Raw genomic sequence first — 144179 nt, forward strand, 5'->3', positions numbered from 1 at the left:
AAACGCCGGCAAAAAAGCCGCTGGGTGAGGCCAGACATTCTCGTGCCTCATGTTAGGGGGCGCCGGTGAGCCCTGAGATTATGACGCTAAAAAATACTAGAAGAAGTGATAGCAAGCGGCAAGTCATTTTCTTCAGAAGGAGCGGCGTATGGACTTTATTTACAAGTAAAGGTAAGAGGATAATAACGTTTGTGCTTTTTTCTATGCTGCAGTTTGTATATGAAAAAAAACACGTTGAAATGATATTTTAAACAAAACACGTTAACTGTTGTCAATTAAATGGTGAATAAGTTACTCAGTATGGTTCATATGTTTGTAAATCTGACTGATGACGTCAGTGCCTCACCAGCCATTAACCTCACCGCACGTCACTGTATCAGACTGATTATTTTTAAATATTAATAACCCACCAGCTATAATACATCATATTGGGCCTTTGGCGCAACTGCCCTTACGGGTAAAAACTGACCGTGTGTGGGTGAAAAATGGGTAACTTGTACAGGGCATGATTGGTGAGCCTGTAGAGAGAAAATGTTCATGCACTCTTATACAACACACAAGGGTTATTAGTAGGGGAAGTAGTTGAGTACTATTTTATTTCTTCAACCTAGCAAATCTTGCGCAATGAGTATTTGATGCTGTTCACATGAATAGTGTGCAGGACGACTGTTAGAAATGAGGAAATTAGAAAACCATAGTGTACTTTGTGTGAGCATCCTATGGGCATTTAAGCAGCACATGCACACTCTGTGTGTGCGACACTACATGGTTAAATGTGAAGCTGTCCTAAACTACAACACTAGGAGCATCTATCATTTCCTGCAGCAGAGGTTTATCTTCGTGTGTCTGAATGTCACAGACTCGGCGCTTCCTTTGGTTTATCTTATCACTTTCTGTATAAATGCAGCAGCAAAACATGAAACTATAAAGATGTTTAGTATGTATGTATGGAAATTGTATTAAAATGCAATTGTCTTGATTTGAAAGCCTGAAAAATCATTGAGTATATTATGGATGTTATCTTTAATAAACACGTTTGCAGTTCAGTTCAGAAACAATGAAAGGTGTTTTGTTTCCTCTAGGTTCAACCGTCACTTATTAACTGGTTTGCTGACTGGAGGAACACTGTGTGACATTTCTTTGATTTAAGACCGTTAGTGTTTGATTCTCCAAAAAGATGCAGCTGTTCAGACTTTTTTCATTTATCTCTAATCTAACACCTTCTGGTTTTCTGTTTAAAAACTGGATTTCCTTTTAGGATTAATAAAAATGAGAGAAATCTAGGTCAAGTTGTTGATGTTACAGCTTTTAACCCTTTCAACAACCAAATAGCAAACAGTTTTATACCTTTAAGTGTATGTAATATAGAGAAACAAAAAAACAAAAGCCCAATGAAATGTCACAACCAGAAGTATGTCTTCATAGATTAAGGTAAAAATAGTGGCTGCATTTGCAACTTTTAAACATGAGGAAGGACGAGCTTTTCAGCCGAAGATATTCTTCTCCTGAATGTACAAACAGAAAACCTGGACTGTGGGGGTAAAGTGTTTTAAACTGACCGAAGAGGCTTTGGGGTTTGGAAAAACATAGTTATTCTTTTTATTTTCAACTAAAAATCATGTCCTGACTTCTTTGATGTTGAGCTAAGCTACCTCTATAACAACACGTAGGACACTCTAGTTTATCTTAATCATACTTGAGTATAGGGATAGCATGTGTAGTGTGTGTAGTATACTAACTGATTACTTCTTCAGACTAAATTGGAACATTTTAAGTTTACAATATGTAGATAGTATATAAAAAGTAAACTTCAAGTATAGTGCCTTAGTTTTATTAGAGAGTAAATATTCTTGCAGTACTTGTTGTATTCTTGTAGTAACCTGAGACTACTTTTTGCTAAGAGTTTGTTTGTTTGTTTGTTTTTCTCAGACAAGCCTTTTGTCTGTCAGCTGTCAGAATCAAGAGATTAAAAGTATTTCTTTACATCTTTATATCGAACAAGAACAGGTAAAAAAAAATAAAAAATAAATAAACAGCCAGACTGGAGAGTTGAACTGGTTTTGTCAGAGGTGGACCTCTGAGATCCACCAGCAGGGGGCAGACTGGTTTTCTGCCACTGGAGCAGCGAAATGAAAAAACAAAACAAACAAAAAAACCGACAATTTCTGACTGAGGTTGCTGGTAACTAATGCTGCGTTCAGGTGCTGTTTAAACAAGGGATTTATAGTAACATACAGGAGAACACAAGCATTTGTATTCAGATGAACGTATAAATAAAAAAATATAAATAAGATTTTTTTTCACATCCATCTTATTTCTTTAGAGCACAATAATCTTTATTTTGAATGATTAGTATCATAGTTTTATCTCTGTTTACCCCAAAAAGCCACAGGTGAAATTGGTAATCGCTTCACTTTACGAGGATCCCCTGAAAGCATCACGGGGAAGTGCTGCTGCGTTTGCCGTCGCTGCGTCACCTGCCTGGTTTCTCCACCTCTCTGTCCTCCTCCCCTTCTGCTTCTTCCGTCGCTTCTGGGTGTATCTCCTCCTTCTCATCCTCTACCTGCAGCTCCTCAGCGATGGAGACCTTCGGTGCGTTTCTGTAAACTCGGAGAAACCTGCAGCAACAGAGAAGAGGAGGCGAAGAGAGCGCGCGGAGGAGGTGAAGATATGTATTGACTGAGGGTGCTTGCTTTATTTTGCACCACCTTTGCTTCAGTTGGAGCGCTCGACTGCGCGCACGCACGCACGCACGAACGCACGCACGTGTCTGCTTAGTTTGTGCAGGCTGGACTGCGGTGGCTGGAACTCCCTGAGCGCGGACACGCGCTTACAGACCATCACAAGACGCGCTGCGGCCCAAAAGAAGCCCCTCTTACGGAAATTCAATTTGACACCCGTCTCCCCCCTGAAGAGGAGGAGATACCCATCAGCAGGCTCGTGCGTTTTCTCCGCTTTTGGGAATCCTCTGCGCTCAGGAGCTGCTTCACCTCCCCTCTCCCTGTGCGTCATCCTCGCGGCTCCAACCCAAGCCATGTCCGTGACCATTCCGGACGATGCGGCGTTCGCCAAATTCAAGGCGGAGTGTTTGTGCGACGACGGCTGGAGTTTGACCTACAACCGGGGGGGCATCACGGTGCGGACCCAGGTTCTGGAGGAGGGCAAGTCAATCCACAGAGTCAAGGTGAGGCTGCTGAACCTAAGCGTCAGGTAGAAAACGGTGTGTCAGCATTGCGCTCAAGGCGGTTTGGATGAGAACGGTGTGCTTTGCATGATCCTAACGGCTGACATGCTTCACCAGCTGCTGCAGGTAGGGCTTTCTCCAAACAACACCATGAGATAAATCCGACTTTAGGAGAATAGAACACGTGCACGAAGAGGTGGACATCTGAGGCAAACCTATTCCTCAGGAGAAATGTCCTCTGCTAAGACTAAGTAAGCAAAAGGATGCCATATCGATGGAGCATCTCTGTTACCTTTCTAGTTTTACTGGCAGCTTTGCACCTGGAAGCTGGTGTGCAGCCAAAGAGTAGAGCAGGATGTGGGACAACAAGTGAACAACACACACTGTGTGTAAAGGTCCCAACTGGGATTCGAACCAGGGCCTTCTTGCTGTGAGGTGAGAGTGCTAACCACAGCCCCACAGTGCAGCCCCAAAGCGAACTGTACAGAGGCTAAGTTCTTAAAGTGTGATTGCAAGAAAAACTATTTCAGGAGCATCTTATTAGACACAGGAAGTATTTTATTTCGAAAGGAACTTGTATGTGCTGCTGTCAAAAATAAATATAACATTGTTACAATTCAATTATTGTAAATATTTAAAAGCTACATTTTTTAAATGAAAGGTTTAATGGCCACAAAAATATAAATACAGTGTATTTTTCTACACAATGACGTGGGACTCTGCAGCTTTCACTGGGTTTTGATCTGTAAGGAGCTGAACTGCATAGCTCTTTAAGCATTACAGGTTGTAGACCCCTGGACTAAACAGTAAAGGAACAAGAGCTATAAAATGTCCTAAAGACTTCTCAGTCAGTGTTTTATTACACCATAAATGGACCATCTAACAAGGGAGAAAAGCTTTTCAGGTTTTTTTGGTAAAGGAACAGCTTAAAACATCCAGGCTGACACAATATCTTTCCACTTTGCATACTAACTTGTAGTTGAGAACAATATGAATTATGGGTTACTGCCTCCCAGATGCAATAAATGAATCATTAGATGGTAACAACAAGACAGAAATGGAGGACACACCTCATAATTCATGGCTTTTGTTGCCCTAAACAGGAGAAATATCCAAAATTTTAGCCTTTGCTGAAAATGGTGGTTTTAAATGTTTCTGGTTTGTTGGTCATGTGACTGGCGTGTGAAAGTAAGGCGCTCTTATCTAGTTAAACAGAGGCTGGACATTTTTGTTTGAGCTGTATTTGTCTTTGGAAGTGATGTGGGGGTAAGATTAGAAGCTCATGTCTGCAGAAAACCCACAGACACAAACAGAAACACATGATTTCTTCTGTATTATTGGAAAAAAATACACCTTATGCTTCCCTGTGTGGTGTTTATAGTTTATAGATTTATGCACATTCAAAGTCACAATGTTGCAGAACTTCTTTTCCTGGTTGGAGCAGCAAAGACCTTTAGCCCTCCAAATACTCTTAGAAACTCTCAAACGATTTTAGGAAAGACATCCAGGCTCCGTTTGTGTTTACTTTGTGTTTTCATCTTGCTCGTGCTTCCCGGAGCGTTGGCTCAAGCCTCGCTGTGGCTGACAGTAATCGGGTTTCTGTGCCAGGTTTGGGCAGATCAGTAAATTCTCAGTCAGGATTCAGACGTGGCAGCAGCTTCAACATCCGTGTTTGAGGAGCGTGAGTAAGCAGCCATGTGCTCTTAGTCAAACAGACTGTGGCGTGCGTTTGTGTGTGCAGGGAGGTGTTTTCCTGTTGAGCAGAAGCCAACAAAACTTTTTTTTCTTTAGTCTGTGAGCCGTGTTACTTCACTGTGTGTACGATAGAGAAAAATCCAATCAAGACAGTTCCAATTAAATTTAAGGACGGCGTGTTGTGCTGCCAGAGCATAAGCAGGACAGATGTGCTCTGTGCAGGTGTGTGCGGAGGTGCTGCACTTCCATGCTTTTTTTTTCAGGACAGGTGGGTTTTTCTTCACATTACAAACCAGGAGCATGAGTGGAGCTTTTATAGCTGTCTATCCAAACATGATAGCTGTTATTTTTTCTCTTTCACACACAGACGTCTACATGGCGAACAATTACATTGACTGTAAAATATGAGCCTTTCTGCTGTTTGGTCCCTGTGTATGTGTGTCTGAAAAAAGGAAAAAGGACCCATCCTTGCTCATGCATGTCCACAGATTAATGAAGCCTCTGAACCTCTTTTTTTAAGCTCACAGTCTATTTGTTTACATCTTTTCAAAGAGAAATTAATCAAAAGCATATTGTGCAAAGCAGCAGGGAGGGAAATTATCATTAATGGGTGATCCATCTTCATCATCATCATCATAACCATTGGATCTTCCCTCTTTATCAATAAAATGGTTTCTGTGATGGCAGTAATCCCTCTCATCAAAGATCATCTCTAGTTTTTAGAACAAGAAAGATACATCTACATTTGGATTCTCAAAACCTTACAAACCATTTTTTAACAAATTATGGAGAATTTTCTAATTTCATCAAACTACAAAGCATCAATTACTCTATAAATATGTTTTATATCTGGAAAATAAGGAAAAAAGTTTCATGTGTGAGCTAAATTAGAATCATTGAATATTTTCAACTTAAACTTGTGCTGCATTAATAGTTTAAACTAGAAAAGTTCCTCTCTGATCATTTTATGGTATCTTGTAAAAGCATCAGTGCTGCACGGTGGCGCAGTGGTTAGCGCTCTTGCCTCACAGCAAGAAGGTCCCCAGTTCAAGTCCTGGCTGGGGGACCTGAACCAAAACACTAATGGGGGACCTTTCCCAAGTTTGCATGTTCTCCTCATGCATGCGTGGGTTATCTCCGGCTTCCTCCCATCATCCAAAAAAATGCTTCATAGGTTAATTGGCAACTCTAAATTGTCCATAGGTGTGAGAGTGAATGGGTGTGTCATTGTGGACATTCTACCCTGCAACAGACTGGCGACCTGTCAAAGCGTCCCCTGCCTATGCCCACAAGTGGGTGGGATAGGCTCCGGAAGCCCCGTGACCCCCAAAAGGGAGTAAACGGAATAGAAAACGAATGTGAAAGCATCCCCGCGTTTCCAGCAATCTTTTAATTATGTTTTTTAGCCAAAATAAAAAAAGACTTTTTTATGTAGAATAAGGCTGCCTCCCTTCCCCTCCTCGTTGCTGAGAGCTTTCTGTTCCGCTAGATTACAGCTCCTCACATCCGTACAGTTTTATGCCAGATTCCAGCTGAGATGAGAATAACTAAGACAAACATGGATCTATTTGTCTACAAGTGGATGAATCAGAATAGAGCGGGGCAGGGAGCTTGCAGGCCCACCCAGCGTATTTACTACGTCAAAAGCACCAGTATAATCTTTTTCAAATGCCATTTTTTAATCTCCTCCTGATTCACAACAATTTGAGATTAATTTTGTTAATATATGTCCTCCATAATCAGAAAAATGCCACAAGAACGGGTTAAAAATACAATTTTCGTTGGAGTGGGTCTTTAAAAGTCTGTCACACTTCTATTCATGTATAAAGCAAAGTGACACGTCCAGAGTGAATGATGACTGACAGGAAAACAGAGAATCTGAATGATAGTTCAATGGTTGTCGAGCCCCAAAGCACCAAGAAAAGCTCTCAAATCCTTCGAACATGTTTGAGATGATCCCCATGTAATCTATCAAACATTTACTTTACAAGATTCCAGATTCAGCGAAGTTCTTCACAAGTCAAAAAAACTAACAGGTCGACACATTTAGAAAACAAAAGTGCTAGAATGGCAGAACTGTAATACAACTGTTTAATCTGTGTGGCCTGTATACTTTTTGAGCACACCTTCAACTAGACTGTTTCTCAATTTTTAGGTACGTAAAAGGAGATTGTCAAAATGTAAAATGAGGGACTGATTCAATCTCACACACGGGATGATGATCATCAAGGCGATAACTAATGAAGGGCTTTTTACAGACTACTGGGATTCAAAGACTTAGGTTGTGTCTAAATTCCTCCACTACTTAGTGCACTAAACAAGGCATTTGCAGGCATCAGGGTGTTCGAATCTACAATTCCAAAATCCTGCAGTGCTCTGTAAATTTCCCAGAAGTCTCAACGAAAAACAGGTCAATGGGTGAGTATAATCTATAATGCATCAGTTTGAGGCGATTTGTTTATTTGAAAAGGATGTATTGAAATGTATTTTTTATATATTATCCAAGTGTTCATTAACACATAGAACACAGTGGATTCATAAATAGTCTTCATAAAATGTTCATATTTATTAGATTTTTCTTGGGAAATGCGTGACATCATTATTGGTGTTAAAGAAATTGTGAGCACGTGTCCAGATTGCAATAAAATCCGGGGCACTAGATAGTCCCGCTATATATAGGCTTTTAGGGGTTAGGGAGTACTACGTGAATCCGAACATAGTCTTATACTTTGGTCAAAAGCTGATTTTGTAAAGAAAAAAAATAAATTTCCGCACTAACACAACTTGAAGTTTTTACTTGTCTGACTGGTGGCCGGCTTTTGTTGTGATGAGCAGGACAGGAAATGAAACAAGCCTGTGTGGTTACTGCATTGAGACTTGACTTTAAAAATGTTTGGATTTCTGTGAAAGTCCTCAAAATGTAAAATAAAAAAATTAAAAAATAGCATTTGGTCAAATGATGCATAAGATTTTCTTTTTTAACTTTTCTGTCTGGTAAGAAGACAAATGTGGCCAAAAGTGACACCTCATTGCTTCACTGATCTTATTACCATGGTGAGGTATGGTGGTGGTAGTATCATCAGACTCCTTCTGTCCTCCAGTGAATTGTGTCTGGTTAAGACATTAATCATATTGCATGACAATGGCAGCAGCAATTCTTTGTTGTCATACTTCTCTTTTTTACAACTGCATTTTTGTCTAAATCTCGTGGTTACATAGAAAGAGGATGTGAAAATCCCAAAGACACATAGTGATGCTGTGGACAGACGGGGTTTTGCGCTCCTTTTGCAAAAGTTTTATAGAGGTACCGTTTCACATCATTCTTTGTCTCACATCACACACAGACTGAGGTCTGAGCCTCAACATGCAGAATTAAAATCAACCCAAACAGTGACACAACATAGGTTGAGTCACAGAGCTCCGTTTTGGAGTTTATCCGTACCAACTTGTTTCTGAGTCCCATTGTAAACAGATCCTCACAACTTGAGGAAGACCTGCCCTCACAAACAGGCTTCAGTGGTGGAATACTGTACATGCAAGTCTTTTTCCACAACTGTCTCTTTTAACTCCTTGACGTTAATATTTTCTACCATACAAGACTCAAAACCCATTTACTTTTTTTATAGAAGCTGACTGAAAGTACATTATATTAAACATTTATCAATGTTCCCTTCGTAATAAATTTTAAAAAAACTTGTAAGATATTTACATTTTTTGTTAAAAATCATAGTTGAGCTGATTTTGAAAAACCACACGCCAGAATTTCATGTTGCAAAACCAGTTTTTATCTTCTTTATTAGTATGAGAATGATGTTAAATCAGCTCTAATCAACCCACTCAAACCTAAGGCTGTAGTCACAACTGCCCATACAGTTGTCTATGGGTGAAAAATGGGTAAACCTATACGGGGCGCACAGGTGACCCCTAGGAAATATTAAGGTTCTAGACAATATGTTTGTCCACATATTTTTCTGTGGGCATGCTGTGGGCGACAGGTCAGTGCAAACACTAATACAACACGCAAGGGTAAGGAGGGGTGGAGTAGGTAAACACACGAGCCTCAAGGGAACTGCAAAATACACCTGCGCTCCCCTTAAGATGTGACTGCTCCACTCTACTACCCTCATACAACCCAAAAGCCTGCAGTACCTGTGCAGCTCAACACTCCATACAGGAACATGTGACTATGTCTACACTTTTCAAGTGAACATGGTTTGTGAGTTTAAGCCTCGCCCCCAAAAAAGTAGTTTGGGACCGTTGAAGCCAGAAACGATAAAGATTTTAAATATTTATTCAGCTTTATTCTGGATTTGGTGGTTTCACTCATAAAAATGAAAGTGCTGAAATTAAAAAAGGGAATATTATTGATTATTTACAGTTAAACAAGTCACCAATTCTATTTATATGGTGGCAGAGAACCGCCTTTTCAGCAAATAAAAAAAAAGCAACTGCAAACAAAAAAGGCAACTGTGCAAACAAAAAAAGTAACTGCAAACAAAAAAAGTAAATTTGCAAACAAAAAAAGTAACTGCAAACAAAAAAAGTAACTGCAAACAAAAAAAGTAAATTTGCAAACAAAAAAAGTAACTGTGCAAACAAAAAAAGAGATGCACTTCCATTGTGGATTCACTTTCGTTTTATCTTTTTTTGTTTGCAGCAACTTTCTTTTTTATAGTTGCTATTTGTTTGCAGTTGCTTTTTTTTTGCTGCACTTTTTGGCGGTTCTCGGCCACCGTATACTTATATGTAAAAATACAATAAATGTTTCTCCTTTGTTGTTTTTCCTTTGACTTTTATTCAAAATCAAACTTCAACAAAATGAGAAAAAAATGCCATCACTGATTACTAAAGAGCTTTATGTTTGAAGACTTCAAACTTTCACATTTTTCTTGGCAACAACATTTTATAAGAGACAATCAGCTTTAGACCATATTCGAGGTCATTTTCTTAAACACAGGTAAATCCTTTGGGGGATCAGGAGACTAAAGACGGCTCCAGCTGAGTCTAAAACCATGTGTCTCGTCTGGCATCACTCCTTGGATTTAAACCCAGAGGAGTCATTTATTTGTACCTGTGGGGAAATCGTTTTTTTGCAGTGAGTGCTGACAACCTGTTATTTGCAATTACAAGAAAATGCCTAAGGAAACAATTAAAAAAAATAAAATCAGATGTAAAAGAATAAACTAGTACAAAAAGTGGAGATAATGATGTGAGTGCAAACAGTACTGAGCCTTACTGATCTTATTTTTAGCAGCAGGAGCTGCTTTTTTCCACATCAGGGAACTAAGGGAGGAGAAGAAAGCTGGGGTTTGCTGCGCAAGGTGTTAGAGGAGTCATTTCTGACATTAATTATCCACTGTAAGTAGTTTGCAGGCATGGAGGGGGGCACAGCCGTGCTAACCAGACTCCTGGACTGAATCTGTAATCATTTTATGCGACAAGCTTCCTTCTTTAAAGACCTATTCAGGGGGCAAGGCTTATTACTCTGTGCCAACGGTCCCACCCACAACAGAGGTGACTTTCAAATGCTGCCGCTCTGCAGAAACCGTGTCCCTAAAAAACGAACACAAGTTTTTTTGATTTTGTTCACCATTATAAGACCATTGGGAAAGCTTTTCCTATGGATCAAAAGATGATTGGAGTGGGACTTTAAAGGATGTTCTGAACCCTGACATGATGTGGAGCTGCCAGCCTGACCTTTTGCAAACATGACTGTCCTTTAGATTCATTTTGGCTTGGAGTTACTCTCTTTTCCACCTCGTTGTCATTGAGTTTATTCTTCTTGGCAGTTGTAGCTGTAGTAACTGCTGGATTCCTGGAGTCCTCATCCCTTTGTGGTTCCTGCAGTTTCATATTTCCCTATATGTGTAAATGAGTTCATCACTACGCTTTTTGCAGAACACAGTGTTTGTACCATGGACATATAAATAGGAGCCAATGCTTTAGGTTTTCTGACTGAATGTAGGTGTCATCTCTTGGTGATGTGGAGCTTTTAAAACCTTTCTCCTCCTCATGGTTCACCTTTACATCATCTTTAATGTGAACGGACCGGCTCTGCTCTGAATGTGTCGCTTTTTTCTCAGTTTAGTAATGAAGATGCATGGCTGTTATGCATCACTGCCATGCATCTTTTAACACACCCTCCCTCACTCTCCCCATCACCAACAGCATCCATCCATTTAATGTCTAAACATTTTCCAGTTAGTTGCTGTATGCATTTGCTTGTGTAGATTTCTCTGCAGGATCCCTGTTTCAAATCCTTTCTAAGCAGATCTTGTTTCCTTTCCACCCCCTCAGTGTCGTATGGTGTGTGAGGACGTCCCAGCAGAGACGATGTACGATGTGCTCCATGACACCGAATACCGATGGAGATGGGACACAAATGTCATTGACACCTTCGACATTGGGAAGCTCACTGTCAATGCAGACGTTGGTTACTACTCATGTGTGTATATACATGTACTACATGTATGCTCTGACTAGAGCTTGTCTCAATATACATTTGACTCATTTGATGTTTGGCTTTAAAATGAAACATATAAAGCAGTTTCTTGACCGTCAGCATCTTCTCTGTCTGAAGGGAAGTGTCCGAGGCCTCTTCGGTACCGAGATGTGGTCACCCTCCGCTCCTGGCTGCCAATGGGGAATGATTACATCATTATGAACTACTCTGTTAAGCACTCGGTGAGTTCACCTGCACACAGACAGCCCCAAGTCTTCACATGCCTGTCTGTGGCCCCGCCCACTCACCCAAATTCAACTACCCGTATTTTCCGGACTATAAGTCGCTCCGGAGTATAAGTCGCACCAGCCCAAAAATGCATTATAAAGTAAAAAAACACAGATAAGTCGCACTGGACTATAAGTCGCATTTTGACGGGAAATTTATTTGACAAAATCTGAGACCAAGAACTAATAACTTGCACAACCTCATGTGACACAATCATAGCAGACTGTTTATCTCATAATTTCACAGTAATTCTTTCTCATACTTATTTATTTATTCCTTCCATGAAGCATCATTGGCCAACTAATACTCTGTTTTCATCCTGTATTTGTAGAATGTAGTCATTTTTATTGCATTTCTGAATCTATGAAATCATTGGAAAATAGAATATTATGTTGTTAGCCTTCAAGATCTTACTGTAAAAAAAGGTTTGCTGATTCTCTGAGTCACTTAACATACTCCTAATACTTAACATACTTCATACATCAAATTTAGCCAGGAACATCATCTCTGTTCCTCACAAATGAACATAACAGGAGGGTTAACAATGTATTCATTTCAATTTATTTCTAATATAAGTCGCTGCGGAGTATAAGTCGCACCCCTTGCCAAACTTTGAAAAAAAGGGCGACTTATAGTCCGGAAAATACGGTATTAACTGCGTTCAAAGGTGTGCAGGAATGCTAATGTGGCAGCAAAGCTCTTACAGGCCATTTAAAATTCCACTCATCTCATGCAGAAGCAGTCCATCTAAGAAGGAGAAAGCATTTGGCATCAGGCCACAGAGGAAGCACTATCCTCTGCTTAATGCTTTTATGGGACATGATCATCACACTGGGTGCAAGCGTCTCTTCACTTGATTTTTCACCTTCATTTACAGAGAATTCTATTTATTTGGATGTGAAAGACCAGTGAGACAAAGGTGGAGATAACAGATCACTGAATTCATTTATGTGGCCATTTGGAATGAGACCAAAACTTTTCTTTTTTTCTTTTTTGCAGTATTTATATTTAGTTCAGGACCTGAGTTTGTACTCCCACAACTCCTCCAAAGACGCCAAACTAGTGCCAGGATTTATCAAAGCAGAACCTGGCAACTTTCAGCAGAAAGTGTCTTTCCTTGGCCGGTCTAAGCCCCTTTCTGAGGGTCTGGCACACTTTTAAACACAAGTGGGATTTAATTTTTTCCTTTATTGGGTGGGAAAATATTTAAAATGAACACAAACATAAATCAAACTGCTTTTATTTATAGTTGTTTGTAGTATTTATTATCAATTGTCCTTTTTAAACCAAGCATGTGGGGTTTTCAAAATAGAAAGATGCTGAAGACTTTGCCTTTAACAAACCTGGATTAGTTTTCAACTGTATTATTTATTTCTGATGTTTTCCTCTGCGGTATGCCAATTTTTCTGTCTTCTCTTTTCTCTAACATCTCCTTTTAGTTGTACTAGCTTCTATAATGTGTACAGAAGGATAAGGCGTCTCATGTGACTGGTATTTGTAGACCTCCGCCTTCTGCATTCTTGCATCAATTAGTGCTTGTGAGCAGAATCCGGTCAGTCTGCGTGTTTTTCCAGAGTGTGACTGTGACTGCGACCCCTAAAAATCTATTACAGCTTGAAGTGGCGCTGCACTCATTTTCTGTCATGACTGTTCTCTGGTAAATGTCATTTAGATCTGATTCCCACTTTGCAGTTTAGTGTTAGCAAATGATCATCTGCACCAAATGTTTACCCAAATTCTCTTTCATCTTTTAACCCGTTAGAACCTGTTGTGACATCAGTGTAAGAGAAAAATATCAGAAATTGATTCTGTGGTCCACTTTGTTTGTGGTAAAATACATATAATATTATTTTTAAGAACAAATGGGTCTGGGCTCTTATGGGTTAAGAAAGCTGCATTTTTTGGCTCAGATCAGAGTTCAGGTGCTGATGACTTGATGGATGGATGGATGGATGGATGGATGGATGGATGGATGGATGGATGGATGGATGGATGGATGGATGGATGGATGGATGGATGGATGCATGGATGGATGCATGCATGCATGCATGGATGGATGGATGGATGCATGGATGGATGGATGGATGCATGGATGGATGCATGGATGACAAATGGATCGACAATAAATGGATGGATGAATGGATAGATGGATTAACAGATGAATGGATTGATGATAAATGGATGGAGGGACAAATGGTCATATGAACAGATGGATGGATTTATGGATGGATGGATGGATGGATGGATACTTTATTTTTCATTGTCACGTCCTAGGAAATTTCAAAAGTGCTCTTTGGCCACTACATCATTAATAGATATAAAACAATCTACAGTTTGTTGGTTTACAGCTAATAAATAAAAATATGTCATTTAGTCATTAAAACAAGAAATTACAACAAATTATTTTCAAGATTCAAAATGTTATGTTCACACATAAAAAAAATTGTTTTTTTACTCACCGTAGAATCCCAGAAATGTTTTATCTGCGGCTGATTTTGGCTGATGTGAGTGAATAAATGTGTTTCCACAGAAATACCCACCAAGAAAGGACATGGTGCGAGCCATTTCCATTCAGACTGGTTACATGATCCAGAGCCAGGGACCTAATCGATGCACCCTCGTTTACCTGGCCCAGGTGGACCCGCGAGGTGAATTATGCACAAACAAACACAGACCAACAGTATTTAGAAGTTAAATGACCAAAAAATGTTTTTAAGCTTAAAGTAAAACAGACTTAGGTTCTCTTTCGATCTAAGTCTGTGTTTTAGGATCAAAGCTAATAAAAATTATAATTACAATCATTGACTGTATAGGAGAATTGGACTAGGTGACTCCTCAATAGTGCAAGTTATTCAAGTTCTAAACTGACCAATCAGATGCCTCAATAAAAGTAGGTTGTCTCATGTTTAACGTTTGAAAAGGTTTGGCAGATTTTGTGTAGTGTGCTTTCAAGTGGTAGGGGTGTGAACTTCCAACAAACACACTCCTGATTGGAGAGAGTGGTTGCCATGGAAGCGTTAACTCCGACCGACTGACCAATCACTGCTTACTGACGTTATCTGGCTCCAATATGACTGCGTGTAAATCACAAAAAATAGCAGCTGACTGATTAACTTCACTTGTTTGTAGCTAGAAGTTAGCCATCTTCTATGAGTGAGGTCACACTCCCTCGCTCCACTTCTCAGATACAGTGTATGATTCAATTCAATTCAATTTTATTTGTATAGCCCAAAATCACAACAACAGTCGTCTCGATGGGCTTCGAACTAAAACATGAAATCAAAAGGATCACGAATACAAAGAGTTCAATAGAAAAATACTAAAATGAACTAACAAACTGACTAAGCTATACTGGCATCCCTGCCCTTAGACCCCCCTTCGCGGTAAGGAAAAACTCCCAAAAAAACCGGATTCCGGAAAAAACGAAGAAACCTCAGGGGTGCCCACATGAAGGAGGGATCCTCCCCCAGGACGGACAGGCGATTTACCAGAAATCTTAGAGAAGAATTAACTTATCTAAATCTACAACTACATATATAAAAGTCCAGCAGACGAGCTTCATCCAGCCGTGGTTATCGGGACAGTCAAAGGCGCGAGTCGAGCCGGAGACAGGAACCACAGCCAGGTGTAGGAGCAGGAGCAGAGACGAGGTACTCGGTCAGGTACAGAGCAGAGACGAGCCAGAGATGAGCCAGAGGCAGGATCCACAGCCAGGTGTAGGAGCAGGAGCAAAGGCGAGGTAAACGGTCAGGAACTGGAGCACGGATGAGCCAACTGGAGTCTGGAAGCACTCCCACTCCCCAGGAGGGGAGAGGAAAAGAGGGACAATACATGAATCGCACTGCACCAAACAGAGGCATGGAGAACTAAATGATAAATTATGATCAAGAATAGAGGAGAGGAAGGGTAGAAGTAAAAAAGGAAAGAGGACAGAACCCCAGTGCACCATAGTTACCCCAGCTTCAACTTCTAGCAGCCTTTTAAAAGAAATAGTTATTATTAAGTTTAATTTAAACAAACTAACATTAAGTTAAATAATCTCTGAATACTAACTAGTCTGACAATAAGCCTGTCCAAAGAGGAATGTTTTCAGTCTAGCTTTGAATGTAGAAACTGAGTCGGCCTCTCTTATATGAGCTGGGAGTTTATTCCATAAGACAGGGGCTTGGTGGCTAAACGCTCTACCTCCAACCGTACTTTTACTAATTCTAGGAACCACAAGCAGTCCTGCATTTTGCGAGCGAAGTGTTCTGATTGGTTGGTAAGGGACTATGAGGTCCTTAATATAGGACGGGGCCATTCCATGTAAGGCCTTATAGGTTAACAGGAGGATCTTGAACTTAATTCTAGAATCAACTGGGAGCCAATGGAGCGAAACTAACACAGGAGTGATGTGATCTCTTCTGCTGGTTCCAGCTAACAATCTAGCAGCTGCGTTCTGAACAAGCTTGAGACTTCTTAAGGAACTCTTAGGACACGCTGCTAACAAGGAGTTACAGTAATCCAGCCTCGACGTAACAAATGCATGGATGAGTTTTTCAGCATCACTCTTAGAAAGTATATTTCTGATCTTAGCAATATTCCGCAGGTGAAAAAAGGCAGTTCTACATGCCTGAGATATGTGAGCCTTAAATGATAAATCCTGGTCAAGTAAAACCCCAAGGTTTCTAACTGTGGAATTAGGGGCTATACTTATGCCATCCAGGGAGACTATCTGAGCAGACAGAGCATCTCTGAGGTTTTTAGGACCAAGTATAATGACCTCAGTTTTTTCTGGGTTCAAGAGGAGGTAATTAATTGCCATCCAGGTATTGATGTCACTGATGCAGGCGTTCAGTTTCTCTATCTGGTCATTCTGGTCAGGCTTCATGGATAAATACAACTGCGTATCGTCGGCATAACAATGAAAATTAATGCTGTGTTTCCTGATTATGTTTCCTAGGGGTAACATATAAAGCGTAAACAGGATCGGTCCCAAGACTGAGCCCTGTGGGACTCCATAGTTGACTCGAGTGCACTGAGAGGAATGGCCATTTACATTAACGAACTGATACCTATCAGACAGATAGGATTTAAACCACTGGAGAGCAGATCCTCTGATCCCTATGTCCTGCTCTAATCTATGGAGTAAAATACCGTGGTCGATAGTGTCAAAGGCAGCACTGAGGTCCAACAGGACCAGAATAGAAAGTAGATTATATGTAGATCATATACAATTATCATTGTATATGATTATAATACAATGTATATTGATTGATACAATGATTATAATACAATGTAAACATGTACTCAATACTTAATGTTTTTACAGAAAATATAACATCACCCATATGCCTAAGTAAAATATAAACACTTTACGAATAATATTTATGAATCCACTGTGTCGTGATGTTGAAAACTTAAATAATTTATGAAAAAAAATCTCCTTCCTATTTAAAATGACAAATCGTTCAAGTGCAAGGTATTGTGGTCTATATTCACCAATCTATTGACCATTGGTTTTTTACAGAAACATCTGGGAAATTTACAGGGAACTGGATTTTGGAAAATTTGGTCAATTTGGACACCCCGAAAAAAATGGCAAAAGCCCAATATAGTGCACTACGTAATGAGAAGAGAAGGAATTTGAACACCACCTGAGATTGGAAAAGGTTTTAGGAACCAAAATGTAGCTAAATGGGGAAAAAGTAGAGGTTCACTTACCCACCGTCCTGATGTTTATTTCGTCCCTTGTTTTATTACTGAAGAACCCCGGCTCTTAAATGTGAAAATGAGTCGTCATAGCAACCATTCGAAGGACAGTCTATAACACCATCTCACCTCTCTTTTGGCAGGTTCCTTTTACTTCTTCATTCTGTCAGTTCCTTTCAAAGGCCCCTCTTAGCTGCAGCTTTTTGTGCACATTTGCCGACTGAACCAACACTTACTGCAGTTACCGAGCCTCGTGTTAATTTTGTTGGTGTGACTTGCGGCAAAACATGTTTGAAACCGAGTCCATGCTTTGCTCCTTTCCGTCTGATTCTCTATCAGTTTAACTGTGTTTTTGTTTCACTCTGCTCACATTTCAGGTTCATTACCTAAGTGGGTTGTCAACAAGTCTTCCCAGCTCCTTGCTCCTCGTGTAAGTCACGGCACAATTACAGGATTCTATGCAATCTTCTAGTTCTGATGTCTTTCGGGGTTCTAGCTTCTCTTGGGATTTTATTTCTGCATGTCATCATTTCCCCCATCATTTATCCTTTTCTTTAGGTTCTTCAGATTTGCATTCATTTTGCTTCCATACATTTTTATCAGTTTGCTGAATTTGCTTATGATGAAGTTGCATGTCTGCTGCTGAATTTTCCTCTTTTGTTTCCTTAGGTGTTGAAGAAAATCCACAAGGCAAGTTTGAAGTACTCAGATTGGAAGAAGAAACATAACCCGTGCTTCAAGCCCTGGCTCTTCCCAGAGCAGAATACATTACCCAGCATCCCCCTCTCAGAGCTGAGCATCCAGCGTGCAGAGAGCCTGGAGAAAATAGACGAGAGCGACGTGATCGAGCAGCTGGAGAAAGAGGACAGCGACTAATGCATGCACACACATGCGCACCCACACACATATGCATATGCACACACACTTATGCACATGCTCAAACACACTGCACATACACACACACACAAAATTGCACTCACATATTTACACACACGGATATGCACATGCACGAACAGATCTATGTACACACTCAGACACACACCCATGCACACACCTATGTACACAAACACACACATTCAGACACAAAATGCAGGGAATCAGAAATGCCTGACAAACATTCACGACTTCAAAATCTCATTCTATTAAAGTTTATTGTGGATCTGCATACATGACTCCATACATGTTGTACATACAACACATGTATGCACGTTTGTCTGCACAGAGACAAACTCTTCTTGTTTTTCCAGCCGGGTTCCACAGACATGCTGCACTGCACATCCGCCGTGCCCCCTCCCCACAAATGACAACACTTTCCATCAATTCACTTCCATCTGTCAATTTCCTGTTTTAACTTGAGACCTGGTAAAGAAAAACAAACCAATTCCAGTAAAATCTGTGTTTTCTAAACTGAGCGTGGGCATTTTAGCATTAAAATGAATTTTCAGGTATTACACTTGACTCAAAAGAAAAGATCTCCCTTTTTTCCTTTTAACTTGTCTCTCTGACCTCCTGTTCACATGTTCAGCTCTTGCTGGCTGAACATGTGAAGACACAGGAAACAGGTTCATCAGAGCTCTGCGGCGTCCTTGTCCCTCTGCTTGTGTTTTGTCTCCATCACATTTTGTAAAGATGTTTGCAGAAGGCAGCTTGAAACACCAATCTTCATTCCTTTCTTACACACAGACGTATGTACTGTCTACTCCTCAATTTGAGATTTATGAATGTATGTAGGCTTTAAAAATTAAATACAGATTCCTACGGAGGTTTTCACATTTCTGTGGTGCCTGGAGTCTTTATTTCTGCATGAATGGGTTTTACTTGTGTCTGGTTGGGTTGTAACTTACAGTCATTTTACAGTTTTGCAGTAGTTTGAAGATTAATCTGCTCCTGTTCATTCTCATTTTTTAGGTTATGTACGCTCATCATGTCAGGTTTTATAACTGTCATAACAGTTGGCAAGGGTCATGACCTGCAACTGCAGCGGATGAGCTGCTTCTCGTTGGAAGGAGACACATCTGTGTGTTCGTTTGACTGAATGCGTCCACACTTGTGGCATATGTGTGTGCAGTGGCCTAGTATTAGGAATCCCCCAATCTGTTGCCATGGCAACTCTGAGATCCACTTCAGCACCAAAGAGCAAAGACAGGATGAACAGGGAGCTCACGCATGGCGGCGGAGGAAGTGACTTATCACGGGGCATGCAACCAATCCCAACCGAGCTGCCATTGCAGGACGTGAACAACCACCACACATTATGACATCGGAACGCCAAGCAGCCCACCGGCTGCGTGTGAAAGGTGTGAAAAGTAATATGTGAGTGACAGACTGACATGACTTCATTAAGAGGAACCAAGCATGTCATGTCAATTTTGCATTTCTGTGCCTGTTCCTGTTGGCAGCATCTGCATGATAAAAAAGAAATGAAGTGCATGTGAGAGACGCAGAGGGAAACCATGCAGAAAATGCTCTCATCCCTGCTGCCTCCCGCAGCTTCACTGACCGTGTTCCTCTGTTCATCCATCCTCAGACTTAATGAGGCCCCTCGCCCTGTTATCATAACTGTGTGTGTGTGTGGGGGGGGGGGAGTACAAGTGCTCGACTGTGAACTCCGCATCCCAGTGGCGCCCCTGTGCCGTCTTCCAACCGCCTCCACAGCAGGAGGAGACATGGAAGCGGCGTGATGGCCAGGAACCCTTGGGGATTGTGTGTGTGTGACTGCATGTGTCATGCCGCCGCCCCCACAGCAACCCACCCCACAGGGACTGACGGTATCATGATGACTCATCACTGCCCCACCTCCACATCTCCTCTCCCACTCCCTTCTCTTGTGTGCTCCCCTCAATCATCTTCTTAGCGCTTTGTCTTCCCGGCCTCCTTAATTTTCCACCTCTTCCTTTTTCTGCTTCCATTCCTGATAAAAGGGACTAAATTCTGATTTCTTTCTTTTTAGCCCCCCCATTTATGTTTTGGGCTTTTGTCAGTTATGTCCTGCAAACCACCAAATACTTTATTTCACAAGTTTGTCTTTTTCTATTGTGTTTTTTTCAGCTTCTTGTTCCTTTTATTGCTTTACTGTGCCTCTAATCACATTTCACCACCTGCTTCTCATCCCTCCTCCTTCCATCTTGAATAATTATTTTCACCCTGAGTCCCAAAAAAAAAACAAAAAAACAACACAGGACAATTACCTATTACTCAGAAAATCATTTCACTTATGAATCCAGTGGAAGACATAAAAAAGCAATTGCATGAAAGTGAACCAAAGATGAGCAGGTCCTGAAACAATAGGTAAACTTTTAGTTGTGTTCTTGTTTGATGCAAATTAGAAAAAAATTATTCTTGCGGAACTATAAAGGGAAAATGAAATTAGATTTTCAAAGTGCTATGAAATTTTTACATTTGGTACAAAGTTCATGTAAAATCAATTAATAAATACTGTTGCTCTATGGTTTTGGAGACCCTCCACAAAACTTCTGACCACACAGGGGAATGTAATTTTGATAAATTCACTCTTTGGCTTGTCTAATCTTTTTCCTGGATATTCTAAAATTGAACGTTGATCCTTTAAAACTTTCATTTTAACTTTAATTTAGTAGAAATATATAAGACACACATGAATAGGCTTTTTATTTTTTATATAAAATTTATATGTAAATGTAAAATGTATATAATATTCCAAACAGTATTTTAGTGGGAAGGTATCGTCCTCTTGTGGATATAGTGGGACACTGCATGTGCCAAGCCAGCACCTGCAGCAACATCCACTAAAATTAATTTATGCTCATTTCTATCAAGTCAAATAATACCCCAAGCTGTAATCTAGGAAGTTAGAAGGCATACATTTAATTTTGCATGAGACTTGTTAAGTATTTAAACGTTAAAAATCCAGAAATTCCAGTATTTACTTACTTTATATAAGATTAGTACAGGAAGGGCATCCGGCGTAAAACATTGCCAAGTTAACCATGCGACACATCCTCGAAAGAGTGGTTGTTTCGCTGTGGCGACCCCTGATGGGAAAAGCCGAAAGGGAAAGAAGATATAAGATTAGTACAGTAGATAATAAAAACACAAATAATATTGCATTTAATTTACAATATTCCAAATAGACAGACAAATCTGTTCAACAATGAACCATTATGTGTATCAAACTACAGATTTGTTTACATGTTAATATAGAAATGAGTACCTAAATAAATAAATTCCAGCATTAGCAACAAGCCTAACATTATTACTTTGGTGTTGACAATCAAAGCACTTAACACCTTCTTCTTTCAGTCTTAATCTATTAATAAACAATCACCAGTGAACAAATCACATCAGCATAATTTTAGCCAGACTAAAAACTGTATATGATGCTTGAATGCGCATAGAATCGTAATTATTAGGGCTTCTTTTAAAGACAATGTTACAAAGTAATCAAAAATGTCAAACTATCTGATCCAGACAGTCTGAACTGATTTTGACGAAGTAACGTTTATGTTTACATAAATTGGACCCCCGGATGAATAATGGTGACAGAAAGACCGATGTAGTGGATATGCCAAGTTCTGGGAACATCCGGAAAAGTTAACATGAGAAGCCAGAGGACACGGAAACCCAGATTCTGCTTTCTGTGTATTTTTAAGTCACATTAAGAGTTTACGAACTTTTTTCTCTCGATCAAGTTCGTTTTAATTAGTGAATATCAAGTAGAATCGACGGGCAAAACTCAAAAGCGACGCATCTGTATGGTTGTTGGTACCCTTATTGTGAAAGCCGAAAGCGGAAGCAGACGCGGTAGGCTTTTTAGGGCTTCGTCGTGGATTCCCTCAGTTAGTCTGCGACGCTGCCGTGAGAAATATGTTAGTTTGGAGACGCAGCCGTGTTTGGTGAACGAACGTCGAGAGGAAATCCCGCATTGTCCATCATTCGGGCTGTGAAAAAGGTAAGAAATTCACGCTTTGTCAGGATTTTTTCTTTCACGAAAAACTTTTTTTTTTTGCGCCTCAGAAAGAGGTTTATAGAAGATGGAGTTAGAGTTGAACTGCAGTGACACCGCTGGAGTTCAAAGGGATAAAAAACATGTCGAGGTTACTTCCAGGCAGTGACAGTTATCCTGACCCGCAGGACCGGGAGTGGACAGAGAGAAACCTAGCTTAAATTTTAGAGGCACAAAAACCGTAACGCCGGTGTGAAGAGATTTCAGGGTCATTTATGCCTCAAGGCTAACGAAAATAAACTAATAATCCCTTACGGAATTCGTGATTTAGTACTTATCGGGGCGTTTGCCTGTTTCTTTTTTTTCGTCTCCAAAAATATGTGTGAACTACAGTAAATGATCTTCTGATAAAGGAGTTTCCTCATTCTGATTCCTGAAAATGAACGACAGCAGTTGTGACAGATGCTTTGAATTTGTCAGAAGCCCTGTGACTTTACACATGCAACCATGATGTAGCAACATCCGCAGATGCTCCTGCAGCCGCATGCTCCTGCAGCCGCATGCTCCTGCAGCCGCATGCTCCTGCAGCCGCATGCTCCTGCAGCCACATGCTCCTGCAGCTGCTGCACTGGATGAAAACACAGTCCATACATGAGAGAAAAAGATGATAACCTCAGACTATCACAAGGAAACAGCTTTATTATTAATATCATTATTAGTTTCTTTTGCTAAATTAGTCCCAGAATACTAGACCTAAAGTTGTCTGTGTTTGGATTTTAATCAGCTTGTTTCCTCAGATTTAAAATGCAATTTAGGGTAAATGTTTTTAGCATCTACTGAACCATACAAATGATTGTAATTGGCTTTGGTCAAACTACATTTTGAGCAAGACCTAGGTCTCCATGTATTCCTGCTCTAATTATAATATTTCTTGCAATTATCAACAAGGATTGTGCATCCTTGCAAAAACTAGGCATGGGGTGAGGGAGAAACCTCATGGTAACTCCCTTATCTTCGAAGGCTTACATGCCAAGAGCCATGTGACAGCATCAGGATGTGTTTATGACTTTGCAGATGCTATCTTCTCTTCCTTTTCCTCACTTTGTCAGTCTTATGCTTGGTTTGTTGTTGTTGACCAACATAGAGGCTTAGTCCTAAGCATTTTAGTACCATATTTTTATTGTTTGTCGTTTCCCTACCTTCTTTATTTGTATAAATATTCTCATTTGCCTTTTGGCTCATACACCTGTTACTGAATTGACTCTTTGATGAGGTGAGAGGATATTTTGCTATTCGGGGTGGAAGCTCTAATTCAACAATTTCCTCCGCTAAACAACAAGCCGGTCCGTGAAGCGATAACTGCAGCCTGTGATAAAAATGTTGTCAAACCAACCCAAGGTTAAAAAATTCATCTTCAAGGTTGTATTTTTTTCACACGGGAAAGGAACAGCCCACCTTCTGACTAATTTGTGTTTCTTGTGAGAAGTAGAGCAGCTTGTTATACAGGAACTGTTTTTTTCTGGTAAGATGAGGCCAACGGGGAAGGAATCTAACAAATGGATTAATGTTGAGACACGCCAAAAAACAAACTGGTTTTAATAGTTTACTTTCATAAGTTCTGTCTTCCCAAAGACTCAGTTTTAGCGGAACTAGTTTTTACCAAGGCCTGTGTTGTCCTTGTGTGACTCGTGTCAGCAGGCCAAATTTGTCCTTTCAAAAATTGGCGACGCTCAAGCTTTCGACCTTGTAACAATGCCAACAGGTTGCTCAAGGCCTCAAAGCTGTATGGGATTAGGGTAAAGTGAAGTTTTTGTAATTATTGAGTGGAATTGGTTTTATTGTAAAGTTCTTGATAAAAGTTGTTGACTACAAGACATTGTTCTGCTGCAAAGCTGCACTTGCAGGATTGAATCACTGTTCAGTTCTAATTGAAAGTGGGCTGAAAGCAGCAGTGTTTCTGATAGGGGGTGTATGACTCATCTCCTCTTTACTTGTGTGTCTGGAGTTTGATGCATTTCGGTCGAGGACAATATCTTAGTTCATCACAACAGAAGCGCAATTTGGCTAATGCCAAATGCTCACGGTTTGACAGGCTGCAGAAATTTAGCATTTTAGCACATCAAGAGACTTCTGCTTCTTTGCCTTTTTAAATGCTTCTTTTAGAGTTCACCTCACCAAATCCTCTGCCTCCATCCCATATTCTACTCTGCTTCCACCTCACTCACACCAACCACCCTCACTGCATCCATGAACCTCCTCTTTGGTCTTCCTCTAGGTCTCTTTCCTGCGAAGTCCAACCTTAGCCTCCTTTTTACCAACATCCTCACCTATCCCTCCTCTCAATCTCAACTGCTTCTCTGCATTTATCAAAACATCTACCATGAGCTGTTCTTCTGGTGGATTCATTCCCGATCCTATCCATCCTCATCACTCTCAAATTAACGCTCAGCATCTTCATCTCTGCTTCCTCCAGTTTTGCCTCTTGTCTCTTTCTCAGAGTCTCAATCTCTAAACTACCATCAATCACATCAGAAGTCTTCAAACAGGAATTCACATCAGGGTTTTGGGATTTTACCAAAACAAAATGTCTACCCGGGCAGCTGTGTTGCAGTGGGAGCACGGTCGACCTCGCAGGTTCGGTTCACGCCCTGCCTGCCCATGTGTCGAAGCGTCCTTGTGCAAGACACTGAGCCCCACATTGCTCCTGGTGGTTATAGGTTGGCACCAGTGTTCGACAGAAGAGGTTCAATCAGTGTGTGAACTTTTGAATGCATGGTAGAATGGGACTGTGACTATACAGCGCTTTGGGCCTTCTAAGTAGGTAGTAAAGCAGCATACAAGTAAACACCAATTACCTTTTTTATACCATTTTGGAAATAGAATCACATACTATTTATGTCACAGTCACAATTGTTTAAGTTGCAAAGGCTCTTTTTTTTTAATTTTTAATTTTGTACAAAAAAAACCCAGAATGGAAAAAACAAACACAATTTAGTTCTAAATCTAAAGGAAAATTTCGATCGAAGATCAGAATAAGTTACAGAAATGACTTTTTTTTTTAAGTACGAGGAAAGCCCAAATTTCTATAAGCACTGTGAGCAAAAACACAAGATGGTAAGGTTAGTATGAAAAAATGATTAAAAACAAAAAAAAAAGGTGGCCAGACAATGCAATCCTATGTCCTATTGGTTTGTATCAAGGGTAAACATATGCCTTGTTGCTGGTTTTAGGACTACAGTGACTGGAGCCAGGTAAATTTCACAGATTACCACGTTATACCTTTTAACTTAAACAAAAGTGTAGAATAGAAATCAACATCCTAGTTGCTCCAACATGTATTTTCTTCATTTTACCTCATTGTTTTAAAAATAAATGTACTGGAGGTCATTTTTTATGAACCTGGCAGTTTTATTATCTTATATAAGATTTACTTGTTCTAAAATGTAAACATAGACTTTTGTTTTACAAGTCCTACTTCAATAATTTTTTGATCTATTGTAAAAATGTTCCCAGTAGGGTTGTGCCGATGGACAATACCATCGTCCATCGTGATGGCTGACTGACATCACGATGGAGAGACACCATCGTGATCGGCCACGCCCCCGTGACGCTGCGAGTCAACACCATAAACCGCGATTACATGTGCAAAATATCTTGATCGGATCAATGGCCGGATTAGAATTAAACCGTTTACATGGGCTCAGAAAAACCTTTTCCGATTATAACAAACGTTCACATGGGTCACACTTTCGGTCGGAATAAATCATTCGCACATGTGCAGTAGTGTTTGAAATACCGGAAGAGGAAATTAGTTCTGCCGAACGGCAACATACATAGATATCTGGCAGCTCCGTAATATACAAGATGATCTCCTAAACGTGCTTTTATTATTGTTCTGGTTATTATGAAGCGCCTGTTCGCTCATCATTTTAATTTTAATCTGTGTGGTGAGTGCTTTTCTGTTGAAGAACGGAGCCAGAAGAAGCCAGGGGTTAGGAGAGGCTAACACGGGTCGCTCGGTCCACTGGTCCACTTGACTAATCAAGTGCAGGAGCGGACTACTTCTTTTCTATTTTGTTTGTCATTTTTTTGTCAAAGTCACTTCCCTCAGTTTAAACTGGATCATCGCAGATGATAATTAGTTGGGAAATAAAATAAATAAAGTAATAAAGTAAAATAACGAATAATAATTATCAATAACGGAAAATACCCCCCCCCCGACGATTTCATCGTCCATCCCCATGGTTTACTGCAAACATTGTCAACTGCCAATTTAAGGGACATCGCCCAACCCTAGTTCCCAGTGTTGTTTTAATTATGAATACCCCGCTTCCAGGTGCGTCCCAACAGGTATCACTCTTTTTTATCCCACTTTTATTTTGAAAGACTGTGGTTAGATGACGGCACATCCAGCCAGACTGACCACAGAGCTACTAAAACTGCCTTTAATTGTTTTAAGATAAATGAAGAGAATTACAGAAACTTAGATCAGATTGTCCTCTGATCACGTGAAATCTATTTCACCTCCTGCTGCTTGTTTTTGTCCAGATGATGAAGCAAAAGTTTGTTCCAAACAAACAAAGTTTACAAGTAGCTTGTAGCTAGGCAAGACAGACAACGAACTGTTTAAAAGTGAAGGCAACATTGCTGTTGGGGGTAAAATTTGATGAAGCTACTGGCTTGTCCAGCATAGAGCCATTTGAAGGATCTTTTCTACCGTCTTGCTGTTATGATAAATTGTGGAATAACATATGTCCACATATATTCCATGTTTCTGTTGCTTCTGGTTACATCTGGGGTTTAGCTCAGTAACGTAAAACATTCAGACAATGTGACCGAAATTCCCCTTTTAGCTGTCCATAATCACTGTCCTTGATCCTTTTTTAATGGACACCCTGCAGCCAATCGCAATTGAGTATTCACCCAGACCATGGTATAAAAAATGGTTTGATAACTAAACTGTTTTGTTTGTTCAAACTTCAGTATTCTTTTCACCTAACAATTAACAAAAGGTAAACAGAACGCAGTTGTGGCTAATTTTTCACAGGTACAACCAACATTCTCACCTGTGCTGCTTAGCAATGTTCATTCTCTTTTTTAAACAAAGATTTATTAGCAAGAAGAAACTTAACAACAACAAATAAACTAGCATAAAAATCTTTACTGATTGGGCAAAGTTTGTCTTTTTGTATCAGCGTTGAATCTCTTTGTTCATTGTTTGCATGATATGTGGTTTAGCATATAATTGAAATGGACTGGAGATTTGTTCCTAAAATTAAGCTAAATGTTATGAACAGAAAAGCATGGAAATGTAGGAAGGTAATCCTATTGTATGAAAGGGATGTTTTTGGAAACCGATTTCTCAAGTTCTTTGCATTTTTTCTGCTGGAGATGGTAAATGATCCACAGATGTTTCTGTTCCCTGCATCTTTGTGATAAACAGGTAAAAAAACAAACAAACATCATTTGGATGAGTTTCTCAGTATCATTTTAACAGTTTTAGGTTGAAATGCTAGTGTTAATATTTCCTTTGCACATCTGAAAAAGTAAAAGAAACTTTTATAAGCTGTACCACTTCTTATACCAATAGACACAAGCCAAAGAAAGAACTAGCTTCTGGTAGTCAAATCCTGTTCAGTACTTGCTCTATGTACGAGTGTGTAGAAATGAGGTAATTACAAAAAGAGAAGTCACATGCACAAGCTTTTATGAGACTCGATCGTCTTATTTAAGAAATTGTAGCCTCATATTTAGAGAAACCCTTTGCTCAAGTCAAGTTTCACTTGAATATTTCCCTTATATTTTATGAGGGATTTGATGGATTTATATCAAAAAACTGCCAGCAAATAAGGAAGAGGAACCAGGAGCATCAGGCAGCAGGTTCGTCCACGTAACACCACCTCTGCCTGTGTTCTGAGTTGGTGAATTATCTGGCAGTTGGTGATTTCTGAGATTTTCTTTAAATTTAGCTTGTGTTTTCTAGATTTACTCTTGATAATCTTGAGTGTTGCATTTATGCTGTAGTTAGTACTACAGTAATAAGAATATTAACAGAGAGAAACGGGAAAAGGTTTGTTTGTGTTCTAGAACAGACGTTGGAGATGTTTTTCAGGACGTCCAGTCATCAACTTACGAAACGTGACATCATTGGCTAAGCACGTTTTTAGACTCGAGCTATGGCTCAGCCACACTTTTCCTTCCTTTTTGTCAGTGCCGTCCTCTTGCCTAGGCAACAGAATGCCCCATTGTAAAAGGTAGCACAGAGACCCTGTTCTTTGCAGCTCTGGGTGGGAGGGAGTACAGAGAACGCTGGAGGGAGGAGGAGGTGAACAGAAGTGGTAGGAAGTGGAGAGGAGCTGAAAATAAATTAAGTTGGTGAAAAGGAAGTCGGGCTGCATCAACAGACTGTGAATACGTTATGGTTTACTCTTCAGATAAAGTTTTCCTACCTCTTTGCATATGAGTTGATCAGAGGCTTGATTGGCTTCAGAGGATTAAGTTCTTGGCAAGAAGAGTTGTTGCTATGGCTGATGCGTCTTGCTTCTCTTCACCCTCTGTAGGGGCGTTGAGAAAATCCTATGCTTCACCGAAAGATAATTGTGCAGGCATCCACCCAAATGTGGCTTGCAAAATCTGCATTTGTGCGAATCATTTTAATGTTGGTTGAAAACTGAACACTTTATTGTGTGCAACGTATTTCTAGTTCCTCTATTTAGAAATAGGAACTGCTATAGATCAGAGAAAAGAACAAGATTGACAACGTACCTTGTGGTCTCCAACTCGTTAGGGGAAACGCTCAACAGGAAATGAAATGTGTTAATTTCAATCTTCATACTGGTTAATGTCTTTAATTGGGTAAAGTGGGTTACTGCGATCATTCAGTTCTGACTGCCCTCACTTCCAGCCAAGTTACATTTAATCTGAAAACCAAAGCATACATCAAATATTTAAAGGAGTATTTCATCATTTATACGGGTCAAAAACCAAAAGATCCAGAAGACTATAGGTTGTGAGGAGAAATTCACAGCGTTCTCTTTAAATAGAAACTAAAATACAAATTCGTGGTGAAGAAATAAAATGCATTTCAGCATCTTCTTGATTCACGACTTTGGAAGAATTAAAGAGCTGACACCAGCCTGCATCTGAAACTTGTTAGAGCTCCCCCATCACAGAAACTGCTGAATACAGATTAACCTGTTTATTTGACATTAGTTACTAGAAAGTCTGGACATTGGTGTGACGGATCTTATGGGCCTTTCCAATGAAAAGAATGTTTGCCTTTTAAAATAAGTATTTATTAATAAGTGCTTACAGGTCAGTATTGCAATATTTCCAGACTCACAGATTGTCAGACAAAAATTTACTTAAAGGTCTTGCTTTGTGTAAAGTATATAAAGAAAGAATAAAGTACTGTCTGTGTTATGCTCTAAAGTGACTACAAGTCAAAATGAAATTTTCAGTCAAGCATGAGCCCAACTTCCTTTTTACATGAATGTCAAAAAACCCCATTTCACTAATTGAGGCTAAAGTGACCTTTTTTTTTTATTTTTCAACTGCAGTCTTAACTATCAACCAAATGCGTTTTTCCAATGCAGCAGTGTATTGAATGAGGTGATTGAGTTTTTGTCATCTTGTTTCTGATCAGATGGAAAAAGATAATTTAATTTTAAAGATCTTTTTTGTAACAGTTACTGAATGGAAAATATACAATGTTACTTACAGCTGACAAATTGATGTTTACTTGTCCACAGGTTGCATCTGGGGTGAGCTGAGGTACCAAAGTTGGCATTTTGCTTTGGACGTGGATTCATGGCATAGTGACCCTGCACTTTGCTGGAAAGGCGTTTGAAACAACCATGTGCCAATCAGAATCCAGTGCTACGGTTTTGGACTGGTTGGGTGTGATTCGGTTGGAAAGGTACACTGACGCGTTTCTGAGTGCCGGTTTACAGACAATGCAAGAATGTCAGCAACTTACACCAAATCAACTGGAGCACATGGGTATTACCCGACCAGGCCATCAGAAACGAATTCTAGCTAGCTTAAACAAAACCCAGAGTACGCAGGAACCTCCATCGGTTTCACCCGACAGAGAGCAACAAATGGTCAATATGAATCCCACATGGAGACCACAGCCTGTTCCAAGAGAATTAAAACCAGAAAGTGATGAAGGAGATGGAGAAACAAAGAGACCTGTTCCTAAGATACGAGACAAACCCCTTCCTAAGGAAAGACAATTGTACAAAACGCAAGAGAGCAGTAAGGAACACAGAGAACAAACAGGTCATGCCCGAAAAAATGCTGCACCTGGAGAAGGAGAACAAGAAGAAGGCAATGGAGAACTCGACAAAGAGCAGGTCAAGCCTCAACCGAAAGAAAGGACTAAGTTTCCTGCAAGTTGCCCAGTTGACTCTTGTCCCAACGTCAATTTACCCCCAGTACCTCCACGAATTACTCTCAACTCCCCTCCCCAGCGCTTCACGTCTCCTTTGTCCCCCTCCCTGCCGACTCCAGTTCCTGTCTCTCCAGGACTGGACAAATCCCCTGTAGCACAGCGCAGATGTTCAGCCCCACTTTTCTCTGTTAATTCTTCCGAAGTTTTGCCTGAAAACCCCCCTATCCAGGTTCCTCGAGCCAGGCCTCGGACTTTAGACATTCAACCTCCTGCTTGTTTGAGGAATGATGGAGATGACAAAGCTTCACCCATTTCACCCACCACCATCAGTAACAAAAATGCTCCACCTCTTCCTCCAAAAGCAGGAGTTGGACCTAAAAGCCCACCCCCGCTACCACAGCGGTTACTTGCAGAGTCCCCTGGAACGCAAAGGTGAGTTTGTTTTCCGGAACATCATAGATTTGTTGATGCAATGTAATCATTTGACAATTCAATATACCATTGACTGTCTTCAATGATGTTAACCATAATACTGCTATGTATAGTGTTTAAATAAAGGGATAAAGTTTGTGATAAGCAGGGTTGTTAGACATTTTCAGGGAAACTTAAAAGTTTGTCTTTGGTGTCTGTGAATAGAATTTTTTCATAGGTGAAGACCCACTCAGATACTAATTGTGTTTTTGTGGTTCTTAACATGTTCTTGTGGTATTTTTCTGATGATGGAGGACATATAAATTTAAAGAAAATTAAGTTTAAAGTTGCATTTCTTAGTATTTCTTTATTCAAATCATTGTGAAGCAGGAGCAGAAGAAATAAGGTTGCTCAACTGTACGGATGGATATCTCCAATTTCACTTGTCATTTTTGTTGCAGCTGTAATGTTAGGTTGGGGGTGTGAGGCACTTTAAGCGGAAACGTATGTAAACGGAGGTCTCATTTATGTGTGATGGGAAGGGTGGTGGAGTTGCTCTTTGCCAACAGTCCTGCCCAAAATTCAGATGCAAATTTCTTATGAACTACTGGAGCTCTGCAGAAACTGTCCTTCAAAACGGCACAGGTTTTTAAATTTTGGCTAGTATAATGAAATGCCCCTTGGAACATTTTTAGAATAAAGCAAAAGATAATCAGAGTAGATCTTTAAATTGTATCTCAAAATGGAAAATGATAAAACAGTTTTGTCAAACAAAAACTGACAGAACCGATGAACAAACAAAACAAATGGATATGAGTTCACTGCGTTGTTAGATGTGATCCAGGAGTTTTTGTGGTCTACACTGCCATCTATTGGTTAAACTGAGAACTACATCTGTTGTTTCACTCTGAAAAAAAGGTTCACTCATTGAGATGTGTTTTTGGACTTTTTTCAAACACCGCCTGAAAGTAAAATTAAAAACTTTATTAAAACTAAAGGACTGAACCTTGCTGATTGGACAACTGTAGCTGGAGTTTAGGCCTTTATTTTTGACAAATCAGCTTGGAGTACTTGTTAAAAGTGTGTTCCTGTTTTGTGGTTGCTGTCTTACCACTGAAGTGGGGTCCACCTCTCCTAAAATGTCACAGTATCCTCCCTTCATGTAAGAGTTTCTCCAAAGTGAAAGATCGTTAGTTATAGGGGATTTTTAAAAAAAAATTTGTGTGAAGTCATTTGTGAACACTGTTTGTTTCATGTGTTTCCTTGGGGTTTCACATTCACAAGTATTTGGTTTTGTTTAGGGCGGTGACATAATTGGTTGCACAGAAGACTACAAGTTTTTTTTTATCTGGTTGGTGAAACTTGAAGCCTTTATCAGGTGGTGGAGTTGTTATGAGTAACAAGCAAGTCATCAGTCTGTTTTTTAAAGGGAGAGGGAGAAAAGCAGTAAAATAAAAGTGAAAATTCACACAAAGCATTTGAAACCTGTCCTATTATAACTGCTTATAGCTGACACAGGGGGGAGGCGGAGTTTGTAATGGAGCAAAGAAGTAGGTTGTGACCAGGAACTACCCTCACGCATGTTGTCGGAACAATTTCATGCACTTTTGTTACTTTCTTGCTTCCTTGTTTGCATGTGTCGTTGCCTCCTCCCAACCTCTGGTCATTTTCTCCTGCTTCCCATGTGTGTGTCCTAGTGTGGGATTTTACAGCTCTTGGTGATTAAGGTCTTCTTTTGAACATGCCGGTACAGGTAATGCCGTTAATCAACACCATCTCTTCTCAGTTGTGCCATTGACTCTGCTCTTTCTTTCCCATGGCCCTGCCCTGTCTTTTTTCTGTAGCAGATTTTTGTTTTTTATGTGAGTAGAGCATTGAATGTTGTAACCAGTTTGTGTGATTAAAGAGGGGTGTTTTCTTTTGTGCTAGATCTTTACTTTTTATATACGTGACATTGGTATTAGTGAATTGCAAACGGATCTGAAAATAATGGAAAAAGTCAATCTTTGCTTTTCATTCCTTAAAAAAAGATTAAATTCAATAACAATGCATAAAGTAGTTGATTGACTTTGGTTTGATATTCTGCTTTATCCACATTCACCACAGGAGTTTTGAGTTAGCACATAGTCACTCTTGCTAGCTAGAAATTCTTCTGGTTTGTTGTTGCCCTGTTCAAATAGTAGATCTTTTCTTGAGATCTTCCTTTTTTTAAGATCACACACAAAAGTGGGGTAAAAGAAGCACTTATTGTTTATGCAGCCCATATTCAGGATTGGTCAGAAAAGATCAAGTTAAATATAGAGAGCCTGCAAACCTCTCACAGCACTCTTCCTCTGAGAAAAAGGGGGAACTGTGTCAACAGAGCAGTTTCCCGTCATTGTGGTTCATCTGTCGTTTTTTTAACAGGAGGCTCTTTGGGGTTAGGGATTATGTGTTTTGTTTAAAGGTGGTTGCATAAAAAATGCGAGAAAAGCATTTTTCAATTTCTCTGTCTGCTCAGGCATACTGCATCTAATGTGAGGGGCTAGTATTTTCATGATAACCACTTGGCACATCTGTTAGTCCAGTACAGACATACTGTTAATTTAAATCTTTGACAAGTGACAACGGTTGGTAGTTGAATGTCAGCTTTGTATGCAGTACAAACACTGTTCTCTGAGTTTAATGTTTCTTTAAAAGATCAAGTTTCCTAGATGATCTTTTTTCAAACTTAAACCTGAGCAGTTTTGGAAAAGTATTTTCACTTTAATGTTACATTTGACTACTTTAACAATAGTCGCACCATGTCCTTGAACAATTATTGAGGTGAGACTTTTTGCAACTGTAGTGGCTATAAAGAGGAACTTTCACAATACTGGACTTGAAGAACAGGATAATTTGGTCACCACTGAATTTACCCAAAACTTGAAAATAGACTGCTGAGTGTTGTATAAAAAAGTGTTGAATTCAGTATATTCATAACTGATACCAAACAATGTTTTAACATCAGAAAGTTAAATATATATTTGTTTTTTAAGACCCAAGCCGATGAAAATTGTGTTTTTAACCTGTTTTTGTGGCATTTTTCTCATGATAGAGGACATGCATAAAGAAAATTATTCTTAAATCTGTATTTCTGAGTATTTCATTTTTCCAATCGTGAAACGGGAGCAGACGAAAAAAAGCTTGTAAGTGTGGCGTTCAAGTTAATACGTCTAGTTGCATTCCGCTGTTCCGCTCCATTGCGATGTTGTAGACGGATGCATCCATTTACGTTTTCTCTTTCCTCGTCTGAGCTGGCATCTGGCTCAAAACTGCATGGGTAGATAGCTCCAGTGTTGCTCGCCATTTTTGTTGCACTGCTAATGTTAGCTTAGGGTTGTTGGGGGCTGTAAGCTAGAATGAGAGCTCAAAAACAGATAATTGATGGGGAAGGGGTGAGCTTACTCTTCACCAACAGTCCCACAACTCAGGGGCGAATTTCAAAGAAACTACTGCCGCTCTGCAGAATTATGTCCTAGAAAATGACACCAAAGATGAGTGGGACTTTAAGACGGTTGTGTTCAGCAGTAGGAAAGTTGGATTTGTAAAATTCATATACTAGACAAACAATGATATGTCTAAAAAAGATGCTCTCACAGTCAAAAGTGTGCAGTATTCTGATGATGTGCCCTTTAAAGCTTAAAACGACATGTGCCAGGTTTGCAGGATAACGAATTGATCTCTGCTCTGGCAAAGAAAGTCAGTTTCTACGGAGAGAGGTTTTCTATTGAACTGTGTTCTTCATGTTTTGCCTCTCTTATCTGCAATAACCAGCCTTTGGATAGAGATCGACATAATAGTAAAGTCAAACTTTATTCAGGATAACTCTTAACATAAAATACTAAGTGTGGCTCTCACTTTATCATTTTATTATGTTTAAACACTCTACGTAACACTCCGGCAGGCTCTTGACTACATTACCCAGAATGCTCTAACAATACATCAAGTGTCGTAGTTTACTAAAATCTAACTAAAACATTTGGACAGGTTTTTGAGCAGAGTATAACACAGAAAATTAGTTTCAGGTCAATAAACACAACCAGAAGGCATACATAAAGCACACTCAGTTATATTGCACACTGTTGATTTTTGATAAAACTGAAGGGTTTCAAGGTCACCTTAGTCTGATACAATATGGAATTTCTTTTTTTGCCCCTTTTATAAAAAGCTTTTTTTTAATGTTTGGGAGTTGAAGTACGTGAGGAAAAAATAGGTTGAAACATTTAATTTTCAGTTTTATATTTTAGTCCTTGCAGAGTATAGTTCTTGCAGCCAAAGCATGTGAGACATGCCTGTGCTTTTGTGACTTGTGACTGGCTGATGGGATGCCTCAACACCAACACCATCAAATGATTGAAGACAGAATCTTTAATGTTACATTACAGAAACATTTGGTTTGCAGAGTGTAAACATGTAACCATAAAAGCTTAAGATGTATTCTTGACTCAAGACTTCAATAAAACTCAGGAGTTTGAGTTTTAAAGTTGTAAAAAAAAATCACAAATCAACTATTTAAACTAAGTTCAAATATGCAGGTGGGTGATAACTTTTGCTTCATGCACTACCAATCTTTAAATCATCTTCTGGCTTGACATGTTAAGCATCAGCGTAGACCAAGCGTTCAAACCCAAATGTCTCAGATGGGGGATGTGGAGATAGAAGAGCTTTGTTTTATGCTTGATTGTTGATTAGTTTAATAAACTGTTTGAGATCACCCTGATAGGTAACAATTGCTTAGTGTTGAAGTAAAAAAGTCATGAGTCATAGGAAGATGTCAGTGGGACAAACTATTTTGATTCCACTCAGATTAGGAGCTCATAAAATTGTTATCTCAAGGTTAAACTGTTAATTGTCACTGTATTACTCTATTTTAAGGATGGTTTGCAAATGTAGGCACAGCTGTTTATGCTAGTGAGCATAAACCGTATCATGCTTTTAAGCATAATAGTAATTATGCTTGGAAAAGACCGTATGGTGCATTTTCCTCACAGATGTTTTCAGGTTTTCTAGTTATATCACAGTTCGTTGACAAAGATCATAAAACATGTCTAGTTGAACCAAAGGGGTTTGTTTTGGGGGTCAAACCACCGTTTTGGTTCCTGAGATACAGCTGTGCCTGCAGCTCATTGTTTTATATAGTCATAACGAGTGTTGTACAAGATACTTTCAAAAGGTAAAAACACAGATTATTTATTATTATTGTTCAAATGTAATCCCTGACCCCAACTCAGTACTCTTTGCAAAACTGTAATTCATTGCATGAGTCTTAGAATATTTAAGTTACTTTTTTTTGTTGCAAAAGTAGAAGATTAATTATGTAACAAATGTACCACAAAATATTTCTGGTTTGTATGAAATGGGATTGCTACATGGTGGTGTAGTTGTTGGGGCTCTCACCTAACATCAAGAAGGTCCTGGTTCAAATCCCTGCTGGGACCTTCCTGTGAGGGGTTTGCATGTTCTTCAGTACATGCATTGGCTTTCTCTGGGCATGGTGGTTTCCTCGCACAATCTAAAAACATTCTTCATAAGGTTGATTGGTATCTTTAAAGGTATCTCTAAATTGCCCCAATGTGCATGTGGCCTTGCAATGGACTGGTGACCTATTTAGGGTGTTCTCTGCCTTCGACCAACAAAAGCTGGGTTGGGATTCTGCAGGTTCAGAAGATATATGGATGGATTGTTGAAGGGTGATATACAGAAATAATGACTCCTAATCTATCTTTGATAAAATGAAAACAATGACAGCACAATTGGAGAAGAAACCCTCCACAATAGTTAGTTTTGGCCATAAAACAAACAAAAGCTTCACAAGAAAAGCATCTTAAAATGACTTCATTTTAAGTCATTTTGAAAAATGAAAAAATATCTCGGGGGGGGGGGGGAGAGAATCATTTTTACACATTTTTGTACATTTTAGCATGTGCTTGGGGGATATTTTGATGATAAAGAACATATACTGTATTAAAAAATGAAGCTTAAATTGGCATTTTGGAGTTTTTATTCAAATCGTTGCGAATCAGGGGCAGAAACACAAAAAATACTGTAGGAAAAAGCTTGTAGGTGTGCCATAGAATCCACGATGGCAAGCCACAAACTGGCTGCTCTGCTCCGTTGTGGTGCATCCACTTGTAGACGACTAGATCCATGCACATCTTCATTTTCCTCATCTGAGCTGGCATCAGGCTCAAAACAGCTGGATAGCTTCAGCATTTTTGTTGCAGCAATAGTGTTAGGTTGTGAGTGTGAGGGCCCCCCGGGGGAGAGTGTAAACAAAGGGAAATGGGGGCAGGCCTACTTCAAGCCAAAGTTAAACTGTTGTTAAACACAAGTTTCTGGACATGTAATGAGTATAACATTAAAGTAGCAAAGTATTTTTCTTGTAAAACTACGGCACATAGTAATATGTTACTGTTATGCATTACTTTTGTACTACTCCTAACACTGTTCATAAGTACTCAATGCAAACATGAGAAAACTGCAGCTTTTGAGTTACAATTTTTTCTTAAATTTTTGGAGCAAACGATATGCCATTTCAGGTCAGAGACTGTGTGTGTGTGGTTTGTGTTTTGCACTACATGTCTGCTAGTAAAATGACATTTGCAGACAGTTGTCTTTTTGTTCTGGTTCTATGAGAAATGTATCTCTTAGGGTTATGGCACATTTGGAAACCGTTTGAACTGAAGAGCGCTAGTTTTACTTTTTACTAAGAAATAGAGTTGAAGTAAATGCATTGCTTGGTTTGATACAACGCAAGTGGTGGCCAGTATGACACAAAAAACGACTAAAGTAAATTATGCAGATTAATATGTGGTTAACTGAATGTTGTGCCACTGTGGTACAGTGTACATGTCACTCTGAAACCAGCAGGAAGTGACCATTTAAGAAAAAAAAAACAAACAGCTACCACTATTGTTTCTACGATGATGCACACTATACAGGTGATGGCTGAGAGGATAAAAAAACTAGGCTCAAGTAATCTGTGGATTGGTATGAACCTCTACCAAGATGCGCATTGTTTTTGCTGGTGCATAACTAGGACTCACGTTTTATTTAAAAAGTTTGAAGTTTTTGTCATCATGCCCTTCTCATTTTTTTTCCACCAGCTCACCACCCATAAAAACAGGAACTGATGAAATACCCAGAGACCAACCTCCACAAATCCCACTTCGAAGCAAGACACCCCAAATACAGGAGAACAACACGCTGCCCCCTCAGGCTGACCCCCAGCCAGCTGTCCCAGCCAGGAGGATTCCCCAACTTCCCAGTGAGTTATTATAAAATGTTAAATCAGCAAAGGGATCAAAATGTTTCTGCTACTTATATTTGTTTTGCATGGAAAACAAATTACAGAAGTATGCCTGACATAAATGAGTCGCTGTTTTAAAAATAAAAAAGCAGATGCTGTCAATACTGACATGTAAAACAGATTTTTCCGTTTTGCTTACGCATGGGGTAGATTTGCAAAAAGAAATGTTCTTTTTGACTGTTTGCGCTGAAATAAATGCTGAAGATTTCCTTTTCGCTTATACAGTCAGGACCATAAATATTTGGACAGAGACACATTCTTAGAATTTAGTTTCTGTACATTACCACAGTGAATTTTAAATAAATCGACTTAGATGCCATTGAAGTGCAGACTTTCAGCTTTTATTCCATGGGTTGAACAAAAAGATTGTATAAAAATGTGAAAAACTAAATTATTTTTAAACACAATCGCTTCATTTCTTGGGCTCGTAAGTAATTGGACAATTGACTTCCATGCTATTGCCTGGGCAGGTGTGGGCAATTCCATTGGTATGCCATTATGAGTGAAGCAGATAAAAGGCCTGGAGTTGATTAGAGGACTCGTGCTTGCATTTTAAAGATTTTGCTGTGAACAGACAACATGCGGTCAAAGGAGCTCTCCATGCAGGTGACAGGAGCCATCATTAAGCTGAGAAAACAGAAGAAAAACATGCGAGAAATTGTTACGGTATTAGGAGTGGCAAAATCAACAGTTTGGGACATACTGAGAAAGAAAGGAAGCACTGGTGAACTCAGCAATGCAAACAGTACTGGACGTCCTCGGAAGACAACAGTGGTGGATGATCACAGAATAATTTCCATGGTGAAGGGGAACCCGTTCACAACAGCCAACCAAGTGAATAACACTCGCCAGGAGGTAGGCGTATCAATATCCAAGTCTACCATAAAAAGAAGATTGCATGAAAGTAGATACAGAGGGTACACTGCAAGATGCAAGCCACTTATAAGCCTCAAGAATAGGAAGGCTAGATTGGACTTTGCTAAAAAGCATCTAAAAAAGCCAGTACAATTCTGGAAAAACATTCTTTGGACAGATGAAAACAAAAGCAACCTCTACCAGAATGATGGCAAGAGAAAAGTATGGAGAAGGCGTGGAGGAGCTCATGATCCAAAGCACACTACATCATCAGTAAAACACTGTGGAGGCAGTGTGATGGTCTGGGCGTGCATTGCTGCTAGTGGCACAGGGACACTTGTTTTTTGTTGATGACGTGACACAGGACAGAAGCAGCCCAATGAATTCTGAGATGTTCATAGACATACCGTCTGCACAGATCCAGGTGAATACAGCCAAACTGATTGGGCGGCGTTTCATAATACAGATGGACAATGACCCAAAACATACAGCCAAAGGAACAACAAAGAAGTGGAATATTCTTGAATGGCCAAGTCAGTCACCTGATCTTAACCCAATTGAGCATGCATTTCACTTGTTGAAGACTAAACTTCAGACAGAAAGGCCCACAAACAAACAGCAACTGAAAGCCGCTGCAGTAATGGCCTGGCAGAGCATTCAGAAGGAGAAAACCCAGCATCTGGTGATGTCCATGAATTGAAGACTTCAGGCTGTCATTGCCAACAAAGGGTTATCAACCAAATATTAGTAATGACCATTTTTGTAGTAGGTTTAAGGGCTGTCATCTGGACTTAGTTTTTAAAGTTAGAAGAGGTCTCACCTCTTATCCAAGAGGCTTTGTCAATTCTGAATTAGCTGGTAAAAGAGCTGTTATATATGCGCTCATGGGGGAGGAGTCAGTTAGCCTACATGGTTTCGGGTTGTTCGGAGTCCTTTGTCTTCAGCTGGAGGTTGGGGAGCCAGTGACTCCCTCCCCAAACTGGTCACCTCTTTCAGCTGTTAATGACTCAGGTGGAATTGGTTTGGTTTGGTTTGGGTTTCAGAACATTGCCGTAGATGGATGGAAGAATAAACCTAAGACCACCATTCTTATTAAGAGAAGGTTTATCCTTCTTGACAAAGATGGCTTCTTTCACTCCTCGCTCAAACCATCCTTTCTCTCTGGCTGGAATTCGGACTTCACTGTCCTCGAACGAGTGGTTTGTGGCCTTCAGGTGGAGGTGCACTGCAGACTCAGGTCCACTTGGGTTGGCTCTGCGATGTTGGTAAAGCCGCTTGTGTAGAGGTTGTTTGGTTCCTCCTATATACTGTTCATTGCAGTTCTCTTTGCAGTGGATAGAGTACACAACATTACTCTGTTTGTAGCTAGGAATTTTGTCCTTTGGATGAACTAGTTTTTGTCTGAGAGTATTAACTGGTTTGAGATGAACTGGGATGTTATGTTGCCTGAAAAACCTTTTTAGTTTTTCAGACAAGCCTGAGATATAAGGAATTGAAATACTGTTCCCTTTCGGCTCTTGTTCCTTCTTGTCTTGTTTTCTTGTATGTTGGTGAATGCCCAGTTGGGATATCCACAGGCTTGGAGGGCTTGACGGATATGTTGCTCTTCTTTCTTCTTTCCTGTTCCTGGATTTTGATCTTGACCCAAGTGTCGTCCGCAAATCTGAACCAGTGGCTTGGAGAATCACCTGGGAACGAGTCCAGGGCTCTTTTCTCAACTTCTTCAATGTACAAGTTGGCCACAATGGATGAGATCGGAGAGCCCATAGCACAGCCGTGCCTCTGTCTGTAGAAGTTTCCCTTAAATTGGAAATATGTGGAGTTGAGGCACACTTCCAGCAGTTCGCAGATGTGGTCTTGTCATATTTGTTCTATCTTGTAACTTGGAGTCCTGGGGTAATCTCTTCCTCACTGAAATCACTGCCTCGGTGGTGGGAATGCAGGTGGAGAGGGAAGTTACATCATAAGACACCATTGTTTCATCAGAATCCAGCTGAAGATGTTTGACTTTGTTTGCAAAATCTTGTGAATTCCTGACGTGATGCTCTGTATTGCCAACCAGAGGGGCCAAAATAGTAGCCAGGTGTTTAGCCATGTTGTAAGTGATGGAGTCAATGCTGCTGACAATGGGTCTCAGTGGTATTCCTTCCTTGTAGATTTTTGGGAGGCCATATATGCAGGGAATGGCATTACCCAGGTACAGTCTGTAATATAGTGGTTTGTCGATGACTTGATCTCTCTCCAGTATTTGTAGGCAGTCAATAACCTTTTTCTTGTAGCCGCTGGTTGGGTCTCTTCTCAGTGCTTCATATGTGGTGGTGTCACTGAGTAGGTGGTTAACTTTGGCTTAATAGTCCACCGCATTCAGGATCACAGTACATCTCCCCTTATCCGCTTGTAAAATGTTGATACTGTGGTCCTTCTCCAGAGCTGTCAAGGCCTTTCTTTCATCTGAGGAAAGATTGGAAGGTGCTGGTTTGGCACTGGACAGCGCAGCCGAAATTCTGAGCTTTAATTCTTCAGCTTGAGATCCAGTCAATTTGTTCCTCTTTATGGCTGTTTCTGTAGCTGTGATGAGGTTTACCACGGGGATATGATTGGGTGTAAATGAGAAATTCAGCCCCTCGGATAGTACCTCTTTCTCCGTTTGAATCAGCTCGCGGTCAGAAATATTCTTAGTCCACCTCTCTCTGTCAATCAGTGCTTTGGTGCGGTGTCCTCTACTCTCCCTGTTGAGCCTGTCCTTAAGGATCTGTTGTTGATTTGTGAGAATCTGAAATTTCTTGATTTGCCGTTGCTTGCTTTTATTGTGTTATGCCAGTTGTGCCGTCTGGGTGAAACCGACAATTTTCTGAAAAACTTCTTCAGTAACAGTTGCGGCCAAATTGTCCTTTAGATTCTTCATTTCACCTTTAGATTCTTCATTTAACCTTTCAGGTTGTTGATGATGAAATACGTCTGTCTGATCCTGTCCTTTTAAAAATTGGGTTCTGGCTCTGTGGATGATGTTCTCAGCTCGGTGTCCTTTAACCCCTTTGCCCATCTGTAGGCTCTTGGGGATCACGTTGCTTTGTCTGCATCTCATGTTGAACCTCAGGGGGTCCTTGTAGTTTCATAGCTTTCTTTTCCAATTCACGTACCAGCTGAAGGGCATCGTTCCCAAAATTAGAAGAAATATGTCTATGAAGACCATTTTGTTTTCAGTTATTTCATTTGTCCAATTACTTACGAGCCCATGAAATGAAGGGATTGTGTTTTTAAAATACTTTAGTTTATTTTTATGCAATTTTTTTTGTTCAACCCATGGAATAAAAGCTAAAAGTCTGCAATTCAGTGGCTTATGAGTTGTTTTATTTAAAATTCACTGTGGTAATGTACAGAAACCAAATTACAAAAAAATGTGTCTGTCCAAATATTTATGGTCCTGACTGTAGGATTGTTTGAAATTGAAATATTTTGCGATTTCTGTTAATTCTGGTAAGAATTGGCTCAAAAGTCATTTACTGTTCATTAATTCCACCATCAAATTGTCTAAAAGTGTTTTAACACAACTTCTGAAATATTTCAAAAAGAGCAGTCTGAACATCCCACTGGGCGGAGGCCCCGGGGAAGACCCAGGACAGGTTGGAGAGACTATGTCTGTCGGCTGGCCTGGGAACGCCTCGGGGTCCCCCAGAGGAGCTACAGGAAGTGGCTTGAGCGAGGGAAGTCTGGGCATCTCTTCTTAGACTGCTGCCCCCGCAACCTGGTCTCGGATAAGGGCAGAAGGATTTGATTGAATGATGGAAGTCTGAACTTAAATTCAGTTCAACTTTTGGCCCACTTTATGCTTTTTTTTCTCCTTTTAATCTTCTTTAGCTAAAGGATTTCCCCCATTTTTTACCCACAGATTTGGGTAGATATAGGGTAGATATGGGGTGCCTATGGGTAAAGAAATCCAACTAGTATAGGACCTGCAGATGGGAAAAACATCAAAGACGTAGACCTCTTGATCGCGTAGAGCGTAAATGTCCATGCACATTTTTTTATATGGGCATGCTGTGGATGACAGGTTGTGGTGAAAACGTATACAACAAGGATGAGTAAGGGTGAAGTTGGTGAGATGTGAGATTTCAAATTTTAAATTTCTTTCCAACGTCCCATAAATCCTGCAAACTATTCAAAGAGCGCTGTGATAGGTGCGTGCTCCTTGCGGGGTCTTTGCATGCAGCCTGACTGTTAGAAATGAGGAAATTAGACAGACCGTAGTTTGTGTGGGCATCCTACGGGCACTTGTGTATGACTTGCACACCTGGTGTGTGCGGCATTCGTGTGGTCAGTAGGGAGCTAGTACAGGGAGTCTCTTAGTCTTAGTCACACGCACCTATACAGGGGATCGACCCATATGGGTGCAGCGAGTTTAGGGGTTGTCCAGGCCCGTAGAGGGTCTGCATCTTAAAGAGAGTGCAGGTGTTGCAGTTTCCTTGTGGCTCCCGCGGCTTCCTGGTAAGTGGTAACTGTATTGGGAAGTATTTCTAAGGCTAATGGTAGTTACACATACTTATGATGAATGGGTGATGCTGTTGTACGATGCTTTACGCATTGGATGTGCACCTGCAGGGCTCCAGACTAACTTTTTTCACTAGGAGCACTGTGGCCCCTAACTGAAAATTCTAGGGGCACAACCAGAAAATTTAGGGGCGCATGCCGTAAATCAACATGCCAACCGAATCTATTAATTTCCACTGTATTACTAATAAATACTTTAATAATAGATGCAGAAATTAAAATGTGCTGTTTCAAATTCAGTGTCACATTTTATTCTGCACTTTTGAAGATGCAACAACATGTAAACTGACAGCACCATCGCTGTCATAACAGTACAAATAGTAAAGAAAACAGATGGAAATTTATCTTGGTGACACCAAATATGTGCAGCCAAGATGCACAATAACCGTGTTTGAGATCACCCAGGTGAACTCAACGCTGCGCAGATCACCTGGTGTGTGACATATATTTTTGTTTTTGCTCCAACATCAACTGTCAATCATCACAAAAATATCGCAAGAAAGGGGTGGGAGCAAAGGGGCAAACCTACCCGGACACAGCTGGAAACTGAACTGACTGAAAGCTGCCCTGCAGACTACAAAACAATGCATTATGGGACATGTGTCCTGATGGTTTTTGTAGTTGAGTGATTAATTAAAATAATTTTAAATACCAATTCATTAAAAAAATGCTACATACATTACAAAACATTAAAATAATCATAAAATATAAAATAACACAGATCACACTAAGGGGGAGAAGAATATTAAAACTAAATTGAATGTTAAGGACAACTCCAACTGTTGTCCTTCAGTCTTGCTGCAGATTCGCCTTCATCTCACAGTCTCTCTCCCCCCCCCCCCCCCCCCCCCGGGCCTGGTCTCCCCAACGATCCAGGCGAGGTGCCGTTTGCTCGAGCGTGTTTAAAGTTCAAGCCCCGTCAGCTGTCACACATGTAGGTGTGGGACATTTATTCTCCTCAGCTGACCCGACTCCCGCGGGACGGGAGCGGAGTGCTGCCGTAACCCGTTTGATTTGCCGCCGTAACCAAAACCTAAACCTTCCTCCGGGTTTGTGTGACCCAGAGAAAAGTTCAGCACGGACTGCATGTATTTAGAAAATTACGAGTGAATAGATACGTTCTAAAAAGGAAAGTAAGGAACCCCCAAGAGTCATTAACCCCACTGTGATTGGTTGGTCATCTCCGTGCACGACGATGAAAAAGTGTCATTCATTAAAACTGGAGGCCTGCATTAACATTAAACTTTCATATTAAGATGGGGGCCGCAAAATATCATCTTGAGACCGCAAATACAGCCCGCGGGCCGCGAGTTTGAGACCCCTGCTGTTGTTCTGTCACTGGTACACTAGCCGCAAGTCGGAAGAATGAATCAATAGTTCGCTCGCTCTCATAGCTCAGACGCACATATCAGGTTGTGATGATATTTGTCACCGTTTCCTTCCCACAGATGTTTACGCGCGCTCGATTATCTCGAGGCCCCGCCCCCTCCACGCATTTTAGCCACTTACAGTGGCTTTCCCTTTCTTTTCACACGCAGTGGCCGACTCACAGACGGACATCACGCGAGTGTGTGCTCGCGTTTCATGAGTATGTGCGCGAGTGTGTGTGTCTGCCTCCGTGCGTGTGCGCTCGCGTCTCATTGATTATTTCATTGCTCATTGATGTGCCCCTTCCACGTTTAATGTATAAAAAATACGGAGGGTGGGTCAGGCAAATTTACTGGTCGCACATGTGCGACTGGATGTAAAATTCAGTCGCACACTCTTAAATTTTGGTCGCAAAATGCGACCAATTGGTCGCAGTCTGGAGCCCTGACCTGATTCGTAAGTGCCCATTAGATGCCTGGACGGCCACACAAAATATGCACTGATTGTCACCCGCATACAGCCTGTATCCACCCAAAAGGGCAGTTGTGACAGATGTCTCTTAAGGTGGCCATAAGAGTCTCAAGAGAACTGCAAGACACACCTATGATCACATTAAGATGTGACAGTTCCTCTTTATGATTCTCCACATGCCCGGACAATCGACAAACCTACAACACCCCGGTCAACCCCCAATGGCACAAAGTCTTTATCTTTCTCAACTATCAGCTTGTTTTGAAAGTTGATATATGTTGGGTAATAGCATTTGGAGTACAGAAGTTTTAGATAAAAATATACATTTTTTTCTTCATGAATTCCTTTTCGAGTGTGGTGGTGGGGGGTTCTCAGATCCAGTTATGCTTCCAGCATCATATTTTTAATGTTCCAGCATTATGGAGTCTTAAGAGATTCATCATTTCAAATCCATTTACTCATAAAATTCCACACAGTTTTCCCGTATTTCATTTTGTAATTTTGCTCAGAACTTAGTTAAGATCCATGTTTTTACTTCCCCTTTTCATCTGTTCTTTTTGATTACTAAGACTCATCGGAATACAAAATGCTAAAGGTTAGAAAGCTTTAGCATTTGATAAAGTATTTAACCTGAAGAACTAATTGTAGTAGAAAGAGGCAAAAGATTTGGCAGCTCTTTGTTACTGCCAGTCACTCAGGTTGAGTTTGGGAGGGTTTGTGTGCCAAAAAGAAAACCCCATAAAGCCCGGCCACTGCCAGTGTGCAGATCGTTTACTGGTTTGACAACAGCGGATGCTTGTTGCGGAAAATATTTCTGCTATTTTACATAACACAAAGAGTAAAAATGTACTGTCTTAAAAAAATCTACTGAGTCAAATGTCCTGAATACTTATTAACCTGACTGAAAACCTGTTTAACTGCTAACAGTTTAGTTCATTTTTCTAGAACCATTAGGCTGAGGTTCAGGCTTATGTCTGTCATTTTAATGACCTTAATATTTGAATCATCTGTTAGTCATTTTTCAAATTAAACAGGGGACATTGTGAATGATGGTTAAAATTGTTATTCTCAGGTTTTAGGAAATACTTTTAGACGGGATCACTAGTAAAAGATCCTGCTCATGCTAGAAGGCATACATGTTGTTTGAATGATTTTATCCTTGCCACAAGTCGACTCATTTGAAGTTCTCCTGTTCATCCTCTCCCAGGCTCGGACTCTGATGAAAATACTTCTGATGAGTACGAGAGGCCAGACTTCATCCGCAGTGTTCAAAGGAACATGGCAGGCAAGGCAAGAAGATTTCCCATGTTTTTATCCTACGATCTTCCATTTTCTCTTCTCTCGCTGTGCAGCTTGACGGGATTTGTCCTTTCTTTGTTGGAATAGAGCTCTTCCCAACAATTGTCTAGCGGCTTTTGCAGCGACGACGAGATGCTGGATTATGACGAGTACGTATTGAACAAAAAAAAATTTAAACTACATACAGCACTTCTAAAAATGTAGGTATATGTTTGTTTAATTTTGAAATCAATAGATAATATTTTTATTTTCAGCAGTTTGAAAAATTTACGAGTTACACATAGATCTACAGACATAAACTCCAGTTACAACTTCAGACCTGAATATTCTACCTAGATGAATCCACCAATCCATGTGCCAGCTCTCACCAGCCAATTACATCATAAAATATTACACAGGGTAATCTAGATTTATCGTTATTTGTTTTTTTCTGAGTCAATTCTGTTTTCTAAAACCTGAGTTTAATTTCTACTGTCATAATGCAAAACACACCATCATGGTGACTGTGGTGGAGTGATTACAAAAAATTGGTTTGTTTTGCATGCTGCACTATATTGTATTATATGTTGTTGATTTTAGCCTCTTCTTAGTCTAAGTAAGAGCAATGGAGTACATTTTGGAAAGCTTTAAGGGAGAAAGTTCTAGATGTATGTAGTTCTCTATTCTATTCTAATGTTCTCTACTCTAATTCTATTCTAATTTTGAGATCAGTTTAACTAAATTCTCAAACAATTCACGATTCACTTTGTTGAACAAAATGTTTTTGGTAATTTGAGTTAATTTCCCGCCATTAGCTTCTGTCTGCAGATTTGTGTGTGAACTCGTAGTAAAGGAAACCCTCGTGTGTTTTCATGAGCGGTTTTGAGGACATGAAAAATATTTCAGGAGACGGGAAATGTTTTTGCAACTGTGCAAAAGCATTTTTACAGTTGTAAATATTTTAATAAACACTCAGATGCATTCTATAGACACAAATCTGTTTTCCTGCTGATTCAAAAGCACATTATAGTCCTCCACACACACATTTTTTTTAGATGCACATTTATTTATTAAGTTAAATATATTTACACATGGGGATCATGTAACTCCTGGAAAATTGCTGAATAGAGGCATCATCCCTACTATTGCTGTATGAAGAAAAGTGGATGAAATGGTGTAATAAAGCCTGTCGGGGCAGTATTATGAGCTGGTATATATTCAGGTGATCTGTTTTATAAAACAGACCAAACAGACGTGTGAAAATCTACTAGAAAACACATAAAAAATAGTTTGATTATGAATTATTAACATAAAGCATAAATAATCCATAGTAATAAAAAACAAGGAGAAAACATTGAACAGGTAAGCATAGAGGAAAAGCTGAAAGAGAAACCAGCCCAACTTTCTATAATATATCACAGTACCAGAATCAAATACAAAAAACAGCAAATCGTAACAAAATACACCACGAAAGAGAACTGACATTTAAGTCTTTAAACAAAGTTTGAAAGCCAACAAACCAGAACACATCATTTCTTCCTCACAAAGATGAACTTGAACACAAACCAGACCACTATACTGTTTTGCTGCAGTTTTACAGAAAATCTTAGCTTATATTTTGAATAAATGTCAATATAGTGACTGATATGAGTTACATTTGAAATGTTTTTTGTGTATGGTTGTTGTCAATAATTGAAAAAATAAATAAATAAATAAAGTAAATTGACTTAATGTGTTGATATTTGCATGTTTTTTCTTCAAGTTCTTCTCTCGGGGGAGATTTGGGCAGTCATAAAGAAAGTTTCTACTCTGTTATCACGAGGGAGGACATCTCCCAGCAATCCAATGTCATCAGGAAGGGCTGGCTGAGCAAGAATCCACCACAGGGGTAAAGGTGCTCAGCTAAAAGCTAATCATTAGGCAGGAAGTCGACATCCTATTCTGAAAGGTTTTCTCTCTTCTCTTCATCTCAGGGCTCTTTACTACCAGAGGCGATGGGTTAGGCTGGACTCTGATTATCTAAGATACTTTGACCTTGAAAAGGTAACAATAACCATTAGGAAAGATTAATAACATGCCATTTATTCAAGGTATTCAGTACAAGTTTAAGCCCACAGCGGCAGTACATTATAGTAAACTTTACTCGATTGTTTTGTTAAAATGACTACGTTTTTTTGTTGCTTCCTGTAGGCTGTGTATTCCAAGGGAATAATCTCAACTGCGTTTATCACTAAAGTGACTGCGGTGGGGGACCTGAAGTTTGAGGTTGTCACGAGCAATCGAACATTCATCTTTAAAGCTGAAAACGAAGGTCTGTTGAATTTTGTATTTATTTTGTATTTTTATTTTTTTGGTCTGCTCACCTTTTCAGAAACATGGGACTGGTTGTAGTGAATGTCGGTTCTGCCCTGCAAAAAAAAAGACCCCTTAGAAATAAGTCAAAAATTCCTACCCCATTGGGAGATTTTCTTTTTAAAACCAAAAAAAAAATCTGCCAATGTGGTAAGAGAAATGATGGTCTAGCCAACATTTCTTAATTTAGGAAAAATAAAAATCTTGTCCATAAGACAGGTTTTCTCAAACTAAGCTTGAAAAACCTTTGATTAAATTATTTTTCTTGCAAAGCAGAAAATGAGATGTTTTTTCTTAAGGGTATTCTTTAGTGTCTTGAGATTCAGTTTTTCTAAAAGCATCTTTATGTTGTTTCAGATGATAGAAATGAGTGGGTGACTGCACTGGAGGAGTGCACTAGGGGGCGCCGTCGCAGCAGTCTGACAAGCCCCCTCTTGTCAGACCACAAGGGGTATCTGGAACTCAGAGGAATACGCTCCAAACTTTACACTGTTGTTTCCTCAGACAAAGTCTTCCTCTACAAAAATATTGATGTAAGAAATCTTTAAGGAGAACCAAGAAACATGATAATTACATCTGGATGTTGATCAGATAGATTCCTTTTTTAAAATTGATTTTCTTTCTTCAGGATTATGTAATTGGAGTTGGTATCACATCCATTGAAATGAACGTCGGAAGTGTTAAAGAAACAGATCGCCGCAGCTTCGATCTCATCACACCCTATCGTGTTTTCAGGTTTGTGAATGCAGTTCTGTATAAAAGCCTTCTGTTCACACAGAAGATGCCTAAAACTTACCTTTACTGAATGGGGTTTTACAATCTACCTGCTTCCAACATAACAGTCGCTTCAATAAACAGTTTGGTTCATATTTTCACAAAGGTTTGACAGTGTTTTCATGTCTTTGGTGCCGTAATACTTGGAGACGCTTTGACTCATCTAGTGGACAACTCGCCCTCATCTGCTCAGAAAGTAAAACAAACAAAAGTTTGTCATTTTGTATGAGAAGATGGGGGGTGGGGGGGCGTGCAAGTGTGCACAAGCGTGTTGGTCTTGTGGCTGACGGATGCAGTGCAGAGGCTCAGCATGACAGGATGGGGAACTGTGAAGAGGCTTGAGTGTCTTTTCAGATGCCGTGTTCTGACTGTGTGAAACAATGTTTAGCTTTTGTTTGATTTTAAACATCTGACTTTCATTTGCATATGTATCTATCTTTCTTATGCTAACTTTTACGGTAAAGAAAATCTTTTATGTTGGATATATCTTTAAAGAACCACTCCAATAAAAGCGTACCCGGTGGTCTTTTAATTATGTTTATGCCGTTTTGAGCCAAACTTAAAATTAAGGTTGTCATTTTCTTTTACATAGTTTTTGCAAAGTTGTTGTAGTTTATTACAAATTCACCTCAGAGGTTTGGGCAGGAGGGTTGGTGTGGAGTAAGCCCAACCCCATTACCCATCATCCATCTTTTTAATCTGCTCACACTAGCGTTTCAGCCCCTAACATCCCCCCAAAAAATGGCGAGCAATATTGAAGCTACTAAACCAGTTTAGAACCAGTTGGCAGCTCAGACGAGGAAAACAACAATGTTATGGATCCATTTGTCTGCAAGGAGATGGATCACAATGTGCAGCAGTGAACAGTGGGCCTCCCAGCGAATTTTCGATGTCACAAAAAAGCTTCGGCAACCCCTTGACCCTGAAAGGGTGATGGTAGGTTTAGAAAACAGATGGATGGACAAATAGACTCTCTTTCTGTATAAATTTCCTCCATAAGCAGAAAAGTGCCACAACATCCTATTAAAACACAAGAAACACGGAGTAGATCTTTAAATTTTTACATGTATATTTTTAAAGTCTAAATGAGGACAGAATCTACGATGGTGTATGGCACATGTGTCAAACTCAAGGCCCGGGGGCCAAATGTGGCCCGCCATGTCATTTTATGTGGCCCGCGAGAGCATAAAAGTTTTTAATTTCTTAAAATAAAAAAATAAAAATAGTGTGTATTTATTCCTATCTAGGGGGAATTGGACTTGAAATATCGGATTGGGCAACTATACATTAGGACTTAAACACTGTCCATATAGCCTAACTTGACAGAATCAAATATAAAATAATTTATGCTAGAGTAACAAGCAAACATTTGTTTTCTATGCAACTGTAATTGTCACTTTAAAAATAATAAATAATGAGTTATTTAACATAAAGGATAGTTAGTTATTTTTCATTACATTTAGTTACATGTATAAGTTACATCCGGCCCTTTGAGGACAGCCGCTAAAGTGATGTGGCCCTCGGTGAAAATGAGTTTGACACCCCTGGTGTATGGTAAAGGTGTGAGCTTAACCTTCCAGTCTCTGGTATGTTTGAAAAGCAAAGAGATGCGATTCTTAGTGACTTACCCTCAGAGACGAACGTGAGCTTACTGACTTTTATTCCTAGAATTTGCTGCTTTTGTGACATTTGGTGCTTTCTCAGCTTCACAGCAGAGACAGAGCAGCTGAAAGATCAGTGGGTGGACGCCATGAAGAATGCCATAGGCGAGGCCCTGTCCACCAGTGAAATAGCTGAGCAAATCTGGGAGGAGCCAAGCAACAGTTTCTGTGCTGACTGCGCGGCGCCGAAGCCAGAATGGGCTTCCATCAATTTATGTGTCGTCATCTGCAAACAATGTGCAGGTTTGTGTAAACTGTTGAGGTTTGAAGGAACGACTGTTTTTATGGGATTGTATTAAATATAAATAGTGTTTTCAAATGTATATTTTTATCATGACACTGTAAGTCAAGTATCACGTTAACCATTGACTGTATATGAGAACTGGACCAAGCGAGTGGCTTGTCATCCACAGAAAATGGTTTACTCCAACCAATTGAAGTCAATTCAGTCGCCATTTTCTTGTGATATGATCTCTGCCATATTGGATCCAGACGACATCAGTAAGCAGTGATTGGCCCAAGTCAGTCTGAGACCTTGTTTATATGGTTTATATGCTTTTGCCTCACAGCATGAAGGCCCCTGGTTCAAGTCCCAGCTGGGGGACCTGAACCAGAACACCAATGCGGGAAATTTCTGTGTGGAGTTTGCATGTTCTCCCGGTACATGCATGGGTTTTCTTCGGGGACTCCGGCTTCCTCCCATAGTCCAAAAACATGCTAGGAATCATGTTTTTGGATCTATTCATAGGCGACCTGTCCAGGATGTCCCCTGCCATCGCCCACGAGTGGCGAAGGCATCCGAAAGGGAGAAAACAAATTTAGAAGATGAATGGAAAAAAAAAAAAGTTCAAAAAGATGCCAAACAATCAATGGTTATTCTGACAATAAGAATAACTGAGTAATAGCTGTTTATTTATCTGAAGTCTATGGGATTTAGGCTTCTTGGAGCCCATAGGAACTTCATGTTTGGAAAGCCAGGGGGGAGGAGTCACTCAGTCCAATTTTCAGAATCAGTCAATGACAGTAATTAAAAAAAACTCCTAAATTGTTAATTTGTTCATGTTTGTTTGATAGTCAGGATTTGATTTATTTTTTTTAAACTTCTTTGTTGGTTTTAGGAGAACACCGAGGACTTGGTCCAAGTATTTCCAAAGTTCGGAGTTTGAAGATGGACAAGAAGGTGTGGACAGAAGAGCTCATTAAGGTATACAAACAGAACAGTCATTGTCAGGCAGCAGTTTTTTTAAGAAGTGAAGTACATTTTGCATACGGAATCTTTAAAAATGTTTTTACGATTCCTATCATTACTATTGGTGTTATAGAAATTCAGGTCTAATGTGAACTCCAATAATTCTATTGCTCCACATTCCAGGAGTTTTGAAGCTGATGACAGTTAATTTAATTGTTTTACTAAGCAGTTTCACAATAGAAATAATAAACAGGGATGATTTAATACTGGAGAGAAGAACATTTAAATGAATCGGTTTGGTACTTTCACCAAATTGAATGGATGTGAAGATGGATGCTTAGCTTTGATAATTTTCACTAAATGTAGGAAACGAACACAAAAATAAATTTAGTTTTTTCTTTTTTAGCACAACTTTTTGAAGCTTCCACTGCAATGTATCTGCCTCCATCTAACCCTCTCCTCTGCATCCTCCTCACTCACACCAACTACCTTATCCACATCCACGATCCTCCTTTTTGGTCTTGCTCTTTCTAGTAGCTCTAACCTCAGCATCTTTTTACCAACATCATCACTGTTTCTTCTCTCAAACAATCTTAATCTGCTTCCCTGCATTTATATCCAAAAGATCTACCTTGAACTTTTCCTCTGATAGTTTAAGTCCTGATCCTGATCCTATCCATCCTTGTCACTTCCAAAGAGAGCCTCAACATCTTCCTCTCTGTTACCTCCAGCTCTGCCTCCTGTCTCCTTCTCAGCGTCTCTAAACCAGACTATTTTGACCCATGGGTCACAAAGGGTTTTAAAATTTGACAAAAGAGCCGGACCAGGAGCAGATGCCCATAAGAGAAAGAAAAAGCATGGAATCTAAACAAAAACGTGTTATAATTTTGATAGAAAGTTGATATTTATATGTTTCATTCAGAACATTTTAGAGTTTTTATTTCAAAACTGTGACTTTTGTTCTCATTGCATTGGGTTGAAGTCCCTCAAAGAAAAAGCAAGTTTAGAGAAATGATGCATTCATGTGGTGTTGGAATGATCGAGAAAAATTACTGTCCGATTTGGGAAGCACACATAAATGTAAAAAAACACAACTTATCTTCCAACCCCACATGAATGCACAATGACTTTCTACACCTAAATAAAAGTGCACCATCTATGGAAAGACACGAGAATTAGAGGGAAAATGAAACGATAAGGATCATAAATATAATTTATCCCAGTTTGGCGGAACATATTAAATAGTTTGCCCACCCCTGCTCTAAACCAACAACATGACTACTCTCACCACAGTTTTCTGCACCTTTCCTTTCATTCTTGTTGACCTGGAACCTTCACCTGTTCCACCTGCTTCACCTCTTTCCTCACTCTCGACTTCTCTGGACTGTTGACCCTGAAAAAAATGATCATGCAGCTGACTTTGTTTTCTTTGATCAAAAACAGAGCAGGCAGTTGACCTTTCTCTTCCCTCTTCAAAACAAACAATGCTGGTTCTCTATCAGCAGACAGAGGCGGTGCAGTTCTCCATGAGAAGACAACAACCAGAGCAGATCCTGGTTTCTCAGAAGCTTAACCCTCTCTTAGTGACTTGGAGATTATTTTAGTATTATTTATTGCCAGTATTGCAATACAACATTGTTCATAAAACCGTTAGAAAAGTGAAGGAGCCTCTGTTTCAAATGTTTAGTTTCTTTTCATGACGGATGTTCATTTTTATTAAGAAGATGCCTTTTGTCAACCTGTGGAATAGGTGTTCCTGTTCCTGGGCAACGAGCAGGTGAACAGTTTCTGGGCAGCTAACGTCCCACCAAGTGAAGCTCTGACACCCTCTAGCTGCAGCGAAGACAGACGGCGATACATCTCTAACAAATACCGCCAGGGCAAATATAGGAAGTACCACCCCCTCTATGGCAACCAGAAAGAACTCAACGATGTAAGTCAATGACTTTAATCCTGCTGCATTTATCAATGTATGTGTCTGCATTTTGGATCATGTACTTAAACGTTCTGAATGGGTAAGAGTCTGTAAGACGTGTTTGGAAATAAGTTTGTTGGAAAACAGGAACGTGCGACAAAACAAGGTTTTTGTTTGGCATGATAGAATTCCTGCTGGGTTCGCACTGGAATGCATCATTTGTTTGGTGTTTTTTTGGCGGTTTATTCAGCATCTTCATATCTACAAGTGTTTTTAGTAGGGGTGTAGGAGAAATCAATTTGGCGATGCATTGCGATTTTTCATTAGACTTTTTTCATTAGAGAGAGTGTGTGTGTGTGTGTGTGTGTGTATATACATATATACTTATATATATTATATATATATATATAAGTAGGAGCTCACACCTCCTGTCCACTGAAAATTAGATGTTAGTTAAGAACTTAGTCATATTCCATTCATATGTTTGCAAAGCTGTGAATTACTGGAGACTTTAACACTTTTGTCACCAGCAGATGAACTGAAAGCAGTCTGTGTCTAAATTAGGCTCAAGATATTAATACTCTTTAATCTAGGACTGATCAACAGGAAGAGAACAGCATGTTTTTTTTTAAACTGTCAGATTTTTTTTTTAATAGTTCAGAGCTAAGAAGTTGTTCATAAAATTATCTTTATTTTGAGATGACTGAGTAACCAAGGGGACTTGCTACTTCTGTCTGAATGTTTTTATTCTAACTGGCTGATTCAAAATTAAAACATTTAAGTGACTGTTTCATTGTTTTGTCGTTCAGTTTAATTTCTAGTTTTCTAGTTAAAAAATAGCTGAAAATGAATCTGATTATTTGGAAGGTATGTTGTATTATAAATGCCATTAAAGTATATAATGAAGGTTTTTTATTTTGTACTTTACTTGGCTTCTCCGTTTTTGAAAGCCTATAAACTCAGAAGGGCTTTTTAGTTCAGATAGTTTTACTCTCAAAAGTGGCATTCAGGGTCGTCGTCTGCAGTGGGACATTTGGGAACCGCCCCAGTCATTTGCACAGCTGCACAGCCCCGACTCTGTGGCAGCTTAACCCATTTACGCAAAAATGTGAGCAGCTCACACATACTGAGTCACATCCAACACCTGACTGTGAGTCTCTTTTTCCTCCTGCAGCTTTTGGATTTGTGGTGTCTGTATGAGCGTACTTGTGACTCACTGTGGGGGGGGGCAAAGCAGTTTAGTGGTTGGCTGCTGACCCTTTATATTCCTGATGCTCTCATTTTATCTTGAAGCAGTCATGTTATGGTTTCCACCAGTTTTGTCTTGAACGTTTCAGCCTTTTATTTTATTTTATTTTTACCTGCATGCTCTTTTAAAGAAGAAAACATCTGATCAACTTCACCTGTGAGGAGTTGCTTTGCAGCAGCTTCATCTTCGTTTCCATTTCCACAAAGTGTTTTTGTTTTGATAGCTTTAGATTTCTCGCTTTGTGAGAGGGAAATGTGACATCATTACTCACCAATTTAACTGGAATGTGCTTAAGCCCCGCCTCTCCCTGTCTCCTCCTCCTCTGCTCCTCCTTCCCTCGCCCTCATTCTTCAGCTGGGGCTGCTGAGGAAAGTTGATCTCTTCTCTCCTAGCTTTGTCTTTGACTGTTTTCTGGATTTTTTAAAGCATTTTTGGTGGCTGAAAGCATCCCAAACGGGTTGTGTTGTGCCTTCCTGTTGTTTGCTGGCAGAAACTCTAAGCAGGAATTGAAACTTGAAGGTGAGACTCTTTGTGTTGTGGTGCCTTGAATTTTTCAATTGCTGAGCGTTTTTAAAGCATGTGTGTGTTTTTAACGCTGGAAGGTGTCAGGGCAGAGTGCATCAGAGTTTACTGAGGGATCTCGGGGAGGTCTCTGTTCCCCAGGTTCGTCTTCTGTGCCCGGGCCAGACAACATTGCTGTGTGTTTATCAATGTTTGCCTCACTAGGGTAGACATGTTGACATGCATATTAATGTGCATGTGTGGGCATGCTTCAATGCCTATTTTGTCATTTGTATTCATGTTTGCTCCTTGTGTCCTCAGAGTCTACATAGAGCTCATATGTCAGTGCACACTTTGCACTTTCACCTCCTATATAGTTTTTATTGGTATTTGCCAAATTCATATCTGTATGGAAGCAGGAGACCATACAGAAAACCTAAAGTGACACCCTATCACATTAGGACCTCTTCATTTTCTAACCAGGTGAATTTTCTTCTTTGTGTTTTTAACAAACAGCATACAAAGAGGAAACAAAAGTAAAAGATAAAGCATGAACCCTGGCCAGAGCATCAGATAAATGTTTCCTGATTGGAAACATGTCTCAAAAGCACCAAAAACCAGACAGGAACTAAGCTCATCAGGAGTGTTTGTGTAGCAGCTGCAAAGTTAAAGATTACCCAGAGTCACCTGAGTCAAAACTAACTAAAGGCTTTGGGAAACAGGAAGCAGTTTTTTCTCTCTTCACCCTAAAAGCTTGTTGAAAGTGGATATAAACGTACGGAAGCTTAACTTCCTGAAGCTTTACTGGTGAAGGCTCTGCTTCCCATTTTACCTCTGTACCTTTTATCATCAGGATATGACAGTTTGGTATTGGTAGAGTTATAGAGAATTTGAAAATAAAAAAGGAACGGTTCAGATCAGATTCAGTATTTTAACAGGAAGAATTGAAGGTCTGGGAAGTCCCACTCAGATCATCTTTTGATCTATATACATAGCATACCCAGAGGTCTTTAAATTATGATTATACCGTTTTTGGCTAAAGTCAAAAAGCCTGTGTTGGTTGCCTTTTTTCCTAGGACATAGTTTCTGCAGAGCTGCAGTAGCTCATTAGAAATTGACCTCAGAGTTGTGGGCGGACCAACGAAGCAATCCCGCCTCCTTTTCCTCTCCCCATCGCTGAGCCGGCAGCTTGTGGCCTGCCCAGCATATTTTCTGCGTCACAAATAAGGTTTTTTTCAGACGGCATTTTTTTCGTCTGCTCCTGATTCACAATGATTTGAATAAAGATATACTAAGGAAATTTTAAGCTTCATTTTCCTAATCGATGTCCTTCATCATCAGAAAAATGCCACAAGAACATGTTAAAACACCAAAAACATCATTTTGGGGAGTGGAAAACACCTGAAATGGTTTGGTCTCTGGCCTGTTTAGAGATGCTCAAATGAGAATAATTATAGATGCTTACCACAGACTTGTTTGTGTCCAACCACCCCAAATTACTAAGACCTGGTCACTTTTGTCACTCCAATGACTAACTGTCCTTCGTCAAAGATTCATGTTGGATCTATTACACAAGAACAACCTGAACTATCTTGAACTATCATTGCAGTTCAGTGACGGTATTTAAATGTTGTTCTCAATAGTACTGATATTCAAGCCCACAAGACTGTGAGAAAATAGTTATTTTTTTCCAGCCTTGAACTAATCAGATCGTTTGTGTGTAAAATATTTTGAGAATGAGAAGGACGGGCAGATTGTTGCTTTTTTGTTGTTGTTGAATACCCTCACTGGAGGATCTCCAGATCTCCTGTGTCTTCCAGTCTTAGCCATTTTTGGGTCCAGCTTCCTCATAGTGGGCTTTTTTGTTGTTTCTATGGCCTCCTGATTGGCATTCAAATGCTTTGCTTGTGGGTTCCTTCTGCAAGATGGTGAGATGACAAGTCCTGGAGGGAGCAGAAGCGCTTTTTCATGCTGGAAAGTTTAGGAAGATGCAGTGTCTTAAGGTAGATTCTATGGCAGCCATATAGTTTTTGAGGTTGGTTCTCCTAACACATTATCTGACTGAAGTCTGGCAGCTAGGGTTGGGCGATGTCCCTTAAATTGGCCGTTGACGATGTTTGCTGTCAACCATCGGGATGGACGATGACATCGTCGGGGGGGGGGGGGGGGGGGTATTTTTACATTTTTCGTTCTTATATAACTGCTATTCGTTTTTTTGCTTTTTTCATTTTATTTCCCAACTGATGACTAATCTGCGATGATCCAGTATAAACTGAGGGAAGTGACTTTAACAAACAAAATAGAAAAGAAGTAGTCCGCTAGTAGAACCGGGTCTAAAAGTGTGTGTCTGAGCACAGCTCGGATCGTCAGCACACACAGCGGTTTGAGCTTCAAAGCAGAAATGTCGCTCAGTCCTTAGAAAACATTCAAACAATCACGCGGATTTGTGTTTCCAGTCGTGTCCCGACTAAATAAAGGCTGATGTTATTCTTACATGTTTACGTGCAGCCAGCAAGCAGCACCACCCAAAGCTAATGTTGTTAGCCCGTGTTAGCATACTGCTATCCTGGCTTCGTTCAGAAAAAGCACTGACCACACGGATTAAAATTCAAATGATGAGCGAACAGGTGTTTCATAATAACCGTAACATTATTAAAGGCACGTTTAGAAGACCGTCTCGTATATTACCGAGCTGACATGTCAATGTATATAGCCGCTCGGCGCTGTTTAACATTGTTTTGTATTGAATTGTTACATACAATAAAGTTTGAAAAAAAAAAGCCGCTCGGCGGAGTTTATATCCTTCCGTTTTTCAAACCCTACTGCGCATGTGCGAATGATTTATTCCGACGGAAAGTGTGACCTTAGTGAACGTTTTTATATTCTGAAAACATTTTTCTGGGCCCATGTACACGGTTGGATTCTAATCCGACCATTGATCCCATCAAGATATTTTGTACATGTAACCGCGGCTTATGGTGTCGACGCGCAACGTGGCGGGGGCGTGGCATCACGATGGTGGTCTCTCCATCGGGATGTCAGTCACCCATCACGATGGACGATGATATCGTCCATCGGCACAACCCTACTGGCAGCAACACAAATTCTTTACACCAAGGACTTTTTTTAAAAAAAATTGGCCCAGAGGCCCACTGTTTAAATGTTTTCTTCAGCCCTCTTTAGAGCTGAATAATATCCGTTAAGCAGGCGGCTGAAGGTCAAATAAAGGAATCTGTGTGGGCTCGTCGGATAAAAACAACCATCTGCTGCTGCAGAGATACTCACATTTTTCTATCAGTTTACACCTGTTTGCTCAGCTTTTAATGCTCAGAGTCTCACTAAATTTGAGGCTTTTCCAGCTTGTTCCATCAGATTTAATGGCAGAGGAGTTTTCGGTTTCCTGCTTCTGCCTGGAGATGTTTTCCTTTCGCCTTTTCGTTCTGCACCTCCACTTCCTTTAGTCTGTCGCATTCATCACTGAGATGATGACGGCATGACCTCACATGCTTTAATATGTAGAAATGTAGAGTATGCTTTAGGTTCACTTAAGAAGCTCACATCTTTAAAGATCAGTCTCTTTGTGTTTCAGTTTCAAGCAAAGTGCAGTCTGACACTGATTAGTGTCAGACTGAAATGCTTTCATCTGCATTTCATAGTATTTTTTTCTTCAGTTCCTGTCATTCCTCCAAACTTTGTCTGAAGTAAATGCAGCGGCAGCTGGAAGCTGGAGATCTTCAGACACACCCAGATCAAGTCTTTTCCCCGTCTCTGCTGCTCTCTGGGGGAAACGGGGTTTGAGTCTTGTTCTCCCTTCTCTCGCTTCTCTTTGAAAGTGTTTTTACATGACGCCCTTTTTCATTGGAAGCAGATGTTGAGGGGCGAGGTTTTTAAACACAAAAACAATCCATTTCCTCATTGTTCCTTGCTTTGATTGGTCAACATCAAAGTCAGCAAAACCCTGGCTCCAGCAGAACCTCCTTCTCCCAGACGGGTCTCTGGGCTCGCAGCAGTCCCTCCTTTTTTCTAATTTGTATTAAACGTTCTAACTAATAATCCAGATGCTGTAGTGTCACATGTTCAGCAGAATGTGAAATATGAAACTGAGGTTGACAGCAGTTGCAGAGGAGCATACGCTTGAGCTCAGTTTACATGTGATGCTGTTCATCGCAGAGATACAAGGCTTTGAATTTAGGCATGTTCTTTGCTGGAGCTCATAGAAGGATTTGGATGGAATATTTGGGTGAAGTTTTTCTAAATGAATGCAGATGATTTAAAAATGATTCATCCTTAAAAGAAAAATGAAAAAGTGGCTGTACTGAGACTGTTTGGATGTAAGGAAGCTTAAAGCTTTTGTTGTTTTAAACTGAGAGGTTTTTTTTATGAAGAACAGAAGAAACTCTTGGTATGAAGATGAATGGAGGACTTGAAGAAGCACTGTTCAAACCTCATAAATCAGCCTACAAATAAACACACTTCAGTTAAGTGAAGTTTTACCCTGGTTACTTGTTGATTTTCTCTCCTTTGTTCTTGGATTTTTCCCCCCTCCACTGTATTGTTTTAATCAGAAAATGTGGGACCACAGTGGATCTTTATGATTTGCTCCATATGGATCTGCCCGTAGAGAAGAACAATCATGAATGTCTGGGAACCTATTTGTCTCCAGACTGCTGGTCCAAGCTGTGTGGCACAACAAATCCAGTTGTGTCTGTGTGTTTTTTTTTTTTTTTTTGATTGTGTGTGGGAATGTCTTTTGCAATTGTAATCTCTGGTAATTGGCTTGTTTGTCTGGATATATATATAGAGGCTCAGTGCAGCTTAAACCGAGGAGGGGCTCCGTCTCGCTGCGTGCGGCGGCAGACCGCTGTGGAATTTCTCGGTCACACTCAAAAGAGCTTTTGGTTTGTCGGTGGGAGTTTGAACATCTGTCTCTCTGTCATGTGCATCTGTATGAATCAGAGTTCCTCCCCTGTCTAAAAAAAACCCCTCCTCATCCCTTTTGTTCCATCACTAACATTAGACTCATTCTGCACTCTCACCTTCTTAATAAAGTTTACCAACATGGAAAAAATGGATGGATATTGTCCCACGCTTATTCTAAAACTTGCTGCACATTAATTTGAATCAACCTCAGAAACTAAAACAGTTTTCTAAATTTTTAAATATTCTTCTGTTTTGACCTGTTAGTTTTTTTCTTGCGGTGTCAGAAAATCTTCAGTTCTTCTTCATCTAACAATATACATGTGAATGCCTTACACTCAAAATATCTACTGTTTGTACCAGTGATAAGTATTATTTTATAAAGTAAGTAAATGTTTATTGGCTGAATACTATAAAGCATTCAACCCATTCTTTTCCTGTTTCTCTTTATTTCTTTATTATAGTATCTTCTGCCATTTTATCCCCGCTTATCTCCTTCTACGATTTTTCAGCTATTTTAACCACTCAACTATTAAAATCTTCAGCTCTTTCAGCTTTTTCCAGGTATGACTTCCTTCAAATCCTTGTACTTTTCAAGATATTCAGGATTTCAGGGATTTTTGCCTCCATTGGAAAAACCTGGGGGATCCTTGGTGTTGGAGACCCAGTGCTGGCATTTTTTATGAAATATCTTTTATCTGGCTATACTGGTATCAATTTGAAATGGTGCTCAAAAGTTTTTATTATTCATTTATTTATAAGCAAACATTTAATGAGCGTCTTACATTTTGTGTTCCACTTAAACCCTGACCACTAGTTGGCAGCGCACCCCACCAAGCCTCTTTCAGCAGCGCTGCTTAAAAACAAGATCTCGCGAGATCTCATGGTTGATATGTAGTAGGCCTGCACAATATACCGCAAATTTATCGTTATCGCAATATCCAGCTCTGCAATATGCATGTCGCAAAAGACGGCGAATATCGCAATAAATCGCAAACTCAAAATGTGTTAAAACAATCTTCTAGCAGCTTGAAGCATTTACCGAATCAAATAAATCCCTTTATGCTTTGACCAATCAGATGGACGCCTTCCCATTGTTGACCAATCAGATGGAGGCCTATTATGTTAACCCTGGTCCTGAAGAGCCTCAACCCTGCCTGTTTTCCAGCTCTCCTTAACCAGCTTGCTGTTGATTGGCTGACTCAAGTGATTTCACATCCTGATTGACTGAACACACCTGATTTTGGTTATCATTATCGAGCAGTCTAGGGAGAATTGGAAAACAGACAGGGTTGAGGCTCTTGAGGACCAGGGTTAGCCACCCTGACGTTTGTCCCCCATGTCGATGAGGGTCATTTGGAGTATAATTTTTAAACTGTTGCAATGAAATGGGAATGATGTTTTTGTTTATTTTTCTATTTGTTTATTTACCGCAAATTTATCGTTATCGCAATATTGATCACTAATATCGCATATCGCAAGTTTTCCTCATATCGTGCAGCCCTAATATGTAGCCTTCTCATTAGTCTCATGGTTGTTACACAACTCAATCACCATACAGCTCAGTTTTTACTGAAATAGGTAGATTGTTGGAGATTGTTTATTTATTGTGTCTTTGGTTTAGTCCAGTATCCATTTGCTACCTCATAAAGTACAGTTAACCAGTGTTGGAAGTACATAACCCTATATTTTCTTAATAACACTTTAAAATCCTATTGATTTAGGCAATTTTAAGCTTTTTTTTAATACTGAAAATATTTCATTGTTAAAACCAGACAGCATTAAATGTTGATTAAGCATTTCTTAATTTATTCAAATAAAAGCCATTAGAATTTTCTAGGGTAAAAGCAGCTTGTATGTGAGATACTTTGCAGTGAGTATTGCAGATCGAAGCATCCAACACTGAACCGACCCGCTAAAAGTCAAGATGAAAGTTACCAGTAGACCATGATCAATTAAAAGTCTTGATCTGATTTTTAAAACACTCCATGGAATTCCTCTGACAAAGAAGAAATAGAATTTCAAAGACGGGGAGCAACCATTTGAAATGCGACATCTCTTGTTTTGTGGCAGGTTTTTGGAAGAGTTAAGACTTTGGCTTGTAGACGTCAATGATTGGGCTGAAGAATAGGAAGTTAAAAGTATGTATGTAGTATGTGTTGAATTTAACTGGAAGCCGCTGGAAAGAGTACAACAGCAGTTTTATGGAAATCTCGAAATGATTTAACAAGTGTTTTTCAAAACAAGTAAACAGAGAACAACAAACTAGACGAGAAAAGAAAAGCTAGAGTTATTGTTTCCAGGTCTGATGTAGATAAAATGCCTTTTCATTTTGCTACATTTCTCAAGTGATGAAAACAGTTGGAAACTATTTGTTTTGAGTGACCTTCCAGAAACTTGGACTTGTCAAACAACACCCTGAAGTTTTTGAGACTCGACTGAACAGAGACGCTCAAAGGCTTCGTCTAAACTCAACGAATTTTGTTTAAAGTTTAAAGTTTAAAAGTATCTGAAACTTTTTGATGGGAATGGGTCTTTTGAAGTTTGAGAACAGCTTCAGACCAGGAGCTGATTAAAGTCCAACTCCTCCATTATTTGAGTGAAACTTGCCAATGTTGTTGCAGTGACCTAATTAGAACCAAACAAGGAAGTGGTTAAACAGACCCTGGAAAGCCAGAAAGCAGAAAAGGAACTCAACAAACAGCAGAAACACAAATGAATCTGAGGTGGAGGTCCTCATCTTCTGTGTTTTCTTCTCCCTCCAGGCTCTCTGTATAAACGTGCAGTGCAGTGACTTGCTGGAGACGCTAAGTCTGATCTTCTGCGGCGCAGATGTGAACTGCTCGACAGGCATGGCAAGCTGCCCCACCCCCCTGTCCCTGGCCACTACACACTCGCAACTCTTACAGGCGGAGCTGATCAACCTGAACCTCAACACAGGTACAGTAGGTGTGCACGCCCATGCTTCATTTATGGGACATTTATACAACATTTTGTGAAGCTCAACACACTTTATCCAGCAGAAAAATGGAAATGATTGATTTATTAGATAAATTATTACCCAAAGTTTCCTCTGAAGCTTACTTTGACTTATTGATGTTTCAGTTTGCAGCTCTCATGATGCTTTTACCTTCAGTTTTACACTGGTGTTTGACATGAAAAAGTCTGGTTGTTTTTGTAGAATTACCATCAGAAATTATTCAGGAGATGGATCCACCTCATTACCAGCCATCTCCGTGTGTGTCCCACAATGGCTTCCTGTTCAAAATTGCCTCCATGGCCCGGCCCATCACAGAACGCAAGAACAAAGAAGGTATGCATGGGGGCCATCGGCAGTCCTCCCCCCGTCCACCAACAAAAGAACACCTGTTGCATGAAGTTAAATCAGCACTATGTTCCCTCACTATGACACAATTCACCTTTTGTGGTCTCGCTGTATCGCAGATTTTTTACAGTGCAATTTGGCACGCTTTATTTTTTTTTTAAACAATGGCGTGTTCTGCGTCCTGATTGGCTGTGGACCATTGCCAATTGACTTCCTCTGTGCCTTGGCTTAATTTTATTTAAAGGTTTCAACTTTGAGATTTTGAACAAGAGAGAAAAGTTTGAAAATGATCATGTCTGTCTGAGAAAAAAAGTATAAGCATAAAATGTGTAGTGAGGAGTATTGCAGCCTTAAAACATCAGTAATATTTGTAAAAAATAAAGATGAATACTTCACAGATTTCATGTATTGTATTGTTCAATGAACAAGGGACCACTTTTATAATTTGGTCCCCAACCCCCGGGCTGCAGACAGACGCCGGTCTGTGGGACAGTTGGTACCAGACCGCAGAGTAAAAAAAACAAAAACGCATGACCTACATTTTTTCAGTTTGAATTTGGAAAACCCCTGGATTCTCCCCACCACATCAGTCATTCTTGACACATGTCAAGTCACTCGATCATAGGTGTCAAAAATCCATCTGCTACTTTCTTAAAGCTGCTGCGTTGACTGCTAAATTGAAACCCCCAAGCTAGCACAGTTAACCAAAAATCTAATGCATTTGGAAATAACCTGTGAAAAAACAGAAGAACCTTTAACCTAATTGGAAAAAGAAATCTGCATTTAACTGACAAAAAACATGAGTCTTTACTCCAAAGTGAATTTATTGTGTCCCCACACACCATAATGATAAAACATGTTATTCAGCAACCAGCTGTCTGATGTTATGAGGATGTTGCTGATAAAGTTGTTCAAAGGGTGGATTCAAGTTTAGAGTTATATTTAGGAAACACCAGTCTTGGTGTGGGACGAGGCTGAAGTTGGTAGCTTCCACTCTGACAATTATTACGGGTTAGAGGGAAAATCTATGTCCCATTTGAATCGTTCCTACATAAAATCTAGGATGTAAACTAAGTTTAAACCAGCTATTTTACATGTATTTTGCAGAGGATGAAGATGCACTTTACCCTCAAAAGTTAAGGGAAATTGGAAGCTTAAAAAAAAAGAAGAAGAAATGGGACGCCCACTTTACCCTCATACAGGCCGGTCTGTGAGAAACTTTGACATTAAGCTGGTCGGTGTTCCTAAAAAGGTTGTAGACCTCTGGTGTTTTAGGAGATTATTAGATTACTTTACATGTCTCATGCACAAGGGATTCTTGATATCATGTAAGGACATTTCTTTGTGTCTTTCAGAGTTCAGTCGCCGCTGGTGCACACTAAACGATGGGACCTTCAGCTACTATGACAGTGACAAAAATGCAAACCCGAACAGATCTCTTAAGATGTCAGAGATCGTCTGTCTGGTCGTGGATTTGCCAGAAAAGCACGGGTAAACACTCGCACGCATCACACACAGATTCTAGGATTCTGGTCCGCCCTTCATGTCAATTTCATCTCCTTCAGGTACGACTACACGTTTGAACTCTACTCAGAGTCTGAGAGGCTCTACTTGTTTGGCACCACCGACCCAGACAGTCACAAGGAGTGGGTCAAATCTATTGCCAAGGTAACAATTCATTCCACATCAGTTTGAAATTATTTCCAGTGGCAACAATGAATGATCTAAATATACAGTTCCAAACAGAGAAATTAAAGATGCTAATAAATTAGCAAAAAAACAAAGTGGCTTTAACTGTTGGAGCTCTGTGCCGCTTTTACATAGAAAGTGTCAGGCGTAGGATGGTGTAAAGATATAGCAGCAGTGTTTTTTTTTAACCCTCCACTGTCATTTGCAAACATTAACACCACAACGAGCAACAGCACGTTAAGCCTGAGATCAAAGGAGTGTGAGGTCAGAAGAGAGAAAAACAGTTTAACCTGTGCTGCGTTTGGTTCTCACTGAAGTAACTGAAGGAAGACTAAGTGCTGCTGCAGTGAAGAATCAGAAGACCTGTTTTTATTCTGCTGCATGGAGCAATAATGGACTTATCAGTCAATGAATGTAGCATTTAAATAATTATGTAAATTCTATGCACTGTGCACGGGACCCGAAACAGAACAGCAATGGGGGACCTTTCTGTGAGGGGTTTGCATGTTCTCCCCATGTGCATGCGTGGGTTTTCTCCAGGGACTTTGGCTTCCTCCTACCGTCCAAAAACATGCTTCACACAGTAGTGGACAAAATAGTTGGTACCCCTCAGTTAAAGAAAGTCCACAATGTTCACTGAAATGACTTGAAACGTTCAAAAGTAACAATAAATTAAAATTTATTGAAATTTAAATCATCAAAATCAGCCATTACTTTTGAGTTGTTGATTAACAGAATTATTTAAAAAAACAAACTAATGAAATAGGGCTGGTCAAAAATGATGGTACCCATAACTTAATATTTTGTTGCACAACCTTTCGAGGTAATCACTGCAATTAAACGGTTTCTGTACTTGTCAATAAGCCTTCTGCAACTGTCCACAGGTATTTTGGCTCACTCCTCATGAGCAAACTGCTCCAGTTGTCTCAGGTTTGACAGGTGTATTCTCCAAATGGCATGTTTCAGCTCCTTCCACAGATGTTCAATGGGATTCAGATCTGGGCTCATAGAAGGCCACTTCAGAATAGTCGACGCTTTTCTCTGAGCCATTCTTGGGTGTTTTTGGCTGTGTGTTTTGGATCGTTGTCCTGTTGGAAGACCCATGGCCTGCAACTGAGACCAAGCTTTCTGACACTAGGCAGAGCATTTTTCTATCCAGAATGCCTTGATGATCTTGAGATTTTATTTTACCTTGCACAACTTCAAGACACCCTGTTCCAGATGCAGCAAAGCAGCCCCAAAACAGAACTGAGCCTCCTTCATGTTTCACAGTAGGGACAGTGTCCTTTTGGTTGTATACTTCATTTTTGAGTCTACCAACATAGAGCTGATGTGCCTTACCAGAAAGCTCCAGTTTTGTCTCATCTGTCCAAAGGACATTTTCCCAGAATGCATTTTTGCAAATTCCAGTCTGGCTTTTTGATGATTTCTTTTCAACAGTGGTGTCCTCCTTGGTCGTCTCCCATGAAGTCCACTCTGCCTCAAACAACGACGAATGGTGGGATCTGACACTGATGTACCTTGATCTAGGAGTTCTCCTTTAATGTCTTTGGAGGTTCTTCTGGGCTCTTTGGACACAGTTCCAACTATCCGTCTCCTCAATTGTCATAAATTTTCCTCTTCCGGCCACGTCCAGGGAGGTTGGCTACTGTCCCGTGGGTCTTAAACCTCTGAATAATATGTGCCACTGTCGTCACAGGAACTTCAAGCTGCTTAGAGATGGTTTTATAGCCTTAACCTTTATGATGTTTGTCTATAATTTTGTTTCTAATGTCCTGGGACAATTCCCTCCTTGGCTTTCTGTTGTCCATGTTCAGTGTGGTTCACACCTTTTCACCAAACAGCAACGTGACTATTTGACTACCTTTAAATAGGCAGACTGACTGATTATGGGTTTGAAAACAGCTGTGATGTCAATGAAAGGACATACCTGAGCTCATCATGACCCCCTGGGCAATTAGTTCTGTCTTTTATGGTGGTACCATCATTTTTGACCAGCCCTATTTCATTAGTTTGTTTTTTTAAATACTTGTGTTAATCAACAACTCAAAAGTAATGGCTGATTTTGATTATTTAATTTCAACAAATTTTAATTTATTGATAACTTTGACCGTTTCAAGTCATTTCAGTGGGCATTGTGGACTTTCTTTCTTTAACTGAGGGGTACCAACAGTTTTGTCCACCGCTGTAGGTTAATTGGTCACTCTAAATTGTCCCTTGGTGTGAATGTGAGTGTTCATGGATGTGTGATTGTGGCCGAGCAACAGACTAGCGACCTGTCCAGGGTGTCCCCGCCTTTGTTCACAAGTGGTCGGGATAGGCTCCGGCAGCCCCATGAACCCGAAAGGGATAAACTGGTTGAGAAGAGGAATAAATGAAAGATGAATGACTGTATATTCTTGTTTAAATTCTTAATAAAGCAAATTAAATATTGCGTAAGGGTGACTGTGAGACACTGTCCACACGTTGTCGTTTGTAGAGCTTAATCCCGGCTGCAGCTGAGCCGCTGCTGAGACTGAACTTCGAGCGCATTGGAAAACTTAAGTATAAAGACGGCTTGAACCTGCAAACATCCAAGGTCGGCTGGTTTGCGCTTGTGGGCTCCACACTTCACGTTTACCTGGAGAGCAGCAAAGGAGAGAAGATCCATCTCCGGAAGCTGAATGAACTTTGTGAGTGTGGTTTGTGGAAGCATTTTGGAAAATCTTACATTTGTGCTTTCAGATGGAAGGTGTGGGAGGTGATAATATTAATAATACTTTTTTCTTTGTTTTGAAGCCATTCAACAAGACAATGAAGTTTTGGTTCTGGTGGAGAAAGGCAGGTGAGGCATACATAAAGTCAGACTTTATTTTTAATATGACTAAAGCAAATGAAATTTCTCTTTTGTCAAAAAAAAAGCTCTAAATCCTTTTTCTTTCATTATTCTTTGGGGTTTTTTTTGTTCAGGACTTTGTACATTGAAGGAGAAAGGAAGTTGGACTTTGCTGGCTGGTGTGGAGCCATCCAGGAAGCAGCAAGGAGTGGAGGAGACACGCTGAGCGAGCAGCAGCTCACAGAGACGGACGTTCCTGTCATAGTTCTGAGCTGCATCAGCTTCATCACACAGTACGGTAAGAGAAAACGTACAACCGTACTGTAGGAGGAGCTCCACGCCGTGTGTGTCCTGCAGTCACCATCTGCTGTGAGAGGACCCTCAACACTCAACAGCAGGAGACTGACAGACCATAATACAACAAAGAAACTCTGTTCCTCCTCCGTCTTACTCTGCTTCTCATTCGCTGCTCTTTGTCTTGTCTGCTTTATCGCTCCATCATCGTCTTTCCTCCCACCTTCATCAGAGAAAAACTGCTGCAGTGTTGGAAAGCAAAGTGAAGCGAATGTCCTCATTCCTCTGATCACATGATTCATTCTGAAGAACTTGAAAGACTGCCTCTTTATTCCTCGTCGGTTTCTTTGAAAATCAAAAATCTTTCCTTTCTGGAAAAAAAAACATTCTTCTGGATTAAACTAACTGAGTTTTTGAACTTTAACGAATAAGTTTTCTCTGATTGTGTCAAACTGAATCATTCCTGAAGGCAGTTTAAAAAAATGCAATTTTGAGCTTAATTTTCTTTATATATGTCATCCATCATCAGAAAAATGCCACAAGAACATGTCAAATACACTAAAAACACAGTTCTAAAACACTTAAATGTAATTTTATAAAGTAGTGAGACCCTGTGGTGTTTACATTGGTGACGAACCCATTTATGTTCCCCATTATTCGGTTCAAACCTTGATTTATGGTTCTCTGTTTTGTTTTGTGCATTACAAACAACAACAACAAAAAACAATCCTGAAAAATTGCAAAAAGCATTTGTTTTAGTCTTTTTAAAGCACATGAGGGTTTGGTTTTTCTTCTTCCTCTTTTTTCATAAAGTGGACTGACAAGATTTTCATTTTAATGGACTAAACTGGTTAAAGCTGAGGGGTTGGGTTTCTTTACGATATTGCTATTGGTCATTATTGAACCAAACTGCTGCTTATTCATATGTAAAATGCTCTGCAGAACATTTGCCGCTTTAGATTTTATGTTCTCCTCCTGAAGGGGGTTATTGAGATTTTCCTCTCAGTAGGAAAAAGAATTGTTGTGAAACAATAAAGTTTGAGTACTTTGATTCATTTATTTATCTTTAAAGTTTGATCAGATCAGCAATTCCCATAATGCACCAGATTATATAATTTTAGTCTATACCAAAAGTCACTGAGGTAGTTTTTCTCTACCCATCTTTGAGTTTATTGCATTATTGTTTCTCCCTATGCCTTTAAATCTTTAGGTCTGAAATCAGAGGGCATTTATCGTAAGAGTGGTGTGAACTCTCGCGTGGCGGCATTATGCGAGCGATTCCACAGAGACGCTCGCAGCCTGTGCCTGAAGGAGGGTGAGCACCAGGTGGACGACGTCTCCAACACCCTCAAACGTTTCTTCAGGGAACTGGAAGACGGGCTGTTCACCTCAGAACACGCCAGAGACTGGCTCACAGTAGCTGGTGAGATTCATTTTACGTTTGTACACTTCAAAACTCCCCAAATGTCGTGCTCTTGTGTGGGAATATTTTCCCTGTTTTCAGAATGTTTTATGTCCTTTCTGTGTGTTTTGTGATGCAGCCGGTGATCTTGAAAACTCAAAAATCTCTCAGTACAAGGACCTGTTGAACCGCCTTCCTCGTGTCAACAGGGCAACACTACAAGCTCTTATCAACCACCTGTACTGGTGAGAAACAGCTGACGAGACAAACAATAAAAGGAGCTCATGTTTCATCCGCCGGTTGTTGGATTCACTGTGCGTCTGTGTGTTTCAGTGTGCAGTGTTTTTCTGACCTGAACCAGATGAACCTCCACAATCTGGCCATAGTGTTTGGTCCCACTCTGTTCCAGACTGATGGGAAAGACTACACTGCTGGGCGCGCCATTGAGGACCTTATACAGCACTACATACTCATCTTTGAGGTCGGGCTTTAGTACAGACCAACCAGTATCAGAGATTCTCCACAGAGCTGCTCAAACGTCCCTCATAACCGCAGAAAAAAAGAAAAGCTCAAGTCTGCAAATTGGAGTTGTCAGAAATCAGTTCTCTGAGGGAAATGAGTGCTGCAGGTGCACAAACTGTATAGTGGGCCCTTGCTATAAGTCAGTGGGAGGCACATTTCTAATAAACTACTGCCACTCTGTAGAAACTGTCCTTGAAAACGACAGATTTCTGGATTTTGGCTAAAAACGTCAAAATCATAAATTAAAGAAGAAACTGGGAACGCTTTAAAAATAGATCAAAAGATGATCGGAGTGGGATTTTAAACAAGAGAAAGTGTGAAATGTAGGTGTATGGCTAAGGGGTTTTACAGTCTTAAAACATCTAGAATCATATAAAAAATAAAGATGATTGCTTTGAGAATTTCGTCTTTCACAGGTTATTTTTAAAACATCGTTCCCTCAATAAACGAGGAAACACAGTCTACAACTTCTAGGGAAGACATTAGGGAACACATTTGTAAAATACAAAAAAAGCTCTTGTCTAAACGGTTTACTTTGTACTGAAAACAGCTGCATGCAATTTTTACTACATGACATTCTACCCTGCAGTTTAAACATGTAATGTTTTGTGTTGTTCATGTTGGTTCATAGGTTGATGAGCAGCAGCTAAAAAGACAGCTGGAGGAGATCAAAGCCATCCTGCAGATGCACGAGAAACTCAACACAAAGTTTCCTGTGAGCATTTTAAGAAATTCCGTTCAGCATGTAGAACAGAACAATGCACCATGACTCGCTGCTTTCTGCAGGCTGATCACACTGGAGGAGCACTGATATGGTTGTTTTTATCAATTACACTCTGCAGCCATCATTTTTTCATGCTCGCATTAGTCATTGAATACTTCACTGATGTGTAGTATATCCTTCAGATTCGGTTTTATTTGTTTTGGGGAGATCCGAGGTTTGTAGTCAGTGACAAAAACTCATTCCATCGTTTCTATAGAAAGAAGTGGTCACTGTTTTATTTATTTAATTTTAAAGTTGCATTAAGTTAAGTGCCATCTAAGGATATGAGAGGAAAATTCATGTTTTTTTTCTCTAATAGTAGCATTTCTGTAGCAATAAAACTTTATTGCTAAATTTAAAGTTACTTTTTGTCATCTCTCATGTATATATTAGCCACGACCGGAATTTACTCCAGCTCCCAGCTTCATCTGTACTGTGTATCTTGAAGAAAAAGATGGGACAATAGAGCAGAGTGTGCAGGTAAACGTACCGATGGCCAAACGCACTGTTCTGCTCTTGTCTGGTTGTGTTCTGAGCCACAGTTGGAGCCAATGCAGGTTTCTGTTCTGTGGACAGATTCCTGGTTCTATGACGGCAGCAGAGCTGACATGTGAAGTTTTGGACAAGCGTAACATCCCTTTTAAAGACAAGGAATACTGGAGCTGCTGGGAAGTCTGCGACAAGGAGGAAATGGGTGAGATATTAAAGGATGCAAAACAGCCATGGATAAAAAAAAAAAAAATCCCATTCTTTTATTTCAGCTTTGATTCCATGCACCCGTACTGGGGGGTTATCCGTACTGTTGCTGCAGGTTTTTGGGTTGTTCGGGGCTGTGTAGGGTCATAGAGAGAAACAGCTGCATCTTGAGGGGAGCTGTTGTAAAGATACTTCATGCTTTCATAACTAAAGATGGAAAGAATTAACAAAATGACTTGGACAATGACACAAACCAAGAAGGCTCTTCTCACAAATGGGTGAGAAGGTGGTGCTCAGAGGTGGCCTATCGAATACCAGCGGGTGCATCTGGCAGATTTTGTGATTTTTGTGTGAACTGTCTAAAGCCGTTACAGGTGGATATGATCTGGGCCAGGGCACGCAGGTGGCCTGCATAAAATATTAAGGTCATAGTCTGCTACGTGAGCCTGTGGAACCAAAATGTTTGCGCAGATATTTTTTCTATGAGCATGCTGCAGGCGACAGGTCAAAAGGAACACTTTTAGCAAAAGTTTGGGTGAGTAAGGGTGTAGTAGGTGAGAGGAAGGTGGGTCGTAGAGATTTTCATCTTTTCAACCCCACCATTCTTGTGAACTGCGCAAAGGGCCCTCAAGTTCTGTTTACAAAAGTGCACGTTCATTGCGTGCCCCATTTTTTTTACCCATTTTATGCCCTTAGACAGTCCAAATCCAGCCTTAAGGTCAGTTGTGAATAAGGCTTTACTAACGACTAGAGTGTGGCATAAGGGCACTTAACGACAGCATCACTGTGTGCAACCCTAAAAATACTCCTAAATACACTCACCACACACAAACAACAATCGCACATTGATTCCATTTTTGAAAAACTGCCAGACGCACCTTTGCTCCTCTCAAGACGCAGCCGCTCTGATCTATGACCTTCTACGGGCCCGGACAACCCAAAAACACACAGTACCCGTACAGGTCAACCCGTGCATGTGTCTACACTTTAAAGAGCAGGTTTAAAATGTCTTCCTTCGCTCATGCTGTGAATCTTTTAGTTTATTATCTGTGTTCTTCCTTATTCCTCAGAACGTCCTCTTCATTATCAGGAACGGGTCTTGGCGATTCTTCATTCTTTAGGGACCAATTCCCATTTACTCATTAAGAAGCATCCCGGCATGGACGGAATGCTCATCTACTTGTGTGAGAACCTAATTCTTTGTCAATAATCTCTACATTGTCCGCCTGAACTGTTGGATAATCTGTCATTATTACCTCCAGCCACTAAGTCGGATGCCTCCAAACACGGGATGATGAAATTCAGAGAAGAGCGAAGCATCCTGGGATTGGGACTGTCTTCCGGAAATTTCCACGACCGATATTTTATCCTAAGTTCGAGCAACCTCAGAATGTACAGAGAAATTAGAGTAAGAGTGACTGCAGCAAACACGACCAAGGTTTTTATTATGTGACTTAAATGGTTTCATTTTTTTGTGTTGATCTGCTCTGTTCTTTCGCTCTGTCAGAGTAACCGCCCAGACCGGGAATGGCCCACGAAAAACTTGAAGGTTTATAATGGAATCAAAAAGAAACTTCGCGCTCCCACATGGTGAGAAAACATTTCATCTTATAGGAAAATGTTAAAAGGTGTTCCTGTTTGAAACAAAGGAGAAAATCAAAAGATGCAAGTTAAATATCATCATTTTTTTTCATTGCTGGTGACATTTGATTTATCAGCTGCCTGATGTTGAACATCTGTAGAAAGTTTTAATTTTGTCCATTTGTATTTTCATTTCTCTTTTATTTTCTTTGGGTACAATATACCATTTAAAACCACTGGGCTTGTTTTTTTACATGGTACAGTCTTACATTTACTGGATTTATTTAGGGACTTAATTCATGTTTACATATTTTTTTACATGAAAAATGCGACTAAAACATTCCTGTTTTTTGTGGCTTCAAATCATAGAAATGTTTAGGAAAGTCAGTGTTAACTACACCTAAAAGTAAACTCACATTTAGTCCCTGTAACTGATGCTCAACAGTCACTAGGGGGCAGGATAAATCCAAGAACAACCAAAGCAGATTGTTATAGTATTTCATTTGTCTTCTCTGTTTCCAGTTGGGGTCTGACTGTTGTGTATGAGACCAAGAAGCAGGAAAAGTCTGAGAGGCAGCAGTGGTGAGTCAATATCTTCAGCAGCATCCAGCTAATTACATGTTCTGGGTCAAGTGTTGCTCCTCAAGTGAAAGCATGCAAGCAGTCGGACTTTGCTGTAAGCGCCTCTGTTTGCTATCCGTTTTTCTCCTCAAGATCACATTTATGGTATCAATGTGAGCATAATCATTGCAATGGAAGGCTCTTTGAGCTCAAAGGTGGAGGGTCAAGTCCCTGCAAAAAAGGAGGAAAAATATGGTCCCCAGCTATGATGCATTTGTGGACGCCACACTGCATCCAATCACAGCACAGCTCCACAGTCCCTTTGGTTTTAATCAAAACTACAGAACTCATATTTGAGAAGTTTTTTGTTTTGCCCCACTGAACCTGCATTTTTCAAATTTATCCGTTTTTAATGTTTCTAAAGAAAATTTGAGTTTATATTACATGGATTGCAAATAATAGTGTGTTTTTGTCCATATCTTCCTAAAGCTATGTTCCCACTGCCCTCAGTAAGGCATTTCCAGAAAAGAAAGATCTTTGTAAACGTGCGTATATGCGCGTTTCAGGCTTCCACGTTCAAAACTCTTGCGTCAGTGCTTAGCTATGCAAGTTTTTTATAACCGCAATTTGGATTATAAAAAATGAATATCCGCTGTTTTGAGGATGCTAGCAATAAACAGAACTTTTTCCATGAGTTCTGCACAGCTTTGACATTTCGCACTAAGCCTCTTTCAACTGTAGGTGACAGACATATGCTAGTAAACAGTAGAAAAAGAAAAAAAACAAATAAATCTTTCCCTACTCGTCCAGAGTGAACACCATGAGCTGAAATAGATCTACATAAAAGAACTGTTGTTCTGTAGACTTTTGTGGTCACTGAAGCTAAACAGAATCAAAGAATAACAAAGATACCTACACAAACACATTTATCATTTTATTTTGAAAGGGTAATAACCAATAAACTTCCTGGTAGCTTTAAAGCTTTTAAAACGTATGAACACAGCTAATATGTGTGCAGCCACACATGCTGTTCTGCAGAATGCCTGCATTCCCAGCAGCAGTGGGAATGTTGCACCGTTGGCCGTTTCATCCCTTCTTCTGCTCCTTCATGTGGTTCACTGCAACGAATACCCTTGGGAGGAAGGCGCAAATACAGCCAAGGGAAGATTTCAGAACTAAAAGAAAAAATAAGAGCCTGAAAGGCAGACACTGAAGAAAAGGATCTAGAAACATGTTACCAGGCTGTCCCCTGTTGTTTATGTTTATGTGGTTTTTCCAATTCCTGTCAAGGTTGCTGGGACCTATCCTAGCTACTGATGGGTGAAGACGAGCCTGGTTGTGTCGGCAGTCCTTTGCAGGGACTCGTCGGTCATATTTGAGTCGTTTTTTAGCGTCTTGTTTCTGAAACTGTACTCAACCGCAAACCGATTGACCATGAAGGAATAACTGAATCTAGCAACAAAACTACACTCTAAATATTTGTAAGTAGCTTTTTACAAACCGAAAATACATTTTGTGATGTTTTGAAGCTCAAAACAGAAGATATTTATTGGTTTGTATCGTCAAGGCCAGTTTTCGGGCACATTCAATGACCTTTTAAGAAGCCAATTGCGGAAAACAATTTTTGGACTCCTAGCTGATGAAGATTGTCATTCTTCCTGGGGACTTTTTTTTAAAATGAAGTCATGGCAGTCTTTACTCCTTGAAAGATTTTGCCAAAGCGTAACATTTTAAGAAGACTAAAATCCAGATTCAACTTCAAGATCTTGTTGGGTTTAAGACCTGAACATTTTCCATTTGTTAAATGGGAAAACACACATACTTATCAGTGGACCTTAGATCTGTTTAAATGATGGTTTTGTGTGTTTCTAAAAGGTTAGAATTATCCTGTGAATGAACAGAATCCTGCAAACTTAAAGATGAATTCCTGTTTTTATGTTCCAGGTATCTCTGCTGTGACACCCAATCAGAAATGAAGGAATGGCTCGCCACGTTCCTCAGCTTCCAGGTATGCTTTCTCGCTCACAGTGGCTGTTCACACACATTCCATTCTTAAAACGTTGTTGCTTTCTCCCCCCTGTGTCTCAGTATGATGGTAACGTGTGGCCTCAGGACGGACTCCAGCAGACCCGGGTTAGCCGCGTGCTGCCGGACGCACGTCATGGTAACGTGTCACTGATTCCGCTGCGTGGCAGTGAGAATGAGATGCGGAACAGCGTAGCATCTTTCAGCCAAGACGCGCTTTCTGTGAGTCAATCTGCCAATCACTCGGGTTAATCCAGGACTCAATCCAGAGCTAAACCCTCCTGCACCTTTATTCACCTGTGATAAAAAGAGCAGGAGCTGGGGGTTCCACTCATGCAGGATCAATGTGTTCAGATTGATGATTCAACTGTGATTTCTATCATGAATGCATCTATGTTCTTTACTTCAAAAAACCGAGAATGACCATGTCTTCTAATACCTTTATTTATTTTATTTTTTTTATCTTCTCAGCTCACTTGTTTTCTCAATAATAAAAATAAGATAATTAATAAAGGTATAGCTAATTTTTTGAGAAAACAACTTTATAAGATGTTACCTTGAGGGTAAATATAAGAAAATGAATAAAACTATAATTCATTTTCTAATGACTTAAGTCTCGTGAGGAAACAAAAATTGATAATCCTGTGTTTGCCATTTCGGATCACCTCTCCAACAAACGCCTACGTGTTCTCCTGATACTCATGAGTAAGTTTCATAAGTAAAGATTTTTTCAGTTATCTTGCAAAATTATTTTTTTCTTGTGACAACTAAATAAGTTGTTTTCTTCCCAAAAAAATAATCACTGATTTTATTTAATTATTTTAAGGAAACAAAATGTTTATCTTAGGGAAGAAAAACAAGTTACAAAGTCGCTGTCCTGAGAGAACTAGCTGAAAAAAACAAAAAATTAGCAAACATGGTCGTTCTCGTCTCTGATACTTTTCCAGATGTAAGCTCTGGGACTTTGTATGGTGAAGGAAATCGTCAGTCTTTAACCCATTACCTCCAGTGTTTTCATTCTTTGAATTACCCCAAGTCTATAACCGTCAACGTAATTAACGTAATTCCAACTAATTCTGAAGTGGAGACAAGCAGCTTTGCTCTGATATGCAACACTTTACAGTACTGAAGTGTTTACAAAATAAACGTAAACCAACTGATTCTGACGCTGAGCGGCTTTTCCTGTCTTCAGAATGTGTTGGAATTAGGTTTATTTCCTAAACGGTTAAAGAGTTGTGGTAACTCATTGCCTCTCGATGATTTTCTGGCAGGTCCCCCCCTGGGAAAAAAAACATGTCCCCCCTCACACACACACTCGTGCGGTGACAATATATTAGGTTAGTATCTATAACATTTGTTTAAGTATGCCTGAAATTGTATCTTTTAATATTAACAAAAGAAAAAAGCAATATAAATCCAATTACAACAAATATTAGCTTTTTTTAGCCACAGAAACCCTGTTCTAGTCTAAAACAGAAAAGGAACTTAAAGTGCCTGAAATAAAGAAATATGTCATTTCTTATTTAAACTTAAAACATTTTTGACCAAATGAACCCTTTGATGCTGAGAAAAAAAATCAATAAATAATATTAAATGTAAATTGATCTGAAACATTAACACAGCAGCACCAATATATTTAACGTCTTTAGTCTGAAGAAATAGATAAAAACGTTGTGCTGATTGTTTTTCTAAATAATTGATTATTTATGATCTCATAAAGTGCAGCTGTTTGACTGCATTACCTGCTGTCTTTATGTTAAATATGGACTCCAACTAAACGACAGCCAGACAAAGAATACATTTATGGAAAATAAAGACACGTCATCAAAATGTCTACAATAGTACATAAAGAATGACATTATTAGCATGAGCTGAGTAATCTAAGGCTACGTTCACACTGCAGGGCTTAATGCTCAATTCCGAATTTTTGAAAAAATCAGATTTGTTTTTGCAAGGTCGTTCACATTTCCAATTAAATCGGAACTTTTGTGATCTCTTGTGTGACCGTGAAATGTGTGTGTAATAAGAGAGAGGAGAGAGAGCATCTAGAGCGCCGGAGGGATTGTGTGTGTGTGTGTGTGGTGGGGGGGGGGGGGGGGGGGCAGCGTAAGTGTGTCGGGTGCGCGCATTCGTGTTTTGTGTTACGTTGGAAGGAGAACGGTAATAAAAGAAGGCTTCCCCCAGAATAAATGCTATTGACTCTTTATTAACCCGCCCTGGAGAATCTGAGGGTCAGAACGGGGAAGTGAACCCCGAAGGAGGATCCGCCTTCGGCCCTGGAGAAGGTTTCCCCCGCGCTTCTGGCCACGGTCGGGAAGGAAAAAAATTCATTGCGGGAAAGGGTTCAACACCACGCTCGGCCATTTCGCTAGAAATTTTTTCAAAAAACCGCCCGGTTGCAATAAGAGCCCTCGAGTTTGGCCTGAATAGAGCTGTCACCCCAAATATGAATCAAATCGAACCTCGCTTCCCTTCCACTGACTGGTCTCAGCAGGATCGTCCGCCATGATTGATGTTTATGTTCTCGTTCCCACCTACTTTAACGCAGAATGATGACGATTGTAGCGTATTGATGACGTACAGGTCGAATTCATGGGGCCTGGCCGGTCAGACGGCGGTCGCATTTCAAAAGATTGGCTACGTATCGGATTCAGGACCACATACCTAAGTGGCCTGGGTCGCATTTGAAAAAATCGGATCTGTGTCGTTCAGACTGTCATGAAAAGATCAGATTCAGGTTGCATAGGGGCAAAAGAAAATCGGAATTGGGTCGTTTCAGCTTGCGGTGTGAATGTATCCTAAAGGCGCGCGATGATCCTGGTGTTGCACAATCCAGGCAGCGCTTGCAGCTTTCCACGTGCCCCGTTCCACCTCACAGCTTGAGCCCACTACCCCTCCCCTTTCCTTTTTCACACATGCAGCCGCGTGTGACAAGAGACAGGAGCGTGAAGATGCAGGACGGCAGTTCACAGTTTCAGGCTGTTACAAACTCTGTCATATAACAGATCCTAGGAAACCAGCACTGAGCCGCTGTGTCACCCCAACACCCCCCCCCCCTCCCCACGTTAAATTTGCGCCCCGGACAATTCCCCGTCCTACCTGTGCCTAAAACCGGCACTACTGCACCCCCTCCTGGAGTAGTGGGAAATGACACGCAGCTTCCCAACATTTCATTTATTTCAGACTCTGACCCTAGTCTGAGTTTCTGCATAAATGCCTGATGAAATTCTGACTGACACAAAAAAGCCACACAGTTGGACAGAACTCGAATCTGCAGGCGAGACGCTGTTGACGCTGTTTTTACCGGAGTGGACATGGAGGGCACTAATATTCAGCCACACCTGCTGAACACAGCAGCATCCTATCCTTCCAAACTCCTAATTTTTAATTGAAAAATTCTGTGGAGCCAAACCAAAACTGTTGACATCTCTATTGGTTTCCACCATGGGTGTAGGAAAAAATCGATTCGGTGATACATTGCGATATTTCATTTGGCAATATTTGTATCGATAAAAAATGCTGGCGGGGTGATATTTCTTTATTTATGAGTGTCCTTCAGCGTTTGACTCTGGTTTTTCACTTAAACCTGCGATAGTTGGCAGCAGAGCACACTGAGCTTCTTTAAGCAGCTCTACACCACACAAAACAACAAGATCTCAGCGAGAAGCAGCTTGTTTTGCTGTTATGAGACATGTACGTCTTAGTTTTTACTAGGAATGGGTACTGAAAACTCTGTGCCACGTTGCTGCCAGTATCATAGAAAAACCCGGATTGCGGTGCTTGGTAGCGGGCTCAGATGAGAACAAGTGAAGCATTGAAGCAGTGGCTAATGCACGTAGCACCAGGCAAATGCTGTCGGCAAAGCGGGCCAAAGTTCTGCAGAACCTCAGCAATAGATTCTTGATCAGCAACCTGATGGATCAGAGTGATGTGTACAACGCTCTGTAAAAAAAGGCCAACATCATGGCAATGAGCGGTGAAATCCGTGTTTCCTTCCTCGTGTGAGAAAACGGAGCTGCAATGCAGACTGTCATGTCAATAAAGCCTCTTAGCCACATTAAAGCGCTCTCCTCCACCCTGTCATGTTGTTTCATTACACTTTGATTCTGAAAAGAACTGGTGTTTTTTTTCTTTCCTTTATTTTTGAAGCCCCGTTCAGGCTCCTGACCCCTTAAAAGAACTGGAGTAGCTACATTTAGCAATGTTGGAAATACACAGCACTTTACTTCCTCAATCTTACTTTTAGAACCTTATCGGTTAAGACACATTGATTAATTTTTTTTTTCTCATACTAGAAAAATATTTGTTGTAAAAAATCAGACCGTGTTGACTGTTCCCTTTAAGAACAACTATTTTTTGTTTAACCAAAATAAAATCACTGTGAATTTGCTTGGGTAAAAGCAACTTACAAATGAGATGCAGTTGCAGGGCATTGTGATCATTAAATAAAATACATTTACAATTTTGTTACAATGAAACACATATGAATATTCAGGTAGAGTTTTTTTTTCTAAGTCGTACTCTTGAAAAAAAGAAAAGAAAATGTGTTCCGGTACAATATTGCGATATGTATCGTATCGCGGGACGCATATCGGGATACGTAGTGTATCCCCAGACTCAAGCCGATACACACTCCTAGTTTCATCCGTCACACCCTTAACCCTACTTCCCTTTCTGCTCTCTCAGCTCTTAATGGGTTTCTTTGTTTTTGTCTGAAGTGTGAAAAAAATCGGGATTGCTTTGGTGATGGAGCTGCATGTCTGTAGGATGTAGATGTGTGTGCCAGTGTCATCACTGTGTGTCTGTGTGTTACTTTTTGAGTGTGAAGAGAAGGTGTGAAGAACCGCATGGAACAAACCTCTCTTTTAGCCACAAAAAGAACTTAACATTTTTATTTCACAGCAAAACAGACAAAAGTCCAATAACAGCCAATAAGAACAGAATTATAACAATTATGGATCTAATCACGTTTTTTTTGTTTGGAGTAAAAATGTCTGACGGTCTGAAAGAAAAGCTTTTATTTTTTGTTTTTTTAAACATTTTGTTTACGTCTGTTCATGTCCTTTGGTGTTTGTGTTGCAGCTCCTTAGAGACGTGCAGTGATGCTCGCCATGGTGTATGCTAGCAGGTGAGCAACATTTCCTCACGTCACCACTTCGACTTTCGTCCTTTTGTTTTAAGATTGTTTGATGGCCGTAAACACTGCTGGCTTGTGAGCTTCAGTCAGTTGAACCCAGATTCTGACCAAGTGATTTCCTCTAGTCGTTCTTTGGCTGCTCCACTGGATAATATTGACTCTAAAGGATGTGGAACCCTGTTTTTTAAAGTCTATCATACCAAGATGCAGCTTCAACCTGTGCTCTCCTGCTAACAAGCTCTACTTGTGCCGCCATTTTCTGATTGTTTTGTCTTGATCTTTGGAACTATAACTGAATAACTGAGGCCTTCTTCTCTGAGGTTTACATGCATGTTGATTAGAAGGAACTCACAGCTCCTCTCAGATTGGTGGACAGCTGCTCCTTTCTTCAATTATCTCTGTTTTAATACTCCTCATGAACAAACACCAAAAGTGACTCTTGGGTTTGATCACTAAAGTTCTATTGATTTCTTTCCCCAGCAGATTGTTGCGTCTTTTCCCTCACATGGAAACATTGCTGTAGAATCATTCCTGTGCACATTCAGCATTTTCTCCTTTTTTTTCACCTAAACATTACAAATGTTAATTTATTTTATTCAGGCTATACGTCATGAATCAACAAAAAGGGGTGCTTAGAAAATTATAAACAGTTTTAAATGTTTTAAAAAATAAATATTTAATTGGATAGTATATTACAGTCGAGTACAGTAAAGAATAGTACAGTATATTTTATTACAGCAGAACATCACAGGAAAGTATATTACAGCCTAGTACCTTACTATGCAGTAAAATATAGTTTAGAACTGTATAATATAGTGTATCACAGTACAGAATATTTCACAGTATAGTAGAATATAGTGTGTACTAGTAAAGAACAGTATTTTACAGTGCAATATTTTACACTACAGTATACTACACTTTAGTGTAGTACAGTTGGATTGTAAAGAAAAGTATATGAAGTATCATATAGTATAGAAACCTGTCGTGGAGTGCAGTTTAGGACAGTTCAGTGTTGTACAGTATAGCATAGGGCAGTATAGAATAGAGAGAAAAAGTATATTTTGTGCATTACATAAAGACACTGAGGAGAATCCAATAAAGTCTAGTAAAGCTATATAAACTATATTAGCCCCGTCTAATTCTGAAGTCGGCCTCAAACTCACTTGTGTGTTATTCACTTAAATCCTTCATAGAAACAGTTTAGAGCATATTTTCTCTAGTTTAAAACAAAGTATGAAATTTTTCCAAGAGGACAAATATCAAAGTAATTTTAAAATATGTGTTATTTTTACAAGTAGTTGCATTCCAAAAAAGACTTGACCGCACAATTTGGGAGTGTCTGTCATTTTAACCTGGGCGGTTAGTCCTTCTGCATCGTTGTTTGTCTGCTCTCCAGCTTATTAAGTCCGCCTCTCATGAGCAGTCTCATATCTGGTTGCCATGGCTCCCAGACATCCGTGGTCTGGAGAAGAATTATAAGCTTGACCTCCCTGTAGATGGAAAATACTGTGAAAGGGATTTTTAGGGAGGAGGACTGCTTGTTAACTTCATCATGCACAGACGTCAGGGGGATCGCTCTATAAATTTGATTTTAATCATCTGATTGGACGTTTGTTCTTTACAGAGTGGAAGGCGGGACACTCCAGGTGACCTCCAAATATTCCAGAAACTTTCTAGTTCTGTGATTGTAGCGACCAGATTGAAGGATGTTTTTCAGAACAGCAACACCAGCAGACTCTGACCTTAGACTTCAATGTGGACCGGGACGAAATCTGGATCTTACACATGCAAAAAAAATGCAAAATGTTCTCCGATTTCCACGCAGAGCTGAGGAAGAGATGACAGGAACCGAAGCGGAGATGGACCACAAACTCCCTCACTTCCACTGCTCCTTCCTACTTATTGTGCAACAAGTTTGCATCTTAAATCCCATAGTTTCCACTCTTAATGAAACCATGAAGTGCATTTATTCCAGAACAGACTGTTGTAGTTTTAGGCACAAAGCCGGCGTGCTTAAGTTATTATTTTAACATCGCATATGTTTTTGTAGCTAAATGGTTTTTTTATTTTGCCTAATGAATCAGTGACATTATGCAGAAACTTAGCCTTGAACACTTTTTAAAATTCGAGTCATTCCGGGACACAGTCTCCTGATTTTGATGTGGACTCTAACATTGGTGGACCAGCATCTGTTACCCTACATTTGTCGTTTTTGTGTGGTCGTGTTACATGTATGTGCTTGTGTCTGATGTATGCGCGAGATTCTAACGTCTGGGAAGACCTGGCTGCTGTGGTGAAACTGAAGGACCCCCCTATAATCCCAAAACGAGGAGAACAAGAACGTCGCACCTGAGAGCAAAACGTTTGGCTAAAAAAAAAAATGAAACATGAAAGTTACTTGATGCATTACAGTTAAGCTATCTGAACCTTTAAAAGGTTAGATGTTAAACTACATTTACATGTTTGATGGTCATAATGTGTGAAATAAAGTCCAACAAGTGATTTTTTTTTTTTAGAGACTTTTGTTTCCTTCAAAGATTTTTGAGCTTAAGAAACAAATGGATTAAAACAACTGTATTGTTCTGTTTACTGAATCTCATCTTGTAAATATTTAATTTAAAAAATAAACTGTCAATAGTAAGGAGCTCTTTCCGCATCTTTGCTGTCTTTTATTCTGTTTGTGATTTCTTCTTTGTTTTTTTTTTATACAAACAAAACCTATAAACCACTTAACAAATAGGATGTTACACCATCCCATGAATAAACATGGCATGCATTTATACATACGTTTTACAAGAGATGATAGACAACAAAGACAGACGAAAAGAAAAAGGAGGCAGATCTTAACGTCGATCCTCCATTCATTTGTTGACTCATTTATTCAACAACAAATTTGGGTATATGTCACAGTCACATGTTTCTATTAAGTTTTCCATTTGGTTCTTCATTAAACAACCTCTAACTTAAACATTGAAATATTCTTTTGTTCCACTCTATCAGTAAAAACATCTCTCCATATGAAGGTCAGTTTTTTCTTTACATATACTTGCTTTAGCTTTGTTTTGGGATTCTTTCTTCTCTTTGAAACTGTAAAGAATGGTTAGTTTTGTAGTATTTTCTAAGCGTTGGGTTCTTTATTTCTTTGATATTGTAATGTGGTTGATGTGCTTCAGGACTAACTCAACACGCTTTAGCTGCACGAAGAGAAGCTGGGCTGGAATAGCGCCTGCAGCGCTTTGCATGTGTACATACAGTGTGACGTAAATGTAAATAGAAAAACAAATCTTTTACAAGCCTGTAGGTTTCATGAAAATTGAACACAAAGCCATAAAACAGTAGCTCACAGACACGCTTCAGAGAAAAATGTCAAGTGTGAGTGGTGGTGTACAGTGATCATAAGTACAACCCTGAGGAAGTTTTCTGTGTGTGAGTCATGGCGGTCCACCAGCTCTTCCTTCGCTCTTTTAAGCAGAACTGACACATCCGGGTCACTCTTTACCTCGAGACAACCACAGGAGACCCCTCCAGGACTCGTACTCAGGAGATCTTCACCAACCCGCTCTCGAACGTGCACAGGAAATCCAGCGGGGGGGGGGGGGTGAAAACACGCACACGTTACTGGCCTTTACTATATGGGTCACGGCAGTTGTTGTGTAATGCAGAACCATGGAGACAGAGAAAGGTCATAAAGACATGGACAAGGTCCAAACTGGGAAAAGAGCTTCAGGTGTGGACCTGTAGGGTGTTGGCGGGAGGCAGCATACCTGCAACTTGCCTCAAAAATGTTCTAGAAACAGATGGGAGGATTGATGGCAGCAGGTGTCCCACTGACCTTCCTTCAATTGTGTTCTCAAAAGACAGCGCTTGAGTGGACTTTTCATTAAAAACCTACTCAGATGAAAATGGTGTTTTTAACTCATTCTTTTGCCATTTTTCTGTTGATGGAGGACATAGATAGAGAAAATGAAGCCCTAAATTGCACTCTAATTCATCCACTTGTAGACAAATAGGTCATGTACGTCTATTTTTCCCTGTCTGAGCTGGCATCCGGATCAAAATACGGCTGGATAGCTCCAATAATGCTCGCCATTTTGTTGCACTGCTAATGTTAAAGGTTGGGGTGTGAGGGGCTGTAATCCAGCATAAGAGCGTGTGAACTAAAAGCTCTCAGTAATGGGGAGGGTAAGGAGGGCAGGGTTGCTCTGTGCTAAATGTCAATCTCACCCACAACTTGGTTTTCCCTTTTTTTTTACATGCAGAAATTGTTTGAAACTTCATCACTTTGAGAAAATGTCCTTACTACCATAACAAGAATTCTCTAAACAACCACTAATGTTTCATCACTGCTGGGTTGTTACCCAGATTAATGCACCAAACATACCTCCCAATTCTTAATGTTTTTCTCCTAACGAAGTTTGTCTGGCTCCAACATGTCCGCAAATAACGTGGCGACTGAAGTGACTTTTTTTGGTTGGAGCAGGAAGTAAACCATTTTCTATGGGTGATGTCACACTCACTCTGCCCAGTTCTCAGATCCAGTCAATGGTTACAGGTGAAGGAGCTCTGGAGACAGTGCTGTCCTTTTGTCTTGCTCTATCCCTGGAGGCCTAACAAGATAAATCAAAGATCCCAAACAGAACCCCTTTTATATTCGGGTCAAAAAGGCCGATCCGAGAGGATCTTCTTTGCCGTTTAAAGTTTTATCCCAGCATTTAGCCTGGAAAAACAATAAGAATATAATATCTATTTTTTCTGTGAGATTGCAAACTGTAAATGATCAAAGATCTGCTATAAAGAATAAAGTAAAGAAAATGTTTGTTTCCTGGTAAGACTTTACACCTTACAGCAGCTAAAAGTAGACTGTAGATGCAGTCAAAGTCGAAGGCTCATACGCCAATAAAAGTAAATAACTGAGTTAAAGAAATGAAACCTTTGCTGAGTAATGAAGATACAGAGGTTTTCCAATGTCACATCTTTAGCTTGCGTGTGAAAGGGAAGTTTGACAAAAGAGCCTTAGAGACTTTTTCTTCCCTTTTTGACAGTGCCACCAGTGTGAAAAGATGACCTGAGGTCTGTTGGGTTGTTATGTTCCAATAGATTTTAACAAGAAAGGCTGGAGACTCTGGAACAGAGCTCACTGCAGTTTGCTGCCAGAGACGTTCTGCTGTTTGGGATGTTGACAGCTTATGAATTGATACCAGAGGCCTACTGGCAAGGATTCAGGTCTTAAAGGAAGAAGGTTTTACAGTTATTTCTACCTGCTGAGACATCATACACATTTGAAGATGTATTTCTTTTAATAAAATGTACTGATATGGCAAATGTTAAATTGGATTTGGGGATACAATTCATTGATGCTGAACTTTTAGTAGCCTAAAGTGACTTTCATCGCACAAAGAACTTGTATTTGCTTGAGATGCAGCTGTTAACAAAAGGGTCTTTGGAGAGAAAAGCATCTAATGGAGTTTCTGGGGGGCGATTTGGAAATTGAGGAAACTGTTTTTTAACAAAGCCCCTGATCTGAAAGAGATAGAAAAGATGCTTATGTGGGAGGTCTTATTTCTTTGACGGTTGTTTAAAAGAGGAGAAAACACTGTTTTTATACAAGTCAGATTGACTTAATCCCATTATTGTGCCATAGTTTGAATGCCAAATTGGTTTTGGTCGGATCAAATCCACAGTTTTTGTAGACTAATGTGAGGACTGTAGGATTTATAAGGCCAAACTGATTCCTGAATTGACTCCAGATTTTCAAAGAAGTGGACACCACTGGGTAGATATGGACACTGGGAAGTGGAAGCTGTGAGCACAATTTTGAGTGCAGACAAAATTGTGAAGATTTCTTTTCCAGCTGGATCCAGCTCAGTATGGAGTCATTTCCATCGCTCATCCAGAAAAGAAGTTTCTGGATATTTGCCGCCCAATAATAATATCTAAAGATTGGCAGAGCAAGCCCTCCTTCATCCTTTGGGGATTGTAAAACTGATTTGCGAATAAGAGGCAGTTTGCCTGACCATAGAAATGGTCCTATCTAGCTTGTCGAAAAATTGTTTGCTAAGGAAGATTGGAAGATGTTGGAATATGTACATAGTGGCAGAGTTGACCAACACGAAAAGTCGCTCTCAGTCTTTTTAATCAGGGGGGTACATTTTGCACGATGCAGGTGAGACAACGATAGAGTGACCTGGATGCCTAGATATCTGAAACCAACAGGTGACCACCGAAACGATAAAATAAGTCAATTCAATTCAATTTTATTTGTATAGCCCAAATTCACAACAACAGTCGTCTCAATGGGCTTTGTACCGGTAATTGTAAGGTAAACATACAATCAAAAAGGATCATAAATGCATAGAATTCAATAGGATAATACTAAACTGGGCATCCCTGCCCTTAGACCCCCCTTCGTGGTAAGGAAAAACTCCTAAAAAAAACGGATTTCGGAAAAAAACAAGAAACATCAGGGGTGTCCACATGAAGGAGGGATCCTCCCCCAGGACGGACAGGCGATGCACCAGAACTCATAGAGAAGAATTCACTTATCTAACTTTACATATTTGAAGTCCAGCAGATGATCTTCATCCAGTTGAAGTTTGGGGACGGCTGGGGGGGCGAGACGAGCCGGAGACAGGATCCACAGCCAGGTGTAGTAGAGGCGAGCCAGAGACGAGGTACATGGAGGGGAGTGGGAAAGATTGACAGTACATGAATCACACTGCACCAAACAGAGGCATGGAGAACTTAATGATAAATAAATGAGAGAAGGAGAATAGAAGTAGGCGAGAATAGTGGACAGAACTCCAGTGCACCATAGCTACCCCAGCTTCAAACTTCTAGCAGCTGTTGCCGTCTCGTCCGGCCTTCGCAGATTCGGATGGTTCAGGACGTCCAAAAATGAAATGCGCAGTTTGGGAAATGAAAATACACACAAGAGTCTGCATGAATTTTCAAACCTTTTGCAAAAGGGGAGAAGTGGAAAAACACAACCTGTTAGGCTTTGTGGCTGTCCGCCCTCTCTGTCCTCAAGGCAAAAAGGCTTTTTTATTATTCAGTAAGGGAAGAGGAAAACAACAAAATACGTCATTAGACTGATGTGTTTTTGTCTAGTCTGCATTGCAGGTGTCGTGGCTCCAGAAACACTCCAGTACAGAAAGAAAACAGAGACCAAAAGTCAAAAACAGGCCTACTGCTGACCTCAGCACATATTATCTACTACTGAGGGCAGGAATCAAGCATATTCCTGCAATACAAAATACATGCATATATAGAATCCATTATATGCATAATAAAAAGAACATAGAACATATAATAGAACCCCTGTAATGCATACTAAAAAGATCTTAGAAAATATTATGGAACCCCTGTTCACCTCCACACAGCCTACTAACAACTTTATTATGTTATTGTTAAGTTTAATGTAAACAAATTACCAGAAAGGTAAATATTCTCTGAAGACGAAAAAAGACGAATGTTATGAGTCTAACTTTAATTGCAGAAACTGTGTCGGCCTCTCTTACATGAGCTGGGGGCTTATTCCATAAAACAGGGGCTTGATGACTAAAGGTTCTGCCTCAAACTGTACTTTTATGAATTCTGGGAACCACAAGCAGTCCTGCATTTTGTGAACAAAGTTTTCTGTTTGGGTGGTAAGGCACTACACTATGAGGTCTTTAATGTAGGACGGGGTCATACCATGTCAGGCCTTATAGGTTAGCAGGAGGATTTTGAACTTGATTCTAGAAACAACTGGGAACCAGTGAAGTGAAACTAACACAGGAGTGATGTGATCTCTTCTGCTAGTTCCTGCTAACAATCTAGCTGCTGCGTTTTGAACAAGCTTGAGACTTCTTAAGGAACTCTTAGGACACGCTGCTAACAAGGAGTTACAGTAATCCAGTCTAGACGTAACAAACGCATGAATGAGTTTTTCAGCATCACTCTTAGAGAGTATATTTATGATCTTAGCAATATTTCGAAGGTGATAAAATAAAGTTTTACACGCCTGAGATATGTGAGCCTTAAATGATAAATCCTAGTCAAATAAAACCCCAAGGTTTCTAACTGTGGAACACTCTCCACCGTTTTAGAAGGTCATGTCCGACCTCATCTTGGAAACTTGGGTATCAGAATTATTTTCGAGTTTTCCATTGGAAATTACGACAAACGGGATCGTTTATGTGCAAACTTCCCCTAGGATTGATTAGTATTTTACGTAAATCGCGCAGCTGCACAGAAATACTGGATAATGTAAAAAATGCGGCCCCAACATCCTCCAAACTTACCATGTGATTGATGTTGAAGTTCTTCATCTTTTTTCAGCGCCTGATGGATAAAGTCTCTTTAACATGAAGTTCTCTTGTCGCTTCGATCAGCATGACAAAATGCGCTCGTTTTTTTCTTTTTCTCAACTTTATTGAAACAAAATGCGCTCGTAAATGCACACTGTGCCAGGCTCAGATGCAATGATGTTGACCAATCGTTGCTAAGGGTGGCGTAACGTCATTATTTGGGTTGCCAGATTGGTTCAGGTGTGTTGAAGGGGGGGGGGTATCATTAAAGTGCAGGCAACTTTCTCTTGCTCAACATTCAGAGCGCGCGTTGGTACGGGCGTGCTATGAAATGGGTTGCCAGATTTGGGTCTTTTTTTATTTTATTTTTTTCGCCACTTCGGGGCCCTGGTGGTGACAGGGGCCCTACGCGGCTGCGTAATTCCTGTATAGGGAGGGCCGGCCATGAACTGGAGGCTATATTTATGCCATCCAGGGAGACTATCTGAGCAGACAGAGCATCTCTGAGGTTTTTAGGACCTAGTATAATGACATCAGTTTTTTCTGGGTTCAGGAGAAGGTAATCAATTGTCATTCAGGTCTTGATGTCGCTGATGCAAGCATTGAGTTTCTCTATGGTCATTTTCTTCAGGTTTAATAGATAAATACAACTGTTATCACCTGCATTACAGTGGAAATGAATGTTGTTTCCTGATTATGTATCCTAAGGGTAGCATATAAAGCATAAACAGGATGGGTCCTAAAACTGAGCCCTGTAGAAGTGAGAATTGGGGATGGGTCATTGATAAGCAAAGGTTCCCTATTCTGGTAATAAAGTTTGTAGCCAGATATATTGCTATATTCTTGAAGGATATTAAGAATGATAGGTGATGAGTTGATAGGATCTAAAATGTGGAGCAAAAGGTCCTCTGCATATAGTGAAACTTTCTGAACTGTGCCAAGACGCTTGATGCCAATAAAGGCTTTTTCTGAGCGTAGCCAAATGGCCAAGATAAATGCTTATTTTTGCAATGCAATTTTGTGTGTTTGTGGGAGAGAACCCCTCTAATTAACAAATGGTTTGTGCTATGAGCATAAAAAGTGGCTTTTAGCCTTTTCAGAGGGTAGAGGGGCAGTTGGAGAGGGCAGGAGTTGTTCAGAGGGTTTCACTCAAAATAAAAAACAAACATTTTATGTGGTGGTTTGTCTTCTGTAGATAAGTGGGCAACACGCAGCATTGTAAAAACTACACAAAGGATGCTAACTCAGATAACCAATGATGGAAGTAACTCAACACAAAATTAATTTATTACAGTAACGTGACTTTTTTACTGTAGTGAAGTTGTGGGGCAGTTGGTGCCGGGCCACAGAGAAAAGAAAAAAACAACCTACATTTTTTCAAATGTATTTCTAATCAGGTTCAGAAAGAGGTTTTATTTTGGAAAACTACTGGATTTTCCACCACATCTGTCTCATTCTTGACACATGTCAAGTCTGTCAAAAATTCTTCCACTACTTGCTTAAAACAGCTGCACTGACCGCTAAATTGAAAACTTCAAGCTAGCAAAGTTACCAAAAACAAGAGTAACTGGAACATTTTTTTATGCAAAAAGAGCCAATGAGGAAACAGTAGAAAGCTGCATTTAACAGACAAGTATCTGGAGTCTTTACTCCAAATATGGATCTATTGTGACAGCTGTTCCCACACACCAAAATAATAATGTATAACATTCAGCGCCCGCTGTCTAATGTAACAAGTATGCTGCTAATAAAGTTGTTCAAATGGTGGATTCCCATTCAGCCTGGTACCTGAACCTGAATTTTGTTTTTGTAGCAGCGGTTGGCCCGTGTAAAGCTCAACAGCAGTGCAGTCCAGCAGCTTGTGAGTGCAACCATTAATCAACATGAAGGGTTACGCTGAAAGTTGGATTTAGGCTTTCATTGAAAAGCTGTCATAAAAAAAATCAGACTCTAAACCAAGTGAAAAATGTGTTTTTGGAGACCCTTGTGACGTGAAGTTCTTTCACTGTGTGTGTTTACTCAAAGCACCTCTGTTTTACTGTAGCGTATCAGCAAAGAAAAGCAAAATGAGGTCAATTTCTCTGCAGGCTGCAAACAAACCTCAGTTTTTCTGTTGTTAAAGCAGAATCAGATGTTAGCGGATTGGAGTCATGTTGGAGCAGACCCTGCACCCTCTAAGACTGACTTACAGGATGTTGTCCCCCCAGTTAGTTTTTGTTCCAAAAGGTTGACCTGGTGTCAGGGCTGCTAAGTTTGAGAATAGGTGAAGGTCCTTGAGCGCTGCCTGGGTCAAGTCCTCCTCTGAGGCCAGACGTGTCCTTGTGGCACCTTTGCAGATCTCTGTACCTTTACTCCTAATGTATCTCCTGCTCTGACCTTCACTGACCCACAGCTTCTTCTTGAGGTGCCCTCAGCTCCATGAAGCCTCACTTTGCACAGAGAAGATGGGTAGGAAGCAGGAACTTCATTTGTGTTTAGAATGTAAATTAGACGAATGAACTCTCCTGAAACTTTAAAACTGGCGGTTTACTCTTGGATTCTGTTTCTTCACGGTCTCTGAACACATCTGGCTCTGAGTGCTGATTGCAGTGACGTAAAACTTCCACTCCCTCGTGCACACATGCATCTCTGCTGCTCTCGTCACTGTTGTTTTCACTTTTTTTAGATTTTCTCAGCAGTTCCTGTCACAAATTCTTGAAAGGTCTCTGGGTTTTTTTTGTCCATCTTTTGCCTGAACCTCTTAACCTTTGTCTGCTGATCCACAACTCTGTTCCTCGTTATGGAAGTTGGTTCTGCTCAGTTACCTTCATGTTACTTGTCGGCAGGCTTCACTAGAGAAATTAGTTGGCTTGTCCAAACTTTCTCTTTTTTAAGTCCTGCATAAAACACATGATATTTGATTTTTTTTCTTCAATTTTATTTAAGGAAAACCTAAAAAAAATGTTGTTTTCAAGAAAAAGCAGTCAGGAGTATAGAAACATTGTATTTTTATTTGGGGAGTAACAATTTATTTTAATAACAATTCGATTCAGATCTTAATTTGTGGTTAAAGTTTTCCAGATTCCTAGTACTTCTTGGAAGATAATAAAGTGTAAATTAAATATGTGTTCAAGCAAACAAGCAAGAATTAATGACAAATTCATTCTCATTTTAGTTTTCTAAAGTTCAGTCCACTGTTGTTTCTCTACATCAAAATAATACAAAGGGAACATTATTAGAACATTCAACCACATTGTCATTTGTGTTGTTCGTTGTGACGGTACTTGGTTGTTGTTATGTAATATCAAAATGGAACCTACTCTTTCTCACTCCAAATGGTATTATCGAATATCCATTCTCGATATATCGTAATTTGAAATGATTCTGTTGTGGTTTCGGTTGATTTGATTTGTTTAACAACTTTCCACAGACAGATTCTGGTTGGATCGTAAGAATAGATTTATTGCTTAATCGTTACCCCCCCTAATTTTTAGCCTATTTTTCTGTTTTATTCCAATGACATAATTTATGAAAAACATAGGGAATCCTTGGTGTTCCAGACCCGGTGCCTGCATTTTTCCACAAAAATATATATTTTTTGTTAGCATGCTGTTTATGGTCAACTTTAATAATTTCTTTCTTACTTTATTTATTTATTTATTTTTGCCAATTATTACCCTTTAAGTTTCATTTTCATTCAGCAATACATCATTCAACCCTTCATTTTCTTCTGGAAATGCAGCTCCTTCTAGTTTAGTAAATAAGATTAAATCTTCATGTTCAATGTTTAATGTTGTACATCTTTACCACATTTTTTTATTTAAACAAATTTTAAGCCCCAAATCCCTGCTGTATTTATTGCCGACAGCTCAGCCTCCGAGGGTTTTGATGACATGTTAAATTTGGGTTTTTACACTCTGCTGCTGAGGATTTTCACGCATGTGATTGAAGCTGATTCGGTAAGATTGGTCAGATTTGTTTCCACCACTCAAACTGGTGACACATTTTCTTTTTTCTGCTCTAAGAAAAACTTTATCTCCTGATACAAGTTAAGTACAGCAGCCAATTAAAAAGTGCTGTGCAGTAAAGGTGTTGATGTCTGTAGTGTTTTTTTCTGTGTAGGTCAAATTGTCCTTGTGATCAGTGGGCTGTATCTGGAGTCATGCGAAAACAGCACGTCTCCTCTTCTGTGTCCAAAGTCAAATTGCTGAAGTTAAACTAAGCATCTGTCAGACGGAGGTGTGAAAACATGTGTAGCAGTGAGATCTTTCCTTCTTCCCCTCTCTTCATCGGTTTCGCCCTGATGTAGCTTGTCGTTTTAATTAAGATGAGAAGCTTAACAACATCTGCCATCTGCTCACTGCTGAAGAAAGCGGCCTGAAGTTCAATCAAACGTGACATCTACAGAAAAAAGAGAAAAATGGCTGGGAAACCCTTTTTCATCTAAAAGTGGTAGAGAAACATATATTGAACATATATTTTTTATTTATTTATATATATATATATATATATATATATATATATATATATATATATATATATATATATATATATATATATATATATATATATATATATATATATATATATATTTATGTATGTATGAATGTACATATATATTTATATCTGTATGTATATATTATTCTTAAATAATCCAAAAAAAAATTTCACTGTCTGAAATCCTCCTAAATAATTTAACCCCCTGACTATATATATTGAATCCACTAACACCTACATTTCCCAAAGCCCCACCCCTTCACATTTGGTATCATTGAAGAGCCCCAAAAGGATTTAATTCAGCAGTATGCAGTGGTTGAGAGGTATTCAGATTTAAAATTTTCCTCTACAGAGGACAGAAAATAGCTTATACGCCCAAGGTGGCAAAAACCACCAGTTCTTTATGACTTTGTTTTGCTTTTATGATTTTTAGTCTGAATAAAGATTTTGCAACTGGCATGTGCAGCAATGGTGAAAAGAGGCAGCAAAAAATTGGAACAAAACACATACTACCTTTTTTTTTCCTTTTTTAAATTAACATTTATTTAGTATATTATTATCGGTTTTATTTGTTATGAGACTATTATTTCTTTTACTAGTATAAGCATGACTTCAGGTCAAGGGGGCTAGGAAGAGTGTAAACATGTTGATGTTGTATGAAAGTAACAAAATGCTCAATAAAATGTGTTTAGAAAATAAATAGACACAACTTTGTGTAAATCATATAGAATTGATAATAACTTTACATGTATTTTTCAATAAAACTGGTAGGAAAATCCATTTCATTAATCAAAAATACTGTAAATCATTTAGTAATGCATCAACCGATACTTCCACTTTGACTACTGCAGATTAGTACTGATTGAGCCTCTGGGTTTCTTTTCTTCCTGTGCAGAACAGTTTTTTTTTTTTTTTTGCATTGGGTGCTGCAAAAGTGTTGCAGAGAAAGACACATCAGCGACACCTTCATGTTTCACCGCAGGCGGCGTGTTCTTTGCGGAATTTAAATGCATCCTCCTCATGCAGACACTATGCTGATCTAAGGGCTCAAAAAGGTCACGCTGTTTAGTGCATGCGAACAGAACATCTGCATCTAAGTGCAGCTGTTCAGTCTGTAGCCACAGGATCATAGATAAACACCGCCACTGTTTGACTGATGCACAGAAAGCCCAGATCATCTGTTACATCTGTGATTGTGTTGGACAGGCCTCTGACCTGGTACTGGTGGTTGGATTCATGATTACGGACCAGATAAAAAAGGGGAATGACCAGCGTAACAGCTCCAGTCTAATGTCTAACAGGGTGGTGAAATTGTCATATTAGTTGGAGCTGGTAGTGGAAAGCTGCCTTTTTCTGTAAAATAGTTTTTCCTGTTTCTTGCAGGCAGCAAAAATGTATTCTGTAACTTTTATTTTGTTGGTTTAAAGGGAGTCTGTTTCATTTTCTGCTGGGAGCGTTTTGTGTTTGTGTTGGCCTTGGTTCTCCCTGAAGTTAAGATGCCCACATAAATGCAACTTATCATTCATTTCCAGCTTTTGTTTTTATTTTTTTACATGTTTCTCGCTCATCATTCCTCCACCCCTATGCCTGGCAGTATTTAAGATCCACTCTGATAAATATGATGTTTTTAACATGTTATTGTGGCACTTTGTTCATGATTGAGGACATATATAAAGAAAATTAAGCTCAAAATTGCATTTCTGAGTATTTATTTATTCAAATTGTGAATTAGAAGCAGTTGAAAAAATGTTGTTTGAAAAAGATTGTATATGGGATGTAGAAAATCTTTCAGAAACAGGGAGGGGAAGGGGGGAAGGGGTTGCTCCATGCCAGCAGCCCTGCCCATAACTCAGAGGTGAATTTCAGATGAACTACTGCTGCTCTGCAGAAACTATGTCCTAGAAAACTACGCATGTTTCTGAATTTGCCAAAAACGGCATAATCGTAATTGAATGACCACTGAGAACACTTTGAAAGTAGATACGTTTGTCATCATATGATGATAGACATGTCAGATACAACAGATACCATGCTGAGAAAATGTTAAAAGTATGGAGCATTGTTCAGATTTAGCTTTTTAAACAAAATATCTTTTTTTATGTTCAGAATTTTATCTGCCTCTTTTTACCTCTTGACTACCAGCAATGCAAATGTGTCTTCATTGCTGATTTATGATCATTTTTTACACTTTGAAGAAAAGCTAAGGGGAGGAAAAATGAAAGTGAAGATTGGGATTATATGGTAGACAAGGGAGACTACAGAGAAGAAAAAAGGAGTGTTCTGTCACTGCCTCAGAATAAAGGATTTTTTTTACTGGTGGAAGAATAATTTACAAATAAAAACAGCAAAGGTTCTTTTCTCCTTCCTGGAGGAGCAGAGTTTTGAGATGTATTTTGTGTTTTTGAAGTCTCCCCGGGCTGCAGCAGAATAAAACTGTGTGCTCTGCAGTCTGCAGTTTCGTGTGGAGCACATCTCAGCTGGATGCAGTTCATCCAAACACTTTGGCCTTCGTCTGTTGCGCCATCACCTCGTCATCCGTCACCTCCAGCTGACTGCACAACGTGTTGCGTCTTACAAATCACACAAACAAGGCAGTCGCTTCTTCTCTGGCGTGCTCACAAAAACACACGAGTCCTGCTGAAGAGGTTCTGTGATGCAAGAGCGGTCCTGCTGTTGGGCTGATGATCACGTACTATGCACTGCCTCACTTCAACTCTATCACCAACAACAGGTGAAAAAAAAAAAGAAAAATAATGACGATAGAAAAGAAAAGACTTCATATTGTCTCCATGGCAACCACTCTCTCCTCCTCTTTTACGCTATCAATCATCCTGTCTGGATGTTCTGCTCTGCAAAGAAGATGTTCCGACCAAATATACAGTAATTTTGAATGTTTCACTTACAAACTTTTCTTTGTTTCTTTTGTCACCTTTTGCTTTATTTTTGCCTTGTGAATTTTACAAGGCAAACAACTATTCACTTTCGTGAATATTTATTTCCTGTGAAAAAAAGTTTTCAGTCAATCCTTCTGAACCTGTGAAAGGCAGTTTTGTTTCCACATCATCCTTCACACAGAGGTGTTTCACAGAGTGCAGTTAAATAATACTAAAAAGGTTCAGGTAACATGAACCTAGTAAAGAAAATGAGCCATTTGGAAGACGATAAAAAACATAGTTAAAGACATTTTTTGGTAAAAAAAGAAAACATAAACAAACACATCAGTGTGCTATATATTTAAATATTGCACAAAATACACATTTTAATTGTTTTTGATTGATTAATGGTTTCTTTTCCATCTATTTTCAAAAACATTTTAAAAAACATTTTGGAAATACATAACTTTAAAAAAAAAATTAAGAAAACAAACAAACAGTAGTCTATGCTGGACTGCATAGAGGTGCAGTGGTTAGCGCTCTTGCCTCACAGCAAGAAGGCCCTTGTTTCAGTGTGGAGTTTGCATTTTCTCCTTGTGCATAAGTTCAACCCCAGGACGGGTGCATGTGACTAATGCTACGTTCACACTGGACTCAAATCGCACTTCAAATTTGCGTTGGCCACCTGTATTTGGATGCAGGGCAAATTCACTGCGGAACACTTGCCCAAAAACATGTTGATAAACTTCACCCTGCAGACAGTGTCTGTGGATATCTCATTTACAATGCCAAAGTTCAGATTTTTTAACCCTGGGCACATCGTGATCCTCAAACCATGCTGCTGCCAGACCAATGTAGAGCGGCCAACGCTCAAAAAACACCATAGAATCTTCGAATGTGTCTGTACATTGACTTAACATTAAAAGTAGCAAATTGCGTTCATTGCAAACATAGCATAAGGCTATAAATGTTTCCATCATTTCTTTTTTTGCTTTTGTGTTCAGCTAATAGACCTTAAATGGCTTTACTTATAGTAACAGTATAGCACCTTTCTGCCTTCATTTAGGGCATATTTACCCATTTACCCGTGAACACATTCACATTCGAACACTGATGGCGGCCCGGCTGCCATGCGTGTGGTGCTAAATAGAACACCAGGAGCAATGTGGGGTTCAGTGTCTTGCCCAAGGACACTTTGACACATGGATGGGCAAAGCAGGAACCGATAAACAGAGAACATCTAAGAATTAGTTACACTTTTATTCAGGTTTTCACTGCTTAACTAAAACTAGTTTGGGTATTTAATGACAGTTAACATGAAATATTAATGCTAGTTGGTCTCTGACCGTTTCAAACTTTTTTATACTCCTGTCTATTAAGCCCCCTCCTTCCATGAAGAAGCAGGAAAAAAATATGATTGAGAGAAATAAAATTAGGAGCAAACACGTTTCAAGGTTATGTCAATCACAAATCCACAGTGGAATCATGTTTCAAATGCTACTAAAAACCCTGACAGCCAAGAAAGCCCTCAAGCTGAAATGGATGAAGGGGGATCGGGAGCAGAGGAAAAATGTGGCAGGAGTGTTGGGAGGACTGATGGCGGGATGGAGGCGCAGGGGGCTGGGAGACAAGTGCTAATAGTAGATTAGTCACTCTAAAGATGCTCTGGGCCTCTGCTGCAGCAGCCACTGCGTGTGTGCGTGTTTGAAATGATAACCGTGGGTGAAACAGGAAGTGCACGAGCCAGCAGAGTCAGGAATTTGCCCCTTAATTACTGTACAGTTTAATTAGAGCTGATTGACTTGATGAACGGTTACACACACATATGGCTGTAGGGCGCATGACGTCATTGGAGTGTTTTGTTCAGCTGTGATGGCGTTTACATCGACCTGAATACCAGCAAAAGCATTCCTCTGGTGATGCAGCAATAACACTTCCTGTTAATTATTTTGACATGGATATAAGATCTTTAGTTCTTATATTTTCTTTTTTCTTAATCACAGATATGATTTTTATCCTTTCTTTTTCCTCTGGCAAACTCATCACAGCAGAGAGTGTTTGTGGCACTGCTCTTTTTTTCTCCGAACAGACAGCATCTGTCACCACAAATACTTCGTCTCTGCGCTTGCTGTATTGCTTTTATAGTCAATTTAACATTTTGTTTAGGGGTTGCAGTTTCCAGGATTCAAAGTTTGTAAAGACAAACCAAGAGTCACTTTGAATCTGGTATAAAACAAGGACAAATCTGATTTACTTATGTGAACAAGAACAAAAGATGAGAAAACCAAGATTTTATTGCACAAAAACTTTAGAACATCACGAGCACTAAATGGTATAGCTGGTCTAGATAAATAGCATTGGAATAAATATGAACGGTTTTCAAAAATGTATATGCAAAATAATAATTAGACACAGTTGTTGAGTTGAATCAACTCACATAAAATGTACATCTAAATTGATCCACAACCAACATGAGCAAAATGATGCCAACTCCAAAGGTTGTTTTTGTGTCTCACTGCACTTCTGAGCTCTCACCAAAATGCCAAAGTTTGAGTCAGATGCACTTGAACCCGCATCTTAAGAGGAGTGTAGGTGTGTCTTGCAGTTCCTTTGAGCGTTGTGCCTCAAGAGATGTCATGAAAATGCAACATACCATTTTTGTGTATGTGGGAAGGGAATTGTGAAGTATTTGTAAGATTAATGGAAGTTGTGTGCACTTATAACATACGGTTGATGCTGTCGTGCGGTGCCCTTAAACTCTAGTTGTTCCCATAGGACTTACACACAAACTACACCGATTGTCAAATTGTCCTAGCTAACCACATTCTTTACTCTGATCAGGGTGGGGGAGGTTTTTCTGCTTCCAAAGAGCCTCCAAGCTTTGACAAACTTTGACTCCCAGTGTGTCAACTGAAAAACCAAGATGCCTTATTTTTACTACCCTGAGCAGACATTGAAAATGATCCTGGAGCAAGTCAACCCATTTGACTCTGAGGGAGAAGAGATAGTCCTTTAGCTGGACTCAGACTGATTTTTCTTATGATAAGATTTCATGAACATCTTGTTCTCATTTGCCTATTCTAGCAGTTGTCTATCCATTTATTTTCTGTGCCTGCTCATCCTGGTCAGGATCACAGGGGTCTGCTGGAGCACATCCCAGGTAGTCACAAGCAACTGGGGAGGGGTACACCCTGGATGGGTCACCAGTCCATTGCAGGGCCACATAGATAAATAACCAGGCACACTCACATACACACCTAGGAGAAATTAAGAGTAATTTAATTTAACCGCATGTTTCTTGGACTGGGGAGGCAAAGGAGGCCTATTTGACATGTTTTGGAATTTATATTTTCAACTAGAATTCAACAAAAAACAAAAAAAATTAAAATAAACAAGTGAAACAACATATATCTTTACATTGCTGAAGGTTTTCATTGCTCAGATCTCAGAAATCAGATCACAGATGAGGAGATTTCATTGCCATCAGAAAAGAGAGGACGACAGAGAGGAGACACACTGTGCCAACAGAAAAAGCAAAAGATGGCACAATGTGGCATTCAGAAAAGGTTGGGAGGCCTCTCCATCACAGCCCAATTGAATGTTACACTGCTGAGGAAGAGCCAACTGCTTTGGTCAGAAGTACGGTGTCGACTCGCTTACAGAGTTTCCTGTGTTCCCTCACTCTGAACATGCTTCAGACTATTCGGGACTGTGTTGTTCAGCATGAACGTCAGACAGAAGATGACAGCTGGTTCATGGCCCTCCCTGAACTAATGGGGTTCATTGCCATCCTCCTTGTGAGGGGGGGATAAAACTTCCATCCATGCAAAACGCAAGATGCAAGATGGTTGGCGAAAATGGGAAATCCACTGATCTAAAAACACTATGGTCAGAAACCACTTCAAAGATATCATGCGGCATTTACACTTTGATGTCAAGGGCACGCGCATGGAACAAGTTGGGACTGACAGGTTTCCTGCAATCTCCAATGTTTGTGGGTTTGTTGTTGCCAACTGCATCAAACTTTCAACCAGGTAAAATTCACTGGGAGCTTCCAGAATCAGTAAAAAACCTTGCACAGGTACATGCGGGGGCTGAGAAGGCGAAAAAGGAATACCGTTTTTGGTGACAAGCTCCCATACTTGGCAAAGGGAAACGGGCAATCTGCCAGGTGAATAGTCAGTACAAGAACAATAATGCCAGAGTGCGCTTTGTTGATTGCTACAAGTATACCATGTGGCAAATGCAGAAAGGAGATTTTGGGGCAGTACCAAGTATGTGCAGACAAGTAGTGGGTTGAAGATATGACTTTGACCAGATGATTTCTTTGCTTGAACATTTCAGTATTATGTCGGTAAAGAAGTGTCTCTTGTGAATGAAAGATAAATCTCAGCCAAAAAATAAAAACCAAACTGTGGTGACCTCTTACTAGAAGGGACAGAGGTGAGGGGAAATAGTGAAAACTTGCGCAGCCACTTGGCTTGTCCTTTTTGCAGAACAACCTAATGGCTGTGCTCTTCATGCGCAAACTATGTTGAAGGCTGCTCTTTGGGCATGTAAATTTTAACTAATCCAGCCACTTGGCTGTCCCTTAGACATTGTAGGTAGAAAAGCCAAATGGCTGCCCTACGGACGTTCTAGTGTTAAACTAAGAACTCTGGTTGGTATCCGGACGGGATTATATGACACCAAGTTTTTCATATTTCGGAAAAGAGCTGTGAAAGAAAAAGCCTGGAAAAGATTCACCAGATTTGCACTGCTTCGAGATTTCACTGCTTCTTCTTTTTCTACTGCTTACTAGCGCACGTCCGTCACCTACAGTTGGAAGAAGCTTGCGTTAGTAAGCAGTAGAAAAAGAAGAAGCCCTGTGTAAACTCCATGGGCTAAAAGCATACACATTATTTTGTAACACAAACAAACTTTTACTTGCATTCCTAATATCTCTCTTCTGTTCTTATACAGTTGAATGACTGCAAATAAACTAAATCAATTTTACTGCATTGACAGAGTTCAGTCAGCTGTGACGCTTCGTGAAAATGAGTTTTGTCCACAACTGTCCACCACCCTCAATCAAACCAAACCACTTCATGTAATTTCTGATCATTTTAACGCTTATTTAGAAGGATTTGATTGTTTTAATGTGCTGATAACACAGGTCAAAGCGGACCATTTCCACCTTTTTCTGTCTGCAGCTGAGAGATGACAGCAGTTGCGCCTCTGTTGAGCCTCAAAGATGAGGCATAAACACGGACAAGAGAGGCCTTTACGAGCGGACCGAGTCCCCTCCCCCCCTGAGCACAAAGCAGCATGGGAGCCGCTCAGAGAGGCAAAGAGAAAAATAGATGGACTGTGCAGATGATATAGCCACAGGCTCTTTCTGTGTGTTTTATCCAGGGTTGCACTCACATTTATGCAAGCTGTTTGGGGGAACAGTTAAAGACTAAAATGAACTAGCGTTGGAAGGTGAAATTACAGATTATAGTCTGGCTTCTGCACAAACACCAAGAAAAAAGAAAAGTCTGGTCATGGGACCGTGAACGTCACTGGCACTTTTTCTGATGTCCACAGAAGTTTTGACGTCGAGGCATAAGCCTCTTTTCTCTGCCCCCCCAATCCTGCTGTCTTCCAACTGTATTACTGTGTTCCTATCTGAACACGCAGCTCGCTGCTGTACGTTATGACGCACTCGGCTGCAGCTCAGCCCCAGAAAAAAAAATACAGTTTTCAGCTTTTTTCAACGAATGTCCCCAGCTGAGGGAATTTAATGCCTCGGTGGCCGTGTCGTCTGCTTATGCGGGCTGCTTTGCACTGAAGGGATTATCCCCGCTTTCCTCACTGCAAACAAAGAACACTTGCGATTAAGTAAAGTGACATGAAAAAAACTCAAATTCTTCCGTTGTGCTTCTTACTGTAAGCACAGCACAAGTTTAAGACAGAATTTGAACTTGATAATCAAAGCGTTGAAAGTTTTTGTCAAATTGCTCAATGAGTGATTTGTGAAGCACGGACTGCACGGTGGGGTAGTGGTTAGTGATCTCGCCACAAAGCGAGAAGGCTTTTAAATTTTCTCCAGACACGGCCTTCCACAAAAACATGCTTCACAGGTTAAATTATTTCTCTAAATTACCAATTGGTGTGCATATGAGTGTTTAGCCTTGTGACAGATTGGTGACCCATCCAGCGTGTACCCCAGCTTCAACCAACAGTAGCTAGGATAGGCTCCAGCAACTCTGTGACCCCAAAAAAGGGATTTAGTGAATTCTGAGGGTTATGTCAATTATTTGTGAAACTCCTCAGACTCAAATCCGCAGAGAACCGTCTGCTGACTTCATCCACTGCAGACTTGTCTTAAACCAGAATCTGAAGAAGTGAATAAGATAAATTTGAGAAAATTTAATCTTGAGAACGATACTTATCAAAGAACATTTTCTTCCCAGGTTTTCTCCAGAAAACATTGATGTCAGATATTGTTGCCTCAAAGTTCTGGTGTCAAAGTTTAAACATGAATCCACATTTGTTTCCTAAAACAAACTGAGAAATGAGATGTTTTAGAACTAACTTTGGAATATAAATGTTTTTTAAGTTGATTACTTTTTGAAACTCTGTGTTACAAACTGTAAATAAAAAGCCTTTTGCTAATGAATCTTTTCCTATTTAATCCATAGGTTAATAATGTCACATGTGTTAGGTAAATGCATTCTGTGACTTTTGTTTTCTGTTTTTTCCATGTGTTTTCCTTGCCTCTAAGGTCCGGTCACTTTGCTATTTAAAAAAAAAAGACCTGAGTGAAAGAACAATATAAAGCGGCTTTTTGGCAAAACCAACTTGCAGGTCTATTTGGAACGTTCCCGTATCCAGACAAAAATCCAGCTAAGGACAAAACTCTGAGCTAAGGAGGTCTTTAGCGGATCTGCAGTGAACGTTGCATAAAAACATGACCTCTCCACCCAAGACGGCAAACAGCCAATCTCTCAAAGAGCAGCCAGCAAGCCTGCGATGACTGTCCTTCACTGTCAAGTCCATTTGTGATGGTGTTTCCAACAAGTGCACTAGAGTGTGAAGTCCTGTTCAGCAGGGAGTTTAGATTCTGCCTACAGCCGTTGGTGGATCAAAAACAACGGTGGAAATGGTTGCTGAACTGAGAGGGAGCTTTTGAGGGAGGTGGTGTGAAAATGCATCCACCTCACTGGAATAAAGGAGTTTTGTTCTGATTGGAGGGAATCTCAGAGCAGAGAAATGTCATGACTTGGTTGGGACCAAAGAGGACATCACTTGGCCCACAGACAGTGACGGTGGAAAAGATGAATACCTCCCCAACAAAATCAAGGTTTTAGTGAGCAAATGAAAGACCAACATGGCCGTTATGGCAGTTTGAGAAACTGAATGTCAATGTGGTGTGACCATGCACATCTGAGGAGGAGGTGTCCGGCTGCTGATCCTTTATGTGGTTATTCTTAATTCATAAGCTACTAGACCACCCAAACCTCCAATTAATTTTTGTGTTAACCCTTTGATCACAACTTTAGTTTTTTCATTTTTCTTTCTATACTAGTTTCAGTTTCAATGAATGAAGTATTTCTAGGAAATAAGGAATATTCCCTTTTAAATTTTGGCATGGCAAATTAAAAAAAAATCAGAAAAACTACACAAATTTCATCCATCCATTAATTTTTGCTATATCTCTTGTGGGCCACCTGCGCAAGTGTGGAATACACCCTCAACAGGTCATCAGTCTGTCGCAGGGCACACAATCACTCCCACACAAACACACCTAGGGACACTTGTAGAGTAACCTATCCATCTCTGAAGCATGTTTTGGGTGGGAGGAAGCCGGAGAGCCCGGAGAAAACCCACACACCCACGGGGAGGAGAACATGCAACCTTAACACAGAAAGGTCCCAGCCAGGATTCAAACCGGGGCCTTTTGAATGTAGGTGAGGGCGCTAACCACAACACCACCGGGTAGCCCAAATAAATTATTAGTTTAATATATTATCTAATAATAATCAATAATAAATTAATAATCCTCAGTTGTCATGCTAAATGCTAATTTCATGTTTAGTTTTAATTTACGCTTTCAATAGAACTTGTTTTTGTCTAAATCAATTCATCCATCTGTTTTCAAACCTGTTGAATCCAAATTTGAGGTCACAGGTTGTCAAAATACAATTTTTATTTTAAATTCAGTCACTCTAATTTATTTTGTAAAAGACGAGACACAGTTTGTCTCCGAGCTGCAACACAGAAAAGAAAGAAACTTAAAACCAAGCGAATTCATTTCTAACAGATACGTAAGGGTTAATGCTATACAAGGTGTCCATTGTCAGAAATTAATGGACAATGTTGTGTAAACTGTTTGACGCAAAGTGGAGGACGGTTGCTTCTGCGTAACAGGACCACCACTGAAGGATCCAATACACTTTCCTATGTGGAAAAGCTCAGATCCTCTAGCTTGTTTTACAAAATGTAACAGATCAAAGAGCAAAATCTAACAAGCAAACGCACACACCTCATATTTGTGAGTGCCTGTTCATGCATGCCGCATCGGGAGAGGTCATCATGTGTATCAGACACTCCTTTGTTCCCTTATTCTCAGTGAAGTGTATTAATGGAAAGATAAGCACAACTGTCTCATGTGATTTCCTTTAATTCTTGCTGCTAAGTCAGCCTGCAGCCATCTGGCCCTCGCTGAAACAAACACACAGCTTTTCCTTTCACACCGCGACACATGTGAACGCACGTGTGCGCGCATACTAACACACGGGGACGACAGCCGGGGGTCGTGTAATCAGAGAGAGGATGAGACAGGCCATCCTCCCAACTGACGGTGCAACTAAATGATGGCATGCTTACCTTCTTAAATGAAGGTGGGAGTACACTCACCTTCAGAGTGGTGCTGTGCCCTCGGCTCCAAGCAAATATGATGATATTCATGTGACTCAAGCAAAGAGAACAAAAACAGTGACTGTTTATGCTGTAGAAAAGCTGAGAACAACAACGGTTCGCTTGTTCTTGTTCATATGTTGCTTTCACTAAGAATACCAAACATCTTTAAGACTGACAACAAGAAAAATTTAATTCTTTGTTTATTTCTGCCCTAAATTAAAGCTTAAAGTCCCTCTGTGACCATTTAAAAAATAAATAAAAACGTTCCCAGGGGTGTTTTAATTTTGATGATAACGTTTTTAACCAAAATCACACAATCTAAATGTCTTGTAAACCATATTTCATGTTTATTTAAAGCCTTTTTTTCCAAAATCTCCTTTAATTGGCCTGGCCATTGGTGCTGAAGTAAGTAGCCCCGCCCTTGATCCCCCCTTTCCGATGATGGTAGCTGCATCTCGCTTTAGTGAAGAGCTTGACATAAAGGGGGGCACAAACATCACCGAATGACAGTCTCTTTTAAAGAAACCATGAAAAGTGACAAATTTTTGGTTCCAACTTGACTCTTTTCGAACTTTGACAAGCCCATGAAAAATGCTTTGGATTACATTATAATTTAGGCTACATTGCACCAGCAAGCAGCCCCGGCTGTGGCTCAGAACTGATTTGATGCGAGCACATGCAGATTGTTGAATTTACTTTCACAGCAAATAAAATGAAATGCCAGAAAGAAAGTGACTATTCGTTCGTAATTTTCAAAATACGTACAGCCAGTGCTAAACTTATTTCTTGGCCTCACGGTCCCAAAGACTAACTCTGAGGAAAATTGTGTTTTTGGTGTTTTTTACACGTTCTTGTGGCATTTTTCTCCTGGTAAAGGGCATTAGTAAAAAAAAAAAAGATCCTTAAAATTGTATTTCTGAGTATTTCTTTCTTCAAAATGTTGTGAATCAGGAGCAGACAAAAAAATGCTGTTGAAAAAGATTCTATTTGCAAGGAAGAAAATACGCTGGGCGGGGCACAAGCTCCATGTTCTGATCCCTCAGCAAGGAGGAGTGCTCAACCAAACGGTCCCACCTGTACGGTGGCCGAGAGGTGCAAGACACGCTTACATTTAAGATACAGCAACAGCAAATCCCAGTACAAATGAACAAATCGCGAAACACAACAGCAAATACTGAAACACAACAGCAAATCATGAAACACAACAGCAAATCACGAAACACAACTGCAAATCACGAAACACAACAGCAAATCATGAAACACAACAGCAAATATTGAAACACAACAGCAAATCACGAAACACAACAGCAAATACTGAAACACAACAGCAAATCATGAAACACAACAGCAAATACTGAAACACAGATATACAGGTAAACAAAGCCCTGAGGAGGATCAACACCCGCAAGGCAACCGGTCCGGACAACATTCCTGGACGAGCCCTCAGAGCATGTGCTAACGAGCTGACAGACATTCTCACCTCCATATTCAACCTGTCCCTCAGCCAAAGAGTGGTCCCCTCCTGCTTCAAGACCACAACCATTGTTCCCCTCCCCAAGAAGAGCCCTCCCACCTGCCTGAATGACTACAGGCCAGTAGCACTCACTCCGATCATTATGAAGTGCTTTGAGAGAGTGATGCTGACCCACATCCAGAGCAGCATTCCAGACACACTAGACCCCCTGCAGTACACATACCAGCCCAACAGGTCCACCTCGGATGCCATCGCTGCAGCACTGCACACCTCCCTCTCACACCTGGAGAATAAAGACTCCTACATCAGGATGCTCTTTATTGACTACAGTTCTGCATTCAACACGGTCGTTCCCCACAAGCTCACCCACAAACTGTTCTCCCTTGGAATACACCCCATCATCTGTGACTGGCTCCTGGACTTTTTGACTGGCAGGCCTCAGTCTGTCAGAATAGGGAACAGGACTTCAGCCAGCATCATCACAAACACTGGCACACCACAGGGCTGTGTTCTCAGCCCAATCCTCTACACCCTGTTTACCCATGACTGTGTGGCCTCTCACAAGGACAACATCATCCTGAAGTTCGCCGACGACACCGTGGTGATAGGACGCATCACTGGCGGGGACGAAGCAGCCTACAGGAGGGAGGTGGCCAGTCTGGTGACATGGTGTGGGGACAACAACCTCACCCTCAACACCGACAAGACAAAGGAGATGATAGTGGACATGAGGAAGGAGAGGAGGAACCCTCATCAGCCGCTTCTTATCCGGGGTCTGGAAGTGGAGAGAGTGAGCAGCTTCAGATATCTGGGGGTCCACCTCAGCCAGGACCTCACCTGGACACTAAACACGTCACAGCTGGTGAAGAAAGCTCATCAGCGGCTGTACTTTCTGAGGAGGCTGAGGAGGTTCGGCATGTCCCCAAAGATCCTCAGCAACTTCTACAGCTGCATGGTTGAGTCCATCCTGACCAGCTGCATCACAGTGTGGTACAGCAGCTCTACCGCTGCGGACCGCAAACGCCTGCAGAGAGTGGTAAAGACTGCGTCCAAGATCACCAGGACTCCTCTTCCCTCGCTGCAGAGCATATACAAACGCAGGGTCCGCAGGAGAGCTGCCTCCATCATCAAGGACCCCAACCACCCGCAACGAGGACTGTTCACTCTCCTCCTCCTCCTCCCTCTCCTTCTGCTATTGTGTTTCATGATTTGCAGTTGTGTTTCAGTATTTGCTGTTGTGTTGCGTGATTTGCTGTTGTGTTTCGTGATTTGCAGTTGTGTTTCAGTATTTGCTGTTGTGTTGTGTGATTTGCTGTTGTGTTTCGTGATTTGCAGTTGTGTTTCAGTATTTGCTGTTGTGTTTCGTGATTTGCAGGTGTGTTTCAGTATTTGCTGTTGTGTTTCAGTATTTGCTGTTGTGTTTCAGTATTTGCAGTTGTGTTGCGTGATTTGCTGTTGTGTTTCGTGATTTGCAGTTGTGTTTCAGTATTTGCTGTTGTGTTTCGTGATTTGCAGTTGTGTTTCAGTATTTGCTGTTGTGTTTCATGATTTGCTGGTGTGTTTCGTGATTTGCTGGTGTGTTTCAGTATTTGCTGTTGTGTTTCGTGATTTGTTGATTTGTACTGGGATTTGCTGTTGCTGTATCTTAAATGTAAGCGTGTCTTGCACCTCTTGGCCACCGTACACCTGAAACTCAGAGGCAAATTTTTCCTCAACCTTTGCTGCTCTGCAGCAACATTGTCCTACAAAATGACACAGGTTTTTGGATTTCAGCAAAAATTGACATAAGCAGAATAAAACAAAACACCTTTAAAAAAGATCAAAAGATGATCCGAGTGGGTCTTTAAGATTATTCAAAACAAATATAGCTTTAGCCACTTAACTTTTAATAGAGTTTATACTGTATGAGGCTTTCAAGACACATTTTCATCAAAAATAACCCCAAAGAATCCAAGTTCAGACACAGTACATATTTAATTTTTACTTTATCAAAGATAGATTTGCTTCCTCTATGGTTTTATTATGTTCTCTTAAATGTTTGACATTTATTCTGAACCAGAAGTTGTTATGTCATTTTCTTCTGACAGTTGTCAGGTTGCTCTTGACTGATGGTTTGCTGAATCGTCTCTTCACATAGCCACACTGACATGCTCATTCAAACTACAGCAGGACATTGCAGTGCTCTGCAGGTCTCAGGCGATGACGGGTTTTTTCCGAAGCCTTTAATCCAGAGCCACTAATGGTTCCGACCGGGGCCGGGAGTGTCGGTGTCTCACTCAGGAGCAAAGCCGCCGTCTCACAGCGGGATGTGACTTTAATCCTCTCAACCAAATACATTATATCACAACAACATAAATCCTGAACTTAAATACGTGGGCCTTAACTGAGTTCTGACATGTGATGCTGTTAAAGTTGAAGCTGCAGGACAAAAAAAACCGAAATACTAGGAATGTTTCTGAAGATCAGTCAGTCAGCAGTTTGGTGATGCAACCCAAAAGAGTGCTTCATGCCAACAATGACTTTTTATCTTTCCATATTGTGTTTTTAACAGGATGGTCTGCAGTGATTCATCTGCATCAGCATACACATTACTGTAAAGCATATGCTTTACATACATACAGTAGAGTTGTGCTGCCATGGCATGACTGCCTGCAGGATGTTTTCAAAAAAAAAAAACAACGTTAGGATAAAAGAAGAAATGCTTTACACGTTGATTGTTCCTATTTTTTTCCTTCATGCACAGCCCCCGGCTGAGCGGCAAAAAGCTGCCCCCATGTGGATGATGAACATGCTAAGAAAGGGTTTAATTAGTTTTGGGAGAACTCAACCCTGGGCTGAGGATAAACTTACTTGCAGCACTAAAAACTCAAAAGATCAAGTAAAGATGGCAGCTGCCAAAGGGATTCTATTCAACGCTGCGTTGGGTTTACCATGAGGCCAGGGCAGGAACTAAGGTGAGAGGATGAAAAGGAAAAGTCAACGAAGGAGACAAAGGAGTCAAGGAGACAAAAAGTTGGAGAATTTGGGGATTCAGGGAGGGACATACAGAGAGAGAAAGAAAGAAAGCAGGAATTGAAGATAAGAAGGTCTTGATGGGAAGTGTGGGAAATTGGTCCCAAACTTTTTTTTGTTCTCCAGTTGGTGATTTTCATCTCCCAAAACCTTTAAAATCCACTTTTACACAATTTCTGATATGAATGTACTCATGAGGCTTCATAATCAAGTTAAATTAAATGAAAGTGATTTTTTAATTAATGTGGGGGGGAAAAACATTTTTTTGTGCAGACTGACCAAACCTGAAGATTATCAATTTATTTAAAGAGCCACTCAGATTAAAGAGGTGTTTCTGTTTTTTTAATATGTTCTTATGCTATTTTTCTAATTATGGAGGATAAATATAAAGAAAATGTAAAATAAAATCACATTTCTTAGTATTTTCTTTATTATAATAATTGTGAATTGGGAGCAGACGGAGAAAATCCTTTTTGAAAAAGTGGCTTTTTGTGACATAGAAGCAATCAGCAAACCCCGAGCTCTCTTCTCTGCTCCATTCTGATTCATCCACTTGCAGACAAATAGATCCGTGTACGTCTTTGTTTTCCACTACTGAGCTGGAATCTGGCTGGATATCTCCGTTATTGCTCGCCGTTTTTGTTACGCTGCTAATGTTAAACAGATAAGAAGAGTTGCAGGCTTAGTCTGTACTGGCGGTCCTCCCTACAACTCAGATGCAAATTTCTAATGAACTCCTACTGCTCTGCAGAAACTACGTCCCTGAAAATGATACAGGCTTTTTAATTTTGCCAAAAAAAACAAACGGCATATTGATATTTAAAGTACCACTGGGAACACTTTGAAAATAGATCAAGAGATAAGCAAAGTGGGACTTTAAGGCTCAGGAAACCCCTCCAAGTGTTTACAGTTAATTAGCTGCTCAGTATTTGACACCATGAGATTCAATAATTATTTTCTCCATAATATTTTAATTTTTCTGAGACACAGAAATGTGGGTTTTAATGATATCTAAGTTATAATGATCTGAACGACCCATTTTTCCAAATCACCTTGAACCCATTTAAACAGTAAATGATAACAAGAAATCATTGTTTTTGAAGAAAACTTTCTCTGATCTAAAATTCAATGAAAGTGATTAGTTTTTTTCTTTTCTTTGTTTGGTTTGCACATGTATGGTGGCGTCTTTCGGAAAGCTGAGTTCCAGCCTGTTTCAGGTGACTGTGGCCTTCTCCTCACTCACCTCTGGGGCTGCTGGGCAGGACACCAGGTGGGATTCGGTTCAATCAGCGCAGTTCCACTGACTGCAGCCTGAAGCAAACTCTGAAGAGCTCATGGAGGCCAATTCAAAAACAACATGAAAATACCCCGTACCTGAAGAACCTGCAGGTAGGACGTTCAATTCTCATTGCACCTGTTATTTTAGTTTCTCTTTGGATGACTGGAGTGTTTGGAGGGTTTATTTGTTTGGTCAAATTTACTTTTGCCTGTGATATTAATATTTTACTCCCCGTTGGTTGCGTGACTAATTTAATGTTTATTTGGATAAATCATTGGCTTAAATAAATAACTTCTGCTGTAATTTGAATTGTTCAAAAGGAAACTTTAAAACTGTAAACTCACAGGACATAAAAAAAAAAGATAAAATTATAATATTTTTAAAATCACTGAAAACAATAAACTGTTGTGCCACTAAAACCATTATTTAAAGTTGAGTCTTGTCGGTATTATTTTTTGTTAGCCACATTGGAGCTGATGCTAATCTTGAATACTTTAAACACTAAATGTTTACTGAAATTGACAGGTCAATGTTGATTTAATTAAGCATTTAGTGCAAATGCTCATCTTCAACGTAGATGCTTACAATTTTGTTTTATTTTCAGAAATTCACATTTTTTCACCATTCACATGTTCTTCGGCTGCTTGAGAGATTTAGGAATAAGTATTTGTCGTTGTCCTTATTTTTTTTTTCTTTTGAAGTCAATACTTAAAACAATTGAGAAGAACATATAAGCCTCTTGTGAGTGACACAGGTGCAGATCACTGAAGGCTCTTTGTAGTTCTTAAAGATATTTATGTGTAAAATTCTTTTAGATCAGCAGTTTTTGCCCCCAGCAATAATGCTACATTGAAATAAATCAATATTCTCTTTTATTTACTATTCTATAAAGCACTTGGCGTTAACAATGTTTGAAAAGCCCTTTATAAGAAAAGTTTCAGTTTAATTTCCATTCCGTTTCCTTTAAACTTCACCAGGTTGTTTGAACACTGCCCAAATGCATTGTGGGGTTTTAGACTTATGTCTGAATTCCCTTACTATTCTTCCAGCCCTTTATAGGCTGTTTGCTGTTTTTGGGGGTTTTCCAAATCTACAATTCCAAAATCGAGTGCCCTGGAAATGTCCCAGAAGTCATCTCTGAAAAACCAGTGTGCATTGATGCTCAACAGATGGGCAAATATACTCTACAAAGCCTTGCATTTGAATGATTTGTCATTTGAATATAATTTATTTATATTTAATGTTTATTAATTATTTAAGTTTTTGTTATCAGTACACAGTGGCTTCCTGAATAGTCTTTATGAAATTTTCATATTTATTAGGTTTTTACTTTGGAAAATGGGTGACGTCACTTTTGCCGTTTAAAATAAAGAGAAAAGTAATGACCGTTTGTCCAAACTGCATTAAAATCCAAGGCACTACATAGTCCCACACTGTAAAGTATTTTAAGGGTTAGTGAGTAGTGAGGGAATTCAGACATAGTCAGTCTTTTGTTTGGAATTAGAATTAGCGCAGGCTTATCAGGGGTTGACATAGCCCAGAAATTTGCACTGGCCCACAGGGCCAGTAGTTTTTGAAACTTACTGGCCCTGCCTGAAAGTTACTGGCCCGACACCGCGCACAGCGAGACCCGCCGCTCCGCAGGTGCTTGCAACTTTAGGGGGGTCCGGGGGCCTGCCCCCCCGGAAACTTTTAATATGGTGCAATTTGGTGCATTCTGGTGACATCACTTATTTCTACACTTTTCAATGACTGAAAATAGACCATATCAAACTTAAATCTGCTCTAGTCTGTTTCAGATGTTTTGAAGAGAGCACTGCAGTGTAGTAGGTAACACTAGTTCAGAAGTTTTCATGCTGCTTCTAACGGCAAATATCGCAATAAATCATAAACCTTAAATGTGTTAAAACAATCTAATGGCACCTTGAACCATTTAACGAATCAAATAAATCCCTTAATGCATTTGACCAATCGGATGGACGCCTTCACATTGTTGACCAATCAGATGGAGCCCTGTTATGTTAGATGTTTGTAACCTATGTCAACGTGGGTCATTTGGAGTATAATTTTTAAACTGGGAATGGTTATTTGGTTATTTTGCTGTTTGTTTATATACCGCAAATTATATCGTTATCGCAATTTTAATCTCTGATATCGCATATCGCGAGTTTTCCTCATATTGTGCAGGTCTAACTGAGATCATTCAGCTAACTAGAAATACTTACTGCTCACAGTGTTGTAAAGAAAAACAAAATTAAGTAGTTTAACATTCTACTGCATTTGAGTCTGAGATTCAGGTATTTGGAGTTGCCTTTGATTCTTTGACATTCAGCTTAAAGCTTAGTGGATACAGTTTCATCTTCAATGCATTCATTAAATATCTTGCTGTCCATACTACTAATTCCACCCGTCACTCCATCCAACATATTCCTATCTATTCCTGCCATGTCTTCCACATCTCTGACATGCTTCAGCCTCTCTTCAGTGACGGTGTTGGATTTATGATCATCGCGGTGAAATACCACCAGGGGGTGCGCTGATATGTGTGTCAGTTTAAATATATCTGCCTAAAATGTAATAATAACCCACTGGCTTGTTCCTTCGTTGTTGCTGTTTAACATTGTTTTGTATTGAATTGTTACATTCAATAAAGTTTGAAAAAAAAAGTAGTGAGCGCGTGCCGCGTGGTGCTCGGCAGTGAAAGCCGCGCGAGAGCAGGCGGGAGAGAAGGAGAAGTGATCAAAGGTTTCCCATAGAAACCCTTGAAGTCTGAACACAGGACTAGCAGAAAAACTAAATTATGAAGACGAGGTAAATCTACACGTTTTCGCAAAATTTACTTTATTGAAAAAGGTGAAGAATATATGTGGCCGAGTATAAAATAATAGGCTAGACACACACAGCTCCAAAATAATGTGGGTATTTTATTTCCCGACTATTCCAGAGAAAAGGAACAGCATTAATTTTGGCTTAATTTGGTTGTGAAGAAATAAAAGAGAAAAAATGTAAGATGGAATGAATATAAGGAAAAAATCCCCAACAAGACAACAGCAGCGGCCTTATTCTAAAATAAAACACAATAGAGGCCACCAATCATTTACAGGTTCACAGTAATATGCAAAAACACAATGTTCATAACAAATACAAAAAATACTCAAACTCACAGAAAAATGGGGGCAAAAAGGACCGGCTCCTCCCAGCCTCACCCACAAGCAAGCTGAACAACGTTTTCTCCCCTCTGTGCAGAACACGCATTAGAAATTTACACAGTGGACGATAACTAAAATTTAACAGATGTGGGTGGAAATAAAAAAAAACAAACTCACGCCGTCCCGCAGCTCCGTAGCCTTGCCGAATGCCCCGCTAGCTAGCCTTGCTAACTAGAGCTCCTCCACAGCGCAACTTACTTCAGTCTTCCCCGACACGCCGTCGCGCAGCTCTGCGTCTCGTTCGTTCGCCAGCTAATTAAAGCTCCTTCACTCCAACCGTGCAGACTTTGCCGGTACTGCACCAAACTCTGTCAAACCCCTCTTTGCCGACGCACATGTGACGAACCAGGACCGCCAGTCTGCCGTATCGTTATCTCCTGCCGCTCGTGACAACATCCTGGCCTGCCAGCCTTTAGTATAAACAAAAACCCACAGCGCCACTTAGTGGCCCCTTCCAGCACTACCCATTTTAGATTGACTTCACTCCCTTGACCTGGTTACATTCTCCCCTGCCTGAAGTCAACGTCTCGGTGACTCCCTAATCATTAGTTTTATTCTTCAGTTGTGACGTGTAATGGACCATTCCGGCCAACACCTGGGACAGTACATCAGGCGGAAATAAAACAGCATTAGTACATGCGGTCATAGGTAGCCTAAATGGGTTTCTATTTTTACCAGCAGTCGTTCGGACGCTTCTACGCGGGGGTGGAATGGGCTTATCCACATCTCGCTTCTCTACCCCCCGCCGCGGCGCTGGTACTGGCCTTGTCCAGAGTTCGCCATTTGAACTCTGCCTCGTCACCACTGGTTCGGAGTCAGGAGAGGATTCTTCAATGGGCCTGTCGCCTCCTTCCAGATCAGGAAGTGATTCACTTTCAGTCTCACTACAGCAGTTGCTCTCTAGATGACTGTCCAAGTCTTCTAACCTTGAACTGACAGGTTCATAGGTCTGTTCAATCAAGAGGAACTCAGGTTCTGACTCACTGGAGACGCCCTCCGAGCCCGACTCAGCTTCAGGTCCATGGAGGAGGGGAGCTTTCTCGCAGCGTTTTTTTTCTGGTGATATGGGCCCAACACAGAGGCGTATGTTGGATCTATGCACCCTCTTTGTTTGTCCTCCATTAACTGGGACGACTGTGTGGGTCGTTCCTTTAACATCTGTGACTCTGTACACCTTCGGCGACCATGCATCCTGAATTTTGTTTCTGCCGACGGGCCGATGGCGAAGGTACACGTGCTGTCCAACCTCCAGGGGTGTGCAGTTAACCTTTGCATTTTGTCGGGCCATTCTTTCTGCCGCTTTCCGTTGGGAAAATGCCTGTGCTCTCTCATGAGCCTCCTGGAGCCTTTCTCTGTGTACAGCGAGCCAGTCAGTGCTTCCAACTCCTGTCTCCTCTTGTCCTAAGAGTGCATCAATAGGTAGGTGTGGTTTAACTCCAAACAACATGTAGTATGGGGAATAACCAGTTGACGAGTGAGGGGTGACATTGTAAGCATAGACAAGTTCTGCTAAGTGTTCAGGCCAGCAGCGTTTCTTCACAGGGGGAAGTGTTCTCAAGAGGTCGTGCAAGGTCCGGTTGAACCTCTCACACTGGGGGTTTCCTTGCGGGTGATGGGGTGTGGTGCGGGTCTTCTTTACCCCATACAACCGGCAGAGTTCTGCAATCACTGCGCTTTCAAAATTTCTCCCTTGGTCCGAGTGCAAGCGCTCTGGCACTCCATACTTCATGAACCACTCTTTCAGTATAACTCTAGCTGTTGTGTCAGCCTTCTGATTTCGTGTGGGGAACGCTTGACTGAACTTAGTGAAAACATCTGTAATCACCAGGACATTTTCACGGCCATCCTTTGCACGTTCAAGAGTTGTATAGTCCACAGCTACCACTTCAAGAGGACGGGTGGCTAGAAACGGGACTTGAGCTGCATGAACCTTAGGTTGCGGCAGTTTAGTTAGTATGCATCTTTGGCAGTTTTTAACCCATTGCTCAACATCTTCATGCATACCTCCCCAAAAACATCTTTGCTTTAAGAGTGCAAGTGTCCGCTCTATGCCTTGGTGGCCCATCTGATTGTGCACGCTGGTGAGGACCTTCTCTTTGAGACAAACAGGTAGCAACAACTGATGACCGGGTCCAAGGTTCACATCTTTAACTTCACGATAGAGGAGTCCATCTTTCTCTACTAGCCTGGACCATTGTTTCAACAGTGACCGTACCGATGTATGCAAGGTTTGTCTCTCTTGAAACGAAGGCTTTTGTTTTCTGTCCCAAAACTGTTTTAAAACTTTGAGTGTGGGGTCAGATGACTGGAACATCTGGAGCTCAGTTTTTGTGTAACTCGGGAGTGTGGGGGTGTTGATGAGTAATGTAGCACTGTCCCCCTGATCAGGGTCTGCAACATTCAACTGCCTCACGTGATGGGGCTCTTGCCTGGCGACTGCTATCTCTGAGCCTATGACAGTACCTGTTTTAAGAGTGTTGCAGATTGTGATACAACCATCAAAGTCAGTGTCCTCACCAATCGCATCCAACTCTTTTAACCCAGGTCTCCTGGAGAGGGCATCGGCTGCTGAGTTGCAACGACCTGGCCTGTACTTAACCTCGAAGTCAAACACCGCTAATTGAGCAATCCAGCGCTGCTGAGTAGCCCCTAATTTAGCAGTGGACAGATGGCATAGCGGGTTGTTGTCAGTCAGAATTGTAAACTTAGACCCAAGCAGATAACTCCTGAACTTTTCAGTTACTGCCCATTTTAATGCAAGCAGCTCCAACTTCATGCTACTGTAGTTCCGGTCATTTTTTTCAGCCCCTCTAAGTCTTCGACTCGCATAGGCTATAACCCTTCTCTTCCCTCCTTGAACCTGATATAGCACTGCACCTAACCCGAGGTTGCTGGCGTCAGTCTCCAGAACAAAAGGAAGTTTGAAATCTGCATACCCCAGCAAGGGTGCTTTGGTCAACCTGTCCTTCAGTAGTTCAAAAGCCTCTGAACATGCTGGTGACCAGGCTGACTGGAACAACTGACTGGCCTTGACTGGACTACTTGGTCCGATGCAGACGTTTACAAGGTCATGAAGAGGTCCTGCAACCTGTGAAAATCCCTCAATAAACCTCCTGTAATAGCTGCAGAAACCTAAGAAGGATCTAAGCTCTTTTACAGAGTTTGGAGTTGGCCAGGCCTTTACAGCACTTATTTTATCTGGGTCAGTACCAACACCTTCTGCTGATACTTGATGACCCAAAAATTTGACCTCAGACTGGAGAAAGTGGCATTTCTCAACCTTAACTTTTAGACCTGTGTTTTTTAACCTCTTAAAAACTATTTCAAGTCTCTCAAGATGTTCTTTGAAGGTCTGAGAAAACACAAGCAGATCGTCTAGGTAGACTAGTACAATCTGAAATATAAGGTCATTCATGGTTGCCTGCATTAAGCGTTGGAACGTGGCGGGTGCATTGCACAATCCGAAAGGCATCCGTAGATATTCAAATAAGCCAAACGGAGTAGTGAAGGCCGTTTTGTGCCTATCTTTTTCATGGACTGCAACCTGATGGTAACCACTAGCGAGGTCAATGCTCGAGAAAAATTCTGCACCACTCAGTGCATCAAGACTTTCATCAATGCGTGGCAGCGGAAATGCATCACGCCTGGTCTTTGCGTTAAGTTTTCGGTAGTCCACGCATAACCTAAGACTGCCGTCTGCCTTCCGCACCAAAACAATTGGGGAAGCGTATGAGCTTGAACTTTCCTGGATGACACCTTTCTTTAGCAATTCTGAAATGTGTTCCCTCACTTCTTTGTATTGATTCGGTGGTACTCGCCTGTATGGCTGAGAAACTGGGGTCTCATTCAATACAGGGATTTCATGTTGAACATGTTTAGTGTAGCCTAGGTCTTCATCATGCACTGCAAAAACATCAGAGTATTTTACTAAAAGTGCCCTTAGCTCTGTTTGCTGTTCAGGTGTGCCACCTAGGTGTAACCTGTTAAAAAGGGCCTCTGCCTCTTGGTCAGGCTTCACATTAGCCCTCTGACTGTGACTTCCTCATGTGACGCAGATATGCGTTGGAATGTAACTTCATAGGGCTCATCTTCAACACACTGACACTGAGCCAGAAAGCCTAGCCTGGCTTTAGCGGGGAGCCACACATCATCTTTTGAAAAGTTGACTACCTGGACAGGGAAGATTGAACTATTGGCTACTATCACTGTGGGCAAAACAATAACTCCACCAGGTAGTGAAGTGTTGCCTGGTTCTAACATCAGACTAGAAGTGTCATTGAAATCTCTCTTAGGGCCCCTCAGATACACCGTAGAGACTGATTGAGCAGGTAGGTGGTATTTGTCTTTCCGTGCTATTCGTGCAATGCAAGATTCCTTTACAACTTTTGCCTCGTTCATACATTGAAAGGTTTCCCTCCAGTCTGAATCCAGTTCCCCTCCAAGAGCTGCATCAAACTCAGTGAGGATCAACTCCTTACATCTTTTGGCAATGTTCATTCCGATGATCCCTGATGGGGATGAATCAAGCTCATTTTTATCTGGCTGGCTGTCATCGCTGATTATCAAAAACCCACATTCTGGAATGGTGATACCCATGACTTGAATATCCAGCTCAACATAACCCAGATAAGGTAAAGGCAATTTGTTTGCAGCAGTGATTCTGAGCCACTTTGATGTATAGTGCATGTCATCATCCCCCCCATGAAGGTGGTCTCTGAAAAAGCTTTCAGTTAGAGTGCTCACATTGCTCCCAGAGTCCACAAGACAGTTCAGGGGAATGCCACCTATTTGGATGTCTACCACAGGGCACTTTCCAACTGCATTTTTTAAGAAGCGTTCTTTGGTTAAGATTTTTGGTGAGCCTTCAGGTTTGCCTCGCATTGCCCGACTCCTAGCAACCTAGGGTTCTCGTTTCCCTGTGCCGCCGCGGTGGGTGAAGCACTAGTCCGGGTTTGGTTCCTCCATGCAGTGCACTGTCTAGCCATATGTCCTACTCCTTCACACTTAAGGCAGATAGGCTGACCATCCTCAGTGTATCTGGGGATCACTTTGGATTTGCTGGTAAAGTGAGCTCCACTAAACTGAGCTTTATGGGTAGTGAGCTCATGTACAGCGTTAGTCAATTCCCCTATGGCCTTCCCCTGCTGAGCTATTATTTTCACAACCTCCTGAAGCGTCACAGCTAAATCAGTTTCAGTGTTAGTCTGGGGTTTAGCACTTACTCCTTGTCCATCAAGGGTGTCTCCAATTAGGTTCCTGCTCCTTGCTACGGTTGAACTCTTGGGTTGATCTTCAAGTGTCCACATGATCGCCTCCTCTCGAACATCAAACAGGCTGGACAGAGGTTTCTCTCTGATGAGCCTTCGGAGCTCACGGCGGAGGGTGGAGTCACGCACCCCTTCAATAAACTGGTCGCGTATTGCGAGCTGTGGATCAGTAACAACGTCAGGAGAATTTAACAGAGCGGAGTTCAGAAGTTGAGAAAGAGCGTGTGAGTAGTCTCTCAAGTTTTCCCCCTCTAACTGCCTGCGTGCATAAAAAGTGTGTAGCAACTGAGGTGTAGTGCGCTTCTCTCTGAATGCCTCCCGCAAGTACAAAAACAGACGACTTGGTCTCACCGTCTGTCCCCGAGTACGTAGCTTAACTTCCTCTAGCGCAGGCCCCTTAATGTGTGACAGAATAAAATCAACCTGGTCCACTTCCTTCAAACCCCTCAGACTCATAGTTCGCTCCACTTCCTCAATGAACTCATCAACAGAGTGTACATCTTTACCCGGGTCACCATGAAAAGGTACAACTCCTGTGGTCTGCATATTCCTGCTACTTCTTCTCTGACTGTAGAGGCGCACGGCGTGTGTGTGCGCGCGCGCGTCTCTATGCCTGTGACCTGGCTGCTGGTTGTCATTATCCCCACGACGCGCGCGCTCCATGGAAACTGTCAAAGACGCTTCGGACGTTCCCGCTCCGTGACCTTATCGCGCCTTTGCATCTTCCAGGTTCCATGTGGTTCTGCTCAGGCAGGTTCTGCTCCTGACAATAAATCCTGCAGGAACAGACCCATGCTGTCAGATCTGCTCCACGTTTGGAAGGTTAGAGGCTTTTGAGGGCGGATTGTAAAAGAACCACATGAGGATCCAGAAAATCTGCAGAAAGAAAGAATGTTTTTTTTCTTAAAGATGGGCCACATGGTCAGTTGTCCCTCTAAACATTCTCAGGTTTGACACTGTAAAAGGTTGTGGTGAGTAAGTTCATTAAAAAAAAAAAAAACTTTTAAACTTTCTGCTGACCAAGAGCCATTCAGCACCCTTATGGGAACAGGTGGTGCGGGTCTTCTTTACCCCATACAACCGGCAGAGTTCTGCAATCACTGCGCTTTCAAAATTTCTCCCTTGGTCCGAGTGCAAGCGCTCTGGCACTCCATACTTCATGAACCACTCTTTCAGTATAACTCTAGCTGTTGTGTCAGCCTTCTGATTTCGTGTGGGGAACGCTTGACTGAACTTAGTGAAAACATCTGTAATCACCAGGACATTTTCACGGCCATCCTTTGCACGTTCAAGAGTTGTATAGTCCACAGCTACCACTTCAAGAGGACGGGTGGCTAGAAACGGGACTTGAGCTGCATGAACCTTAGGTTGCGGCAGTTTAGTTAGTATGCATCTTTGGCAGTTTTTAACCCATTGCTCAACATCTTCATGCATACCTCCCCAAAAACATCTTTGCTTTAAGAGTGCAAGTGTCCGCTCTATGCCTTGGTGGCCCATCTGATTGTGCACGCTGGTGAGGACCTTCTCTTTGAGACAAACAGGTAGCAACAACTGATGACCGGGTCCAAGGTTCACATCTTTAACTTCACGATAGAGGAGTCCATCTTTCTCTACTAGCCTGGACCATTGTTTCAACAGTGACCGTACCGATGTATGCAAGGTTTGTCTCTCTTGAAACGAAGGCTTTTGTTTTCTGTCCCAAAACTGTTTTAAAACTTTGAGTGTGGGGTCAGATGACTGGAACATCTGGAGCTCAGTTTTTGTGTAACTCGGGAGTGTGGGGGTGTTGATGAGTAATGTAGCACTGTCCCCCTGATCAGGGTCTGCAACATTCAACTGCCTCACGTGATGGGGCTCTTGCCTGGCGACTGCTATCTCTGAGCCTATGACAGTACCTGTTTTAAGAGTGTTGCAGATTGTGATACAACCATCAAAGTCAGTGTCCTCACCAATCGCATCCAACTCTTTTAACCCAGGTCTCCTGGAGAGGGCATCGGCTGCTGAGTTGCAACGACCTGGCCTGTACTTAACCTCGAAGTCAAACACCGCTAATTGAGCAATCCAGCGCTGCTGAGTAGCCCCTAATTTAGCAGTGGACAGATGGCATAGCGGGTTGTTGTCAGTCAGAATTGTAAACTTAGACCCAAGCAGATAACTCCTGAACTTTTCAGTTACTGCCCATTTTAATGCAAGCAGCTCCAACTTCATGCTACTGTAGTTCCGGTCATTTTTTTCAGCCCCTCTAAGTCTTCGACTCGCATAGGCTATAACCCTTCTCTTCCCTCCTTGAACCTGATATAGCACTGCACCTAACCCGAGGTTGCTGGCGTCAGTCTCCAGAACAAAAGGAAGTTTGAAATCTGCATACCCCAGCAAGGGTGCTTTGGTCAACCTGTCCTTCAGTAGTTCAAAAGCCTCTGAACATGCTGGTGACCAGGCTGACTGGAACAACTGACTGGCCTTGACTGGACTACTTGGTCCGATGCAGACGTTTACAAGGTCATGAAGAGGTCCTGCAACCTGTGAAAATCCCTCAATAAACCTCCTGTAATAGCTGCAGAAACCTAAGAAGGATCTAAGCTCTTTTACAGAGTTTGGAGTTGGCCAGGCCTTTACAGCACTTATTTTATCTGGGTCAGTACCAACACCTTCTGCTGATACTTGATGACCCAAAAATTTGACCTCAGACTGGAGAAAGTGGCATTTCTCAACCTTAACTTTTAGACCTGTGTTTTTTAACCTCTTAAAAACTATTTCAAGTCTCTCAAGATGTTCTTTGAAGGTCTGAGAAAACACAAGCAGATCGTCTAGGTAGACTAGTACAATCTGAAATATAAGGTCATTCATGGTTGCCTGCATTAAGCGTTGGAACGTGGCGGGTGCATTGCACAATCCGAAAGGCATCCGTAGATATTCAAATAAGCCAAACGGAGTAGTGAAGGCCGTTTTGTGCCTATCTTTTTCATGGACTGCAACCTGATGGTAACCACTAGCGAGGTCAATGCTCGAGAAAAATTCTGCACCACTCAGTGCATCAAGACTTTCATCAATGCGTGGCAGCGGAAATGCATCACGCCTGGTCTTTGCGTTAAGTTTTCGGTAGTCCACGCATAACCTAAGACTGCCGTCTGCCTTCCGCACCAAAACAATTGGGGAAGCGTATGAGCTTGAACTTTCCTGGATGACACCTTTCTTTAGCAATTCTGAAATGTGTTCCCTCACTTCTTTGTATTGATTCGGTGGTACTCGCCTGTATGGCTGAGAAACTGGGGTCTCATTCAATACAGGGATTTCATGTTGAACATGTTTAGTGTAGCCTAGGTCTTCATCATGCACTGCAAAAACATCAGAGTATTTTACTAAAAGTGCCCTTAGCTCTGTTTGCTGTTCAGGTGTGCCACCTAGGTGTAACCTGTTAAAAAGGGCCTCTGCCTCTTGGTCAGGCTTCACATTAGCCCTCTGACTGTGACTTCCTCATGTGACGCAGATATGCGTTGGAATGTAACTTCATAGGGCTCATCTTCAACACACTGACACTGAGCCAGAAAGCCTAGCCTGGCTTTAGCGGGGAGCCACACATCATCTTTTGAAAAGTTGACTACCTGGACAGGGAAGATTGACCTATTGGCTACTATCACTGTGGGCAAAACAATAACTCCACCAGGTAGTGAAGTGTTGCCTGGTTCTAACATCAGACTAGAAGTGTCATTGAAATCTCTCTTAGGGCCCCTCAGATACACCGTAGAGACTGATTGAGCAGGTAGGTGGTATTTGTCTTTCCGTGCTATTCGTGCAATGCAAGATTCCTTTACAACTTTTGCCTCGTTCATACATTGAAAGGTTTCCCTCCAGTCTGAATCCAGTTCCCCTCCAAGAGCTGCATCAAACTCAGTGAGGATCAACTCCTTACATCTTTTGGCAATGTTCATTCCGATGATCCCTGATGGGGATGAATCAAGCTCATTTTTATCTGGCTGGCTGTCATCGCTGATTATCAAAAACCCACATTCTGGAATGGTGATACCCATGACTTGAATATCCAGCTCAACATAACCCAGATAAGGTAAAGGCAATTTGTTTGCAGCAGTGATTCTGAGCCACTTTGATGTATAGTGCATGTCATCATCCCCCCCATGAAGGTGGTCTCTGAAAAAGCTTTCAGTTAGAGTGCTCACATTGCTCCCAGAGTCCACAAGACAGTTCAGGGGAATGCCACCTATTTGGATGTCTACCACAGGGCACTTTCCAACTGCATTTTTTAAGAAGCGTTCTTTGGTTAAGATTTTTGGTGAGCCTTCAGGTTTGCCTCGCATTGCCCGACTCCTAGCAACCGAGGGTTCTCGTTTCCCTGTGCCGCCGCGGTGGGTGAAGCACTAGTCCGGGTTTGGTTCCTCCATGCAGTGCACTGTCTAGCCATATGTCCTACTCCTTCACACTTAAGGCAGATAGGCTGACCATCCTCAGTGTATCTGGGGATCACTTTGGATTTGCTGGTAAAGTGAGCTCCACTAAACTGAGCTTTATGGGTAGTGAGCTCATGTACAGCGTTAGTCAATTCCCCTATGGCCTTCCCCTGCTGAGCTATTATTTTCACAACCTCCTGAAGCGTCACAGCTAAATCAGTTTCAGTGTTAGTCTGGGGTTTAGCACTTACTCCTTGTCCATCAAGGGTGTCTCCAATTAGGTTCCTGCTCCTTGCTACGGTTGAACTCTTGGGTTGATCTTCAAGTGTCCACATGATCGCCTCCTCTCGAACATCAAACAGGCTGGACAGAGGTTTCTCTCTGATGAGCCTTCGGAGCTCACGGCGGAGGGTGGAGTCACGCACCCCTTCAATAAACTGGTCGCGTATTGCGAGCTGTGGATCAGTAACAACGTCAGGAGAATTTAACAGAGCGGAGTTCAGAAGTTGAGAAAGAGCGTGTGAGTAGTCTCTCAAGTTTTCCCCCTCTAACTGCCTGCGTGCATAAAAAGTGTGTAGCAACTGAGGTGTAGTGCGCTTCTCTCTGAATGCCTCCCGCAAGTACAAAAACAGACGACTTGGTCTCACCGTCTGTCCCCGAGTACGTAGCTTAACTTCCTCTAGCGCAGGCCCCTTAATGTGTGACAGAATAAAATCAACCTGGTCCACTTCCTTCAAACCCCTCAGACTCATAGTTCGCTCCACTTCCTCAATGAACTCATCAACAGAGTGTACATCTTTACCCGGGTCACCATGAAAAGGTACAATTTGCTTTTCTCTAGGTATATACACAACAGACCTTGGTTGTACATCACTCAAGGAAGCAAGGCTGGACATCACAGCATCATGTTTTCTACTCAGTTCACAGAGTTCTCTCTGTATCTCTAGTATTTGGTTACCACTCTCCAACAGAGGTGCAGCCACATTACTTCCTGCATGGCTGGGGCCAGGCAACTCCCTGTCCATGCCCCCTTCCCCGTCTGACATCTTAAATGACGCTTTGGACCTCAAGAGTTCTTTGGGATCGATGTGCAGCTCCTGGTGCTATGGCAGCGATCTCCCACTTGCTGGAATATACTCCTCTTCACCACTGCTGTTGTCTTGTTATTAAAAGTTTATGTCAATCTATTGGTACATAAGAAGAATAGTCCCTCCCCCAAACAAAATAAAATGCTAAACAGACCAAATAGACCTGGAAATCCCACTTCTGACACCAAAAGAGGCTAGTGTGTGGCCGAGTATAAAATAATAGGCTAGACACACACAGCTCCAAAATAATGTGGGTATTTTATTTCCCGACTATTCCAGAGAAAAGGAACAGCATTAATTTTGGCTTAATTTGGTTGTGAAGAAATAAAAGAGAAAAAATGTAAGATGGAATGAATATAAGGAAAAAATCCCCAACAAGACAACAGCAGCGGCCTTATTCTAAAATAAAACACAATAGAGGCCACCAATCATTTACAGGTTCACAGTAATATGCAAAAACACAATGTTCATAACAAATACAAAAAATACTCAAACTCACAGAAAAATGGGGGCAAAAAGGACCGGCTCCTCCCAGCCTCACCCACAAGCAAGCTGAACAACGTTTTCTCCCCTCTGTCCAGAACACGCATTAGAAATTTACACAGTGGACGATAACTAAAATTTAACAGATGTGGGTGGAAATAAAAAAAAACAAACTCACGCCGTCCCGCAGCTCCGTGGCCTTGCCGAATGCCCCGCTAGCTAGCCTTGCTAACTAGAGCTCCTCCACAGCGCAACTTACTTCAGTCTTCCCCGACACGCCGTCGCGCAGCTCTGCGTCTCGTTCGTTCGCCAGCTAATTAAAGCTCCTTCACTCCAACCGTGCAGACTTTGCCGGTACTGCACCAAACTCTGTCAAACCCCTCTTTGCCGACGCACATGTGACGAACCAGGAACGCCAGTCTGCCGTATCGTTATCTCCTGCCGCTCGTGACAACATCCTGGCCTGCCAGCCTTTAGTATAAACAAAAACCCACAGCGCCACTTAGTGGCCCCTTCCAGCACTACCCATTTTAGATTGACTTCACTCCCTTGACCTGGTTACATATATAAACCGTTAAATATTTTAGTGGCCCGAGCGGACAAGTGAAAAGTAAAGTCTTGTGGTCCGCACTGCTCGAAAAACAGGACCAGGCCAGCGGACAAATGGCTATGTCGAGCCCTGCTTATATTTCCAAGGTATGTTCCAAACAGGCTGCAGGGTAGCGCTCTTGTCTCACAGCAAGAAGGTCCCTGCTTCAAGTCCCAGCTGGGAGACCTGAAACAGAGCACCAATGGGGGACCTTTCTGTGTGGAGTTTGCATGTTCTCCTCGAGCATACATGGGTTTTCTCTGGGGACTCCAGCTTCCTCCCATCGTCCAAAAACATGCTTCATAGGTTAACTGGCTACTCTAAATTGTCCATAGGTGTGAATGTGCATGGGTGTGTGATTGTGGCTCGGCGACAGACTGGCGACCTGTCCAGGATGTTGCTCAGTTTTTTTTGAACAGGGCCTATATCATGCAAAATCCACTTTTTGAGCTTTTAAGTGTATTATAATGTTCATTCCTCACAAAAAACAACCCAACACAGTATTTTGATCCATTCACGCATTTCTACGTTTCCTCAAAAACCTGCGCTCTAAGCACCAGCCCCTCCCAACCCACAAAAACGAGCGGGTTCTCACAGAGTGACGTACAGTTGAGGAACAGCTCCTTCCAGGAAGACTCTGTGCTGCCAGCCAGGCTAACGCACCCACTTTGCGGAGCTGGCATTGATCAGCAAAAACTCTTTCATTTATATGGACAATCAGCACATCCATCCTTACAAAAGTTTGGATGTTGTTTGTTTTCTTGGGTGAAGCGCAGACGTCGGCTCTAGGTTGACGTCATGAAATGGGCAGCTCCCACAAGGAGAGAAAGCCGAGAGCAGAGATGTAGTCGTCTTATTTCTGGGTAGGAAAATGAACCAGCAAAATACCTCATATTTAATAAAAAAAATGTGTTCTTTTGTGTTCCAAAGGTGATATACTATTCTAGTATACAGAACCACTTCTAGTATACAGTCAATGGTTGGTACTTTCCTATCATGATCACAGGTGTACATTCGCTTCACGGTTAGCTGGTGTCACTCCTCATGAACTGGTTAACTCACAAGCTTGGGATTTATTTCTAGAAATATTTTAGGTTACAATGAAGAACCAGTTAAATGAACCAGAAGTATGGCTCCAGTCAGATGAATAACATGAAAAATAGAACAGCTTTGTTCTCAGATGATCTACACAGATTAAATCGAAGTTCTTTTTGTATAAACAGCACAACTGGTGTTGAGATGAGAGGGAATATTTGCTGAGGTGTGGAGTGATTGCAGCACAGCAGGAAGCACCAAGGAAAACTTTCAGTTCTTCTCCTCAATAAACAGAGAAGAACAAACATCTAACAGAGAGTGGCAGGAGATACCCCCACAGAACTTCACTGAAGCTCTCATGACTTTTTGTATCTTCGTTCCCTCATATACCAGAAGAAACATTTCTGTCACCTCGTATGTCTGCAGCTCTTTCATATCAGCTGGCATCATGACCAAAATTGAGTGGAAACTGTTTACCAATAAGGCCATGAGTTTAAAAAAAAAGAAAAAGGAATCATAAATAAACCAGCAGAGTCTGCATCTTCAAACTCTGTAGTTCATCAAAGACGAGTGGCGCAGGCCGTCTATGAATGTCAGGAAGCAGAACAACCTGAAGACAGCGGCTCTAATCAAGTTCTGGAGGGATCAGCTCATGAGGAGCAGCACTCCAGGGAGCTCAATCAGCTGAAACGTGGCTTGCTTCTTTTTCCTGCACCTGCTCTGAATAACGGCAAGAAGATTTTTACTCTTGTGCCTACAAAACTTTTTAATTGATACCAGGGGATTTTATTTTTCTGGTCTTCAGCGTCAGATGTTGTGGCAACATGGATTAACAGTTGAAGCGACTGCAGGTATTTAAACTGAAATGAAAAGAAAGAAAAGAAACCAGAAAACTCTCCTCAGTTTCATGGGAAGTTTAAATGTGTGCAGACAGGGTGAGCTGTGTCGACCATCCGTCGCCTCATATTTACAGAAGAAGCTCCGTCCATCCGTCCGTCCGCTCAGTGTGTTTGAGAACAAACTGGAAGAACAGGAATTTCCCCTCTCGTAAAAACGAGGCTTCAGTGCACTTTATGGCAGAGAAGCGGTCACTAAAAAGAGCTGTCACGTCCCAGCTGCTGCTTCTTATTGTCTCTGCTTGAAAGCCTTTAGTTGTTAAAGCCAAACAAAAGTCAGCACTTTTTCTTTGAACTCGTCCACTTGTGTTGGAGCAACAGTTCAGGTCTTCACACACAATAAGGTGGAACTCTGCACGTTGGTTTGAATACATTATAAAAGATTATAAAGCAAATTTCAAAAATATGTAGACTAAAAACCACTTTCGATTTCCTGTAAAAAAAAAACAATTATTTCTTCCAGTGAGAGCCCTCTGAAGTGTTTCCTTTGACCAAAGTCAAAGTTTGAGTCCAGGGGCCACAGGCTCGAACACACACAAACAGGAAAACGCACGCTAAGACACAGCTGAGGACCAAAGCGCAGCTTGTCAGCATACCAGATGTGACCACGCGTGCATGCACACACATGCGTCTACACACGTGCACACACGTGCACACTAATGAATACTGAGCCATGAATTATGCTGGTCAAAAGAAATTCAACAATCTTCTGCTGCTCTTCTCGCGTCTCAGGACGCCTGTCGCTCAAAACCTGTTTGGTTTTATTTGCAGTTATTGTTAAAAAGAAACAACTTTTTTGTGTCATCTTGTACAGAGGCTTTAATGATCCTAATACACTGGGGATGAATAGATTTGCAAGATGATAATTGAGCAACGACTCTGAATTCAGACTTCATCTGGGGTTTTTAGTGCAGCCAACATGTCTGGCTTAAGTCAGATTCCATTTGTTTAGACAGTGATGTGGACATCAGCCATGCAGCCCGACCAGGAATAAACACGGTTTTGTTAGAGGTTTTAGAACAGCCGAAGCAGATCTTCTCAGTTCTGCAGCATCCTCCGATGTTTCTTTTGTTCTTCAGAATTGCACCTGTTGACTTTGTTTCTGCTAAATATTTTGTTCTTACTGAGTCTCTTTAAATTAAAAGTCCTGGAACTTAAAGAGAAAGACCTTTGAACTCTGAAAATGCCTCCTTAAGACATATCCTTATGCTATAATGATGTGCAGATTTTTCGGAATTAAAGGATTCACATTACCGGTATATACAAAAGAATACTGATAGCTTTAGATTATATAAGATCCTTCTTTGAGTTTGAACAAGTTGTAAACAAATTACAACAAACAACTTTTTCAAAATTACATCAAATGTGATGAATTTTGACAGTCCTACATGCATGATTTCTGCTGGTTTCATTATTTTTTACTTAGATTTTTTGTGATGTGCAACACTAAGGATGTAGGTTCAGACTGCAGACAGGTTGGTGAAGAACACGGTGAAGCAGTGAATCGGATAAGTTATAATGCTGCGTTCACATAGAAGGCAATGTACGTTTCAAATTTGATGCTTAATGCTTGTTTACATAAACCTGATGCTCCCACCACGTGTGGGAGGAGTTTATTTGTTATGACTGAGCTCTACAAAGGTGGTGCTAACGGGGTCTCCATGTCTGGATTCATGTGATCATTCAGAGACTCTCCCAGTACGGTGATCTTCATCATCTACTGCAGAAGCTGCGTGTGAATGACGGCCGCTTTTAGCGGTTCTTCTGTCTCTCTGTGACTCAGTTTGAAAGTTTACTGTCCCTGATTAGTTGGAGGAGGGGAAAAATGAAAATAATCATTAAATTAGGGAAGTTTTTAATTATTTTGTCAATGCACATAAGAAAAAGTCAAATTTTAGGAGGAACACAAACAACAACGATCGACTTCTCCTATTTGTTGGTTTTGGACTCCATCCCCTGATTACATCAGCATAGTTTAACCCTCAGCTTAGTTAACATCGACAGATCTATTTCAAAAACGTTTTCAGTGGTCTTTTAATTGTGATTTTGCCATTTTAGCCAAAATAAAAAAAAAAACAACCTGCAGTTTTCTTAAAACTGGTTTCTGCAGAGCGGCAGGATTTTATTAGATATTCGCCTCTGATTTGAGGGTAACCCCTTCCCCCCCAGTTGTTGAGAGCTCTCTGTTTACTCACCCTTCTGCCAGCTTACTGCTCTTCACACCCCAAACCTAACATTACCATTGCAACAAAAATAGCGGACAATATTGGAGTTTCTATCCAGCAGAACAGTTTGAGCCAGATGCCATCTCAAACGAGGAAAAAAAAAAAGACAAACCTGTATCCAGTAGAAAAGAGATCTTGTAGCCCATCCAACCTATTTTCTACATCACAAATAAGTTTTTTTTTTTCAATTGTGTTTTTTTGTCTGCCCCTTATTTACAACACTTTGAATAAAGAAATGCTCAAATGTAATTTCATTTTCTTATATTTGACCTCCATCATAATAAAAATGCCACAAGAACATGTTCAAAACAGCAAAAACTCAATTTTCATCAGAGTGGGCCTTTAATTAGTGTCAGATGTGTCAAGAGTGATGCTCGATCATTTGACTTACAATTTACATTAAAGGGCAAGTTCTTCATTGCTAGCACTTCCCTCGTGTTTTAAGTATGGCAGCAATAAAAATAAATGGATGACAGGAAGTGAGCGCAATGGAATTTGTGACCGCAGGGTTCAGTTTGTAAATGTTTGATTCTCCCTTATAAAGGTGTGACATGATGGGGTTGACATCATGAAGATTTATGGGAATCTTTTTTTTCTTTAAAAGTCTTTCAGGAGAAATGTTTTATAGTCGCTCCAGTAAAGCAGCTTAACACTGACCCACAGAAGAAGACATCTCACATAAGGGATGAGTCAGTGTTGTGTTGACACATAACAGATTTGTTTTCTCTTAAATTGTATCTTTAGGCACGTTTGTCAGCAGCGTCTGTCTCAAAGATGCATAATTTGTTTCAGCTTTTTTCCTTGCATCTTTGAAAAAAGCCAAAGTAACACACGCTGACAGGCATGGAACCGCATTTTTAAGGCAACTGTGTGACTCTCAGAGCTAGGAGGCAGAAACTGAAGGAATCTCTGCTCAGTGTGATGTTTGCCTGGGGAAACAAAGGAAGTGGACAGTCACGGACGCGTGCTGAATGCGCTGTTGTGATCTCAGTGACCCTCGTCATCCGTGGAGAGGAACATGTTATTGAAAGTTGAGGAACTCATTTCTGCTTTAAGGTTCTTTTGCCTTTATTTCAATACAGATTCCAGGTTAAATCTGCAGCCATGGCTGTGTCGGTGGCGTGACAGTTTCATACGTGGCGTTGCATGAGGGCTTCATCGTCGTGCTCATCCTGAAGGGGTTTCTGGATTTGACTTGAGATTTCCCTGGACTCTGTCAATCATTTCACAATTTATGCAGCGTAAAAGTTTAAAGTTTCTGTCTAAATTGCATTTTTGAAATAACTGGCGAACCCCAAACTTATGCTTAGGCTTTGCATTTTTCTAGGATCATTAATTGTGCAGTTTTTAATCAAAAGAAGAAGAAAAAAGGTGTCATTTTTTTTTCAGGAAATAGTTTTTGCAGAACGGCAGTAGTTTATTAGAAATTCACACATTGTGGGTGGGTCTGCATCACAAATGCAAAACTTTCCAAACAGCATTTTTTTCATCTGCTTCTGATTCACAAAGATTTGGATAAAAAAATATTCAGAAATGCAATTTTGTGCTTCAATTTCTTTAAGAATTTTCTCCATTAATAGAAAAACGCTGCAAGAACATGTTAAAAACACCTAAAACAACACTCATCAGAGGGGGGCTTTAAAGTGTTTTCAAGTTAACCCAGCAGAACCTACGAACAATTTTCTTCTGGGCTTTTGAAGTTAATTTGGCTATTTTTTGCTCATTTTGGGTAGCAGTAATTAACAGGAGCCAAACAATAAAATAACTTAATAACATGAATGAATGAATGAAACACAGAAACCAAATTTGATCCTGTGTGATCCGAGGTTAAATATTTTGAAAATGTATCAGGCCTAAAAAGAAATTCTATTGATTTTAATCATAGAAAGTGAACAGATCTATTCCGGTTTGAATGTCCTCTAAATCGTGATTTGGTCAGATAATTGATGATAAACACTGGGGTTGCTATGGCTACAGGAGGTTTGGAAAACAAAAGAAAGAAAATCTGACAGTCACGTCAGTTCCTCAACATTTCTAAATCAAAACTATAAAAAGAGGGAGTTTGAAACGGTAAACCCTCGTGATGGCCTTGAACGTTGACTCGCGTGTCTCACGCGCCTGCAGGTCGTGGGCTAGAAATGCCACTGGGGAGAGGATGTGTTGGACCTTGAGACCCGCGGAGTCCTGTGATTGACGCGCTGGAGAGCAGCATGTTGTTCCTAATGAAAGCTTGCCGGCTTGAGCCGATAAGATCTGCTGTCGGAGGGGAGAGAGATCGATTCCCGCCGCAGTTCCAGCCTTCAGTCTGCGGGGAAGGGGATTCCGTCTGAGCGGGAGCAGCAGCGCCGTGAGCGGCGTGTGGAGAAATGCGCCGCAGAGATTTTGCGGATGCGCAGTGAAAGTTGGAGCGTGGCAACTTTTATTCGCACTTCGTGATTTAAAGCCTTTGACTTTGGAGCGGGAGGCGGTAAAGCAAAGGCCAGCGTTTCACGTGACGCACCGCGCGGCTCGATGCGCCCATGTGCTGTTGAGCGCGAGCTTTCTCTGTCTCTCCGCTCGTCCATCCCCGCTCTCCACAGCTCGGGTATCACTTACCAAGTCCGGACCAATCCCCGCGCGCTGTCAAAGCTCGAGACCCGGCGGAGGCAGGGCGGACCGGGGAGGAAGCGCAAGAAGCAAGCACACACCCAGAAATCTACTCATCCATCGCCTGTCGTCTGTCCCCCCCTCCCGCTCTGACAGACGGAAACAGAGGCAGCGCTCCCCCACCTCCTCCTCTCCTCCTCCTCCTCTCTCCTCGGTTCGCCTCTGACTGCAGCTGTTTGGATTCAAGAGGAGGCGCGAGGCAGGATGCGCGATGGGACAAGCGTGCGGACACGCACTCCTCTGTCGTAGCCAGCCGCCGTCCTCTGAGATGTAAGTGTGCCTGAACTCCTGTGGTCTGCATATTCCTGCTACTTCTTCTCTGACTGTAGAGGCGCACGGCGTGTGTGTGTGCGCGCGCGTCTCTATGCCTGTGACCTGGCTGCTGGTTGTCATTATCCCCACGACGCGCGCGCTCCATGGAAACTGTCAAAGACGCTTCGGACGTTCCCGCTCCGTGACCTTATCGCGCCTTTGCATCTTCCAGGTTCCATGTGGTTCTGCTCAGGCAGGTTCTGCTCCTGACAATGATGAATCCTGCAGGAACAGACCCATGCTGTCAGATCTGCTCCACGTTTGGAAGGTTAGAGGCTTTTGAGGGCGGATTGTAAAAGAACCACATGAGGATCCAGAAAATCTGCAGCAAGAAAGAATGTTTTTTTTCTTAAAGATGGGCCACATGGTCAGTTGTCCCTCTAAACATTCTCAGGTTTGACACTGTAAAAGGTTGTGGTGAGTAAGTTCATTAAAAAAAAAAAACTTTTAAACTTTCTGCTGACCAAGAGCCATTCAGCACCCTTATGGGAACAGGTGGAACCTCTCTAAACATGAATCTTAAGCAGAACTTTTCCATTTTGTTCTCTTGATGTAAAGGGGAGGACAGAAAATATGTGCAGGGATCAAAGCGGGCTGTCAGCATTATTATAATAATTGGCCTACTCAGCTGCTCTAACAAAGCGCTCAGGAGTTGCATCCCAACTTAGTGTTAAACACGGGTCAGAGAGTTGTTCATTAGACGGCTGCGACTGTCGCAGGAGTTTTGTGTTTGGCAGGAGTTTGTTCCCAGATGAAGACGCCTTGATGATTGTTGTGTTTGGAAAACCCAGAGGTTAAAAGGTTAGAGCCACGCTCAGTCTGAAGAGATGTCTCAAAATCAATTGGAGTTTTTCCGCTTTCTTTAAATGCATAAACTGTCATTGTTTTCAGTTATCTTTCCCCTGTTTTGGGCTGAGCATCAACATTTCTGAATAATAACTTTGTGAAACCATATTTTAAACATGAATGAGTACAATAGTTTTTTTGTATAAAGTTGAGAAATCCTTTGAAGGGTCTGGCACGTCCATCTCCATTGGTTTTAAATGATTAGTAAGATAATAAATCCATCTGAAAAGAAGCTTCTTACTTTGTTTGTTTGGCTGTTCTTGGGGAAAACAACCAGAATTGTGACGGGGGGGGGGGGGGGGCAGCCTGCTAGGCGGCAATTTCTGGAATACAATGAGGTTCAGCAGCTGGTCTCACCTGCCTTTCCTCAAGCTGGAGCCGCTTTTGACTTTTGGGCAGCACAAAGGACGGGTGAAGGCCATGAGATGAGCCGTGACACTCGCACAAAACACTCCAGAGCAGATGTCATGTATTCAGTGGGTGGAACAGACACCTGTTTCCATGGAGGAACTGGAACCATTGTGCCTCAAAAAAACACCAACATTTGTTTTTCTGGATTAAAAAAAAAATTGGAGCGCCAGTAATTTCTCACTTAGGTCTGGTGATTCTATAACAACTGTCTCGGTTCATGAAGACGAGACTTCGTGCTCTCCTGCCATTCATTTAGTTCTATCATTTTAACAACCATCACACGTCACCCTCATAATGTGTGCTTTTGCGTGCCAGTGGGTGTGCACCTCAGTGGTCTAAGCCTGAAAATATTGCTGTTTCTTGGAGCGTCGCCAGGAAGTCAGATTCCCCAGTCCCCTGCTGAGTACACTCACACACGCACTCAGAAATGCACAGCAGCAGTGGAGCTGTAACCTGACTCCTGATTAGTGTGTGTGTGTGTGTGTGTGTGTGTGAATAAAAGAGAAGAGGAAAGATGCTGATGTTTCACTGCCTTATCATCAGTAATGGTCTCATCAATACTGAAATATTCAGGCAAAGAGACGAGGCAGATTTAAAAAAAAAACATTTGCATTTGTGTGCTTTTAGTCTGTAGATGTATGCATGAATTTGACCAAAACATCAGAGACAGATGACATTTCTTTGAAGCTTTTCAGTTTAAAAGGCATAGAAATGAAATCGCAGACACCTGCATACAATACAAATCTTATTTGTGGATGGATATTTAGTTTTGTATTAAAAGCATTGAGCATTTTGTGCTTGCGTAAACATTTCATAATACATTGAATTTGAGGGATAAGTAATGTAAGATGGACAGAATTGTTGAAAAAGTGGAGTTGTGAGTATTAATCCACATTTTTGGTTCCTGTCATTTTTAAATATTGGGTGTCTTACAATATTTGGGGCAAAAATTGGAGCCGAATCCTCCAGATAGAATTAGGAACCATTGATGAAAAAATAAAGTTTCTGCAAAAAAACAAATAAGAAGAACTCTGTTCTTTGAACTGAAGCAGCTTTTAGACAACAAACTGAATCCAGTCGTTAAAGCTTTAGTCACAGACACCTATACAGGGGTTGACCTGTACGGTTGTGCAGGTTTTGGGGTTGTCCGGGCCTGTCTGTCCCAGAGAAGAACGGCTGGATCTTAAGGGAAGCGCAGGTGTGTCTTTCAGTTCCCCTTGAGAGTTTTACAGCTACAAAGGACATAAAAAATGAAAAGTCCCATTGTTATGCGCCTGGGAAGTGTATCGTGAAGAATTCGTTAGGCATGGAAGTTACACGCACCTATGGTGATGCTGTCCTACGTAGCCCTTACGCCACACTCACGTCGTTAGTAGGGTGTAAGAGTACTGGCTCCTCACTGACCACACGAATGCTACATGCACAAAGTGTCCACGTGATGCATAAGTGCCCGTCAGGCTACACGCAAAGACAGTGCATTTATCACATGAACAGCACTAACATGCTCCTTGCACAATCTGCAGAATTTGGGGGGTTGCAAAAAAGTAAAATCCATACGCCACGCCTGCGTCTTACCTATTTCAAGCTTACTTATCCTTACGCTTTGTATAAATGTTCAGTACAACCTGTCACTTGAAGCATGCTCATAGAAAAAAAAGGTACATGAAAAATTTTGCTCCACAGATTGACCAAGCAGTTTAAGTCCTTGATTTTTTTTGTGCAGACTACCTACATTTCCTATACAGGTTTGACCATTTTTCCAGCCTGTACCCACCTGAAAGGGCAGTAAAGACTATGGCTTGAGTGCAAATTGTCTCTTTATAAAACAGCTGTGATAATATCTACAGTTTTAACTTCTTTCTTCATGCTTTTAATTGTTAGTTTAATATGTAGAGTAAAAGTCTGATTTCTGTCATTTGTTTGGTAAAATTCTTGTTAGTCATCACCCAGTTATTAGAATCTTCCTTTCATTCTAATTGTCTGACCTTAAGGTCAGCTGATGGTCCTTAACGCCATCCGGTCATTGCTCCTACCTAACCTTTGGAAGAAAATTGGCCCAAACACAGAAGAAGAGCAAATTCAAATGTAAATGTCAACTATTTCATTACATACAGGTTAATGAGGACTGGTCCATTTCTTTTAATCTCTTTTATTTTTTCACAAATTGGCATTTTTCTTTAAGCAGTTGGGGCATAGGCAAAACAAATCAACAATTTGTAAATCTATACTAAAAAAAAAAACAGTACTAGGGGGCCATATTTTTATTCATAAGTTAAACTGTAAATATTTGCAGTTTAATAAATTATGATGGTTTCCATCGTATCTCTAAAAATATATCGAACTTTAATTCAAAAGAAGCACTTTTCATGCTTTGAGCAGATCAAAGTGCATTAACATGCAAACAACAATCAAACATGCAAACAAAAAAGAAGGTAGCCACAAAAATGTAAATTATTCCATATAAAGGACACCACAATTTTCTGTTTAGAACCAAACTGTATGAAACACAATTGAACTGAATTGTGGGGAAAAGGGAATTGTTTATTCCTGCGGCATGCGTTTGCATTATGTTTACATTGAAAATGTAAATTGCACGAGTTAAGCTAAACTTTATACATTATTGTTTTATTACATTAAACCAGGCTTAGTATTAGCCACCTGAAAGATATGTCTTCTTTATTACTTGCTTGGTAGCAAATTAAAAAAAAAATGTTGCCTTAACTTTTAGTTTTTAGTTGTTTTGTGAAACACAAATTTATATACACACTCACTGGCCACTTTATTAGGTACATCGGATGCACATCCATGATGCCAATCTCCCGTTCCACATCCCAAAGGTTCTCTATTGGGGTGAGATCTGGTGACTGTGGAGGCAATTTGAGTCCAGGAATCTCATTGTCATGTTCAAGAAACCAGTCTGAGATGATTCTGGTTTTATGACATGGCTCCTTATCCTGCTGGAAGTAGCCATTAGAAGATGGGTACACTGTGGTCATAAAGGGATGGACATGGTCAGCAACAATACTCAGGTAGGCAGTGGTGTTGGAACCATGCTCAATCGGTACTAAGCCACACCTACCAGCCTGAACCATTGATACAAGGCAGGATGAATCCATGCTTTCATGTTGTTGACGTCAAATTCTGACCCTACCATCCAAATGTGGCAGCAGAAATGGAGACTCATCAGACCAGACAATGTTTTTCAAATCTTCTGTTGTCCAAATTTGGTGCGCCTGTGTGAATTGTAGCCTCAGTTTCCTGTTCTTAGCTGACAGGAGTGTCACCCAGTGTGGTCTTCTGCTGCTGTAGCCCATCTGCCTCACGTGTTGTGCGTTCAGAGATGCTCTTCTGCAGACCTGGATTGTAACCAGTGGGTTTTTAGTTACGGTTGCCTTTCTATCAGCAGGAACCAGTCTGACCATTCTCCTCTGACCTCTGGCATCAACGAGGCATCTCTGCACACAGAACTGCCGCTCGAAAGATACTTTCTCTTCTTCCGACCATTCTCTGTAAACCCTAGAGATGGTTGTGGGTGAAAATCCCAGTAGATCAGCAGTTTCTGAAATACTCAGACCAGCCCATCTAGCATCAACAGCCATGCCACGCTCTAATCTTTCTTAAATCCCTTTTATTCTCCAGTCTGATGCTCAGTTTGAACTGCAGCAGATAGTCTGGACCATGTCTGCATGTCATTGTAGCTGACCTAAATGCATTGAGTTGCTGCCATCTAATTGGCAAATTAGAAATTTGTGCTAACGAGTAGTTGGACAGATGTGCCTAATATATTAGCCGGTAAGTGTAAATATTTTATTTGAATAGATAACCAGATAAGATCACCTATGGCTTTGTTTTATAGGTGAGTCCTGACTGGGGGATTGAAAAGCTGCAAATTGATCTCAGTAGAAATTGGATTCCAGAGCTCAAAGGATCCAGAACATGCTGTCAAAAGTAGCTCATTGTGAATCAGGAAGAACAGCGGACCTCTGATCATCTACATACACCCCATGTGCCACTTTACTGTAGTTGCTGTTTCACAAAAAAAAAGCCTTTTGGGTTCTGGATGTTGTTTTAAGTGTTTGCTCTCAAAAAGCCTTTGCAAATGGTCTCTGCTCCATTAACTGCAGGCTGAGCTCTGGTTAATAGGCTGTTACACATTAATAACTCACTAAATGACAGTCATAAGGTGCAGCTTCATTATTCAGGATATTGTCGAATAATAAATTAGTTCAAATTTGAAACTTCTTATCACTAAGATCGACAGTCTGATGCATTTCAAGCGTTCATCTCTTTGGATTCAATAATGAAAAATGAAATCTGAGATTCTCTGAAGATGGGAACGGTGGAGGGCGATGGTGGTGTCACCCCATCACTGAAAACACCTGCATCAGTTTCCTGGGCCTTTAAGGACTCTGCCAACCTGGATTAGTATGAACACAATGATTGGGTAGACTACAAGATGCTTTTAAGACGGGTGAAAAACAAAAGGGATGATGGTAAAGAAGCTGAATCTTCAAAGTCCAAACATGACTATGAAGAGATGAAAGGGAGGAAAATATGGTGTGTATTTTAGTTGATGAAAGAATTGATTTTTTTTTTTTTTGTCTTCATTCCACACCGCAAACTCTTTGGTTTGTTTTATGCTGTAAATGAAGACATAGATTTTCATTTTAGTTAGAGGTCTTTTATTTTAGATGCTACTCACCTAAATCATGTGTTAAGTGGTGAAATATATTTACAGTCTCGGTCAATAAACAGCAGTCTGCTCACCCAGAGGAGATGTGACTGATGAGGCGCAGAATGTATTGATTCCAACATGGTTCATGTCAGCATTGGTGGTTTGGAAGAGCCGAGGAGACGCAGCAGGAAGAGAAATTTATACAGACCCTAAAAACCTGAATTTAAACACAACAAAATAAAAGCCTGAAAGCAGATGAAATAATCTAGCTTTGACTAACAGAGAAGAAATCTTTTCATCCACTCAGGGATAATCATTTACCAGAATTCAGATGTATAAATAAAATGACAGAAACAAAAAAAATCAACCCAAAAAGAAACAGGAGATCCACTAAAAAAGGCAAAAATGCTCAGATTTGTTTAATAAATATAAACATGAAATTACTATGTTTGCATTTGCTGTTTTTTTCTTATTTTTGATTAGAGGAAATCCACAGATTTCAGTCTTTTTTTAATATCTTAAATGTCTGCTTGTTCATTTCCTTTTAAAAATGTTGTTTAGTCTTAAATAAATCTTAAATTTATGCTGCACAGCAGCATAATCTATTGTTAGATTTACTGGATCTGAATTAGAATATTTCAGGTTGGTTACATTTGTTTTGCATATTGATGACACACTCGTGTGGATTCTCATGTTTAATCAAAAAACTGTTGTTTTCATTTCATTCGTTTAGGAAAACTCGCATAAAACCGACGTTTGAAGCAGCAAATGTATTCAACAGCAACCAACGTGTTTCAGAAGAGCATAAAAATGATGAAAGATACATGAAAACAAGATCATTTATGATTTAAATGATTAAACTTAAAGGTAAAGGTTTTATGCAGGCAAAATTTACATAGCTTTATTGACAAAACCATATCATCTTTTTATAATTTAGGCTTTTAAAAATAAAATGTGACATTGGTCATTTAAAAATGACAATTAAAAAAGGGAACAAATAATAGAAATGACACTGAAATATGTCTAACATAGAGACATGATTAACTCTAGGCTTTCTTCTGCAGATTTATTTTCTATCAGTTTGATTCTAGACGTCCAATTCAACAGTTTTACTCAGAACATTAAATACTGCATGGATTAAACATGCTTTACAAAGTGTTTTTTATTGTTTAATCTATAAAAAATGTAGAATTCGTGTTTTGGTTTTAGGTCAGAGTCTCTTCAAACTAAAAGAACGTAAGTGGAGTTCTGTTGTCAGGAAATTTCAACGTGAAAAATTTCGGGATTCTGCAATTTCTGTCAAAGCAAGACAAACTAAAACAATCAACAACCATTGTGGCTATTAGGAAGTGAAGTCATAAGCAGAAAATAAACATATATCAACAGAGGAACCTGTGGCATGGTTGGTGTTTTGTGAAGGGGTCCGACAGATCCAACCGCAGCAGCAGCAGCAGCAGCAGCAGCAGCAGCTCCTCTTGTCCCCTGTCTCATCTCTGTGGACTGCTGCTGCAAACAGGTGTTTTTGTGGGTTTGTGTGTGTGTATTTGCGTGTGTGTATGGGTGCAGTTGTGTCACCGTCAGTAATCAAATGGACAGCACTGCGTGTGCACTCCGACGGGAAATGAAGGTGGAAGGTGAGGCAGCTGTTTGGGACACAGAGCTTTGGTTTAATTAGCAACAGGATCATGTCTCTTCTGCAAGTGCTGATGGGAAGTCTGCTGCTGCTGTCGGCTCCACTCATCCATAAGTTTGTTTTTGTGGTGTAACGCCAGCGTGCCTTTTGAGCAGGCCGTCATGACTCAAGTCTGACATGAATCCTATTTAAGTTTCACAAAACCGCGTTGGCTTCTTTCTCAGTTTTTCCTTAAAAGTAAATGTCCCAACCTTTGGAAGAGCATTATGACTACTATATGCCACATCATGGGTCAGTGGCTAAAAACGGGCTCAAAGATCCACCCAGACGTAAATTTAGGATCAACTCCAAAAACCTATTCTGAATTGAAACTAAAATGATGACTGAAAGGAAAGGGGGGAGAAACAAAAAAAAAAACAAAAGGTGAAAATACAAAACAGCAGCTGTTACTAGATTTAAAAAAAAAAATTGTCAGTTTTCAAATTTGAAGTCCCCCTCTGATTCAGTTCAATTTCAATTTTATTTCTATATATCACAACAATAGTCTCAGTGGGCTTCATACCAAGAATTGTTTAATGAACACGAAGTCATAAAATACAATAAGTGATTGCTAAACTGGGCATCCCTGCCCTTAGACCCCTTTTTCTCGGTAAGGTAAAACTCTTAAAAAGAAAAACGGATTCCGGGAAAAAAAGAAGAAACCTCAGGGATGTCCACATGAAGGAGGGATCCTCTCCCAGGACGGACAGCTGATGTACCAGAACTCTTAGAGAAGAATTAACTTATCTAACACAACTACATGTTTAAATAGTCAAGCAGACGTGCTTCTTCCAGATGATCATGTATCAGTCTATTTTCAAAGCGTTCCCAGTGTTTTTTTTTTAAATTATGATGATGTCAGTTTTTTTCAAAATAAAAAAAGCCTGTCATTTTCTAGAACAAAGTTACTGCAGAGCAGCAGAATTTATCTGAAATAGTCTCTACATTGTGGGCGGGACTGTTGGTGCAGAGTAACCCTGCCCCCCCGTTCCGCTCACCCACTCGTTTAAACGCCCCTTCCGCTAGCTTACAGCACCACAAACCCCATGAAATTACATTTTCCTTCTGTTTTTTCTGTTCGATCTCTTGGTCTGTTTAGAAAGAATTCCTTTCTTCTCCTCGGATCTTTCCTGTTCCATCTCTGGCCATTGAATTGCTTGTTGAAGCCCAGAGCTGCGTTGCTGTTGTGAGGATGAGTGTCATTGATGCAGTCGTTGCTGTGCTCGGCCTCGGCAGAGGAGATGCTCGATACTTCTCTGAAGCCTCATGCTCTCTTTTTCTATTATTGATCGGATTTATTGATCGTCTGCTCACTCATAAAACCAATTAAACAGATGGAATTGTTGTTTTTTGGATATTTGATGATTGTTATGATTGTAAATTATATTACTCATCTACTCATTTTATGTTGGCTGAAAATTGAAAGAATGATTAGGAGTCATAAACGCATTAACGGCTCATTTGTATGGTCAAGGGGTCCAGTGTATTTTCTTTCATTTTTTATTTAGATACAATAGTCTGTTTTCTTGTTTTTCTGCTTAATATCTTTTTATTTTGTTGAAATTCAACTTTTTTTCTTTGAATCTTCCAGCTTTTGCTAAATCTGCACATTTCAAACTTTGAAATGTCCCTACAGGTGAGAAAAACATAGGAGGAGGCAGCAGGTGAGGTTAAATGAAGGGCAGGTGTTTCTTGTCTTGGTTGCTTGGTAACTTATGATGTCGAAGGTCAGTCTTCTTATAGAGCATCAGTGTAAGGATATAGTTTGTGCTTTGATCCAACTTATTGGATTATGCCGCTTCAGGTCGGCTAGCAGGAAATGATTGACAATGGATAACAGAAGCTAGGGTGACATAAAATTTTCTATATTCTTACAAGTCTTCAAAGTA

The 144179-nt window shown here is 40.7% G+C and overlaps 4 protein-coding genes across 8 annotated transcripts in view; 3 read left to right on the forward strand and 1 right to left on the reverse strand.

The window, feature by feature from the left end:
• The first annotated feature begins 2449 nt into the window (after positions 1–2449).
• Positions 2450–19075, forward strand: stard10 (StAR related lipid transfer domain containing 10). The gene is made up of 7 exons (XM_020708390.2): positions 2450–2662; positions 2779–3184; positions 11177–11324; positions 11460–11563; positions 14140–14257; positions 17678–17730; positions 17970–19075. Exons 2-7 carry the CDS (start codon positions 3035–3037, stop codon positions 18174–18176), a joined length of 780 nt encoding a protein of 259 aa, XP_020564049.1. The 5' UTR covers positions 2450–2662; positions 2779–3034; the 3' UTR covers positions 18177–19075.
• Positions 19076–22097: 3022 nt separating this feature from the next.
• Positions 22098–84893, forward strand: arap1 (ArfGAP with RhoGAP domain, ankyrin repeat and PH domain 1). Of its 4 annotated transcripts, none has more exons than XM_004075811.4 (34): positions 22098–22227; positions 29973–31048; positions 38155–38315; positions 46807–46889; positions 46986–47047; positions 48640–48765; positions 48851–48920; positions 49068–49188; positions 49587–49762; positions 49858–49964; positions 51708–51907; positions 52783–52868; positions 54604–54786; positions 64201–64375; positions 64617–64748; positions 66116–66251; positions 66326–66428; positions 68929–69121; positions 69228–69273; positions 69399–69562; positions 70769–70981; positions 71100–71205; positions 71294–71441; positions 72114–72197; positions 72639–72725; positions 72822–72939; positions 74012–74125; positions 74204–74349; positions 74449–74531; positions 75045–75104; positions 77028–77091; positions 77172–77330; positions 82191–82236; positions 83870–84893. In XM_004075811.4, the coding sequence occupies exons 2-33, from the start codon at positions 30078–30080 to the stop codon at positions 82209–82211; spliced, it is 4698 nt and encodes a 1565-aa protein (XP_004075859.2). In that variant the 5' UTR covers positions 22098–22227; positions 29973–30077; the 3' UTR covers positions 82212–82236; positions 83870–84893. The 4 variants fall into 4 exon arrangements, with proteins under 4 accessions (XP_004075859.2, XP_020564051.1, XP_020564050.1 ...); XM_020708392.2 differs by having other exon boundaries at positions 77172–77247; XM_020708391.2 differs by lacking the exon at positions 22098–22227 and adding an exon at positions 28083–28101.
• A 39568-nt stretch (positions 84894–124461) lies between these two features.
• LOC111948444 lies at positions 124462–127541 on the reverse strand. 2 transcript variants are annotated; one of them, XM_023961663.1, is made up of 3 exons: positions 127162–127541; positions 127000–127073; positions 124462–126899 (listed from the first exon to the last, which is right to left on the reverse strand). In XM_023961663.1, the coding sequence occupies exon 3, from the start codon at positions 126456–126458 to the stop codon at positions 125286–125288; it is 1173 nt and encodes a 390-aa protein (XP_023817431.1). In that variant the 5' UTR covers positions 126459–126899; positions 127000–127073; positions 127162–127541; the 3' UTR covers positions 124462–125285. The 2 variants fall into 2 exon arrangements, with proteins under 2 accessions (XP_023817431.1, XP_023817430.1); XM_023961662.1 differs by having other exon boundaries at positions 124462–127073.
• A 6400-nt stretch (positions 127542–133941) lies between these two features.
• pde2a (phosphodiesterase 2A) overlaps positions 133942–144179 on the forward strand; it is a 207863-nt gene continuing 197625 nt past the window's right edge. Inside the window, exon 1 of the mRNA XM_023961218.1 lies at positions 133942–134644. Within this exon, the coding sequence (XP_023816986.1) occupies positions 134586–134644 (59 nt within the window). The 5' untranslated portion in view covers positions 133942–134585. The remainder of the gene's footprint in view (positions 134645–144179) is intronic.

This window comes from Oryzias latipes, chromosome 13 (genome assembly GCF_002234675.1).
Source record: "Oryzias latipes chromosome 13, ASM223467v1".
Classification (NCBI taxonomy): domain Eukaryota; kingdom Metazoa; phylum Chordata; class Actinopteri; order Beloniformes; family Adrianichthyidae; genus Oryzias; species Oryzias latipes.

Excerpts from the sequence above, each read along its gene's own strand:
- stard10 (XM_020708390.2), top strand. The coding sequence starts at position 3,035 with ATGTCCGTGACCATTCCGGACGATGCGGCGTTCGCCAAATTCAAGGCG. Across the intron at positions 3,185-11,176 it reads AGTCAATCCACAGAGTCAAG|TGTCGTATGGTGTGTGAGGA; the intron begins GTGAGGCTGCTG and ends CCACCCCCTCAG. Across the intron at positions 17,731-17,969 it reads CCCAGCTCCTTGCTCCTCGT|GTGTTGAAGAAAATCCACAA; the intron begins GTAAGTCACGGC and ends TTGTTTCCTTAG.
- arap1 (XM_004075811.4), top strand. The coding sequence starts at position 30,078 with ATGTGCCAATCAGAATCCAGTGCTACGGTTTTGGACTGGTTGGGTGTG. Across the intron at positions 64,749-66,115 it reads AGAACGCAAGAACAAAGAAG|AGTTCAGTCGCCGCTGGTGC; the intron begins GTATGCATGGGG and ends TGTGTCTTTCAG. Across the intron at positions 69,122-69,227 it reads CCGGAAGCTGAATGAACTTT|CCATTCAACAAGACAATGAA; the intron begins GTGAGTGTGGTT and ends TTTGTTTTGAAG.
- LOC111948444 (XM_023961663.1), bottom strand. The coding sequence starts at position 126,458 with ATGTCAGACGGGGAAGGGGGCATGGACAGGGAGTTGCCTGGCCCCAGC.